We start from the raw sequence: 127408 nt of genomic DNA on the forward strand, positions 1-127408 counted from the left end.
CTTGGAAGACCTATTTGCAACCAAGCTTTAACTTCCTGACTGATGTCTTGAGATGTTGCGTCAAGATATCCACATAATTTTCCCTCCTCATGATGCCATCTATTTTGTGAATTGCACCAATCCCTCTTGCAGCAAAGCACCCCACAACATGATGCTGCCACCCCCGTGCTTCACGGTTGGGATGGGTGTTCTTCGGCTTGCAAGCCTCCCCCTTTTTCCTTCATACCTTTTTCCTCCAGATGGTGATTATGGCCAAACAGTTTTATTTTTGTTTATTCAGACCAGAGGATATTTCTCCAAAAAGTATGATCTTTGTCCTTATGTGTAGTTGCAAACTGTAGTCTGGCTTTTTTATGGCGTTTTGTTATGGTAGCTTCTTTCTTGCTGAGTGGCCTATCAGGTTATGTCGATATAGGACTCGTTTTACTGTGGATATAGATACTTTGCACCTGTTTCCTCCAGCATCTTCACAAGGTCCTTTGCTGCTGTTCTGGGATTGATTTGCACTTTTCGCATCAAAGTACGTTCATCTCTAGGAGACAGAACGCGTTTCCTTCCTGAGCATTAGGACGGCTGCGTGGTACCATGGTGTTTATACTTGCGTACTATTGTTTGTACAGATGAACGTGGTACCTTCAGGCATTTGGAAATTGCTCCCAAGGATGAACCAGACTTGTGGAGGTCTACAATTACTTTTCTGAGGTCTTGGCTGATTTCTTTTGATTTTCCCATGATGTCAAGCAAAGAGGCACTGAGTTTGAAGGTAGGCCTTGAAATACATCCACAGGTACACCTCCAATTGACTCAAATTATGTAAATTAGCCTATCAGAAGCTTCTAAAGCCATGACATAATTTTCTGGAATTTCCAAGCTGGCACAGTAAACTTAGTGTATGTAAACTTCTGACCCACTGGAATTGTGATACAGTGAATTATAAGTGAAATAATCTGTCTGTAAACAATTGTTGGAAAAATTACTTGTCATGCACAAAGTAGATGTCCTATCCGACTTGTCAAAACTATAGTTTGTTAACAAGAAATTTGTGGAGTGGTTGAAAAACGAGTTTTAATGACTCCAACCTAAGTGTATGTAAACTTCCGACTTCAACTGTACCCTTACCACCTCGGGGCGGCCCGTCAGGAAGTTCAGGATCCAGTTGCAGAGGGAGGCGTTTAGTCCCAGGGTCCTTAGCTTATTGATGAGCTTTGAGGGCACTATGGTGATGAACGCTGAGTTGTAGTCAATGAACAGCATTCTCACATAGGTGTTAATTTTGTCCAGGTGGGAAAGGGCAGTGTGGAGTGCAATAGAGATTGCATCATCTGTGGATCTGTTGGGGCGGTATGGAAATTGAAGTGGGTCTGCCTCTGCAGCAATGATGTTCTGCTCGCCCAACGTCACACTTGTAAGCTCTCAAGTTTGGCCTGTCTGCTCGTGGGACCCATCCTATGCGCTCTCAACTCAGTGTTTGCTTACTCAATTATGTTTCATCTTGCTGACCAGACCGCTCGCGAGCATTCGTCCGCGTGCCCCGCCTGTTGATTTTTGTCCCCCCAGACCAGACATGATCAGGACATCCAATTTGAAGTATCAAAACAAACTCTGAACCAACTATATTAATTTGGGGACAGGTCAAAAAGCAATAAACATTTATGGAAATTTAGCTAGCTAGCTTGCTGTTGCTAGCTAATTTGTCCTATTTAACTAGCTATCTAGCTAATTTGTCCTGGGATATAAACATTGTGTTATTTTACCAGAAAGGCAAAAGGTCCTCTACTCCGACAATTCATCCACAGAAAAAAGTGTAAATGTAGTTCATTTTTAGTAATCTCTCCTCCTTCAGGCTTCTTCTTCTTCTTTGGACTTTATATGGCGGTTGGCAACCAACTTTAAGGCGCATTATTACCACCAACTGGACTGGAGTACGGACCTCAGTTCATCTGTCACCCACGTGGGTAAATTCTCCTAAAAACCAATGAGGAGATGGGAAAGGCGGGACTTGCAGCGCATTAAGCGTCACAAATAGAACACGAGTGGTGTGGTTACCCTTCCCTCTCTGTTGAGGGATGACAGTGTAGTAAAACAGGACATTTCATTCCTATTGATGCATTCCAAACCATGACACATTAAAAAACATTTCCATTTTATTTTTTGGGGACAAAAATTGCCTATGAAGTCCTACATGCAGAAGATCAACGACATGTCAAACACATTCTAGTCACATTTATAGTCACGGCTGAGATGGTAAAGAACAAGTAGAAACACTTCGCTCAAAGACCTACGACCAGATGTAGGCAGACTAAAGACATTTACATAAAGGCCCCAGTGATGAAATAAATAACTACTTAAACTGGCGGTTAAGCATTACACTTTGGACCTCGGAAGTGTTCTTTTTCATCCTATTCATTCGTCCATTCAACATTTTCTCTGTATTTGGAATGTCTTGCTGAGGAGCAAATGTAAGTAACGTTTTGTGGAGAAACAACAACAGCATTACATCCTCACATTCAAAGAAAACCCTTGATTACATCCATTTCGGCAACCAATAAGTTTTTAATTACATGAAAGTATCCTAAAGGGATGATAGTAGTATCTCAATGTGTAGTCCTTCATTTTGTATCATGAAATAAAATACCACTGCTCCCCAAAGTCAACAGCTCTTTCATTACAATCCTGTGATTGTAAGACAGTTAAAAGACCCCCCCCAACGCATTACAATCCACTTTCATGTCTCCACCATCAAAGTCAAACTCCAGTCATAGATACATTGATGTAACCCAGTATGACAGGAGACTTATTTTAAAAATGACACATTCCTTTCCCCCCCCCACTGACAAATCAATCAATCTACCGTCCGAATTCTATTTTACATGGAGGCCTATAATGTGCTGGCATAATCGGACTGGTAGAGCTGCTGAGATGAAAGCTTTGAGGACTTGTCATCTTTTCTTTAAGTTAAAACTACACCACAGAACACAGTTTCACAAGTCATGCAATATACCGTACAGTAACTAGAATTAGAAAAAGAATCCTCGTAATAATAATGTAAACGTTTAAAAAATGTCACCATGAATAAAATGACAAAATAAATGATTAGCTAGTTAAACACAGTGTATTCTTTAAAATTGTAATTACATATCAAAGAATAAGTGTAAACATATTATCCACCTTGCTGGCTGACCCCTCACCCAATAAATAAAAACGTCATTTTGGTGATCAGCTGCACATCATTTGTAAAAAGACATAGAAAGAGAGAGAGAAAGAGTCTTGGAGTAAATTGTTTCCAATACGTTCCAGCACATTCCATATAGGCAGACGCTGTGTATGTTTCCTTGGGATTCATTTTCCAGTTCGCCGAAGGTACCGTATTTTCGAGAAAGAAAAAGCTAAAAGTAAACAAACAGGAATAAAAAAACAACTAAACAAAAATGCCGATATAAGGGTAAGCGACGAGCGGCATGGTCGACGGTTCCTCATACCAGTACGTGGCTGGAAAATGTAAAAAATAGCGCTGCAATATACGCTACATATCCACTAGAGAAACAGAAAAGTAAGGTCCCTGAAATAAATATCCTCATTCTTCTATATTTTTGGAAGAATAAAATAATAAAATGACAAATCTTTACATAAAAAAAATTGTGTTCCACGTTGTAAGAAAAAAATATTTAAAAACACGAGCTATACCATCCTGGAGTTAGTGTCTGATGAAAAGTGTCCAAGGTTTTGCTTTTGTCGACGGCCCCTGTTGTTTTTGGGGCATTTCCTGTAAGTACAAAAAAGGAAATTAGTTTTGAGACTCAGATTTTAAGTCGGTGCTTAAAACTAAGCTATGAGAGATTCATGTGGTTTTGTTAAATGATGGATGGTTTGTTTAACTGTCGGCTAGGGAAGATGAACTTTCCCCACACACATTAATATTGTATTCTCTTCTAAGCACTGAATAACTTAATAAAACTCCACAGAAAGTTAATTGATTGCCTTTGATCCAGATGTTATTTCTTAGCATCCATACACCTACTCCACGGAATTACTATCATGCGATGAGTAACCTTGCCTAAGATTTGAACAGCTAGGCTTTAGCTCAGCGGACTAACGGTCCTGTGCCACCCCGGAGACCTAGGTTTAAACCCTCGTCAGTCACACATACGGTTGGCTTCCTTGGCTGTAAGCCGTACACACCTCACGCCTAGGGTTATTTTCAATCCTCTCAGTCGCTGAACTTGACGACAATGTGGAAGACCGAAACGTCACACCCTCCGTGAGAGTTGTGACACCTAGCCGCTTACCTCATGATGCACATCACCACGGCAACGATGACGGCGATCTGTACAGCGCCAATGATGGCGGCGATGAGGACGTAGTGGAGCTTCTGGCCGCTGGGCACCACATACAGGACGTTGAAGTCCTGGGGCTCCTCGCACTGTGCCCCCTTGTAGCCCGAGTCACACCTGTTGGCGCCATCGCAAGGAGACAGAGCCACAATGAAAAAAAAAATGACATTAAGATCAGCTGTACAATGTCACAATGCTCCATTTCTATTATGAACAAAACGTTCCGACCCTTCCATTTATGACAGACACATGACATACAGATTATCAGACCGCTTCATGCTCCATCCAAACAGTGGGGTGTCTCGCCTGTCAGCGATCTGCCTGCAGCACGTGATCGGGAAAGAAGAAAGGAAAGGAGGAGCCACGACAGATGTGAGACAGACCTGCAGGTGGCCATGTTGTACTTGATCTCGCATTTCCCGTGTACACAGAAGCCAGCGTAGCTCTCCGCACAGGGGATGTGCATCCCGGCGTAGAAGCCATCCCCGGCGTCTGCGGTGTCTGAGAAATGGAATTTTAGAAGAAAAGACATAACCCAAGCAACTTTGCAAACTATTCCTAGCAATCGCCAGATCCCGAATTATTTGCAAGACTTCTTTTGAGCACAACTGTTTATTTATTTCGGCCTAGGACATGTGAACTACTGTGTCTACAGCAATATAGCTGTCAGCTGCGAATGTGTACATCAAAATCAAATAAACTGCTAAATCTTCAAATGAAAACAAACATTCCCAACAAATAAGGAGAGAATGGCATTTGCGGTAATGATATGTGACGACATCACATGTCCGTTTTGATTTGATTCCCTCTCTCGTTAGGAACAGTTGTATGTCATGTGTATGTTAGGCATTGTTATGGTAACCGTTTGTCAGTAACATTTGATTGCACAGTATTATGAATTGTATCGGCACTGAAGCCATCGATTCAAAATGCTCAGAGGTGTGGGAATGACGAGAGATTGAGTTGATTATAATAGCAATGCACAAAATGAAAAGATGGAAAATACAGTCCTGGGTGCTTTTGTATCTGTTCTTCTTTTGATCTGCTTCTATGCTGCAGTAAGTAGGTGAAGTGGTGTTATTGGTACACTATTACATTATGTTTGCCGAGCGTTTAAAAATAAAACAAATCTACTGTGGCTTTATGGTGGGATTATGACTTCAATGCCACTACATAAATCAACAACTGCAACACAATGACAGGTAGATTGAATAGAGTCAATTGAAAAAATGCTTGCCTAAAAGATTGTAGGAACTGCCGTCATCTTTCTTCCCCATTTTCTCTTTATCTGCTGGTAGAAATAAGAGAAGATAAGTTGAAGCTCTCACACACACACATTCATATATGCATATAATACACATGTGTATATAGTATGTGTGTGAAATAGGACAGACATAAGCACCCACCAAATGATAATGAATACTATGATTGCACACACACACACACACACACACACACACACACACACACACACACACACTCATTCACTTATGTTGTTCATCATGAATACAGTCATCAGAATACGACCAAGGTTTTAGATACACATTCCTCCTGAGGTCTTTTTAAGAGTTGGTAAATGTAGCCTATGCTACTGTTCGGTCTGTGCTGGTGCCTACCTCCTGATCTTATCAGGATTGGATATATAGCCATCACCCATCTGGTATGCTGGATGGCCTCTGTCTGTTTAGTCCTCTCAGATCCACGAGGGGGGACTAATGGGTTTGGGATTGGGCCCTATGTCTGCCTGTGAGGACTTGGAGTTCTGTCTGTCTTTTCTGTGTCTGCCCGTCAGTCAGCCTGCCTGTGTCTGCCTGTCAGTCAGCCTGTCTGTGTCTGCCCGTCAGTCAGTCTGCGTGTGTCTGCCCGTCAGTCAGCCTGCCTGTGTCTGCCCGTCAGTCAGTCTGTCTGTGTCTGCCCGTCAGTCAGCCTGCCTGTGTCTGCCCGTCAGTCAGCCTGCCTGTGTCTGCCCGTCAGTCAGTCTGTCTGTGTCTGCCCGTCAGTCAGCCTGCCTGTGTCTGCCCATCAGTCAGCCTGCCTGTGTCTGCCCGTCAGTCAGCCTGTCTGTGTCTGCCCGTCAGTCAGCCTGCCTGTGTCTGCCTGCCTGTATCTTGTCTGCATGTCTGTCAGTCTGTCTACACGAGAGACCGCTGGACACAGGTCCTGTCCATCTGTCTGGCTACAGATCGGGCTCAAACAAACAAACTGGCTGAGAATGTTTCTCTTCATGGATGTTTGGAGGATAATTATTTCCCAGGGTTTCCAAGGAAGTGGGGGATGTTTGGAGGATAATTATTTCCCAGGGTTTCCAAGGAAGTGGGGGATGTTTGGAGGATAATTATTTCCCAGGGTTTCCAAGGAAGTGGGGGATGTTTGGAGGATAATTATTTCCCAGGGTTTCCAAGGAAGTGGGGGATGTTTGGAGGATAATTATTTCCCAGGGTTTCCAAGGAAGTGGGGGATGTTTGGAGGATAATTATTTCCCAGGGTTTCCAAGGAAGTGGGGGATGTTTGGAGGATAATTGTTTCCAAGGAAGTGGGGGATGTTTGCTCTCTGTCTGAAGGGGGATATCTATCTGTCAGAACAGAGGCGTAAAGAGGTCTATCTATGTGTTTACGGGCCTTTCGATGTGAGGAGAGTCCGGTATGTAACAACAAGTGCAGGGAGTTGTGCCAGTGCCTGTTGCTGTGACAATGTGCGTGATTGTGGTGTGTCTGTGTGTCAATCTGTGTTTGTAGTCTTCCTATCATACAAAACAGTCGACAGCTAACGCTGGCTTGACACAACGCCGCTCTCGTCTTGTTGCTCGCGGACGAGAGCGGTTGGTGGGGTGCATGTTAAACAGGAAGATGAGAGGAATAGAGTGAGGCTGTGAATAAGTAAACACAGCAGCACATACTCATCCATTTTTTAGATTGTATCCTTCCTCTAGAAATATTGACAGTGCTTCTTTCTTTTGTGTTTGTTTTTGATGTTGCACTGTGTAGTTGCTCACAATGCAGCCACAGTAGGAAGTCAGTGATTGTAGAAAATTCTAGAGGGATAATCCTGGTTGTTTTAACCTAAAAAAGTGTGCCTGATTATGAGAGAATTGCTGAGAGATATAGCATTACTGAGATAGCTACAGATTTACCTTGCTGTTGCTTTGATGTACAAACATCTAACATGCAACAGTGGTTAAATATGTAGTGCCACCTGCAAACAAATGCTTGGGCTTTATTTTGAAGTTGTCGAGTTTACTAACCCTTAAATTAGTGCACAACCTAAAGGAATTTAAATATGATCAAATATGAATAGACTCTAGTCAATGACACTGTGGTTGAACGAATGAATCTGCTAAAATAAAATCATGGGGAAAGTATTCATTGAAACTGCGATAACATTTGGCATATGGGCTTTCGAGCGTCACAAAATATCTTAATCCCGGTTTGTGTCAAGGAAACCGGTGCGATCCTGGCAAGTTGGTCTGCTGCTCTACATACTGAGGCAGGTGCTCCTCCTCCCAGATCCGGCAAGGCACACTGCCGCTCCTGACATCTGCAAACCAGGTTCCAAATAATATTATGCTTTCATTCAAATAATTGACCTGGGATTGATTGAGCATATCTGGCACGAAAGAACCAATGGAATGCAAACCCCAAATCCAAACCCCTCCCACCTGGCAATACAGACAGGCTCAATCAGATGCTTGAAAGAAAACAAATACTACTTGATCCCAAGTCTGGACATTTGACTACCTTAAACAACCAACAAGAAATCCATAAAAGGTCCTGCATTTTTTCTATTAGGACCTGTGGGAACACTCGTTTTAGGCTATCGGCCAAGTTTTGTGTAAAAAAGTAGGGGGGGGGGGGTTATTGAGTAAATCAAGTCTAAGAAGATATACTCTGAGGGTGGTTTTATGAAATAGCTTGGGGTGTTGGCACTGTCAACCCCAGAGTCTGGAAACATCAGACAACAACACAGGACTACAAATGAGCCCCCCTCCACTACACCCCCCAAAAAAAGTCATCCAGCATTGGCTAGATCAAAACTTCTCATACTGTGACCTGGGATAACAGAACTAATTTGAGCTTTTTCCCTCAAAAGATGCCTCTGAAACACACAAGGCGTAGCGAGCTTCAATCACGGCTGAGTAAATTGAATTCTGGGAAGGTTTCGACGTGACAGGGGTTTGGAATGGCGGCGGGGGAGTATAAATAAATGTTATTCCTTTTGAGGCGCTGGTCAGGGCTTGTTGTTTACAGACTTCTGAGGCTTTGATACGCTTGCCTGGTGCTCATTGATTTTAGTGACTGATCGATCGGCTCAGTGCTGACGACAGGTGTCTGCTTGGTGAGGCTTATCTGGCTGCGAGCAGCTTCAGTCAGGCGAGCATGAAGGACTCTACGAGTGGAAACGGGGCCTAGCATTACCACAGCTTTGTGTCAAGTGTGACTTTGTATAACTTGTGCGATGAGGCTACAATGGGACGACAGATTTTGGGGAAAGATAGCATATGGTTAGCTAGCATTTGTAGTAGCATAGGGTTAGCGTAAGAAAGTCTCCAGGTGAGATGAGTGAAGCTAACAGTATTGTTCCTGGAACTAGTGTAATTACACTTCCCCGAGAGACTCAAAACGGTTGATTAAAATGTGAACATTCTGCTTAAAGTGAGGCATTGGCCTAGCCCTAATATGGCTAGCTTCCTATGGCATCTACCATAATTATGGAGGCTAGCTTGTATACTGTAGGTTTGGCCCAAATAGACTGGGGCCAGTTCCCAGTTTGTTTCCAGTGTAAGTAAGAGACTGACACTAGAATAATGCTAACATAAACACCCCCCTCCAATCCAATTAGTGACAACAATTAAAAACAATTAAAAACAAGTTCAAAAGGGACACATTTTGGAATTTCAGTAGATGACTACGTCAAAATGCGAAAATCCCCAAATCTGGTCTTGCTGGGCTTTGAAAAGCTGCGCCCTAACCTTTGCAAATTACAAAAGTACACCAATTCAACCCAGTTGTGTACAGTAGGTTGTGAGTTTGTGTGCCCAAATGAAGAAAAAAAATGCAAAAAATATATATATTTTTTTTACAAGCAGTAAACCAGTTTTACTAGTTGTTCAGTCTCACCTGGGCATCTCCCAAGATGCTTGACGTCGATCTGCTCCTGCTTCATGCACGAGGCCTCTCGGACCAAACAGGGGTTGTTGTAGGAGTTTCCGTCCGTGGCGCACACAGGGTTCTCATTGTGTCCACTGCAGTCAATGTTACATATGCACCTGACAGAAAAAGAGGAACATGTTTAACCCTTATTGTGTCACTCCAAACTCCTGGTCTACTTCCATCAGCGTCGACTACAGTATATGAGGAAGATCTCTTGGACGTGAACGTTCAGAGGGTGATTATGTAGGATTATACTCCATGATACTAATACTGTATATTGATGCAGTATGATATAGTATTGAAATGTAAAATGTATTTTAGATTCTAATGACAATGTGTTTAATATTGTTGGTCCTACAATGAGGCCAGAGACAACTCATCAACGCTTAAGTTCAATATTCTATGACCTATTGTATGATATGAAAAAAGATAGTTACTATTTTACAGACACTCACCAGACGTCCTCAGAGTCCTCGTCGCATTCCGCTCCATACTTGCACGTGCCGCACTTAGTGAACTTCTTCCCCGCGTCTGTGCCTGAGCCTTCGTATTCTGGGAGAGCAGGGTGGACAACATCCAAAACACTGTTACCAGCTATTTGGGGTTTCTCTTGCTCAGACAATGGCTCAGTATAGGAGAAACCCCTAGCCCCTTGTCACTTTATGTAGAACCAAGATAACTAGGCGCGGTAGTAGCTTCACCTTGCCTTCTGATAGGCAAGTAGGATGTTTTGCAATATTCCTAATCAAATCTTTTCAGCGCCTAAGGGTTAAGGCCTAAGGCCTAAGGGTTAAGGCCTAGGGGTTTTTCATGACTATCATTCACTAGGTTTCAAATCAATTGGCGACACACACCATATCATTATGTGACTCCAGGTTTACTTCCATATGATGGTGAATATATCATATATTTGCGCATAAAGGCGTTTCCACTGCCATCTCTCGCATAATACATTTTACCGACACAAAAAGATCCCCCCCCACGAACAAATGATCTGCCGTCAATTATACAATTGTACCGAAACGTCCTGTTTCCATCACTCTCATTTACAGGAGGCGGATAAGGAAGGGAAAAGACACTAGTGACTCACACATTCTATTACGCCAGGTTGAATGAGTAAAGGGATTTATATAATGACAGTGAAAAGAAAGCATGGTATTTTGGAATTATAGCGATGCATTACTATTATCTGGCAGTGGAGTGGTGATTTTTCAGTGGAGCAGAGCATTCACTACGGACAAGGCAATAACACCCAAACAACACCCAAATGCAGATATCAATGAGGTGAGGTATCATTATCATCTGTGTGCAGATGATTGGGGCTGTATTCATCGAGGGCCGTTTAGGGATTCATCCGGTGTAATTTCCTCATGTAAAACACGCCCACCACTGTCAAAGCGGATTACAATTAACCCATATTTGATCAAACGCAATAAACCAGGGCGGCCGTCGTGGGGGGAATATGGGTTATCGCCGCTGTACTGACAGATTGGCCCGCTGCTTATGCTTGTATTGCCCGTGGTGCTCAGTTGTGTTTAGTCGGGACGACACAGGATCAATAGATAAAGATCTGCTAAGGCTTTGTTGTCGCTGCTAGGCTGACCTGTGTCACCAGATGTTGTCAGCATTACCCAAGAAACTATATGTACCACATTAAAAGCTCATGAGGCATTTATACGTTATATTCTCCAAGAATAAATGACTTTAGATACAGTCACATCCCAGATTAGTTCCCCTTAAATTGTAGCACGTTATTACAGATTCGATTGATATACATTACTTGTGTGATAAAACAGAGAGGTGAATATTATTTGTATCTGTAAGGGTTTTCCTCCTCCTCTTCGTCTGAGGAGGAGAAGCGAGAAGGATCGGAGGACCAATGCGCAGCGTGGTAAGTGTCCATGGTTCTTTAATAACAGAAACTCAACATGAACACACTACAAAACAATAAACATGGCAAAACCCGAAAACAGTCCTATCTGGTGCAGAGAACACAGAGACAGGAAACAAATACCCACAAACCCCCTACACAAAACAAGCTACCTAAATATGGTTCCCAATCAGAGACAATGACCAACACATGCCTCTGAGAACCATATCAGGCCAAACAAAGAAATAGACAAACTAGACACACAACATAGAATGTCCATCCAGCTCATGTCCTGACCAACACTAAATCAAGGAAAACACACAAGAACTATGGTCAGAACGTGACAGCATCCTTTTATCAAATGGGTTTAACGGATGTAAGCCCACATCCAGCAGTCCGCCCAAACTAACAGCAATTCTCCATTCTCTAGATAGAATGTATTAGCTTTACGACACTCAGTCAGCCAGTCCTTGTTTTAATTACATTTGCTTTGCTTTGCCAAAGCAGGATATTATACACCTGAAGAGAACACAACCCTACCACCCCACAACAACCCTTTCACATTGCTAGCAACCTACCACTCCATGGAAACGGCTATACAGTACCTCACTGTGCATCCCCACTCAATCAATGCCGGTGTACGTGTTACCTTCTATCCATCTTTTTACATTATTACAACACGCCGACGCCTGGGCGCAAACACACAACAGCCATGAGCCATCCACAGAGGCACACACAAAGGCTGAGTGTACCAAACAAACATTCTGTTCTCACTTCTCCCTCGCTCTCTCCAACTCGCTCAGACACACACACACACACCACAGGAATGCTGGTCTGGGAAGGATGGCTCACAACAATGGCTGGAATGGAGTAAATGGAATGGTATCGAACACAAAGTTCCATTCCATAATTCCGTTCCAGCCATTACCATGAGCCTGTCCTCCCATCCAACCACCTCTGATACACAACATATTAGGTACACACACCAGACAATCCTCAAACACACCAGACAATCCTCAAAACACACCAGACACAGCAATCACACACACACACACAATCCCTACAGAGAACCACCCAATAGTGTTCAAAGGGGACAGCAAAACACATCCAAAGCACAGAGACAGATACACAAGCATCAGAGCTCAATTGCACTTTAATCATTTATGTCATAAACAGCTCAGCCAATCGCCTGTAGGGGATTATGCACGTCTATCCAGTCCTGTGCAGATGGTAGAGATATTGGGTCCCCAGTCACTGCTTTCCAATTAAAACCACATTAAACAACAAACGCTGCGGTCGCCACATGCAGATGGTCACAAAATGTCTCGGTGGGCTTGGCATTTGTGCGAGTGAGAGAATACACTGTTCAAATATTACTGACAGGCTACAGATATGCTGTTGAAAATGGTGCTAATAGTCTACAGATGGTTTGTTGAGCATCTATAGCTTGTTGAAAATGACGATATAGACTGTTGAGATGCTAAAGACATGCAATTGAAATGTTACCGATAGTCTGTAGATGGACTATCCAAATAGTGTTACTGAAATATCAATGCCTCCATCAGGAGAAGTTACTGGGACGAACGAACGGCCATTTTCTCTTGGACCATTATCAGGGACTTAATATTCCAGCTTGCTTACAGACTGTGTACAAAGCCAGGCGGTTCACTGGCGTGTGTAACCCCCATTCACAAATCATCCAAAAAGCCAGCTTGAGTATTCATTAAAGGAATTTGTTGTGTATTGTCTGAAATGTATTCCGAGACCAACTCAAGAGTTGGAAGCTTTCAGAAGTAGTGAATAAGCAGGGGGATGTAAAGTTAAACTGCAATCTAAATAGGCATTTCCAGAAATGTCCGACACACCAATTGTCACAGTCAAGGGACTGCATTGGCATTCAGCATGAACAGAATAGGAAATAAGTGCTTGGTGTATCAAGTACTTCCTAGGAGTTAAGTTAAGAGGCAGTACGGAGGTTTATTTGCTAATAATGTTTACCTCACATTTTACCTAAATGGTTCACATATACACATACGACCGCCATTCTTAACTTGTGAAACCGCACAATCCGTGGTTTCAGGTGTGCCCCTTTCTTGTCCAATGTAGTCATTTTGGGGCCTTTGAGGTATGTAAGTATGTTTCACTGATATATTTGCCTAAGTCACATCATCTAGTACATGTGTAGTTCGAAAACCATATCGGATGTATATGCTTAACACAGGATTAACCATAGAGTATACCACGTACCTCCGTCTCCAGAGCCGGAGCCAGTATCTGTGAAGACAGGAAAGACGTTGTCACAATTCTAATCCACATATGGTGTATGCCCTTCAAAAACACTGCTTCCCTATATTTCTTGGCATAGTGTTGTTGCATTAAGAAATGGACCCTGGCAACACAAATCTTGGCACAGTGTGCTTGAATTAAGAAATGGACACATGCTTCCAAGATTTTGGCATGGTATTGTTGCATTAGGAGATGAATATTGGCTGCATCGTTTAATTAAAGTTCCCCACAGCTTTCTTTTACAGCACCTCTATCCAAATTCATAGTTCACGAAAACTTTTAACAGTGGGACCAGACGTAAATTCTCTAGAAACTACGAAAGATCAGCTTCAAGGTTTACTCAACCCAAAACCACAGCCCAGTCTTGACTGCAAAAACATTGACTGTGGTTCAATCTAGCTCAATTGGGCCGACCAACCAGTGCTCCCGCACATTGACTAAGCGGGCCGACCAACCTGTGCTCCCGCACATTGGCTAAGCGGGCCGACCAACCAGTGCTCCCGCACATTGGCTAAGCGGGCTATCTGCATTGTGTCCCGCCACCCCTCTTTTACGCTACTGCTACACTCTGTTCATCATATATGCATAGTCACTTGAACCATATCTACATGTATATACTACCTCAATCAGCCTGACTACCCGGTGTCTGTATGTAGCCTCGCTACTGTTACTTTTCACTGTTGTCTTATTTCTTTACTTACTTATTGTTCATCTAATACCTTTTTTCACTATTGGATGGAGCCTGTTGTATTCGGCGCACGTGACAAATAAACTTTGATTTGATCAAATCCATACTGCAGAAAAATGACTGTTCCGCTTTAGGTAGCTAACATTTACCGAGTGAAAAACTTGATCGCACTTCTCGGTGTGGGTTTGATAAAAATGTTTAAACAACTCTTATACCGAATGCTAATTCTATTATGTAACCCAAACAATACGTTTTTCCTATCCGAATTCTGACACACCCTTGACTCTGACCAATTTTGTTACCAATTTTGACCCCCTGATCCCAGCAAATGCTGAATGCTTATCATAAACGATGTATGATGTCTCCTCTCTCCATGCCCCTTTTAATGTGTTCTTGGACAGTGGAGGGCATCCACCTACACGGACACTCCTGCAACTACTCCTACTCACTACTGCAACAAATGCTTAGCCCTATTGCTGCATCCTAAAGGGCAACCTTTTCCCTTTATAGAGCACTACTTCTGACCAGGGCCCATAGGGCTCTGGTCAAAAGTAGTGCACTAAACAGTGAATAGGGTGCCCTTATCAGGGTCCTTAGTATTCATGGTGTTGCCTCGGCAGTCGACTCATAGCCGCCAAACGCTTCAATGAAAGAAAGCCTAAATATAGGCAAGAGGAAATGGGACTAGGCAAGGAGAGAGGGGAATGAAGCAGAGGGCATTTTGCGGCGCAAAAGAGTGCACTGCTGTGATGCGTCACCAGGGAAGTCAGGCCACCGCCCGAGAGATTGGTTTCACGACACGAGCTGGAAACTGTTGCTCAACGTTTCTCACACGTTTTGCTATGTGTTATGACAATGTGACCCCTGGGATGTCTGTGATACTCGAAGAGAAAACCTGTCTGTCTTAGTGTAGGCACAGGTGAAAAAGTGGTGTGAGTGTGTGTCTGTGGGCAATCTGTGCAGGGCTTTTGTTTCTGCCTCAGAATTGGCTTCTGGGTTAGACCTGGTGAACCAGTCAGATATTTCCTATTCAAAGCAGTACACTGATGAATGACAAGCAAATAACTAACACTTCCAAATACACCTATTCTGAAATTGTGATTTCGACAACAGGTATCCCCAACAGAGCCATCTGCTTTCCATCTATTTTCTTTAATTGCTAATTGATGTAGACCTAAGAAACGAGGTGAGCGGAATCTCAAACCAATCAGTGTAATCAATAAAGTATTGAGGAGAGTAGAAACCCTGTAGACACGCCAGCCCTTGAGGACTGGGATTGAGAGAACCTGGGGCTGCGTTCTAATTCCCACACTTCTCCCTGAAGTATGGACTTGCTCACTCCCCCCACATGGACGTCAAAGCTCATTGGATTGGCATCAGCTAGAACTAGAGCTGAAAGAGTTTCTACAATATTTCTTCCACCACTCTGTTCCTTTTAAATCCACCAGGGGAGTGAAGGAGCGCACACACAGGGGCGAAAGGTAGACAAACAGACTGCAGCCCTGAACAAGTCTACATCCATTGAACGTTATTGTAATAATATAAATACAATTATTTGAACAGACATTTCCATTCAAGTGAATGTTCTGTTCTGGGCTGTGATGGGTTGTGGACATATGAGTCAAATTGCTGTGGTCTGAGGGAATTTAGATTTTTTTTCCTTTAAGAAATGATATTTCTCTGATTGTAACGTAGAAGTGGAAACACTCACCTGCAGAGCATGGCCCATCAGATGAGCGTGATATGAGCCTCTGCTGTTTGCAGGAGGCCTGTCTTCGGTAGCATTCATTCTGGTAGGTGTCGCCATTGGAGCCACACACAGGGATGTAGTTTTTGTGGCACTGAAATTAAAAGCAGAAAACAAAAAACAAAATAGTGACATAGACGTCTACATAATGCAAAGAGGCAATATACAACCTCAGAAGGTTGAAGAAATTCGGCTTGTCACCAAAAGCACTCAAACTTTTGCAGATGCACAATCACCGCCTGGTACGGCAACTGCTCCGCCCACAACCATAAGGCTCTCCAAAGGCTAGTGAGGTCTGCACAACGCATCACCGGGGGCAAACTACCTGCCCTCCAGGACACCTGGGAGACACACCAAACATGTGGAAGAAGGTGCTCTGGTCAGATGAAACCAAAATTGAACTTTTTGGCAACAATGCAAAACGTTATGTTTGGCGTAAAAGCAACACAGCTCATCACCCTGAACACACCATCCCCACTATCAAACATGGTGGTGGCAGCATCATGGTTTGGGCCTGCTTTTCTTCAGCAGGGACAGGGAAGATGGTTAAAATTGATGGGAAGATGGATGGAGCCAAATACAGGACCATTCTGGAAGAAAACCTGATGGAGTCTGCAAAAGACCTGAGACTGGGACGGAGATTTGTCTTCCAACAAGACAATGATCCAAAACATAAAGCAAAATCTACAATGGAATGGTTCAAAAATAAACATATCCAGGTGTTAGAATGGCCAAGTCAAAGTCCAGACCTGAATCCAATTGAGAATCTGTGGAAAGAACTGAAAACTGCTGTTCACAAATGCTCTCCATCCAACCTCACTGAGCTCGAGCTGTTTTGCAAGGAGGAATGGGAAAATATTTCAGTCTCTCGATGTGCAAAACTGATAGAGACATACCCCAAGCGACTTACAGCTGTAATCGCAGCAAAAGCTGGCGCTACAAAGTATTAACTTAAGGGGGCTGAATAATTGTGCACGCCCAATTTCAGTTTTTGATTTGTTAAAAAAGTTTGAAATATCCAATAAATGTCGTTCCACTTCATGATTGTGTCCCACTTGTTGTTGATTCTTCAGAAAAAAATACAGTTTTATATCTTTATGTTTGAAGCCTGAAATGTGGCAAAAGGTCGCAAAGTTCAAGGGGGCCGAATACTTTCGCAAGGCACTGTATATACTGTCCTCGATACCATCTACTTCATCTTGCCTATGCCTTTCTGTACCATCACTCATCTATATATTTTTATGTACATATTATTATTCATTCCTTTACACTGTGTATACAAGGTAGTTGTGGAATTGTTAGGTTAGATTACTTGTTGGTCATTACTGCAGTGTCGGAACTAGAAGCACAAGCATTTCGCTACACTCGCATTAACATCCGCTAACCATGTGCATGTGACAAGTAAAATTTGATTTGATTTTGATTTGAGAGTGCAGATACTTTCACAACAAGAAAATGCGAAATAGGTAGTTGCGAAATAGTAGTAAGCTAGCTAATGCACAAGCTGTCATTGAGTAGCCAAAGCCATAATATAAATATAAATATACAGTGCCTTCGGAAAGTATTCAGACCCCTTCCCCTTTCCATATTTTGTTACGTTAGCGCCTTATAAAATAAAAAACAGAAATACCTTATTTACATAAGTATTCAGACCATTTGCTATGAGACTTGAAATTGAGCTCAGGTGCATCCTGTTTCCATTGATCATTCTTGAGATGTTTCACCTGTGGTAAATTCAATTGATTGGACATGATTTGGAAAAGCAAACACCTGTCTAGATAATGTCCCACAGGTGATAGTCAGTGCAAAACACCCATCTCTGCAGCTGTCACGGCTCTCGTGGGTTGAAGGAGACCAAGGTGCAGCGTGGTAGGCGTTCATGATATTTATTAAATAACAAAGTAGAAAAACGCACAGTTCTGTCAGGTAACTAAACAGCCAAACAGAAAATAACTACCCACAAAACGCAGGTGGGGAAAAGGCTGCCTAAGTATGGTTCCCAATCAGAGACAACGATAGTCAGCTATCCCTGATTGAGAACCATACCCGGCCAAAACATAGAAATGAAGAAACTAGAATGCCCTCCCTAGTCACACCCTGGCCTAACCAAAATAGAGAATAAAAGCCTCTCTATGGCCCGGGTGTGACAGTACCCCCCCCCCCCCACCAAAGGTGCGGACTCCGGCCGCAAAACCTGACTCGCTGGAGGCTCCGGACCGGGGACCCTCGCTGGAGGCTCCGGAGCGCAGTTCAATGCTGGAGGCTTCGTGCTTTGGATCATCACTGGAGGCTTCGTGCTTTGGATCATCACTGGAGGCTTCGTGCCATGGATCATCACTGGAGGCTTCGTGCCATGGATCATCGCTGGAGGCTTCGTGCCATGGATCATCACGCACTGGAGGCCAGGCGCGCTGAGCCGGCACCATCCGTCCTGGCTGGATGCTCACTCTAGCCCGTCCAATGCGGGGAGCTGGAATGTAGCGCACCGGGATGTGAACGCGCACTGGAGACACCATGCGCTCCGCCGCATAACACGGTGCCTGACCAGTACCACGCTCCCTACGGTAAGCACGAGGAGTTGGCTCAGGTCTGAACCCTGACTCTACCACACTCCCCGTGTGCGCCCCCCAAATATTTTTGGGGAGTGGCCTCCCGGTCTTTCGTGCCAGCCGTGACCCTGTGTAAACCTGGGCCCTTTACCTCGCTGCTTCCACCTGCTCCCATGGCAGGCAATCCTTTCCCGCCAGGATCTCCTCCCACGTCCAGGATCCTTTCCCATTCAGGCTGTCCTCCCATGTCCAGTTCTCCTTACCACGCTGCTTGGTCCGTTTGTGGTGGGTAGTTCAGTCACGAACGTCATCAGGGAAATGACCGGACCAAGGTGCAGCGTGGTGAGCGTACATTTCTTTTTTATTTTGAATGTCGCCAACAAGAAAACACCAAAAACTAACGTGAAGCTGACTAGGGCTATACAGGTAGACCGCTGTCCCTGATTGAGAACCATACCCGGCCAAAACATAGAAACAGTAAACATAGAAATAAAGAAACTAGAATGCCCACCCTAGTCACACCGCAGCACTCCACCAATCAGGCCTTTATGGTAGAGTGGCCAGACGGAAGCAACTCCTCAGCAAAAGGCACATGACAGCCTGCTTGGAGTTTGCCAAAAGGCACATAAAGGATGATGAGAAACAAGATTCTTTGGTCTGATGAAACCAAGATTGAACTCTTTCACGTCTGGAGGACTCCTGGCCCCATCCCTACGGCAAAGCATAGTGGTGGCAGGGACTGGGAGACTAGTCATGATCGAGGGAAGCCCGGACTTGAACCCGATCGAACATCTCTGGAGAGACCTGAACATTTCTGTGCAGCAACGCTCCCCATCCAACCTGACAGAGCTTGAGAGGATCTGCAGAGAAGAAATTGGAGAAACTCCACAAATACAGGTGTGCCAAGCTTGTAGCGTCATATACTAGACTCGAGGCAGTAATCGTTGCCAAAGGTGCTTAAACAAAGTACTGAGTAAAGGGTCTGAAAACTTATGTAAATGTGATATCAGTTTTGTTACACATTTCTAAAAAACTGTTTTTACTTTGTCATTATGGGGTATTGTGTCAAGATTGATGAGGGGAATAAACAATTTAATCCATTTTAGAATAAGGCTGTAATGTAACAAAATGTGGAAAAAGTCAAGGGGTCTGAATACTTCCCCTAATGCACTGTACATTCTAGTCTATCGTTCATTATGAGGGAATGTCATGAATGGTTATAACCTATGTAATGTCGCATCTAGGAAGCTTCATAAAGGCTTTGCAGGCAAGGACTGATTAAAGACATACTGTAGGCTATTGCTCAGTCTCCCCATTAAACTATGTCTCTAAGGTATTCTGGTTTCTTCACACACACACCTGTCCTCCTTCTGTTGCAATTACAGTCACATTAGAGAGAAATATGGTGGCCTTCTCATTCAGCACCTCGGACTACAGAAAGCAACCTAGACTAGAGGGCGAAAACAACAGCACTCCTCTCCGAAGCTATACCAAGCACCGGGGGTGGGTAGTAACACACAACAAGTAACGCTTTACATGTACTTAAGTCTGTTTGTGGAAGAACTAGTACTTTCTAGTTACTCTCTGTGGGCTGTACTTGTACTCTTACTCAAGTATTTTCTGAAGAAAGTAACTTACCTTTTACTCTGTTACATTTTACCAAATCACTTCAGTTACATAGATTTATTTTACTCTATTGTCGCTGTCAGATGAAAACCTAGTGACTGTTGTGATTATACATTTATTTTACTCTGTGATTATACATTTATTGTCTCTCAGTTGTCCATCAAACCCTGTATCTCCACCACAGCTCTTGAAGTGAAGCACGTCTTCACTCCTAAGGAGATTTTTTTGACGTTGAAGTTGAGACTAGTGTTTTGCGGGTACTATTTATTGAAGCTGCCAGTTGAGGACTTGTGAGGTGTCTGTTTCTCAAAGTAGACACTAATGTACTTCTCCTCTTGCTCAGTTGTGCACCGGGGCCTCCCACTCCTCTTTCTATTCTGCTTAGAGCCAGTTTGCGCTGTTCTGTGAAGGGAGTAACTATGCTGAAGGACATCTGCAAGATGGTGCTAGCAGGCTTAAATAACGCATTTCAAATCAATTGCACTAAGTTGTTGTTATCTTTGTTTACCATAAGGTGTAAAAAATTAACAAACTAAATGTGTAACTAGTATTTAAGTAGTTTTCTGACCGGATCCTTTTTACTCTTACTTGAGTAGTTTCTTAAGAGGGCTACTTTTACATTTACTTGAGTAAATTACAATCTAAGTAACAATACCTTCACTTAAATCCAGATTTTCAGCACTCTACCCACCTCTGCCAAGCATATCATTCATAATTTTTTCAACATAAAAATACACACACTGCAGGCTCGTGTTTTCCTACCTTGTCAGGACATTCTGAACCTGATAACGTAGGTAAACATGTACACACACAAAATCTGGTAGAAACTACACCACATACCTGAAACTGGCACACACACTTCAGCGTGGCTCCGTCATCCCTGCAGACACCTCCAAAACGGCAACTGGAGTCGTCACACACTCGTAGGTCGCTCTTCTTCTCCGACAGATCTAGTAAGACAAAGAAAAAAAGAGGTCATTAATTAATTTTGAATGTAGGCTACACATCTTCTGCGTTCCAAATGGCACCCTATTCCCTATTTAGTGCACTACTTTGACCAAGTCCCATCCATTCAAAAAAATGCTGCATTAAAAACAACCCAATTTGGGTTATTTGGTAACCCAGCCCTGGGTAAATACTGGACAGAACACATGTTGGGTTATTTGGTAACCCGGCCCTGGGTAAATACTGGACAGAACACATGTTGGGTTATTTGGTAACCCGGCCCTGGGTAAATACTGGACAGAACACATGTTGGGTTATTTGGTAACCCGGCCCTGGGTAAATACTGGACAGAACACATGTTGGGTTATTTGGTAACCCGGCCCTGGGTAAATATTGGACAGAACACCTGTTAGGTTATTTGGTAACCCAGCCCTGGGTAAATACTGGACAGAACACATGTTGGGTTATTTGGTAACCCAGCCCTGGGTAAATACTGGACAGAACACATGTTGGGTTATTTGGTAACCCAGCCCTGGATAAATACTGGACAGAACACATGTTGGGTTATTTGGTAACCCAGCCCTGGGTAAATACTGGACATGTTGGGCTGCATAAATAACCCAACATGTGTTCACTACTACCCAACATGTGTTCACTACTACCCAACATGTGTTCACTACTACCCAACATGTGTTCACTACTACCCAACATGTGTTCACTACTACCCAACATGTGTTCACTACTACCCACCATGTGTTCACTACTACCCAACATGTGTTCACTACTACCCACCATGTGTTCACTACTACCCACCATGTGTTCACTACTACCCACCATGTGTTCACTACTACCCAACATGTGTTCACTACTACCCAACATGTGTTCACTACTACCCAACATGTGTTCACTACTACCCAACATGTGTTCACTACTACCCAACATGTGTTCACTACTACCCAACATGTGTTCTCTACACCCAACCACCCATCCATGATGTTCTAGACTTTGCTTAACATTGATGTTGAAAACAACTACCCAACATGTGTTCACTACTACCCAACATGTGTTCACTACTACCCAACATGTGTTCACTACTACCCAACATGTGTTCACTACTACCCAACATGAATCTTTGTTTTCATTTCAACAATTTACTATCTGTGATGTTCTAGATGCTTTGCTTAAGATTGATGTGAAAAGAAATACACTGGGGCGGAGGAGTTATCATTTGTCCCTTGGACTCCCTTCCCAGGTCTATACTTTGTTTTGTATTTATTTAGTATGGTCAGGCATGAGTTGGGTGGGTTGTCCACGTTTATTTTTCTAGGGGGCATTATGTTTACTCATGGTTCTTAATCCCCAGGATGTGTAGCAAATTAGTGGAAGTATACGCCGTTTCAATGAATAAGGCTGATTGAACAGATCAGTATGTTTAGCTTAAAATGTTGATAAACTATTATTTCTTCACATTTTAGCACAGCAATGTGGTAGGCCTAGAATGCTGCGAATGTTAAACATTTTGTGGGAAAACACTGTTCTAAAATTCACCCCGCACCTGTAAGGGGTTTCATTGACAGAGATGGAAGTATTTATTTGAAATTTAGAGAGGGAAGGGAGATCTAAAATATGCAACAATTACCATTGCTAATATGACTGGGATAATGACTTTGGCTGCTAGACAATGAAAGAAAGCTGAAAGAATACCAATAGAACAGGAGAACACATACGAAGTCTTTATACAATAATTGCCTCCATGTTTCTATGGTGGGAATTTGGCTCTAGGCTACTTTGAAACATGTTATGAAATGATTCATAATATCAAGTAAATGTCCAGGTTCCAAACAATTAAGGAACAGGGAAAATATAGTGAGGCTAATTATGGCGATGCTAATGATAACTGTCTTCTGGTAGATGGAAAGGCTTTCCCAGAAACCTTCTCAATTAAATGTTAACTAGTTACAAAGTAGCATTTGCCTACCTAGCAGAATGGTATCATGATTATTTGCATCTATCCAGTGGCCATTTGTTTTGCAAACTCCATCTCATGTGTTACAGAAACACCACTAACCAAACAACCGTGCTAGGTGCATGGGGACCTCATTTATAAACCGTATGTACGTATAAAATATACCCCAAAATGTGCGTGCACCAGTTCATGCAAAAGTTGGTATTTAAAACAATTTTACTTGACGTGAGAATGGACTAACCTCCCCGCAAACTTCATACCATGCGGACACATCTGCTAGTGGTTGAAATATTCTATTGCAAGCTGGCAAGTATTTATACCATGCGGACACATCTGCTAGTGGTTGAAATATTCTATTGCAAGCTGGCAAGTATTTATACCATGAGGACGCACATCTGCTAGTGGTTGAAATATTCTATTGCAAGCTGGCAAGTATTTATACCATGAGGACGCACATCTGCTAGTGGTTGAAATATTCTATTGCAAGCTGGCAAGTATTTTGTACAAATCGGGGATATGATGAAAATCTTATTCATAAAAAATAAAAATAAACATACTAACAATAACGTAGCCATTTGCCATTACTGGGAAGAGTGAAAATATGTTTATTAGAATAGTATTTTCCTTGAAATAGGCATAGGACATAGGAATTTGTTTTCTATTTATTTTATTTTCATAACCATTGCAGAATATATTCCTCACTTTTTCTGGCTGTGATGGGTTCATTTTCCCGAAGGAGCCATACAACAAATGACCATGTGCATCTCTCAGCCTAGTGGCCTAGCAAATAGGCCATATGCATCTCTGGTTTTGCAAGATCATTAGCAGCATGGTTTATAATACCGGCATACAGTCAAATTTAACAGCTTATCTTTGACATTGATGTCGGCCTATGCAGCAAGTTTGAAGTATTTATTGTCACGTGCACAAGTACAGTGAAATGCCTTTCTTGCTTGCTCTTTCCCAACATTGCAGTAATGAACATCAGTAGAAAAGTAGAAAAAATCCTCTTAGTAGGACAAAAAACACACGTACTGTAATTGGATTTTATTTAGTAGCCTGCTCTACAATGTTACAGAATTCACGGGCAGTCCATCATATTTTGGTTGGTGGAAAAGTCGATATAAAAAGGTTCTGCTGACAGGTCCACAACAATTTGACATTGTTTTCTCGTTCAGTAACGGACAGTCCTTTTCCAGATACAGCATAAATTACTGCTAAAGATTTAAACATTCTGCCAACAGTATGGGTAGGTTAAAGTATTGCTGTGCGATAGGAGTGCGACATCATTGCCCATTTAATCTCAGAACCTATCGCAAGGGACGACATACACTACATTACCAAAAGAATGTGGACACCTCGTCGAACACCTCATTCCAAAAGCATGGGCATTAATATGGAGTTTGTCCCCCTTTTTGCGAATATAACAGCCTCCACTCTTCTGGGAAGGCTTTCCACTAGATGTTGGAACATTGCTGCTATAACAGCCTCCACTTTTCTGGGAAGGCTTTCCACTAGATGTTGGAACATTGCTGCTATAACAGCCTCCACTCTTCTGGGAAGACTTTCCAGTAGATGTTGGAACATTGCTGTGGGCACTTGCTTCCATTCAGCCACAAGAGCATTAGTGAGGTCGAGCACTGACGTTGGGTGATTAGGCCTGGCTCACAGTCGGCATTTCAATTCATCCCAAAGATGTTCGATTGGGGTTGAGGTCAAGGCTGTGTGGAGGCAGATCAAGTTCTTCCACACCGATCTCAACAAACCATTTCTGTATGGACCTCACTTTGTGCACGTGGGCATTGTCAAGGTGAAACAGGAAAGGGCCATCCGCCAATCTTTTGCCACAATGTTGGAAGCACAGAATTGTCTAGAATGTCGCTGTATGCTGTAGCATTAAGATTTCCCTTCACTGGAACTAAGGGGCCTAACCTGAACCATGAAAAACAGCTCCAACCATTATTCCTCCACCACCACACATTACAGTTGGCACTATGCATTGGGGCAGGTACCGTTTTCCTGGCATCTGCCAAACCTGGATTCATCTGTCGGACTGCCAGATGGCGAAGCATGATTCATCACTTCAGAGAAAGCGTTTCCACTGCTCCAGAGTCCAATGGCGGCTAGTTTTACACCACTGCAGCCGACGCCTGGCATTGCGTATGGTGATCTTAGGCTTGTGTGCAGCAGCTCGGCCATGGAAACCCATTCCATGAAGTTCCCGACGAACAGTTATTGTGCTGACGTTGCTTCCAGAGGCTGTTTGGAACTTGGTAGTGAGTGTTGCCATCGAGGACAGACGAGTTTTACTCGTTATGCACTTCAGCACTTGGTGGTCCCTTTCTGTAAGCTTGTGTGGCCTACCACTTTTGGCCGTTGTCACTCCTAGATGTTTCCACTTCACAATAACAGCACTTACAGTTGACCAGGGCAGCTAGAGCAGGGAAAATTTTGACGAATTGACTTGTTGGAAAGGTGGCATCCTATGACGGTGTTTGTCTATGGCTAATGTGCTCGATTTTATACACCTGTCAGCAACGGGTGTGCCTGAAATAGCTGAATCCACTAATTCAAAGAGGTGTCCACATACTTTTGTATATATAGTGTATAAACCCAATTATCTATTAATAAACTAAATATTGAACAACATTCGTCTAGACCTCAAAAGTCTCCCAATGTGGTTTAAGCATTGTTGTTGACTTAGAAAAACAATAGAATTGGATGTTCTATTTCAAAGTGTGACTTAAAAAGGGAAACATCTGAAACCTGTGAATTTCTGACTCAGTTTGACAGCCTAATTTATCTGTTTAAATAGTAGGCATACTATTATCCTACTTGCACAGTACAGCTTGGGTTAGCTTGACTGTGAAAGACCCAAAATGGGATTCATCATTTTAGGTCATTCAAGAGTGTGTCACAAGCTAGGTGTAGCTTTCCCATGTAGCTGATGACCCTCCGAACTCCGCCCACCGGCATCCTAATAAGGAAACAAGAACAAAGAGAATACGGCAGACAGAGTGGGAGGGTCGTCACACAATGTGTTTGCGTCGCATTTTCAACTCTACCGATAGTTTTGTCTCTGTTGCATTAAATAGCAAATGTGCTGACTCTAGTCTTGGCACTTGCGCTCTAGGCAACAGCTCGCAGATACAGTGCAGGCAGGCTGTGCTGGTAAACTAGTCTACATAGTGAGAATATTATGGATAAGTCTGAATATTTGTATTTGTCAAACAGCAGTTAATTATCAATCATCATGTCACCAGAATAAGACCCTCAATATTTTTTGGGAAAGGAGCATCAATCGCCATGCACTTTCACCACCCTGTGAAGTTCATCATCATTTATTTCATCTGTAGCCTAATAAACTGCATGGTTTCCAGAGTCATAATGAGAGGCCCACACACCTTATCATCCCGTGACTCCAAGTTTACTTGGACATGATGGTTATTGTATCAATATTTGTGCATAAAGATATTTCCACCACCATTTCTCACTGAATTCATTTTACAGACACCAAAAGACCCCACCATGTCGAACGAACAAATATCTGTCTGCATTTATAAAATTGTACCGAAACGACCGGTTTCCATCATAGCTTTCGTGCTTAAAAAAAAAATGGTATGACCTTACACGCATAAAAACTGTGGATGTAAAAGTGGTTCGTGTTTCTCATAGAATTTCCTTTAGAAGGCGGGGCGTTTGGGAAATGTTTGTCAAAAGGAGAGGATACCCACTTCTCCAGGCACCACTACTTCTATAGTAATGATAGGGCTGCTGACTACCAAAATGTGCAGAGTACCTAAATTAGCGACGTTTAGCAACAGACTCAGCAGAGATCAAAGGGAGGAAATCTGCACAAAATGATGTAGCGGTAGCAGCGTATTACTCAGTCATGCCTCTGTATGTGTCACACACCATGCCTGAGTGGGCTTTGAAGAGCCGTGTTATGGTCTGTAATTACCACTTTTGGACCAGCCTAGACTAGCTAACGACTATCTGCGCTAACCAGACCAGGCTTTCAATGTTGCTCCCAGAACGAGACACAAAAACACAGTGCTACTGTGTTAGTGAGTAAGACTACACCATTTCTACATTGATTCGACCCAAAGGCCTAGACCCTATGCCATGCCTAGCATACACCATTTCTACATTGATTCGACCCAAAGGCCTAGACCCTATGCCATGCCTAGCCACTCGTGTAGATCTAAAATGATTTGATACGTTTATTAAGCGATATTTGCATCACCTTGCCCATAATCTCTGGGACAGACGCACGTAATATAAATGGTATCGTAGCATCTGTCAACAGACTGTGGGATGCGGCGGCTAACAATGAACTTTGTTCCTGTGCCCTGATTTCTTGTCAATGATAATTTGGAGAGAAAAACAATTGCGATTTCACATGTGCTTGCATCTTTCAAATGTAGCCAAAAGACTTTCCCGAAACCTGGAAAGAGAAGGGAGTGGAGCTACCACCCAGCGTCTTTTCTAACACATCTCCCACAGAACTTAATTGAGCATCTGACACAATTACACAAGATTTTACTTATGGGTTTCCAAGATTATCTTGCCCTAGACTGGGTGGAATGTTTTCCCTTATTGCTTATACCTATCCAATTGTTTGAAATCTACAGGAGGGCCTAGGTACACTCTTAGAAGAAAAGGTTCTATCTAGAACCTAAAAGGGTTATTCTGCTGTGCACATAAGGGAACCCTTTGAATAACCGTTTTTGGAACTAGGTAGAACCCTTTTGGATCTAGGTAGAACCTTTTTGGGTTCCATGTAGAACCCTTTCCACATAGGTTTTCTACCTGGAACCAAAAAGGGTTCTCCTATGGGTACAGCCAAATAATTATTTTGGAACCCTTTTTATAAGAGTGTAGTAGGGGCTTGGGGTTGATTTAGAAATCAGAATGACCACAGCCTTAGATGTGCAAAGTAAACTCCGCTTTCCAGGAACTACAAGCTGGTGTGTAAGTAAACTGGTGTATATGTAAACTGGTGTAAATGTAAACTGGTGTATATGTAAACTGGTGTATATGTATTGCACACGTAATGTAAAACCTGTCCCCATTTGATTTGTTAATCTCGCAGAGTCTAACGCTTCATCTCAAATAGCAAACTTTTTCCCAACATATTGCAGTACTTTTGACCAGAAACGTATTTGCCCTGGTCAAACGTATTGCACTTTATAGGGAATAGGGTACCATTTGGGATGAGTCCTAAGTTGGAGAAGCTGCTCTCTGGGCTTACCGACCACTTGGACAGAGAACCATGTAAGCGATTTCAATGTTAAACCCATTGGAATGGATAACGCCTTGCATATATTGTACAAATGTCTTGTTCCAGAACTTTCTAGATGTTTGCATATCTAAATTGTTTATCTTTGTCTCAGCGTTGCAGTTCCTGAACAAACCGTTGCACCTTCGACCTACTACTTAAATATTTTATCTTTCCCATTCACCCTCTGAAAGGCACATATACAATCCATGTCTCCAGGCTTAAAAATCCTTACTTAACCTGTCTCCTCCCCTTTGTCTACACTGATTGAAGTGAATTTAACAAGTGACATCAACAAGAGATCATAACTTTCACCTGGATTCACCGGGTCAGTCTATGTCAATGTTTTGAACACTCAGTGTATAGGCCTTGTCTCCTGTACTATAAATATTGTTACTTAGCCACACTTATCTTTACAGAATGAGCCATATTAGACAATTTCATAGAGCATCAAAGAGATACAATGTTGCTTAAGCGAATCTCTCCCGACCAGCACAAAATTGGCTGATTTGTATCTTTTCTCATTTGACTAGGCGATGTTCCTTCTGACTGGCTGTCGACATCATAGCAGAGCAGAGGAGCAGAGAGAGGAGTGTGTTGAGGTGGCCAGAACCCTGAACCGTCTGTGTAGTTTAATGTGTTCCGGGGAGGGGCTGTCATCAACAGCTGTTTACGGCAGCTGTCCACTGCTGGCTGGCTTCAATCTCTCATTGTTTCCTTCCTTCCGCTGGCTAGTGTGCCTTTCATGGCTAATTAAGCCAAGCCATTGCCCCATCCATCAGGGTAGATTGTGCCTGGTGCGGTTGAGGATGAAGCATGTGTGTCTGAGTTTGAGTGTATTTGGGAGTAAACATTTCAGTTGCAGGCATTTCTGTGCTTAACTTAATATACATAGACGCCAAATGTATCTATTAACAGAGATTTCTGTGAATATCTGTGTGGGTGCTTGTTTACAACAGAGCACTGTCTATCTATTTTATATGTTCCCTGGAATATAGGCTATATATTCCAACAAACTCACCAGCAATTTGTGATTTTTAAATATTTTTTATATAGTTATCTATCACAATATTATTTTTGGACGATATTATATCTATATTTGACTCCAAGTATCGATTTGTACCAGCGCCAAACTTCTGTATTTTTCATCCTATAGCTTGTCCTCCATCTTTTAAAAAATATTTTTAAAATAGTGTTTTACAGCACTTTTATTTCTCTGACTGATCAAAACTCGTTCTCACGTTCTATTGTATTTCTGCAGAAGAAATATAGTGATCAATATGTTTGGAGTATCAAATCGCAATACAATTGCAGAATCTAATCATAATACATATAGAATTGTTCAATTTTTTTAAATTGTGAGAATCGCAATGCATATCGTATTGGCACCTAAGTATAATGATAATATCGTACAGTGAGGTCCCTGGCAATTCCCAGCCAGACTAGAAATGCAACATAATTCCTTATTCAGCCAGAACTGGAGAGAACTCAGTGGTCCGTGGCTGTCTGGGCCGAGCGCAGATCAACCTCTGTCTCAAATCCCCCCCGCTTGCCTGAGTCGTCATGCCCACCTAGCGGTCTGTCTCCTGGGTCGTTATCTATGCCGGGCCCCCCTGACTCCAGGCTAGTAGACGTCAATACTTCAACTCCTGTCTGGTAGACTGGGGTCTACACTTCACTGGTTTTCCTCGGCTCAGACAGAAAGGGTCTTTTAGCTTTTAACCCTTTCAGCTTGAAACTGTTTTTCGGCTTGATACAGGATTAAAAGGTTCGATTCCAGCTGTGGCCACCCATATGAAAATGTATGCACAGATTACTAAATTGCTTAGGATAAAAGCGTCTTCTTAATGGCACATATTGGTATTGAATTGAGAACATTCTTATTCATCGCCATTCATAGTTGGACATAAATATGTTTTGAATGTATATTTAGACTTTGCTCAAGGATGGCTCAAAGTGTCTATGGATTCCTCCCTGTTGTGTTGAACATTGTCAGATTAAACTGTAATCATGGACAAACCTCCATTCCCCTTCACTCCTTGCAAGCCAACACATTTCAAAGGAGAACCTTGGATGTTTGACATTGTACACAACTTGACAGTTGAGTAGCATTCGTACTTGTGAAAAAGAGATATGTGCTGCCCTCAACTACAAACAATCACGTGAGCATGTACACATAGAAACACACACAACACACAACTCATGGCAGAAGTCAAACGTTTTCATTTCATAGCAAAACAACCTTTTCAAGGACGATTGTATCATATTGATATTGTCTAAACGCAACGAGAGACTGTAGGGAGCGTCTGCGATGCCATTCTCAGAAAAGAAACATGAGAGGGGGGCGCTGAGCAATTCATGTAAAATGTCACCATCAGAAATACATTATAGGGACTTAATACCCAAACAGCTATTGATTTCATAAATAATAAATATACACTACAGGTCAAGTTATAGAACACCTCCTCATTCAAGGGTTTTTGCTTTATTTTTATCATTTATGCATTAATAGTGAAGACATCAAAACTATGAAATCACCCACATTGAATCATGTATTAACCCAAAAAATGATCTAAATATATTTTATATATGGGATTCTTCAAATAGCCACCCTTTGCCGTGATGACAGGACCGCAACAGGAAAGGAAGACTCCGAGTTACCTCTGCTGCAGAGGATAAGTTCATTAGAGTTACCAGCCTCAGAAATTAAAGCCCAAATAAATGCTTCACAGAGTTCAAGTAACAGACACATCTCACGATCAACTGTTCAGAGGAGACTGTGTGAATCAGGCCTTCATGGTCGAATTCCTGCAGAGAAACCACTACCAAAGGACAAGCAATGGACAATAGACTGGTAGATATTTGTCCTTTGACCTAGAGTCCAAATTGGAGATGTTTGGTTCTGACCACAGTGTCTTTGTGAGACGCGGTGTGGGTGAACAGATGACCTCCGCATGTGTATTTCCCACTGTGAAGCATGGAGGAGGAGGTGTGATGGTGTAGGGGTGCTTTGCTGGTGACACTGTCTGTGATTTATTTAGACTTCAAGGCACACAGCATTCTGCAGCGATACACCATCCCATCTGGTTTGGGCTTAGTGGGATTAACATTTGTTTTTCAACAGGACAATGACCCAACACACCTCCAGGCTGTGTAAGGGCTATTTGACCAAGGAGAGTGATGGAGTGCTGCATCAGATCTGGCTTTCACAATCCCCCGACCTCAACCAAATTGAGATGGTTTGGGATGAGTCGGAGCGCAGAGTGAAGGAAAAGCAGCCAGCAAGTGCTCAGCATATGTGAGAACTCCTTCAAGACGGTTGGAAAAGCATTCCAGGTGAAGCTGGTTGAGAGAATGCCAAGAGTGTGCAAAGCTGTCATCAAGGCCAAGGGTGGCTATTTGAAGAATCTGAAATATAAAATATATTTAGATAATTGTTTTGGTTAATACATGATTCCATGTGTTAGTTCATCATGTTGACATCTTCAATATTATTATACAATATAGAAAATAGTAAAGATAAAGGTGTTCTAAAAGTTTTGACCAGTAGTGTGTGTATGTATATATATATATATATATGTGTGTATGTGTATATATATATATATATATATATATATATATATATATATATATATATATATATATATATATATATATTTAATGCTTTTGTTATATTAGTTTTTTGTGAAACACGGCAAAAAGAGGCTTTCCCAATCACATAATCAGTAGAATCACTTTAAACTGCTATCCTACTATGGTCTTTCACTATTTAAATATCAGTGCAGCAGGACGACTGATGGGTTTGTCTAATTACTTCATTTGAATAACAGGCTCTGGCTCGGAAGCACATCCTCCACCTGCCACCCGGGTGGCTGAGTGATCGCCGGTCTCTTTTCAGACCCTTAACCCGAGATTTATAGAGGGACACATCTCATCTCCCATCCCCCACTAACACACACGAACATGTAAAACAGACACGCACACGCTCACATGCAGTGTGTAGATGCACACACAAAGCACACCCACCATGCAGAGTGCAGACAGACACCCACACAATCTTTCATTGCTATTCACTGCTGGGTTGATTAGTTGACTTCCTGGATGACTTCTTTGAGGGCTTAAACCCACTTCATCTCCTCCACGCACGCACGCCCTTTGCAAATGCTTTGGTCTGCTTAGGTCTTGAGCAAGGAAGTCCACATAGAGTAGTTGTTTTAAGGTGTAAACACTAGTGTAGAACACAGGTATGTTGTAATTAAGCCTCAATAACTAAGATTTTTATACTGGAAGTGTATACTCACAAAACCTTTATTTCTACCTCCATTGTCAACGACAGACATTGACTCACTTTCAGGGGTGTGAATATTTACAAGGACTTTAGATCTTCCTCTGCAAAACATGCCCCCCTCCTCAAAAAAAATGTTGATATGAGGAAACCGTTGTCTTTAACCAAATCAAGACAATGCCACCTTAGAGAAGCTGCTTTGCAAATTGATGAACAATGAGGAGTGAAATGTGATTGTCCATTGTTGTTTTTTGAGACCAAGAAAAGCTTGACCTCAAAAGAAAGATTAGTTAGCCCTTTTTTTTTCTTTACAATTCTCTAAAAAGCCTTTCAATGTTCTCTTCACACCACGAGCAAAAGTGCCTGCTTTTGGTTTTTGAATAAAACATGATATTTTCCATTTTTCACAGTCTTTTTTTGTGCCCATTTGCTACAGGCAACACAGAAAAATGCACCAACCATGAACATTTTTTAAATCGATTTGGGCAATTTTTATATGGTAAAATTAGACTCGTATTGTCTGTAGCCTTTTTTTCTCTAGTCTCTGTGTGACAAATCATAATCTTGGAGACTTAAATAGGTACTACAATAGGTACTACAAATATTGTGTTATAATGCTTCCAAGAGCTTTACATGGTACTTTGGCTTGATAAGAACATTCAGTGTATTACAATGTGCTGTAGTAATGCACTCTGAAATGTCTACAATCACCCTCGGACAATTAGTGTAATATGAATTTACCTATTCATAAATGTTTAATATCATACAGTGTTGGCATATGGTAATTCAACATTTTATGCCATGTAATTTCAATGAATAGGAATAGATCAACGCAATAGATTCATCCACCTTGGAATTCATTAGGCTAGATGAATAAATATTGAACAAATCCAAGATGGCTCCCTCAGGAAGAACCCCCTCTCCTGCAGACAGAAGGCTTTGCTTATTACAGTGCGGGCCTGTTTGCCAAGTCATCCCAGTGATCCGCGACTCCTGCGGAGGTGTCTAAATGAGTGTGTCTCTTTCTATACTAAGTGTGCAAACAGCACAGGTGTAGGAGAACGTGTCTGGCTTTCTATGAGGTGAGCACAAATGTGGGATGCTAAAAGATTGGCTTGTGTGGCACAGACCTCTCGTACTGTGTTTGACCTCGGTCGAATCAACGTCAAATACCAAGAAAACAATACTCTTTCAGTCAAAACAGCTTTGAAATGTCAAATGCCCAATTTAAAGCAACACACTGTAAGATGTAGCCTACATGCCATCAAAGTGTGGACCACCAATACATGGAACCATGCAAATCCATTCCAAAAAGTGTTCACATTCAAATAGCACTTGATTTCTAAGATATATCTGGAGTGCTCAAGGAATGACGTTCCATGAGCAATATTACTTGATTTGAAGCAATACATACTTTGTTTACAGTCTCATAACATGACAGTTGCCTAAATAACACAACATGAAACCACAGGCATCAGAAACCTAAGCTTTAATCAAAGACAATGCAATGGGACTTTAGTTTGGGCACAGTCAAATAAATTCAGCTTCAAACACCAAAACCAGGGTGGTGCCTCTGTCAAAACAAATCCAAATTCCTATCCCACCGCCTGGTTTACAACTAAAAAGCCCAACCAAATGACTTTTGCTATGTCAACTGAAGGCTTATGCAACCTGAGAGGATACAGTGCAGATATGTTACAATTTCCTGCTTACCAAAGGTGGATCTATTTTCTATTTTGAAACAAATATAATTTAAATATAATGCCAGCGAGTAACAAGAGGACACAAAAGGTAAGAGAAACTGTATATGCTTGCAATATAAATTGGCACCTGTAAACTTTTGTAATGACTAAGAAGTCATTATTAATTTGAAAAGTGCACGTTCATAGTTTGGGTCAAAATAGCAGAGCCTTTTTAACCTTCCAACCTTAACCTACTGTACCTAACTTAACCCTCATCCAAAGTTGACATTTCTAAACTTTAAAGGAGAACTCACCAGGCCGATTGTCGTTCTGTACACTAGGGGACTGTTCGTCCGCTTGCTGTCGGCGCAGTGTGTTATAGGGACCACTGGGCGACTGACGGATGTCATTGTCGCCCGTTTCTACATGTAGAATCGGTTTGCACTCAGTTTAGAGGTCCTAAGTACTCTCAACCTGCAATCCTACTGGTCTGTCCGTGCCGTAAATAAACGTATTGCACTCCAGCCGTAAGAATTCAACATTCAGAAAACATTCCAAATAGAAAACTGACATTGCAATCTGTGTTTCACACTAAACTACTTTCTTCCTTTGGTGGACAGCAAACTCCACACTCCTGAAGGGAAAAACTATATTGTGGTTGTGTCCTCTTGCTTCAAAGAGGTATGAATATCTATCCCAGCACATGGTTACAAAGGAGGAGGGGACAGAAATCTTACAAGAAGAGGGATGAAATAACTCACTAAAACCACAGAGAAAGAGCAGGAGCTTCTCAGCAGGCGGCGAAGGAACAGGGGGATGAAGAGCCTGACGCGATGAAAGATTTAAGTGCTGGGGGAATTCAAAGGCTCAGTGACCCCAGGCCTTTCAGCCTGTAAGCTGCACGCAGGCGCTTTTGGTGTGAGTGTGAGAGAGAAGAGAAGAGAGGGAGAAAGAGGGAGGGGTGAGACAGGGGGGCAGAGGGAGAGCAAGAGAGATGGAAAGAGACGTAGATGTAGAGAGTCAGAGTGAAACACGACTTTTGACGCCAATTGACTCAACAAAAAAAATCTAATCACTTCAGGACTAAAATGTTTTATTTTCCAGTCCTCAAATAGACAAACATTTGAAACAGCCACCATCCCCCACAAACCCTTAGAGGAGAAGAAGACAGAGCGAAAGAGAGCGATGCATGCAGTGCCCTCAATGGGTCTTCTTTCCAGAGGTTTCCATCTGTCTGTGTAAACAAGACAAAAGACCCAGTGGCCTTTTCAGAAGCACAACAAGACCTCTAGAGGAGGACCATCTGCCACCTCAGGGTTTGGGAGAGCCTGGATGGACGAGGCCCTCAACCAGTGAGAGCCAACCAAAGATTCACTCCATACCGCGATTCCCCTCCATTCAGCCAATGTTTGTCTCCTCACACAATCAACACAAGTAATACACTGTGTTCAGTCTTTGCTTCACTTTACAGTCCACCGACCCCCTGCCATGTTCCGGGTTAAGGCAAACCTCTGACCCCAGCTAGTGCAGATAACCTTAGTGGTGATGGTAGAATAGGTCTACATTGAAAACGAAATGGTGTGTCCCCCAGGGTCGGTCCTAGGCCCCCTAGTTTTCCTGGGTGACTACCGGCTAATGTACTGTATACGTCCGATCCTAAAAGGCAACACAAGTATTGATGAGACCATTTGTATCTTCAAATGGTCCAGTTCCCTGACATTGTTCAGACTGTCCAAGTTTTGTCCATTGTTCAGGTATTTGAGATGCTTTCAGATCTTTGAGGCGTTCATATATGCAGTTTAGATTGAATTTCTTCCCACAGTCCAAAACTGGTTGAATCAACATTGTTTCAACATAATTTGTCAACACATTGTCATCAGTCATCAATGTAAACTGTCTTTTTGAGTGGATGTATTGGTTGTAATCTTATTGATCAACATCTCAAACAAATATTACCCAATTGTCCATGCCGAAATGGCATGGTGTGTCCAGTGGGTTGAAATCACACTGAAATTGCTCCATACAATCATAGCTATTTTTTGTTTTCTAGATTCAGTGACGTTTGCTGCCTCGTGTTAGATTCTCCATTTCAGTTGCAACACATCGAACAAGAGAGTTAATTGAATGATTACTGAAACTACCTAGTATTCACACCCTCTCAGCCTATCCCTGGATCCATCTGCCAGAAACGGCAGACCTAAATGTAGGGAAAAGCCAAGCAAAACCACTCTGATATCTCATGTCCTTATTTATCCATTAATCTGATGGATTTCACCTCCTCCCTACCTGGATGTGTCTGCTGGTTCCGCTCCTGATGAAATGAGACCTACTGGCAGAGACTCCCAAACCTCTCCCTATGGACCGGCCAACATGGCCAACATCCTCTAATGCAGCCTGCCCTGCCTCCCTCTCTCCGCCTCCTCTGTCTCCCTGCCAGACATGCAAACACTCAAACGTCGATTTTGACAGTTATACATGGGCAAACATAGAGATGGACAAACATATGACAAACACATTTGTTCTTGCTCTCTCTCTCTCACAGACACACACCCTTGCTCTCTCGCCCCCTCTCTCTCTCACACACGCACACCCTAAAGACAGGGTAAGAAAGCCTCCGCCTCCAGAGGCATCAGCCTTGGCAGTGTAGCCTTTGGTGCAGCTGGGAGGCCAATAAAACTGGCAAATGGCGTGGCCACAGATTGGACACCAACCAGCCTACTATCAATCTCCGGCCCCATGTCAACAACCCCATGTCAACATCCATAATCCCTTCCCCCTGCCATTGGTGTAACTATATGCATTATTACTGTACTACAATTCAATACAGTTTGTTTGGTCTCCCAATGATATCTGCCATTCAGCCACTGAGTGAACACTGCAATCTATATGTTGCACTGCCTTCCTAGTTGCCATTGGACATGACAGATCTCCACAAAACTGTCCTTCCTTATAGTGGTTCGTTCTGGAAGTGGCTTTTGTCTTAAAAGTGGGGCATGGAGCTCAAAGAGGCTTCATAAATGTCTGTTTTGAAAGTCAATGGAAAGGGCTTTTGTCTTCTCTCAGGCAGTTCTCACAGTCCCTCATGAAGAGTGTTAATATCCTCTCCGCATGTTCTTATTGTTTATGGGAGCCTTACGGGAGAGACTGGAAGGGAGCACAGCAATCACCACTAACACGCAGAATGCCGGAGATGAAATGACAAGCAATGCAGATTTTGCCACACATCCTCTAACCCTAGTGAATAGTCTCTAACTCTAGTAGATTGTCTTCGTACTCATTTCATTTCATTTGCCTGTGTCTGTCCTCAAATGTAACTAGTTATCACAGTCTGTACATCCCTCCACCTTCATCTTACTGCAGTCTTGAGCGCGCCTTCTCCCGATCCATGCAATCGCATCAATCTCAAAGTGAGCGTGTTACGGAGGAGGGAAATTCTCGCCCAGTATTGATTTAAAAGCAGAGACCCAACCGATTCAAGTGCTGTTCGATTTGATTTTACTACTTCTCGTGACAAGCGACATCACTCTCTTCTGTAACACTAAACAGATTTAGCGGTGAGTATCGCCCCTCCACAGATCCACAAGACTGCACAATTTGCTGCTGCAGTGGGGGCCGGAAAAGCAGAACAAGAAAGGCAGCATCTGCGAGTGAGTTACAGTGATAAACAACAATGAAGTAGGTGATGTAAAACTCAATTCTAAAAGGTACATCAATTTCTGCGATGCAGTGATGTAGGCCTACCACTGAATCACAAATACAATAAATCCTGACTTGTTTTATGGATGTAAGGCCTGTACGACCAACGTTCCCATTTAGCAGATTCTCTTATTCAGAGCAACTTACAGGGGTAATTAGGGTTAGGTGCCTTGCTCAAGAGCAAATCAACAGATTTTTCAACAAGTCGGTTCAGGGATTCAAACCAGCAACCTTTCGGTTACTGGACTAATGCTCTTAACCGCTAGGCTACACCACACGATTATCACAATCAGAAAAAAATACAATAATATATAATGATAATATGGCCAGAATGTTTGCGCAATATGTGATATTTTCTACCTGTCTCTAGCATGAGACACTTTTTGAGGCAAAACCCTTTCTGCTCTGCTGGTGCATGGAATGCTGTTGAATGAATTTGGCCCTCATTACAATTCTGGGCACACACACAAGAGGATGCCCAACTTGATGCATTCTACTTAACATAGGCCCATTCTATCTAGCATATTCTAAATTCTGCTTCCTTTATCTGTGTAAGAGGAGATGGCAGATCCTACTGCTGCTGTTCAGGGCATCCTTCTTGTGCTTCTTTTGTCTATCCACAATCAATGGGAAAGCTAACCCCAACCCAATGCCTCAAATGACTGCATAACAGACCCTACAGCCAATATGAGCTGCTTTGGACAGTTGAATATTAGAGAGGAAAGAAACAAAAGCCTGCCCTAGATCAGGGGTTACAAAACCTTTTGGGTACGGGGACCCCTTTTGTGATAGCAAATTCATCAGGGGCCCTTCAAAATCAACTCGACTTTAGAACGCGCTAAAAATAGCTGCAGCACCTGGCTGGACTAACCAGGGGCTCTATGCAATCTATCGCTGAATCATTACATACTAAAAATAGCTGCAGCACCTGGCTGGACTAACCAGGGGCTCTATTCAATCTATCGCTGAAGCATTACATACTAAAAATAGCTGCAGCACCTGGCTGGACTAACCAGGGGCTCTATTCAATCTATCGCTGAAGCATTACATATTGCGCGACAGAAATGTAAAGGTAATTTCCGATTGAGCCGACATGTGCAGCGTTCAACGGTGAAGGAGGTGTCCATTCCCTTTAAATGTCAGTAGCGCTGGACTTCCGCAATACGGACTGAATAGAGCCCCAAGTCCCTGGGAAACAACATCTTAAAGGCCCCCCCATCTTCAAATTGGAGAGACTATTTTGCAGTTTTAAAGTCATCCCCTGTAATGCAACACATTTTCCCTTGTGGCAGGGAATCAATTCACTTTTTTAAAGCTTACAATTACAGTGCCGTGATGTAAACATTTGAAGGTATACTAGAAGTAATGAGTTGAAAACTGTATCATTGATTGAGTACTGTGGATCCCTGTGAGCCTCCCAGGCCCTGTGTGCACATAAGAGTAGCCTATATTGTAGATTAATGTTACATTGTATTGTATAGCAACGTCTAAACTTATTCTACAGACCCCTTGGTCAAACCAAGCATATAAATGCATACCAATAAGGTTTGCTATCAATAAGAAATATGTGAATATATGGAATCAAAATACGAAACACGTCGAATTGAAAATATCACCTTGTCAGGTATAAATGAATGTATAATAGTTATTTTGCTATCAAAAAGCACATCAATATATGCAGTAGCTAGAGATAGACCGTACCCTCGGTTTAACAAACCGGCTGCATAGACAAAAAGACAGGATGCCATCTTCCACAAATTGACCCATTCTTTTTACATATGTACATTTTGTGCACTGGCCTCAATGCAGCCTTGTGGTCTTGTCGACACTGGTAGTGCTCTCGTCACGAAACATGGTTTTGGGAAAGCCTCCACGAAAACGGAATGGCTCAATTGCAGGCGAACTAACATGCATGCTTAAAATCTAAATTAGCATAGCTAAACAAGCGTTCACCATTTTTGTGTCTACAAGAGAAGAAAAACAAAGGAGAGGAGAGCGCTTCAAATACAATGCAGACACAACAGTCGGCAAACGGGGGCCGGCCCTGGCACGGAAAGTATTTTCGCATGAAGAATGTGTACATGAAAGTAATGGACTGGGTTATGAAAAGCCAAACTGACATTTAGTCCTGAGGTGCTGACATATTGAACCCTCCATAACCACTGTGATTTATGAACATTTGAACATCTTGAAGAACGATCGGGCCTTAATGGCCATGTACTCTTATAATCTCCACTCTAGGTTTCTTCCTAGGTTCCTGCCTTTCTAGGGAGTTTTTCCTAGCCACTGTACTTCTACATCATCTTTGCTCTTTGGGGTTTTAGGCTGGGCTTCTGTATAAGCACTTTGTGACAACTGCTGATGTCAAACGGGCTTCATAAAATAAATGTCATTGAATTTGATTGACTTGGTCTTACTAAATAAATCCTGATTAGACCATAACTTCCTTGTTATGCATCTGTATCTTGAAGCCGAGGAACAAAGACAAGATGCAGTGTGAACAAATTAGAAGGGATACCCCAGTCAGTTGCACAACTGAACGCATTCAACCGAAATGTGTCTTCTGCATTTAACCCAACCCGACTTGTTGACAGTCTTTCTACAATTAAGGAAAAGTAGTTAAAACAAGGCAGCAAGGTGTCATGCACCCACTCACACTAGCCTCTTAGATGTAAACAATTCCCTGTTTAAGGAACCTGCGTGGTTCTGGTACAGGTTCGAACCAACATTGTCGCTTATAAAGCGATCTGTGGACACTGTAGATCGAAATGGCTTGCATTGAGCGATAGCCCTGGTTCCCACAGACACATTCAACGCCAGTTGACGTAGAATGTGAAACCTGAAACCACTTGAAGCTGGAATGTTCCTCCTACCATTTAATTTGCTCTTCTGACTGTCCATCTCCTGGCTGAACCATACATCACAGCCACTGACAAAGCATATGCCTGCAATCCTTACGGAAATGTATTCAGTCAATAACGAGTCAATCACTTTGTTATTGTAAGCCTAAATATCTTCCGGAGTAAAAATGTGCTTAACAAATCAGAGATTGAGTTGCATACAATAAGTAACTCTGTGTGCAATAATGGTCTTGAATGACTACCCCATCTCTTTACCCCACACATACAGTCGAGAAGTGAATTTCGAGCACAGATTCAACAGCAAAGCCCAGGGAGGTTTTCCAATAGCTCGCAAAGAAGGGCACCTACTGTATTGGTAGAGTTCAAATAAAATGATGAATTATACTTTGGATGGTGTATCAATACCAAAATTATTTTCCAATCGTTTCATTGAGAACAGAACCACAATTTTTGTTTCGTTCCACTGTTCCGATCAGCAAGTAACAGTGTATATAGTTCCTTATTGTTATTTTTTAACCTGTGAAAGCAACAACTTTTTTTTTTTACATTTAGCTCATTAAATACTTCTACTAATCAGTGTGGAGCAATCAAGCTAGTTGTTTACATGTTTGATGGACAGACAGGTGTTGGGGAGGCAGGTTAAGAGCATTGGGCCAGATACCGAAAAGTCGGTGAAAATGTGCCCTTAAGCAAGGCACTTATCCACAGCGACATACAGGCGCAATTATGGTTAAGAGTGTCTACTAAAATGAAAATGTAGCCTACGGCGCAAGATACGACTGAAATTTTGCGGGTGGGGAGAGAGGGTTGAAAAAGCTTGAAGAGCTAGGCATCTTTTGACATGCATTATCTGAATTAGATCCACAGAATTAAACCTAAGAGGAGCGGTTTCTATGGAGGAACTTTGAAAGTCCTTTGAGCTAAACTCCCCTTTTTCAGGACCCTGTCTTTCAAATACAATTGGTAAAAATCCAAATAACTTCACAGATCTTCATTGTAAAGGCTATAGACAGTGTTTTCCATGGATGTGCAATGAACCATAAACAACGGAACGGTCGTTGAGACACTAACAGCTTACAGACGGTAGACAATTAAAGACACATTTATAAAAACTTAGGACACTAAAGAGGCCTTTCTACTGACTCTGAAAAACACCAAAAGAAAGATGTCCGGGGTCCCTGCTCATCTGCGTGAACGTGCCTTAGGCATGCTGCAAGGAGGCATGAGGACTGCAGATGTGGACAGGGCAAAAAAATGCCAATGTCAATACTGTGAGACGCCTAAGGCAGCGCTACAGGGAGACAGGACGGACAGCTGATCGTCCTCGCAGTGGCAGACCAAGAGTAACAACACCTGCACAGAATCGGTACATCCGAACACCATACCTGCGGGACAGGTACAGGATGGCAACAAGAACTGCCCGAGTTACACCAGGAACGCACAATCCCTCCATCAGTGCTCAGACTGTCCGCAATAGGCTGAGAGAGGCTGGACTGAGGGCTTGTAGGCCTGTTGTAAGGCAGGTCCTCACCAAACATCACCAGCAACAACGTCGCCTACCCCCATCGTCGCTGGACCAGACAGGACTGGCAAAAAGTGCTCTTCACTGACGAGTCGCGGTTTTGTCTCACCAGGGGTGATGGTCGGATTCGCGTTTATCATCGAAGGAATGAGCCTGTACTCTGGAGCGAGATCGATTTGGAGGTGGAAGGGTCCGTCAGTGGTCTGGGGCGGTGTGTCACAGCATCATCGGACTGAACTTGTTGTCATTACAGGCAATCTCAACGCAGTGCATTACAGGGAAGACATACTCCTCCATCATGTGGTACCCTTCCTGCAGGCTCATCCTGACATGACCCCCCGGCATGACAATGCCACCAGCCATACTGCTCATTCTGTGTATGATTTCCTGCAAGACAGGAATGTCAGTGTCCTGCCATGGCCAGCGAAGAGCCCGGATCGCAATCCCATTGAGTACGTCTGGGACCTGTTGGATCGGAGGTTGAGGGCTAGGGCCATTCCTCCCAGAAATGTCAGGGAAATTGCAGGTGCCTTGGTGGAAGCGTGGGGTAACATCTCACAGCAAGAACTGGCAAATCTGGTGCAGTTCATGGTGGCCACACCAGATACTGACTTACATTTGATTTTGATGCCTCCCCTTTTTGTTCAGGGACACATCATTCCATTTCTGTTAGTCACATGTCTGTGGAACTATTTCAGTTTATGTCTCAGTTGTTGAATCTTGTTATGTTCATACAAATATTTACACGTTAAGTTTGCTGGGGCAAAAATACAGTTGAAATTGAGAGGACGTTTAGCTAGCTAGCAAGCTTGGCTGTGCAGAATTGAACCAGAATTAAAAACCCATCTTACCTTTTTGTAGCTAATAAATCCAACGTGAAACCTAGACCTATAGTATCCTTAAATAGCATTGAAAAAGTTTATCCAATATTCTCTTGCTAATAAAGAAATCCCTTTCCCCATCTTCTGAATCAAGCTTGCAATGCACAGTAGCCTATGCTTCAAATCAAATCAAATTTATTTGTCACATACACATGGTTAGAAGATGTTAATGGGAGTGTAGCGAAATGCTTTTGTGCTTCTAGTTCCGACAATGCAGTAATAACCAACGAGTAATCTAACCTAACAATTCCAAAACTACTACCTTATACACACAGTGTAAAGGCATAAAGAATATGTACATAAAGATATATGAATGAGTGATGGTACAGAGCGGCATAGGCAAGATACAGTAGATGGTATTGAGTACAGTATATACATATGAGATGAGTATGTAAACAAAGTGGCATAGTTAGTGGCTAGTGATACATGTATTACATAAAGATGCAGTAGATGATATAGAGTACAGTATATACACATACATATGAGATGAGTAATGTAGGGTATGTAAACATTATATTAAGTAGCATTGTTTAAAGTGGCTAGTGATGTATTTTACATCAATTTCCATCAATTCCGATTATTAAAGTGACTGGAGTTGAGTCAGTTTTAGTGGAGGCTGTTTAACAGTCTGATGGCCTTGAGATGGAAGCTGTTTTTCAGTCTCTCGGTCCCAGCTTTGATGCACCTGTACTGACCTCGCCTTCTGGATGATAGTGGGGTGAGCAGGCAGTGGCTCGGGTGGTTGTTGTCCTTGATGATCTTTATGGCCTTCCTGTGACATCGGGTGGTGTAGGTGTCCTGGAGGGCAGGTAGTTTGCCCCCGGTGATGCGTTGTGCAGACTTCACCACCCTCTGGAGAGCCTTACGGTTGTGGGCGGAGCAGTTGCCGTACCAGGCGGTGATACAGCCCAACAGGATGCTCTCGATTGTGCATCTGTAGAAGTTTGTGCTTTTGGTGACAAGCTTAATTTCTTCAGCCTCCTGAGGTTGAAGAAGCGCTGCTGCGCCTTCTTCACGAAGCTGTCTGTGTGGGTGGACCAATTCAGTTTGTCCGTGATGTGTACGCCGAGGAACTTAACTTACTACCCTCTCCACTACTGTCCCATTGATGTGGATAGGGGGGTGCTATCTCTGCTGTTTTCTGAAGTCCACAATCATCTGCTTTGTTTTGTTGACGTTGAGTGTGAGGTTATTTTCCTGACACCACACTCCGAGGGCCCTCACCTCCTCCCTGTAGGCCGTCTCGTCGTTGTTGGTAATCAAGCCTACCACTGTAGTGTCGTCTGCAAACTTGATGATTGAGTTGGAGGCGTGCATGGCCACGCAGTCGTGGGTGAACAGGGAGTACAGGAGAGGGCTCAGAACGCACCCTTGTGGGGCCCCAGTGTTGAGGATCAGCGGGGTGGAGATGTTGTTACCTACCCTCACCACCTGGGGGCGGCCCGTCAGGAAGTCCAGTACCCAGTTGCACAGGGTGGGGCCCAGACCCAGGGTATTGAGCTTGATGACGAGTTTAGAGGGTACTATGGTGTTAAATGCTGATGAACAGCATTCTCACATAGGTATTCCTCTTGTCCAGATGGGACAGGGCAGTGTGCAGTGTGGTTGAGTTTGCATTGTCTGTGTACCTATTTGGGCGGTAAGCAAATTGGAGTGGGTCTAGGGTGTCAGGTAGGGTGGAGGTGATATGGTCCTTGACTAGTCTCTCAAAGCACTTCATGATGACGGAAGTGAGTGCTATGGGGCGGTAGTCGTTTAGCTCAGTTACCTTAGCTTTCTTGGGAACAGGGACAATGGTGGCCCTCTTGAAGCATGTGGGAACAGCAGACTGGGATAAGGATTGATTGAATATGTCCGTAAACACACCAGCCAGCTGGTCTGCGCATGCTCTGAGGACGCGGCAGGGGATGCCGCCTGGGCCTGCAGCCTTGCGAGAGTTAACACTTGTTTTAACACAATGTTTTACTCACGTCGGCTGCAGTGAAGGTGAGTCCGCAGGTTTTGGTTGCGGGCCGTGTCAGTGGCACTGTATTGTCCTCAAAGCGGGCAAATTGAGCCATTGAATTGTGACTCTACTTTGTCTCTATACTGACACTTAGCTTGTTTGATTGCCTTGCGGAGGGAATAGCTACACTGTTTGTATTCGGTCATGTTTCTGGTCACCTTTTCCTGGTTAAAAGCAGTGGTTCGCGCTTTCAGTTCCACGCAAATGCTGCCATCAATCCACGGTTTCTGGTTTGGGAATGTTTTATTCGTTGCTATGGGAACGACATCGTCAATGCAGTTTCTAATGAACTCACTCACCGAATCAGCGTATTCGTAAATGTTGTTGTTGGAAGCAATGCGGAACATATCCCAGTCCACGTGACCGAAGCAGTCTTGAAGCGTGGAATCAGATAGGTCGGACCAGCGTTGAAAAGACCTGAGTGCGGGAGCTTCTTGTTTTAGTTTCTGTCTGTAGGCAGGGAGCAACAAAATGGAGTCGTGGTCAGCTTTTCCGAAAGGAGGGTCCCTATATGAGGGCCTTATATGCGTCGCGGAAGTTAGAATAGCAATGATCCAAGGTTTTACCAGCCCTGGTTGCGCAATCGATATGCTGATACAATTTATTGGGTCTTGTTTTCAGATTAGCCTTGTTAAAATCCCCAGCTACAATGAATGCAGCCTCAGGATATGTGGTTTCCAGTTTGCAAAGAGTCAAATAAAGTTCGTTCAGGGCCATCGATGTGTCTACTTGGGGGGGAATATGATGTGATTATAATCGAAAAGAAATCCCTTGGTAGATAATGCGGTCGACATTTGATTGTGAGGAATTCTAAGTCAGGTGAACAGAAGGATATACGCCCCCGCCCCTCTTCTTACCAGAAAGATGTTTGTTTCTGTCGGGCACGATGCGTGAAGAAACCAGCTGGCTGCACCGATTCCGTTAGAGTCTCTCGAGTGAGCCATGTTTCCGTGAAGCAAAGAACGTTACAGTCTCTGATGTCTCCCTGGAATGCTACCCTTGTTGTGCGCGGTGTGCCCGTCTCCAGAGCCTGACCAGAAGACCGCTTCGTTTGCCTCTTTTACGACGTTGTTGTTTTGGGTCGCAGGCTGGGATCCATTCCGTTGTCCTGGGTGGAAGGCAGAACACAGGATCCGCTTCGGGAAAGTCATATTCCTGGTCGTGCTGATGGTGAGTTGACGTTGCTCTTATGGTTCAGTAGTTCTTCCCAACTGTATGTAATGAAACCCAAGATTACTTGGGGTACCAATGTAAGAAATAACACGTAAAAAAAAAAACACTGCATAGTTTCCTAGGAACGCGAAGCGAGGCGGCCATCTCTGATGGCGCCGAAAGTAGGGGGGAGGGGCAGTAGCCTAAACATGCACAAGCATAGGCAAAGATTTACAGCTTGCACGCTGACAAAGTGAGGGTTTTGGATAAGCGCTTTGTTGTTTTTCGATGTGGGACTAGAAGAAAAAATGCCTGGAACGTAAAATAAGGTATTAACCGGTTGGTTCCCATGCTTTTAAAATAACGGTTCTGTTCCGGAACAGAATGGATCAATTTCGTTCCAGGTTCTGTTTCTGTTCCTTGAAAATGTTTGTTATTTTCCTGTTTTCTGTTCCCTGAACCGGTTCCAACCCCTCATCAATACACCAAGTCACTACAAAGATACAGGCCTCCTTCCCAACTCAATTGACAGAGAGGAAGGAAACCTCTCAGGGATTTCACCATGAGGCCAATGGTGATTTTATACCAGTTACAGAGTTAAATGGGTGTGACAGGACAAAAATGAGGATGGATCAACAACATTGTAGTTGCTCCACAATACTAACCTAAATGACAGAGTGAAAAGAAGGAAGCCTGTACAGAATACAAATATTACAAAACATGCAATACGGCAAACAACTGCAAGGAATGTGGCAAATAGATTAACTTTTTGTCCTGAATACAAAAAGGAATATGTTTGGGGCAAATCCACACATCACTGAGTACCACACTTCATAATTCCAAACATGTTATGGGTATGTTTGACATTGGAAAGGATAAAAAAAAGGAATAGATCTAAGCATAGGCAAATTCCTATAGGAAAATATGGTTCAGTCTGCTTTCCAATAGACACTGGGAGTCAAATCCACCTTTCAGCAGGACAATCACATAAAATGCAAGGCCAAATATATACTGGAGGTACTTACCAAGACGACATTGAATGTTCACTAGTGGCCTAGTTAAAGTTTTGATATAAATCGTCTCGAAAAACTGCGGAAATACTTTAAAGAATGGGCAAATACTGTACAATCCAGGTTTGCAAAGCTCTTAGAGACTTATCCAGAAAGACACACAGCTGTAATCACTGCCAAAGGTGATTCTACAAAGTATTGACTCAGTGGGTTGAATACTTATCTAATCAAAATATATCTGTTTTATTTTCCATTAATATATATATTTTTAAACACTATACAACAATGCATGAACTCTAATGCCTCAAACAGATTTGAGCTTGTCTAGTTCATATTTGAATGTACATTTTCTTAGTGCTGGAGCAATGGCCCTCTTTAAAAGCAGCTGTTTCATTTCTTATTCAGAATCTCAGTGCAAGGCATTTTTCACAAACGGCATTCATTGCATTCCCTAAAGGGAGACCCTGTATTGGTTGAAACCCTTTACTCTCAGTGTGGGCATTGGACCAAAGTTTATAGTGTGTATCCTTTGGCTGTTATGAGAAAATATCAACACTGTGTTCTGTTGGGCTTCATCTCCATTTCCTCCAGCTGTTATTGTCCAAACGCACCCTCTTGCTACAGGGCTCCTTCATAGACACCAGCACAACACACACTACTATTGCACAACCGACCAGAAGAAAGTACAGAATATCCACAACCATATGCCAAGTCAAAGGAAAAGCAATAATGATCCCTAATAAAAGTCTGCATTGTTGGAGGCTAAAGGGGAGGAAACAGAATGTATATTTGTATTTATTAAGGATCCCCATTAGCTGCTGCCAAGGCTATATCTTGTGGAAGGATGAAATAGTATTTAAAAAATGGTCAAATAATGTTAATGAAAAAAGGTAAATCATTATTAAAATGTATTGCTAACATATAAAAGTGGTTGCATCAACCTGCCTAATGTTAACTAGCTACACTAGATATATAACTAGCTAGGCTACTATAGATAACGTGGATCATTCTAGATTTGTTTAAGAGGTAGTTAAACTGCTTTTATAACCTGCTGTTATTAACACGTACCTTGTTTTCCATGAAAATGTGTGTTTGCTCTCTCGTGAGGCAACCAGGCAGGCAGTTACCACAGCCACAAAGTCAAAACGGGCTATATTGTAAAATGTAGGTTCTGTAGGCTGTAGCTAGAATCCACCTGTCACAGCGAGTGTGGAGTTTACCAGGGTTGAATTCACTAGACAAAACAGAGGCAAACGGGCTGCAATTGGGGGAGGTAATATGTCGACTTGTGAAACGTTTTTCTACAACGTGAACAATTGAATATATCTGGTAAACAAGATCACTGTTGCTGCTTTGAAAAGTACTGGGGAAAAGCTGTCTCGCTATTCCTTTTCTGGCGGCTCTGGAATGGTATAAAGGGTTAGTTAGCATGCTTTCTTATGCTGATAAATGATGACATTGCAATTTCACTAGCCATGTTGTTTTCATAAACTTGTCGTTTGTGCATAATCTAAAAAGCCATCGACACATACCGTATCACAACGCGTAGTAACAGACCACACAGTAAGCTGATGTTATAATGTAATGTCATTTTCTCAGAGTGTGGGGGTTCGCCGCCACATCTTCATTTGCTTCTGTTTTTAGCAAGCTTCCAGAAAATTGGAAAGGAAATGGCGCCACACCAAACTGGAAGTCTTCCGACTAGCTTGGAAAGACAGTACCATGCAGTATCGAAGAGCCCTTACTGCTGCTCGATCATCCTATTTTTCCAACTTAATTGAGGAAAATAAGAACAATCCGAAATTCCTTTTTGATACTGTCGCAAAGCTAACTAAAAAGCAGCATTCCCCAAGAGAGGATGGCTTTATTATTAGCATAATTATTTATTATTAGAAAGCAAATTACGGACTCCTCTTTAAATCTGCGTATTCCTTCAAAGCTCAGTTGTCGTGTGTCTGCACAACTCTGCCAGGACCTAGGATCAAGAGAGACACTCAAGTGTTTTAGTACTATATCGCTTGACACAATTATGAAAATAATCATGGCCTCTAAACCTTCAAGCTGCATACTGAACCCTATTCCAACTAAACTACTGAAAGAGCTGCTTCCTGTGCTTGGCCCTCCTATGTTGAACATAATAAATGGCTCTCTATCCACTGGATGTGTACCAAACTCACTAAGAGTGGCAGTAATAAAGCCTCCCTTGAAAAAGCCAAACCTTGACCCAGAAAATATAAAAACTAATCGGCCTATATCGAATCTTCCATTCCTCTCAAAATGTTTAGAAAAGGCTGTTGCGCAGCAACTCACTGCCTTCCTGAAGACAAACAATGTATACGAAATGCTTCAGTCTGGTTTTAGACCCCATCATAGCACTGAGACTGCACTTGTGAAGGTGGTAAATGACATTTTAATGGCATCAGACCGAGGCTCTGCATCTGTCCTCTCCTAGACCTTAGTGCTGCTTTTGATAACATCGATCACCACATTCTGGAAACCCAAATTGGTCTACACGGACAAGTTCTGGCCTGGTTTAGATCTTATCTGTCGGAAAGATATCAGTTTGTCTCTGTGAATGGTTTGTCCTCTGACAAATCAACTGTAAATGTCAGTGTTCCATTTTAGGACCACTATTGTTTTCACTATATATTTTACCTCTTGGGGATGTTATTCGAAAACATAATGTTAACTTTCACTGCTATGCGGATGACACACAGCTGTACATTTAAATGAAACATGGTGAAGCCCCAAAATTGCCCTCGCTAGAAGCATGTGTTTCAGACATAAGGAAGTGGATGGCTGCAAACTTTCTACTTTTAAACTCGGACAAAACAGAGATGCTTGTTCTAGGTCCCAAGAAACAAAGAGATCTTCTGTTGAATCTGACAATTAATCTTAATGGTTGTACAGTCGTCTCAAATAAAACTGTGAAGGACCTCAGCGTTACTCTGGACCCTGATCTCTCTTTTGAAGAACATATCAAGACCATTTCAAGGACAGCTTTTTTCCATCTACGTAACATTGCAAAAATCTGAAATTTTATGTCCAAAAATGATGCAGAAAAATTAATCCGTGCTTTTGTCACTTCTAGGTTAGACTACTGCAATGCTCTACTTTCCGGCTACCTGGATAAAGCACTAAATAAACTTCAGTTAGTGCTAAATACTGCTGCTAGAATCCTGACTAGAACCAAAACATTTGATCATATTACTCCAGTGCTAGCCTCCCAACACTGGCTTCCTGTCAAGGAAAGGGCAGATTTCAAGGTTTTACTGCTAACCTACAAAGGATTACATGGGCTTGCTCCTACCGATCTCTCTGATTTGGTCCTGCCGTACATACCTACACGTACGCTACGGTCACAAGACGCAGGCCTCCTAATTGTCCCTAGAATTTCTAAGCAAACAGCTGGAGGCAGGGCTTTCTCCTATAGAGCTCCATTTTTATGGAATGTTCTGCCTACCCATGTGAGAGACGCAAACTCGGTCTCAACTTTTAAGTCTTTACTGAAGACTCATCTCTTCAGTGGGTCATATGATTGAGTGCAGTCTGGCCCAGGAGTGTGAAGGTGAACGGAAAGGCTCTGGAGCAACGAACCACCCTTGATGTCTCTGCCTGGCCGGTTCCCCTCTTTCCACTGGGATTCTCTGCCTCTAACCCTATTACAGGGGCTGAGTCACTGGCTTACTAGGGCTCTTTCATACCGTCCCTGGGAAGGGTGCGTCACTTGAGTGGGTTGAGTGACTGATTTGATCTTCCTGTCTGGGTTGGCGCCCCCCCTTGGGTTGTGCCGTGGCGGAGATCTTTGTGGGCTATACTCGGCCTTGTCTCAGGATGGTAGGTTGGTGGTTGAGGATATCCCTCTAGTGGTGTGGGGGCTGTGCTTTGGCAAAGTGGGTGGGGTTATATCCTTCCTGTTTGGCCCTGTCCGGGGGTGTCATCGGATGGGGCCACAGTGTCTCCTGACCCCTCCTGTCTCAGCCTCCAGTATTTATGCTGGTGTAGTTCATGTGTCGGGGGGCTAGGGTCAGTTTGTTATATCTGGAGTACTTCTCCTGTCCTATCCGGTGTCCTGTGTGAATTTAAGTATGCTCTCTCTAATTTTCTCTTTCTTTCTCTCCTTCTTTCTCTCTCTCGGAGGACCTGAGCCCTCGGACCATGCCTCAGGACTACCTGACATGATGACTCCTTGCTGTCCCCAGTCCACCTGGCCGTGCTGCTGCTCCAGTTTCAACTGTTCTGCCTGTGATTATTATTATTTGACCATGCTGGTCATTTATGAACATTTGAACATCTTGGCCATGTTCTGTTATAATCTCCACCCGGCACAGCCAGAAGAGGACTGGCCACCCCTCATAGCCTGGTTCCTCTCTAGGTTTCTTCCTAGGTTTTGGCCTTTCTAGGGAGTTTTTCCTAGCCACCGTGCTTCTACACCTGCATTGCTTGCTGTTTGGGGTTTTAGGCTGGGTTTCTGTACAGCACTTTGAGATATCAGCTGATGTACGAAGGGCTATATAAATACATTTGATTTGATGAGGTGAGGGGTGAGTAAGGCTCCCATAGGAAGTGCTGGTGGGTGGGAAAGTCTTGGAGATTAAGGGACACCATTAGAGTGATACGATAACAGACCTTGTGTATATACAGGACAGAACAGCCAATGTGATATATCATGGACAGTATTAGTATGCTGTATCCATGTCTTATCAATGCACTACTGGTTTCTCATTGACTTTGTTGCAGTTATTTCAGCACCACGGCAGTGGTGTGTGCCGTGGTAGACAGGCCCCGTCCCGCACACTTGTTGTTTAGCTTTTTTAATTGAACCTTTATTTAACTTGGCACGTCAGTTGAGAACAAATTCTTATTTACAATGACGGCTACCAAAAGGCAAAAGGCCTCCTGCAGGGGTGAGGGGCTGGGATTAAAAAATAAAATAAATAAATATAGGACAAAACACACATCACGACAAGAGAGACAACACTACACTACATAGAGAGAGACCTAGACAACAACATAGCATGGCAGATGCACATGACAACACAGCATGGTAGCAACACAACATGACAACATGGTAGTAGCACAAAACATAGTACAAACATTATTGGGCACAGTCAACAACACAAAGGGCTAGAAGGTAGAGACAATAATACATCACACGAAGCAGCCACAACTGTAAGAGCGTCCATGATTGAGTCTTTGAATGAAGAGATAGAGATAAAACTTTCCAGTTTGAGTTTTTGTTGCAGCTCGTTCCAGTCGCTAGCTGCAGCGAACTGAAAAGACGAGCGACCCAGGGATGTGTGTGCTTTGGGAACCTTTAATAGAATGTGACTTGCAGAACAGGTGTTGTATGTGGAGGATGAGGGCTGCAGTAGATATCTCAGATAGGGTGGAGTGAGGCCTAAGGGAGTTTTATAAATAATCATCAACCAGTGGGCCTTAACCTCAACCACCCTGCTAACCTTATACCTAACCCTAAATTAAGACCAAAAAGCTCATTTTTGTTTTCATGAATTTTTACGATATAGCTGATTTTGTGGCTGTGGTAAATAGTGGAAACCCTATATATTTTGACATTCAAAATCTGCATCTCGCAATGGAATGCTTCAAGACGGGTCACTCAGTTAGGTCACTCCACCGAGACTGCTCTTCTCTGTGTCATGGAGGCTCTCCGCACTGCCAAAGCTGACTCTCTCTCCTCATCCTCCTAGATCTATCCGCTGCCTTTGACACTGTGAACCATCAGATCCTCCTCTCCACCCTCTCAGGGCTGGGTGTCTCAGGCTCTGAAGGCTGAGCAGGCTGCTCCTACCAGGTAACGTGGAAAGGATCTATGTCTACACCATGTACTCTTACTATTGGTGTCTCCCAGGGCTCAATTCTAGACTCTCTATACATCAAACCGCTCGGCTTTGTCATATCCTCACATGGTCATATCCTCTGCTACTTATCCACTGCAATTTATCCAGAATGCTGCAGCCCACCTGGTTTTCAAACTTCCCAAGTTCTGCCATGTCACCCTGCGCCTCTGCACACGCCAATGGCTTCCAGTCGAATCTCGAATCCGCTACAAGACCATGGTGCTTGCCTATGGAGCAGCAAGAGGAACTGCCAGTCCCTACCTTCAGGCTAAACCCTACACAACAACCCAAGCATTCCGTTCTTCCAACTCTGGTCTCTTGACCTCCCCACCCCAATGGGAGGGCAGCTCCCGCTCAACCCAGTCCAAGCTCTTCTCTGTCCTGGCACCCCAATGGTGGAACCAGCTTCCCCCTGAAGCTAGGACAGCAAAGTGAATGCCCATCTTCCGAAAGCACCTGAAACCCTACCTCTTCAAAGAGTATCTTAAATAATCCCCCTCCTCATCTCAATTTACCTGAACCAACACTTGCAATTGAGCACCCCCCCCCTTTCCAGCTCTGACTTCTCTGATAACTACTTTGAGGAAAAGTGTACTTACTAAGCCTGTGATGTGGTTGTTCCACCCGGCTATCTTATGATGAATGCACTAACTGTGATATGTGGTTGTTCCACCTAGCTATCTTACGATGAATGCCCTAACTGTGACATGTGGTTGTTCCACCTAGCTATCTTACGATGAATGCCCTAACTGTGATATGTGGTTGTTCCCCCTAGCTATCTGGAGATGAATGCACTAACTGTGATATGTGGTTGTTCCCCCTAGCTATCTGGAGATGAATGCACTAACTGTGATATGTGGTTGTTCCCCCTAGCTATCTGGAGATGAATGCACTAACTGTGATATGTGGTTGTTCCACCTAGTTATCTGGAGATGAATGCACTAACTGTGATATGTGGTTGTTCCACCTAGCTATCTTACGATGAATGCACTAACTGTGATATGTGGTTGTTCCACCTAGCTATCTTACGATGAATGCCCTAACTGTGATATGTGGTTGTTCCACCTAGCTATCTGGAGATGAATGCACTAACTGTGATATGTGGTTGTTCCACCTAGCTATCTGGAGATGAATGCACTAACTGTGATATGTGGTTGTTCCACCTAGCTATCTTACGATGAATGCCCTAACTGTGATATGTGGTTGTTCCACCTAGCTATCTGGAGATGAATGCACTAACTGTGATATGTGGTTGTTCCACCTAGTTATCTGGAGACTGGAGATGAATGCACTAACTGTGATATGTGGTTGTTCCACCTAGCTATCTGTGATATGTGGTTGTTCCACTAACTGTGATATGTGGTTGTTCCACCTAGCTATCTGGAGATATCTAACTGTGATATGTGGTTGTTCCACCTAGCTATCTGGAGATGAATGCACTAACTGTGATATGTGGTTGTTCCATGATGCCCTAACTGTGACATGTGGTTGTTCCACCTAGTTATCTGGAGATGAATGCACGAACTGTGATATGTGGTTGTTCCACCTAGTTATCTGGAGATGAATGCACTAACTGTGATATGTGGTTGTTCCACCTAGCTATCTTACGATGAATGCCCTAACTGTGATATGTGGTTGTTCCACCTAGCTATCTGGAGATGAATGCACTAACTGTGATATGTGGTTGTTCCACCTAGCTATCTTACGATGAATGCCCTAACTGTGATATGTGGTTGTTCCACCTAGCTATCTTACGATGAATGCCCTAACTGTGATATGTGGTTGTTCCACCTAGCTATCTTACGATGAATGCCCTAACTGTGATATGTGGTTGTTCCACCTAGCTATCTTACGATGAATGCCCTAACTGTGATATGTGGTTGTTCCACCTAGCTATCTGGAGATGAATGCACTAACTGTGATATGTGGTTGTTCCACCTAGCTATCTTACGATGAATGCCCTAACTGTGATATGTGGTTGTTCCACCTAGCTATCTTACGATGAATGCCCTAACTGTGATATGTGGTTGTTCCACCTAGCTATCTGGAGATGAATGCACTAACTGTGATATGTGGTTGTTCCACCTAGCTATCTGGAGATGAATGCACTAACTGTGATATGTGGTTGTTCCCCCTGAAGCTATCTGTTATCTGGAGATGAATGCACTAACTGTGATATGTGGTTGTTCCCCCTAGCTATCTGGAGATGAATGCACTAACTGTGATATGTGGTTGTTCCACCTAGTTATCTGGAGATGAATGCACTAACTGTGATATGTGGTTGTTCCACCTAGCTATCTGGAGATGAATGCACTAACTGTGATATGTGGTTGTTCCACCTAGTTATCTGAAGATGAATGCACTAACTGTGATATGTGGTTGTTCCACCTAGCTATCTTACGATGAATGCCCTAACTGTGACATGTGGTTGTTCCACCTAGCTATCTGGAGATGAATGCACTAACTGTGATATGTGGTTGTTACACCTAGTTATCTGGAGATGAATGCACCAACTGTGATATGTGGTTGTTCCACCTAGCTATCTGGAGATGAATGCACTAACTGTGATATGTGGTTGTTCCACCTAGTTATCTGGAGATGAATGCACTAACTGTGATATGTGGTTGTTCCACCTAGCTATCTTGAATGCCCTAATGTGATATGTGGTTGAATGCACTAACTGTGTTATGTGGTTGTTCCACCTAGTTATCTGGAGATGAATGCACTAACTGTGATATGTGGTTGTTCCACCTAGCTATCTGGAGATGAATGCACTAACTGTGATATGTGGTTGTTCCACCTAGCTATCTTACGATGAATGCCCTAACTGTGACATGTGGTTGTTCCACCTAGCTATCTTGAATGCCCTAACTGTGATGAATGCCCTAACTGTGACTAATGTGGTTGTTCCACCTAGTTATCTGGAGATGAATGCCCTAACTGTGATATGTGGTTGTTCCCCCTAGCTATCTGGAGATGAATGCACTAACTGTGATATGTGGTTGTTCCCCCTAGCTATCTGCAGATGAATGCCCTAACTGTGATATGTGGTTGTTCCACCTAGTTATCTGGAGATGAATGCCCTAACTGTGACATGTGGTTGTTCCACCTAGCTATCTGGAGATGAATGCACTAACTGTGATATGTGGTTGTTCCACCTAGCTATCTTACGATGAATGCCCTAACTGTGATGAATGCACCTAACTGATGATATAACTGTGATATGTGGTTGTTCCACCTAGCTATCTTACGATGAATGCCCTAACTGTGATATGTGGTTGTTCCACCTAGCTATCTTACGATGAATGCCCTAACTGTGTTATGTGGTTGTTCCACCTAGTTATCTGGAGATGAATGCACTAACTGTGATATGTGGTTGTTCCACCTAGCTATCTGGAGATGAATGCACTAACTGTGATATGTGGTTGTTCCACCTAGCTATCTGAAGATGAATGCACTAATGATGTGGTTGTTCCATGCATAACTGTGATATGTGGTTGTTCCACCTAGCTATCTGCAGATGAATGCACTAACTGTGATATGTGGTTGTTCCTAGTTATCTAGATATCTGTGAGATGAATGCACTAACTGTGATATGTGGTTGTTCCACCTAGTTATCTGGAGATGAATGCACTAACTGTGATATGTGGTTGTTCCACCTAGCTATCTGGAGATGAATGCACTAACTGTGATATGTGGTTGTTCCACCTAGTTATCTGAAGATGAATGCACTAACTGTGATATGTGGTTGTTCCACCTAGCTATCTTACGATGAATGCCCTAACTGTGTTATGTGGTTGTTCCACCTAGTTATCTGGAGATGAATGCACTAACTGTGATATGTGGTTGTTCCACCTAGTTATCTGGAGATGAATGCACCAACTGTGATATGTGGTTGTTCCACCTAGCTATCTGGAGATGAATGCACCAACTGTGATATGTGGTTGTTCCACCTAGCTATCTGGAGATGAATGCACTAACTGTTAGTCGCTCTGAATAAGAGCGTCTGCTAAATTACTGAAATGTAAATGTAAAATGTAATGCTGTGTCTTGCAATTTCTTGGCATGCAATGTCTCATTGGGCCTATCATCAATAGGTTAGGAAATTCTACACTCAACAGACCGAAGACTGAGCACACACTTGAATCCTTAACGAAGACAGAGGAAGAGGTGAAGCGAGAGATTTCACTCTCACCAAAATCTCTCCATAAGCCCAATGCGTTGTTATGGGCTTAATTTGGACCTAAGCTTGTAGCTTGCCTTCCCGCCTTTGGGACGAGGACTCGCATTATTAAGGCGGAGACATGAGGGTCTCATATCTCTAAGGAAGAGCAAGAGCAGGCGAGCCAGCACGAGGGAGAGAGAGAGGGGGCAGGCAGATATAATGTCTTGGTAATAAGTGGGTCTTGCATGTCACACAAATTCACCAGAGTAACCTAAAGTTCACCTCCTTCTCTCTATTTCTATTTAAAATTACACAGCTCCCCCCAGGCATTTATAGCCTACTGTCTAGCTAGGTTATAACAAGCAAAATAATATGTTTTGTGCTAACTGCACATTGCTTTTCTGTTAGGGAATGGTTTTTTAATTTTTTTATTTCACCTTTATTTAACCAGGTAGGCCAGTTGAGAACAAGTTCTCATTTACAACTGTGACCTGGCCAAGATAAAACAAAGCAGTGCGACAAAAACAACACAGAGTTACACATAAACAAACGTACAGTCAAATAACACAATAGAAAAATCTATGTACAGTATGTGCAAATGTAGAAGAGTAGGAAGGAAAGACAAAAAAATAGGCCATAGAGGTGAAATAATTACAACTTAGCATTAACACTGGAGTGATAGATGTGCAGATGATGATGTGCAAGTAGAGATACTGGGGTGCAAAAGAGCAAGAGGATAAATAACAATATGGCGATGAGGTAGTTGGGTGTGCTATTTACAGATTGGCTGTGTACAGGTGCAGCTGCTCAGACCGCTGATGCTTAAAGTTAGAGATATAAGACTCCAGCTTCAGTCATTTTGCAATTTGTTCCAGTCATTGGGAGCAGAGAACTGGAAGGAAAGGCAGGCCAAAGGAAGTGTTGGCTTTGGGGTTGATCAGTGAAATATACCTGTTGGAGCGTGTGCTACAGGTGGGTGTTGCTATGGTGACCAGTGAGCTGAGATAAGGCAGGGCTTTACCTAACAAAGACTTATAGATGACCTGGAGCTAGTGGGTTTGGCGACGAATATGTAGTGAGGGCCCGTCAACGAGAGCATACAGGTCGCAGTGGTGGGTAGTATATGGGGCTTTGGTGACAAAATGGATGGCACTGTGATAGAGTAGAGTGTTGGAGGCTATTTTGTAAATTTCATCGCCAAAGTCAAGGATCAGTAGGATAGTATGTTTGGCAGCATGAGTGAAGGATGCTTTGTTAGCGAAATAGGAAGCCAAATATTCTTAATGTGAAGGATCCCAACTACGTTTAAACGCTTTAACATTTAAATGTTCACACCCCTAGGGTAGAGATAGAGCTATTGGAGACTCCCCAAGTGTGCAGGTCAAATATGAAAGTGCCAAGTGATCAGACGAGAACCTTGAGGATAGAAGACTGCAAGTGGCAGACATTCCAAACAGAGGTATGGCCACAGAAGAGTTGTCTACTCTTAAAGGTGATCATTACTGAAAAGCTGAACGAAGGCCTAGTGAATCTGGAGAGCACATTCAGATAGCTGGAGCGCACACAGAAAGTTCAATGTTATCAGTCACAACTGAACCTCAAGACGTCGAAGTAATGCACGAGTGGTGGAGAAGAGCGAGCTCTTTCTGAGTAATTAGGCATGTTTTGGGAAACTGAATCTATCGGTTATTCACATGGAAGAAGGAAGAAGAGCAAAGCACAAGACAGTTGAATCAAGACACACTGCAGAGAATGTGAAGTACATTGACGGGATATATGAAGTAAGGCTTCAATGGAGAAAAGAGCAGGTGAATCTATCATCCAGTTATGTAAATGGTAGAAAATGGATTTCACAGTCTGATAAGAAAGTTCAGTAACAGCCTCCCGAGCGGCGCAGCGGTCTAAGGCACTGAATCACAGTGCTATAGGCGTCACTACAGACCCGGGTTTGATCCCGGGCTGTGTCGCAGTCGGCCACGACCGGGAGACGCATGAGGCGGCGCACAATTGGCCCAGTGTCATCCGGGTTAGGGGAGGGTTTGGCTGTACGGGATGTCCTTGTCCCATCGCGCTCTAGCGACTTCAGTGGTGGGCCGGGTGCATGTACGCTGACACGGCCGCCAGTTGTACGGTGTTTCCGCCGACACATTAGTGTAGCTGGCTACCGGGTGAAGCGTGTGTCAAGAAGCTGTGCACCTTGGCAGGGTCGTGTTTCGGAGGACACATGGCTCTCGACCTTCACCTACCCCGAGTCCATACGGGAGTCGCAGCGATGGGAGAAGACCAACTAACAATTGGATATCACCAAATTGGGGAGAAAAAAGGGCTAAAAAGTACAAAAGAATATGATAATAATAATAATAAGTTCAGAAACAATGTTTCTCTGTATGACAAATACAACGACGTCATTCAAGATTATCTAAGCTAAGGTATGGTAGAGCAGCTGCTTGGTGAGCATTCTGTATACTACTTACCGGATCACACAGAGATCAAGGAGGAGAGGACAACTATCAAGCTCAGAGTAGTGTTTGATGAATCCTTTCTTGAGAGAGATAGTTGTTCATTAACCTGTTGCTTCTACTCGGGACGCTTGCGTCCCAACTAGAGCTCTGGAAATGCAAATGCGCTACGCTAAATGCTAATAGTATTAGTTAAAACTCAAAAGTTCATTAAAATACACATGCAGGGTATCGAATTAAAGCTACACTCGTTGTGAATCCAGGCAACAAGTCAGATTTTTAAAATGCTTTTCGGCGAAAGCATGAGAAGCTATTATCTGATAGCATGCAACACCCCAAAAGACCCACAGGGGACGTAAACAAAATAATTAGCATTTCGGCGTTACACAAACCGCACAATAAAATAGAAAACATTCATTACCTTTCACCATCTTCTTTGTTGGCACTCCTAGATGTCCCATAAACACTATTTGGGTCTTTATTTCGATTAAATCGGTCCATATAAAGCCTAGATATCGTTATATGTAGACTGTGTGATAAACGAAAAAACATAGTTTCAAAACGTAACGTCATTTTTTAAAATTCAAAAAGTCGACGATAAACTTTCACAAAACACTTGAAATACGTTTGTAATGCAACTTTAGGTATTAGTAAACGTTAATAAGCGATAAAATTCATCAGGAGGCGATGTAAAGATCATTAGCTGTCCGTCTGGAAAAATGTCCGGCTAGAAACTCAACGAAAATATCCGGTCCTAGACCGGAGGAGATACGGTGTCCTGTATGTGTTTGACCAAGAAAAAACTCGAAGGGAAATGACAAGACTCTAGACACCATGTGGAAGCTGTAGGTACTGCAACCTCAGTCAATTAATTGTGGTTCACGTTTATCAATGGGTTCAAGTAGCGCATGGATATATTTTCCCATTTTCAGTGATCAGTTTTTCCTGTGCTTTTCGATGTAAATGCCGTTCTGGTAAAGCCACAGCAGTGATTTAACCAGTTTTTTAAACGTCTGAGTGTTTTCTATCCACACAGACTAAGCAAATGCATATACTATATTCCTGGCATGAGTAGCAGGGCGCTGAAATGTTGCGCGATTTTTAACAGAATGTTCAAAAAAGTAGAGGGTCGACTTAAGAGGTTAAATGACTGCTTTACTAACAGGACCGAATCTAAACCCGGACCTGTTGAGTATTCTGATTAAGTGCAGGCAGCACAGAGTAGCGTTAAAGGCAGACATCACAAAAGCATTTCCGCAAACCTCACTAAACGAAATGGACAGAGATGTATTGAGATTCTTATGAACAAGTGACATCCCTATGCAAAATGAAGATATCAAGATGTTCCTTTGGAAAGTATTCAGATCCCATGACTTTTTAAATTTTTTATGTTACAGCCGTATTCTAAAATGGATTAAATAAATAAAAATCCTCAGCAATCTACAAACAATACCCATAATGACTAAGTGAAAACAGGTTATACATTTTAGCAAATGTATTAAATGTAAAAAACTAAAATACCTTATTTACATAAGTATTCAGACCCTTTGCTATGGGACTTGAAATTGAGCTCAGGTGCATCCTGTTTCCACTGATCATCCTTGAGATATGTCTACAACTTGATAGGAGTCCACCTGTGGTAAATTTAATTGATTGGCCATGATTTGGAAAGGCACACACCTGTCTATATAAAGGTCCCACAGTTGAAAGTGCATGTCAGAGCAAAAACCAAGCCATGAGGTTGAAGGAATTATCTGTAGAGCTCTGAGACAGGATTGTGTCGAGGCACATATCTTGGGAAGGGTGCCAAAACATTTCTGCAGCACTGACCAATCGGAATCCACGCTTCAAGATTGTTTTGATCACGCGGACTGGGATATGTTCAGAGTAGCTTCAGAAAATAATATTGACACATATACTGATATGGTGAATGAGTTTATCAGGAAGTGCATAGGAGATGTTGTATCCACTGTGACAATTCAAATCTACCCCAACCAGAAACAGTGGATAGATGGGAGAATTTGAGGAAAACAGAAAGTGCGAACCTGTCACACCTGCTCCAGCTCTTCCCCCCTGGCGTTGAGGGCACCAGGCTCCTCAGCAATGCGCACTCCTGCCACCATCATTACGCAGACCTGCCTTCCCCTTGTCACATGCGTCAGTGATTATTGGACTCACCTGCACTCAATCACCTCTGTCATTACCTTCCCTATATAGGTCTGGTTACCGGCTCTGTTCCCTGCTTCAGCATTAATTGTCGTTTGTCTTTGTTTACCCGTGTGCTGATGCTGTTCCTGTTCTGTTACCTGTCTGTTCCTGATTAAATGTTGACCCTGTACCTGCTCCTCATCTCCGGCGTCGGTCCTCACAGAACCACCGCATTTAACCAGGGAAAGAAGACTGGGAATATGGAAGAGTACAAAGAGTGTAGTTATTCCCTCCACAAAGCAGCCAAACAGGCTAAACGTCAGTATAGGGACAAAGCTGAGTCCCAGTTCAACGGCTCAGACACCAGACGTATGTGGTAGGGTCTACAGACAATCACGGATTATAAAAGGAAAACCGGCCACGCCAAAGACACCGACATCTTGCTTCCAGACAGGCTGAACACCTTCTTCGCTCGCTTTGAGGATAATACAGTGCCACTAACGCAGCCCGCTATCATGGACTGTGGGCTCTCCTTCTCCGTGACCAACGTGAGCAAGACATATAAGCATGTTAACCCTCGCAAGACTGCCGGGCCCAGATGGTATCCCTAGCCACATACTCAAAGCATGCGCAGACCAGCTGGCTGGTGTGTTCAGATATATTAAATCACTCTCTATCCCAGTCTGTTGTCCCCACATGCTTCAAGATGGCCCCCATTGTCCCTGTACCTGAGAAAGCAAAGGTAATTGAACTAAATGACTATAACCACATAGCACTGACCTCTGCCATCATGAAGTGCTTTAAGAGACTAGTCAAGGATCATATCACCTCCACCTTACCTGCCACCCTAGACCCACGTAAATTTGCTTATTGCTCCAATAGATCCACAGACGATGCAATCGCCACCACACTGCACACTGCCCTGTCCCATCTGGACAAGAGGAATACCTATATAACAATGCTGATTTTTTTATTTATTCCCTGATCCACCTCTACGCAGACGACACCATTCTATATACTTTCGGCCCGTCATTGGACACTGTGCTATCTAACCTCCAAACGAGCTTCAATGCCATACAGCACTCCTTCCGTGGCCTCCAACTGCTCTTAAACGCGAGTAAAACCAAATGCATGCTTTTCAACCGATCGCTGCCTGCACCCGCATGCCCGACTAGCATCACCACCCTGGATGGTTCCGACCTTGAATATGTGGACATCTATAAGTACCTAGGTGTCTGGCTAGACTGCAAACTCTCCTTCCAGACTCACATCAAACATCTCCAATCGAAAATCAAATCAAGAGTCGGCTTTCTATTCCGCAACAAAGCCTCCTTCACTCACGCCGCCAAGCTTACCCTAGTAAAACTGACTATCCTACCGATCCTCGATTTCGGCGATGTCATCTACAAAATGGCTTCCAACACTCTACTCAGCAAACTGGATGCAGTCTATCACAGTGCCATCCGTTTTGTCACCAAAGCACCTTATACCACCCACCACTGCGACTTGTATGCTCTAGTCGGCTGGCCCTCGCTACATATTCGTCGCCAGACCCACTGGCTCCAGGTCATCTACAAGTCCATGCTAGGTAAAGCTCCGCCTTATCTCAGTTCACTGGTCACGATGGCAACACCCATCCGTAGCACACGCTCCAGCAGGTGTATCTCACTGATCATCCCTAAAGCCAACACCTCATTTGGCCGCCTTTCGTTCCAGTACTCTGCTGCCTGTGACTGGAACGAACTGCAAAAATCGCTGAAGTTGGAGACTTTTATCTCCCTCACCAACTTCAAACATCAGCTATCCGAGCAGCTAACCGATCGCTGCAGCTGTACATAGTCTATTGGTAAATAGCCCACCCATTTTCACCTACCTCATTCCCATACTGTTTTTATACTGTTTTTTTTTATTTATTTATTTACTTTTCTGCTCTTTTGCACACCAATATCTCTACCTGTACATGACCATCTGATCATTTATCACCCCAGTGTTAATCTGCAAAATTGTATTATTCGCCTACCTCCTCATGCCTTTTGCACACATTGTATATAGACTGCCCATTTTTTTTCTACTGTGTTATTGACTTGTTAATTGTTTACTCCATGTGTAACTCTGTGTTGTCTGTTCACACTGCTATGCTTTATCTTGGCCAGGTCGCAGTTGCAAATGAGAACTTGTTCTCAACTAGCCTACCTGGTTAAATAAAGGTGAAATAAAAAAATAAAAAATATATAGCAGGGAGTATAAAGCCATAACAGATATGTTTTTCCAGCAGCAGACTATGAGCGATAATGTCAAAAGCCGCACTGAAGTCTAACAAAACAGCCCCCAAAATCTTTTTATCATAATTTTCTCTCAGCCAATCATCAGTCATTTGTGTAAGTACTGTGCTTGTTGAATGTCCTTCCCTATAAGCATGTTGAAAGTCTGTTGTCAATTTGTTTACTGTAAAATTGCATTGTATCTGGTCCAACAATTTTTTTTTCAAAAGTTTAGTAAAGGTTGGTAACAGGCTGATTGGTCGGCTATTTGAGCCAGTAAAGGGGGCTTTACGATTCTTGGGTAGCGGAATGACTTTTGCTTCCCTCCAGGCCTTAGGGCACACACTCTCTATTAGGCTTAGATTGAAGATATTGCAAATAGGTGTGGCTATATCATCCGCTATTATTTTCAGTAATTTTCCATCGAGGTTGTCAGACCCCGGTGGCTTGTCCTTGATGATAGACAACAATAATGTTGTCATCTCTTCCACACTGACTTTACGGAATTCAAAATGTTTCATAATTTGGTCAGTTATACTTGGATGTGTAGTGTTGGCATTTGTTGCTGGCATGTCATGCCTAAATTTGCTAATCTTGTCAATTCAAAAATCTTTAAAGTAGTTATAGTGCAGAAGGGAGAATGGCTCATGATAATGGCCGGAACGGCGCTAATGGAATGGCATCAGACACCTGGAAACCATGTGTTTGATGTATTTGATAGCATTATCTCCGTTCCGGAAGCATTTGTTAATGTCCACGGAGGCCAATCGGGCCTCCGAGTCTCTCCTCTTGACATGGAACTCACAGCTTGTCCTAGAGAGAACCACACGGCTATTAAAAACGCGAGGCCAAGGTCAGCCTACACCAAAAACACACAATTCATTTGAATTTTTGTTAAATTCACAATGTGAAAAATGAATGGAGGTGTAGAGTATTATAACTCAGGCAAGTAAAACACGCTTTACACACACCTGGGAAGTAAGACTACAGAAATGCTTGATGACCGACAAGGCGAGTGAATACCATTATGATTTTGTTCCCATTTCCATTTCAAAGTTTTAGAATAAAAAAAATGTATAAAAAAAATTGAAATAAAACCTGGATTTAATTTAAAATCCCCAAAATAAAATGTGCTTAATAAGTCACATAATAAATTGCATAGACTACCTTGTATGTGTGGGGTACAGATACAATTATCTGTATGGTCCCTCAGTTGAGCAGTGAATGTCAAACACAGATTCAACCACAAAGACCAGGCCTCGCAAAGAAGGGCACCTGTGGGTTGATGGGTAAAAACAACAAGCTGACATTGAATATCCATTTGAGTGAAGCTATTAATTACACTCTGGATGGTGTATCAATACACCCTGTCACTACAAAGATACAGGTGTCCTTCCTAACTCAGTTGCCGGAGAGGAAGGAAAATGCTCAGGGATTTCAACATGAGGCCAATGGTGACTTTAAAACAGTTACTGAGTTTAATGGCTGCGATAGGAGAAAACTGAGGATGAATCAATAACACTGTAGGTACCCAGCAATACTAACCTAATTGACAGAGTGAAAATAAAGCCTGTGCAGAATAAAAAATAATATTCCAAAACATGCACCCGGTTTGCACACTAAAGTAGTACTGCAAAAAAATGTGTCAAAGCAATTCACTTTCTTGGTCCTGAATACAAAGTGTTATGTTTGGGGCAAATCCTATACAAAACGTTACTGAGTACCACTCTCCATATTTCAAGAATGGCTTCATGTTATGGGTATGCTTTTAATCATTAAGGACTGGGGAGTTTTTCAGGATAAAAAAAACAGGATGGAGCTAAGCACCGGCAAAATCCTAGAGGAAACCCTGGTTCAGTATGCTTTCCAACAGACACTGGGAGATGAATTCACATGTCAGCAGGACAATAACCTAAAAGAAAGGCCAAATCTGTACTGGAGTTGTTTACCAAGAAGACAGTGAAAGTCCCTGAGTGGCCGAGTTACACTTTTACCAGCATTTTTACCAGCATGTCACCTGCGCAACTAGAGGCAACAAAATTCTATATCATCTTTACTCCATAGACAAAAATGCAGCTTAGGCTCTCCCTCCCTCCTTCTGACAAATGTGACCATAACTCTATCCTCCTGATTCCTGCTTACAATCAAAAATTCAAACATGAAGTATCAGTAACGCTCAATGACAGAAGTGGTCCGATTAAGCAGATGCTAAGCTACAGGACTGTTTCACTAGCACAGACTGGAATATGTTTCAGAATTCATCCGAGTTTACCACATCAGTCACCAACTTCATTAATAAGTTCATTGACGACATCATCCCCAGTGACCTTATGTACATATCTAAACCAAAAGCTATGGATTACAGGCAACATCCGCACTGAGCTAAAGGCTAAAGCTGCTGCTTTCAAGAAGCGGGACACTAATCCGGAAGCTTATAAGAAATCCCACTATGACCTCAGACAAGGCATCAAACAGGCAAAGCTTCAATAAAGGACCAAGATCTAATCCTACTATGCCGGCTCTGATGCTCATCAGATGTGATAGGGGTTGCAAACTATCACAGATTACAAAGGGAAACCCAGCCACGAACTGCCCAGTGAGGGGAGCCTACCAGACGAGCTAAATGCCATCTATGCTCGCTTTGAGGCAAGCAACACTGAACCATGCATGAGAGCACCAGCTGTTCCGGACGACTGTGTGATCTCCCTCTCCGAAGCCGATGCGAGTTAGACCTTTAATTAAACAGGTTAACATTTACAAGGCCACAGGGCCAGACGGATTACCAGGACGCGTACTCAGAGCATGCGCTGACCAGCCGGCAAGTGTCTTCCCTGACATTTTCAACCTCTCTGCGACCCAGTCTGTAATACCTACATGTTTCAAGCAGACCAACATAATCCCTGTGCCTAAGAACGCCAAGGTAACCTGTCTAAATGACTATCTTAGCCATGAAATGCTTTGAAAGACAGGTCATGAATCACATCAACACCATCATGCCAGACACCCTGGACCAATTCCATTTCGCATTCTGCCCCAACAGATCCACAGATGATGCAATCTCTATTGCACTCCACACTGCCCTCTCCCACCTGGACAGGAGGAACATCTATGTGAGAATGCTGTTCATCGACTACAGCTCAGCGTTCAATACCATAGTGCCCTCCAAGCTCATCCTTAAACTCAGGATCCTGGGACTAAACCTCTCTCTGCAACTGGATCCTGGACCTCCCGATGGCCCCTCTCAGGTGAGTTTCAAGTTCCTTGGTCCACATCACTGAAGAATTCATATGGTCCACAAACCACACACACCAACACAATCGTAAAGGCACGACAACGCCTCTTCCCCCTCAGGACGCTGAAAAGATTTGGCATGGGCCCTCAGATCCTCAAACAGTTCTACAACTGCACCATTGAGAGCATCTTGACTGGCTGCATCACCGCTTGATATGCCAACAACTTGGCATCCGACTGCAAGGCACTACATAGAGTAGTGTGTACGGCCCTGTACATCACTGGGGCCGAGCTCCCTACCATCTAGGACCTCTATACCAGGCGGTGTCAGAGGAAGGCCTGAAGGATTGTCAAAGACACTAGCCACCCAAGTCATGGACTTGGATGTTTTCTCTGCTACCGCAAAGCAAGCAGCACTGATGCACCAAGTCTGGAACCAACAGGACCCTGAACAGCTTCTACCCCAAAGCCATAAGACTCCATAATAGTTCAACAAATAGCTATCTGCATTCACCCTTTTTGCATGAACTCTTTTGACTCATTACATACACTGCTGCTACAGTTTATTAACTATCCTGTTGCCTAGTCACTTTACCCCTACCTATATGTACATACAGTATGTTTAGCCTTACTTGAAAAAGAAAGATAAAGCGTTAAGTAAATGTTAAGGTTTCCCTTTACTGGGAGTAAAGGGCCTAACCCGAACCATGAAAAACATCCACAGACCATTATTCCTACTCCACCAAACTTTACAGTTGGTACTATGCATTTGGGCAGATAGCGTTCTCCTGGCATCCGCCAACCCAGACTTGTCCGTCGGACTACCAGATGGAGAAGCATAATTCATCACTGCAGAAGACGCATTTCCTCTGCTCCAGAGTCCAATGGGGGTACACCACTCCAGCCAACGCTTGGCATTACACATGGCAATCTTAGCTTTGTGTGCGGCTGCATGGCCATGGAAACCCATTTCATGAAGTGCCCAATGAACAGTTACTTCCAGAGGCAGTTTGGAACTCGGTAACGAGTGTTGCAATTGAGGACAGACGATTTTTACGTGCTATGTACTTCAGCACTTGGCGGTCCGGGTCTGAGAGCTTGTGTGGCCTACCATTTTGCGGCTGAGAGGTTGTTGCTCATAGACGTTTCCACTTCACAATAACAGCACTTGCAGTTGATGGGGGCAGCTCTAGCAGGGAAGAAATTTGACGAACTGGCTTTTTGGAAAGGTGCCATCCTATGACGGTGCCATGTTGAAAGTCACTGAGCTCTTCAGTAAGGCCATTCTACTGCCAATGTTTGACGGTTTCATTCACCGGTCAGCAATGGGTGTGGCTGAAATAGCCAAATCTGATCATTTGAAGGGGTATCCACATACTTTTGTATATATAGTGTATCAATGCGGGCTCAGCTTTGCTTTTCCCTTTAACTGTGACAATAAATGCAATAACACAAGTTCTCGAGTCTTCCTTCTTCATTAAAGAGTGAAATGTGATCACTCTGTAAAAAGCCTTTCCACAAAAACTTTCAATTGTCTGATATAAAAATATAAAAATTCCACTGTTTATGCTCGATTACCAAGAATACCATTCTTGTTAAAAGGTCCAATTAAGTACTGTGATTTCTTTTTGACAATTTGTATTGAAAACAGAAGAAAACCAAAGCTTCTTAGCAATTTCTCAAGCAATAATTTTGCTAGGACTGTCTGGGAGTGGTCTATGTGGAGAAGGGAAAACTGAAAACGAGTTGTTATTGGCAGAGAGGTTTGGAACTCTTTGTTATTGGTCTATTAACTCATTTATCGCCTGTGACCAGGGTGGAAATGCAAATAAATGCTAAATGATTGAGCAGTTGTTGACTGCACTGGGCCTTTAACCATATAAACCAGACAGTGTTTTAAAATTCTAATCTCCTTCACTTTGTATTGTGGAGATGTTTGTGTTCATCCAAACATTGAATATGTGACTTCTCCATTAGAATTGTGTATGTGTCTGGGGGTTTTAGAATTGTCATTCATGTCGTAGCTGAATTTCACACTGAGGCAATTCAAGCTAAGTGTGCTGTTGCCCAAGGGCACAACAAGAGCATGCCCCATTTAAGATTAGGACCTGCTATGCATACTAGCCTATTTTGTGAAATACTGCCATTACAGGATTTGACACTGATTCTAGATCAGCCTGGAAGGCAAGCTTGAACCCACATGGAATTAGAACTTGTAAACTATACAAGTATAAGCTATCAGTGGATTCCAAGCAAGTCTAATAACGATTTCAGCAAAAACAATTGTAAATGTAACAAGACACAAATGACAATAAATATTCATATTCATCCATCAAAGCTAATGTTGGAGCTCCTGTTCAAATCGATCAGATTCACCAGTGTGATTGACCACTTCTACGAATATCATAAAGGCATGTGAAAATCGCTCAATCAGGTAGCACGTTGGGAGGTGATGAAGCAGTGATGCTCCAATGACAGTCGAATTAAGATTCAAACAACTCCCAATTTATGTTCTCAGTCGGTGTGTACCACAGTGCATGTGTTCCGCATGTGTGATCTAAGATATATATATATACACACACACACACACAAAAGGTATGTGGACCCCCCTTTCAAAATAGTGGATTTGGCTATTTCAGCCACACCCGCTGCTGACAGGTGTATTTAAATAAAATAAAAAATTTAAATAAATTAGCACACAGCCATGCAATCTCCATAGTCAAACATTGGCCATAGAATGGCCTTACTGGTGTATAGCTCGCCGCCATAGGACTCTGGAGCATTGGAAATGCGCTTTCAGGAGTGATGAATCACGCTTCACCATCTGGCAGTCCGACAGACTGGGTTTGGAGGATGACTGGAAAACGCTACCTGCCCCAATGCATTGTGCCAACTGTAAAGTTTGGGGAGGAGGAATAATGGTCTGGGGCTATTTTTCATGGTTCGGGCTACAGCATACAATGACATTCTAGACGATTATGTGCTTCCAACTTTGTGGCAACCGTTTGGGAATGGCCCTTTTCTGCTTCAGTATGACAATGCCCTGGTGCTTAAGGCGAGGTCCAGACAGAAATGGTTTGTTGAGAGCGGTGTGGGAGAACTTGACTGGCCTGCACATCGGTATGGATGTCCCTCCAGCCACCTCTCCCTGTCCAGGTCAATCAATTGCCTGGTCACAGCCGGACCACCACGGCCCCCCTGCCGCTGGGCCGTGCTCTCTGGATCAGAGTACTGTCCCTTTGGTTGTTGTGGCCCGCACACAGTCAGCGTTTAAGCAGCTGTCTTCTCAGGTGAGATCTGTGGCTCTGGCCTCAAATTCAGCTTCGAGACACGACAGAGACCTGATAATTCCAGCCATTGTGATAGGGAGTTCGATGGTGAGGCATATATCTGGGGCAAAGACTTTGTGTTTTCCTGAGGCAAAAGTTTAGGGTATCACCAGGTTGCTTCCCGAGGTAACCTAATTAATGTCCCTTACTGCCCTGAATGCCTCTGCTGATCCTACAGCTATCATATGCAGTAATCATATGCCTATGAACCAGAGTTATACTGTTAGCACTGAGCAGGTGTGCCCTAGAAGGATGTCCACTGTGTGCAGTTCACCCTGCACTAACATAAAAAACCTGAGCATGTCTACCTTTGCTAAGCTTCCCAGTAAAGCAAGAAAAACAATCAAGCATCCCACATATGAAGCTTAAGAAACAAGGTTAATGAAATCAATAATTTGCTAGTAACAGATGACATTCATATACTGACAATCTCTGAAACTAATTTAGATAATACATTTAATATAACAGTGGTAGCAATACATGGTTATAAGATTTATAGAAACTACAGAAATGCCAATGGGGTGGTGTGGCTGTTTATATTCATAACCACATTCCTGTAAAGCTTAAAAAGGATATAATTTTAAATACTGTTGAAGTAATGTGGCTACAGGTTCACCTGCCTCACCTAAAGCCCATTCTGGTGGGAAGCTGCTATAGACCACCAAGTGCTAACAGTCAGCATCTGGATAATATGTGTGAAATGCTTGATAATGTATGTGATATCAACAGAGATGTATATTTTCTGGGTGATTTAAATATTGACTGGCTTTCATCAGGCTGCCCACTCAAGAGAAAGGTTCAAACTGTGTACCTGCGACCTGGTTCAGGTTATCAGTCAACCTACCCGGGTAGTTACAAACAGTACAGGAATGAAACCATCAACATGTATTGATCACATCTTTACTAATGATGCATACATTTGTTTGAAAGCAGTATCCAAGTCCATCGGATGTAGTGATCACAACATAGTAGCCATATCTAGGAAAACAAAAGTTCCAAAATCTGGGCCTAATCTAGTGTATAAGAGGTAATTTTGTAGTGAATCCTATGTTGTTGATGTAAAGAATATTTGTTGGTCCGTGGTGTGTAATGAGGAGCAACCAGACACTGCACTTGACACATTTACGAAATTGCTTATCCCAGTTGCTAATAAGAATGCACCCATTGAGAAAATGACTGTAAAAACTGGAATAAAAAAATTGTATGGTTGAGAGGGATGAGACAAAATAAATGGCAAATACGTTTGGCTGTACAACGGTTTGACAAACGCACTGCAAATTGAGACATCATGTGACTAAACTGAATAAAAAGAAGATGAAACTACACTATGAAACAAAGACAAATGACAGAAAAAAGCTTTGGAGCACCTTAAATTCAAAAAGGCAAACTCTGCTCCATCATTCATAGAATCAGATGTCTCATTCATCACAAAACCCACTGATATTGCCAAATACTTCATTGATTTTTTTAAATGGCAAGATTAGCAAATTTAGGCATGACATGCCAGCAACAAATGCTGACACTACACATCCAAGTATATCTGACCAAATAATGAAAAGACAAGCATTGTCATTTTTTATTCTGTAAAGTGAGTGTGGAAGAGGTGAAAAAGTTAATGTTGTCTATCAACAATGACAATTCACCATGGTCTGATAACTTGGATGGAAAATTACTGAGGATGATAGTGGACAATATTGCCACTCTTACTTGCCATATCTTCAAGAAAGTGTGTGCCCTCAGGCCTGGTGCAATAGATGGTATAAAATACAGTATATACATGTGATATGAGTAAAGTAAGATATGTAAACATTATTAAAGTGGCATTGTATAAAGTGACTAGTGATCCATTTATTAAAGTGGCCAGTGATTGGGTCTCAATGTAGGCAGCAGCCTCTCTGAGTTAGTGATTGCTATTTAGCAGTCTGATGGCTTTGAGATAGAAGCTTTTTCTCGGTCACAGCTTTGACGCACCTGTACTGACCTCGCCTTCTGGATGGTAGCAGTGTGAACAGGCAATGGCTCGGGTGGTTGTCATCCTTGATGATCCTTTTGGTCTTCCTGTTACATCGGGTGCTGTAGGTGTCATGGAGGGCAGGTAGTTTGCCTCCGGGGATGCGTTGTGCAGACCACACCACCCTCTGGAGAGCATTGCCGTTGTGGGCAGAGCAGTTGCCGTACCAGGCTGTGAAACAGCCAGACAGGATGCTCTCGATTGTGCATCTCTAAATGTTTGTCAGGGTTTTGACAAGCCACATTTCTTCAGCCTCCTGAGTTTGAAGAGGCGCTGTTGCGCCTTCTTCACCACACTGTCTGTGTGGGTGGACCATTTCCATTTGTCTGTGATGTGTACGCCTAGGAACTTCAAACTTTCCACCTTCTCCACTGCTGTCCCTTCGATGTGGATAGGGGGTGCTCCCTCTGCTGTTTCCTGAAGACTACAATCATATCCTTAGTTTTGTTGATGTTGAGTGAGAGGTTGTTTTCCTGACACCACACTCCGACTGCCCTCATCTCCTCCCTGTTGGCTCTCATCATTGTTGGTAATCAAGCCCACTACTGTTGTGTCGTCTGCAAACTTGATGATTGAGTTGGATGCGTACATGGCCACGCAGTCGTGGGTGAACAGGGAGTACAGGAGTGGGCTTAGCACTCACCCTTGTGGGGCCCCAGTGTTGAGGGTCAGCGAAGTGGAGATGTTGTTTCCTACCTTCACCACCTGGGGGCGCACCGTCAGAAAGTCCAGGAACCAATTGCACAGGGTGGGGTTGAGACCCAGGGACTGTCGTTTCAGCAGCCAACAAGTGCTCAGCATATGTAGGAACTACTTCAAGACTGTTGGAAAAGCATTCCGGGTGAAGCTGTCATCAAGGCAAAGGGTGGCTATATAAAATATATTTTTATAGGTTTAATACTTTTTTGGGTTACCTCTGACTCGATGCAATACAGCCACCATCCGCTAGGATTCTGTGCTGTGTCACCACATCTCTCTACAACACACACACTCATACTCTCTAGCCATTATGTGGCAGCATCCGCACTCGTAGCAGTTTTTGTCACCACTACGCCAACCCTCTAGCTGATGCGTTTCAGGCGGCATATCTGTGTTGTTACTGCAACGAGAACAAACTCTTTGATCTGGGGCAATGATCGGCTCCAACAGGAACGGCTTCAGTAAGTTTATTGGCTCCCTATCTAATGTTATTTCATTCGCTGTTCTAAACTCATCTTCAGACTCGGAGCGACTCAGTAAATTCAGCCATTTTTGGGAGTTCCAAACTTTTCCCTCCTGCCAGTGACGTAACAACACCAATATGGTGATTCACATTAGCTGGAGTCCTAAATCCTAGTGATTCCATTCCTCTTTAACAGCATTCTCAACAAGGCAGGTCCTACAGGCCCTAATTTTGTCACACCTGGAGTACTGTTCAGTCATGGTGTCAGGTGCCACAAAGAGGGGCTTAGCAAAATTATAATCATTGCTCCCATTCCAACTTACGTCCATTGGCGTGGCTTAGCGGGTTGATGGAGCAAGGAGTCTGGATAGCCAGGCAACTGATTCCATCCACCACAACCTCAAACTGTTAGTGGTGGAGACTTGGGCTACGTCCCAACTGACACCCTATTCCCGATGTAGTGCACTACTTTTGCCTAACCCTATGGACCCTGTTCAAAAGAAGTGCACTACATAGGGAATAAAGTGCCATTTTAGATGCAGCCTCTGAGAGGCAAGGGTTTCATTATGGAGGGAATGAAGTGGACACTCCCACTGCAAAATCTTCTTTTGTTTCAGTGAACATATGTCACTAATAAGAAGCCCTGTAAACCCTACAATTACACAATCCTGCTCTGAACTGGTTTACAAGATCAGCACCCTTAAAAAACTGAGCTGGGCAGAAGGACTTGAACACACACACAACTACACAGATGCTCGCATATACAGTGCCTTCAGAAAGAATTCACACCCCGTGACTTTTTTAAAATGTTGTTGTGTTACAGCCTACATTTTTTTATTAATTAAAAAGAGGTTTCGTGTCAAGGATTCAAACCCTTTCTTATGTCAGGCCTAAATAAATTCAGGAGTAAATATTTGCTTAAAAAGGCAAATAATAAGTTGCATGGACTCACTCTGTGTGCAATAATTGTCTTTAACATGATTTTTGAACAAATAACTCGTCCCTGTACCCCACACATACACTGTATTCAGACCCCTCATCAATCTACACACAATAACCCGTAATGATCATGTGAAAACAGGTTGAGAAATGTTTGCAAATGTATAAAAAAAACACAGAAATACCTTATTTACATAAGTATTCAGACCCTTTGCTGCGAGACTCGAAATTGAGCTCAGGTGCATCCTGTTTCCATTGATCATCCTTGAGATGTTTCTACATTTTGATTGGAGTCCACCTGTGGTCAATTCAATTGATTGGACATGATTTAGAAAGGCACACACCTGTCTATATAAGGTCCCACAGTTGATAGTGCATGTAAGAGCAAAAACCAAGCCATGAGGTCAAAGGAATTGTCCGTAGAGCTCCAACACAGGATTATGTCGGGGCACAGATCTGGGGAAGGGTACAAAAAAAACACCAAACTCAGGGAGGTGAGCAAGAAGCCAATGGTCACTCTGACAGAGCTCCAGCGTTCCTCTGTGGAGATGGAAGAACCTTCATGAAAGGACAACCATCTGTGCAGCACTCCACCAATCAGGCCTTTATGGTAGAGTGGCCAGACGGAAGCCACTCCTTAGTAAAAGACAACACGACAACACGCTTGGAGTTTGCCAAAAGGCAAATAATCAAGATTCTCTGGTCTGAAGAAAACAAGATTGAACTCTGAAACATGACCCGCCTAACCGCGCTCCTTAACACCCGCCACCTAAACACGTAAGCCAGCCGCACGAATATGTCAGAGGAAACACCATTCAACTGGCGACCAGATTCAGCCTGCAGGCACCCAGCCTGCCACAAGATGTCCCTAGAGTGCAGTGAGCCAAGTAAAGCCCCACCGGCCAAACCCTGCACTAACCCAGATGATGCTGGGCCAATTGTGCGCCGTCCTATGGGACTCCCGGCCACGGGCGGTTGTGGCACAGCCCAGGAATGAACGTGCCTTAAACCGCTGCGCCACTCGATAGGCCCATGGATTCATTGTTTCATTGTGTGAATTGTTTGCCCTTAGATTTTTTATTATGGTCAATCCCCCATTAGATATGTCACCAGAAGTAAATGTACCGTTAATCCCCGTCATTTGGTTACATATATTTCTGTTAATGCATGTATTAATTAGTAATTTACCATTCTCAGGGAAACGTTGTTTGCAGAGTTCAGTACCTGCTACACTTGTGAGAAACAAGTTTGCCTAAGCAGAGAAATAGATGCACTTCCTCAATCAAGAAAGCAAAATCTAGCTACTTTATATCTTAGACTCTGCTGGAGATCCTTCAATTTTGGTAAATAGTTAATGCACTGAAGTGTGAAAATTCCTCTCCTTCCCTGCGTAAGCAAGTTGTCAACATCTGGTATCATTCATGAGAAGAAAATATATATATTTGAAAGAAATGGTGGTTGAACTGACCCTGGTCAGCTAATCGACTGCCTGTGTATATCGACTGCCTGTGTATCTGCCTGTGTATTTGCCTGTGTATATTTTTAAAACAAACATATACTTTCCAATTGTATTTCCAAATGTATTAAAATATTCAACAACTTGTCTTTTCAAATCAAATATAATCGGAATACTTAGTTTGAATATATGTGATAACAATTGAGATATTTGAAATACTATTTGAACCCAGGTCTGTTATACATACGTACATTGGATGGTGCCCTTAGTGATCGTGTCCTTGCTGGATTGACAAACAACTATTTCAAAAAGCATTTTGATGAGTTAATAAATAATTCAATTGGCTTCTTCTGTAGGAACAGGTCTGTATCGATCCCTGTGGGACACCCTTTGTTATGTCCAGAAATCCTGATTTAACACCAGCAGTAAACAACACTTGTAACACTGGGTTCCGTCCTTTAAATCATTTTGAAACTGGCTACACTCAGCCTGGTCCAGGACAATTGATGAAAGCCTCTGAATAAGTAATGAGTGATCCACAGTGTCAATAAAAAGGACCGGACAGTGTTTCTTCTTATCCAAACAATTAAGAACATAATTTAAAACCAAAGAAGTAGCAGAGATGGTGTTATGACCTGGTCTGAAACCTGACTGGTGTACATTTAGAATACAATTCGTAGTTAAAAGGGATCTAAGTTGAGTATTTAACAATGATTCTAGAATATTTGCTCGGTAAGAGAGCTTGGGAATGAGGCAGTCATTATTTAGGTAACATGGGTCACAAATATTCACTAGAAGTTTACTGAATTTCCATTGAGCCAAATGGAGGCTGGGAGAGGAAAGAACAGTCAACTCAATGACTAGGGTCAATTAAACCACCATTTCTTTCAAATAAAAAGCCTACAGAGCTAAATGCTAATTAAAAGCATCACTTATCAATTTTTTTCTCAGTAATGATGCCAGAGACTGAGACAACGTGCTTAGGCAGGGAAGTATAGGAATTTCCACACTTCAGTGCATTAACATTCCAAAATGTTGACGGATCACCAGCAGAGTCTGAGATAGAACTAGAAAGTAGCTTGATTTAGCTTTCTTAATTGAGGAAGTTCATCTATTTCTCAATTGCCTGAAATGCTGCCACTCAGCAATCAGCACCAGCAGTCCATTTTCCTCATAATTCCCTTTACTTGTGTACTTACTGACAACAATAAACATCCTGATATACATTCTGTGGCACAAACTACAAAATATTAAACTCTTCCATTAATAGCACTAGTTCCCCCAGAGCTTTCTTCCTACTTTTTCTGGCCAATTCCCATTATAATGTTGGTCTATAAGCCACTGCTTTGCTCTCAGAAGATTGCTTGGGCTAAAACCTGTGTTAATACTCTGTTGTAATGAAATTCTACGATTAATACAAATATAGTTTTGAAACAAATGTAATTGATTTGGACACGAGGCCTAGGGTGTTAGCTGGGGGTGTATTACTATGCATAGGCTAGCTGCAACTGCATTATGTGCAGCAATGAATAAGTTGTTTAGTTTGGGTAGTGAAATAGAACATCTCATTTGCCTTTACTGATATGGCATTTTGTTCCATTTATGTGTGGTCGCTTGGAAAGAGTGAAGAATTAGGTTCACAGTGCATCGGTCTATGATGAAAATACTTAATGTTTAATGTGATGGGAAAAGGCAATTCTGAGGTTCATGAATAAAACATGTATACCAGGTTATTCCAACACTCTCCAGTGAGTTAGCTACAGTAGAGTCCTCTTTAAATCTCCATGCACGAGAAGAAAAAGACAATCGTCCTCTTAAATTGTTAATATATAACAGAACGGATGTTCCAGCATAGGCTAACGGCAAGAGCTGCTGTGCATTTTTTTTCTACATGAAAAGGTTGATGACAGAATTGAGATAGAGAGACACAAACTGGCCAGGGCGGTGTTCCATTCTTCGATTATTTCCAATATGCTACACCTGAGTGACAGGCATTAGGCTACATATCTGACAGTTGAAATAGGACATAATCTCCGCGTTTTTAGATGAGCTATTCAATGGCCCATTCCTAGGTATACAGAGAGCAACATTTACTAGCCTACTAGGGGAGCGCATTGAAACTCAAGGTATTTCTTATCCGAGACATGTTTGAATAGGATATTTAAACATTGTGACACCATTCACAACCCGTGCGTAAACATAAGCAAAATATACGGCAGCATCATATTTTGAACACCCTTACCTGTGCAGTCTTTTCCTTTCCCTTTGCATTCTCCACTTTGTAGGTAGGATGCCAATGATCCAGGCAATGAAGCGATAGCCACGAAGCAGAGGAACGCCAAGGAATAACCAGCCAAAGGTCCGGGCAACCTACCAAGTCGCAAGCTTCCAACCATGATGAAAAGGATGGAGACGATAACCAAACAAGGCTACTGTCACAGAATGTATCCAAAATTAAGTCAGTTCGACAACTTGGCGAATATATTGATGGGTAAATTGTGTTGAATGAAAGAACACAGCATAGAAGCAAGGATGCATGCACGAAGGAACACGCACTATGACAACGGGACGCGATGCAAAAATAATATAGCGGTATTCTTAGATGCAGAGCACACAATTCTGAAGGCTCTTTACTCCAAATAAACGAGGTGGTCATCTATGAAACCTCGGTGGCTGACGAAATTCCCCAAGACGACAACAGAAGCAGCAACAGCATCCTCGTAGTCCGTCCTTCCAACACGCTCTGGGTCGTTTTATGATTTATCTGACGCCCCGGATTTAACACCGAGGCAAATCCCTCCTTTCAAAACAACACCTCGCTTGAATCTTCCTTTGAATCCACACATAAAGTAGCCCTACACTCCCGGTACGTTTCCGTTCATAAAACCAAATCTGGTTTCAATAACCGGGAATTAAAGAGAAAAGGCGCCGGATGCGAAACAGCCACAGCAGCTACAACAAAGAGATTTTGAGAGAATAGTCACGTGAGAGGATGCCCCCCTTCCTAGCCCTTTTGGGTGAACTATCCCTTTAATAGCTCTCCTGGAGTGACTGTCCCTACTCATTGGCAGTGAACAGCTAAAACAGATGTGAAATCTCTACTCTGGGAAGGGATTTTTCACTGTTTCGTATTGGTTGCCTGCAGTGAACAACTTGAAGAAAATGATGGGCTGCAAGTCTTATTTTCTTCTGTTTGTTCATGTTGTTCCCACACCACATTTGCAGTGAAGGGTGATTTTCACAGTGTGTTGAAGACAGTATTGGGTAAGAGTACACTCTTACAGGCTGACTACAAGGTTCACGCCGCGTGCGCGAGCATTGCAATATAAATTAAGAAATCTATGTTAAACAATTATTGCACCCACACAGCTCGCGCGCGCCAACGAATGTCTGCGTTGCCAAGGGCTAAAATAGAAGTCAGTTCTATTTCTGACGCAGATCGCACTGCAAGTCCTGCCTCTCCCATCTCCTCATTGGTTTATAGAAGCAGGTACCCACGTGCCATCTCCTCATTGGTTATACCCACGTGGGTGACCTTAAGACGAACAAGGTCAGTGGCGGTAATGCACCTAATTTATGAAAGTTGCCAATCGCAATATAAAGTCAAGAGAAGATAAAGCATGGAAGGAAGAGAGATGACTAGAAACGATTTGGTTGACTGTTTTATGTGTGGATTAATTGGAGGAGTAGAGGACCTTGTGCATTTCAGGTAAAATAACACCTCAATGTTTATATCCCAGGACAAATTAGCTAGCAACAGCAAGGTAGCTAAATAGGACAAATTAGCTAGCAAGTGCAAGCTAACTAGCTAAATTGCCATACATTTTTTATGCTTTTCGGCCTGTCCCCAAAATAATACAATTGGTTCAGAGTTTTCCACGGTACTTCACTGTTTTCCCCAATTCCTCTCTCCAAATTCAAAAGTGAACACCAATTTATACTATTTTCACATTTCCTTGTCTATTTTCCAGTGTAGTAGCTTTAAAGTAATGCTTTTCTCTATATGTCACCATCCCACAACAGTGAGTGGCATTGCCTGCAATCCTTGGGTAGCATTTTACATTTTCAAAGCCTACAGTACAACCCAGTAATAAGCTCCTCGGTACTGCTGCCGTTTTCCCCCATCGATTCTCTCTGCCTCAATCCAACCATGCTGAACAGCAGAATCATTTATTAGGCTATGCGAACCTCTCAAAGGTATACAGTGTATCCTTGGCGACGGGCATTTATTGTGCTGAGTGTAAAAGGCCATGAATGAAGCGTGGAATCCGCTGATTCTCTGGGTCCCTCTCTGCCCAGGATAACGGTTTTAATGTAGCGTAAGGGGATACTGTGTGGATTGCAGGGGCTAAATGGATAAAGCCATCAGCAAATCAGCAATGCTAATTCCATTAACATCCAACTAATTGGCTTACTAAATTTATGCAGGATTGGCAGGGATGTTGTCTGTCCACAATGTTATTCAGAAGTTTTAGGGAAAATCCTATTGAGGTGAGGTTTGTTGGGCTATACAACATGAATGATAACATGAATGACATGACAAACACCCAACACAATTACTGACGACTCCTAATTATCATATCACAATTCTCAAGCAACATAATTGGTAAATCCCAGCATCAGTGAAATCTCCCCCATTAAAGTACAAGTGCCAGCAACATTAAGTGCTAAAAGACCTATGACAGAGGATACCAGACTCCAGTACACAATGCAGGAATTTTGCTAGGATTCTAGCGACAATGCATTATGGCAGCATACTGTGTAAGACTAGAGGCCCTACTACCGGGCATAGGGAATCTGAAGTGGGCAGTGGGCCTTATCCATCCTAGCGTGCAAGGTCTAATTCACTCCCACCATCTGCACCACCAGGCCTTCCTCTTCCAATCCCAGCAGACCACCAGTGAGCTGGGATAATCCCGAGCCATCATGGAGTACCGATGGTAGGAGTTTTAACCCTCAAGTTAATCAGCCCAAGCCCTTGAAAGGTGTCCCGCTGGTGGACCCCCTAATGCTTACAGTACTGTAACATAGGAATCACCCCATTCAGGCTTCAACTTGAACCATTATGTTAAGACTACTTCAGCTATGCTTATACAGATAACAATGGGAAGATAGCACTAATGCAGTAATTCTGGGGCTATAGTTTGCAGTAGAGGAGTTAACCCTAAATCCTTTGGACTATTTTAGAGATGCTAAATCTTAGGTATATTGGTATTTGGTATTTTCTCCCCAGATGAAGTTTCAAGTTTTATTAGTCGTATGTATGGGATACGCAACATCGTCCAACGAAATGCTTACTAACAGGTTCCTTCGACAATGCAACAATAATAAATAATATAAGATAGGAATATGAACATAAAGTAAATAAACATTTTAGCACAAGGATAATACAGGAAGACACAATTTATAGTCCAATATTTACATGTGTATTGGGGAATGGGGGGGTAAGTGTATAAATTGAGCAGTATAATAAAGCAAATCAAATCAAATCACATTTTCTTTGTCACATACACATGGTTAGCAGATGTTAATGCGAGTGTAGCGAAATGCTTGTGCTTCTAGTTCCGACAATGCAGTAATAACCAACAAGTAATCTAACTAACAATTCCAAAACTACTGTCTTATACACAGTGTAAGGGGATAAAGAATATGTACATAAAGATATATGAATGAGTGATGGTACAAAGCAGCATAGGCAAGATACAGTAGATGGTATCGAGTACAGTATATACATATGAGATGAGTATGTAAACAAAGTGGCATAGTTAAAGTGGCTAGTGATACATGTATTACATAGGATGCAGTAGATGATATAGAGTACAGTATATACGTATGCATATGAGATGAATAATGTAGGGTATGTAACATTATATTAGGTAGCATTGTTTAAAGTGGCTAGTGATATATTTTACATCATTTCCCATCAATTCCCATTATTAAAGTGGCTGGAGTTGAGTCAGTGTCAGTGTGTTGGCAGCAGCCACTCAATGTTAGTGGTGGCTGTTTAACAGTCTGATGGCCTTGAGATAGAAGCTGTTTTTCAGTCTCTCGGTCCCAGCTTTGATGCACCTGTACTGACCTCGCCTTCTGGATGATAGCGGGGTGAACAGACAGTGGCTCGGGTGGTTGTTGTCCTTGATGATCTTTATGGCCTTCCTGTAACATCGGGTGGTGTAGGTGTCCTGGAGGGCAGGTAGTTTGCCCCCGGTGATGCGTTGTGCAGACCTCACTACCCTCTGGAGAGCCTTACGGTTGTGGGCGGAGCAGTTGCCGTACCAGGCGGTGATACAGCCCGCCAGGATGCTCTCGATTGTGCATCTGTGAGTGCTTTTGGTGACAAGCCGAATTTCTTCAGCCTCCTGAGGTTGAAGAGGCGCTGCTGCGCCTTCTTCACGATGCTGTCTGTGTGAGTGGACCAATTCAGTTTGTCTGTGATGTGTATGCCGAGGAACTTAAAACTTACTATCCTCTCCACTACTGTTCCATCGATGTGGATAGGGGGGTGTTCCCTCTGCTGTTTCCTGAAGTCCACAATCATCTCTTTAGTTTTGTTGACGTTGAGTGTGAGGTTATTTTCCTGACACCACACTCCGAGGGCCCTCACCTCCTCCCTGTAGGCTGTCTCGTCGTTGTTGGTAATCAAGCCTACCACTGTTGTGTCGTCCGCAAACTTGATGATTGAGTTGGAGGCGTGCGTGGCCACGCAGTCGTGGGTGAACAGGGAGTACAGGAGAGGGCTCAGAAGGCACCCTTGTGGGGCCCCAGTGTTGAGGATCAGCGGGGTGGAGATGTTGTTGTCTACCCTCACCACCTGGGGGCGGCCCGTCAGGAAGTCCAGTACCCAGTTGCACAGGGCGGGGTCGAGACCCAGGGACTCGAGCTTGATGACGAGCTTGGGGGGTACTATGGTGTTGAATGCTGAGCTGTAGTCGATGAACAGCATTCTCACATAGGTATTCCTCTTGTCCAGATGGGTTAGGGCAGTGTGCAGTGTGGTTGAGATTGCATCGTCTGTGGACCTATTTGGGCGGTAAGCAAATTGGAGTGGGTCTAGGGTGTCAGGTAGGGTGGAGGTGATATGGTCCTTTGACTAGTCTCTCAAAGCACTTCATGATGACGGAAGTGAGTGCTACGGGGCGGTAGTCGTTTAGCTCAGTTACCTTAGCTTTCTTGGGAACAGGAACAATGGTGGCCCTCTTGAAGCATGTGGGAACAGCAGACTGGTATAGGGATTGATTGAATATGTCTGTAAACACACCGGCCAGCTGGTCTGCGCATGCTCTGAGGGCGCGGCTGGGGATGCCGTCTGGGCCTGCAGCCTTGCGAGGGTTAACACGTTAAATGTTTTACTCACCTCGGCTGCAGTGAAGGAGAGTCCACATTTTTCGTTGCAGGCCGTGTCAGTGGCACTGTATTGTCATCAAAGCGGGCAAAAAAGTTATTTAGTCTCTGCCTGGGAGCAAGACATCCTGGTCCGTGACTGGGCTGGTTTTCTTCTTGTAGTCCGTGATTGACTGTAGACCCTGCCACATACCTCTTGTGTCTGAGCCGTTGAATTGAGATTCTACTTTGTCTCTATACTGACGCTTAGCTTGTTTGATAGCCTTGCGGAGGGAATAGCTGCACTGTTTGTATTCGGTCATGTTACCAGTCACCTTGCCCTGATTAAAAGCAGTGGTTCGCGCTTTCAGTTTCACGCGAATGCTGCCATCAATCCACGGTTTCTGGTTAGGGAATGTTTTAATCGTTGCTATGGGAACGACATCTTCAACGCACGTTCTAATGAACTCGCACACCGAATCAGCGTATTCGTCAATGTTGTTATCTGACGCAATACGAAACATATCCCAGTCCACGTGATGGAAGCAGTCTTGGAGTGTGGAATCAGCTTGGTCGGACCAGCGTTGGACAGACCTCAGCGTGGGAGCTTCTTGTTTTAGTTTCTGTCTGTAGGCAGGGATCAACAAAATGGAGTCGTGGTCAGCTTTTCCGAAAGGAGGGCGGGGCAGGGCCTTATATGCGTCGCGGAAGTTAGAGTAACAATGATCTAAGGTTTTTCCAGCCCTGGTTGCGCAATCGATATGCTGATACAATTTAGGGAGTCTTGTTTTCAGATTAGCCTTGTTAAAATCCCCAGCTACAATGAATGCAGCCTCAGGATGTATGGATTCCAGTTTGCAAAGAGTCAAATAAAGTTCGTTCAGAGCCAGTATACGGCTGTGATTATAATCGAAGAGAATTCTCTTGGTAGATAATGCGGTCGACATTTGATTGTGAGGAATTCTAAATCAGGTGAACAGAAAGATTTGAGTTCCTGTATGTTTCTTTGATCACACCACGTCTCGTTAGCCATAAGGCATACGCCCCCGCCCCTCTTCTTACAGAAAGATGTTTGTTTCTGTCGGCGCGATGCGTGGAGAAACCCGCTGACTGCACCGCCTCCGATAGCGTCTCTCCAGTGAGCCATGTTTCCGAAAGAACGTTACAGTCTCTGATGTCCCTTTGGAATGCTACCCTTGCTCGGATTTCATCAACCTTGTTGTCAAGAGACTGGACATTGGCGAGAAGAATGCTAGGGAGTGGTGCACGATGTGCCCGTCTCCAGAGTCTGACCAGAAGACCGCCTCGTTTCCCACTTTTACGGAGTCGTTTTTTTTTGGGTCGCCGGCTGGGATCCATTCCGTTGTCCTGGTTGAAAGGCAGAACACAGGATCCGCATCGCAAAAATCATATTCTTGGTCGTACTGATGGTGAGTTGACGCTGATCTTATATTCAGTAGTTCTTCTCGACTGTATGTAATGAAACCTAAGATGACCTGGGGTACTAATGTAAGAAATAACACGTAAAAAAACAAAAAACTGCATAGTTTCCTAGGAACGCGAAGCGAGGCGGCCATCTCTGTCGGCGCCGGAAGTAAGAGTCTGGTAGCAGCAGTTGTGATGTGTGTGTGTGTCTGTGTCTGTGTGGGTGTGTGCATGAGTGAGGTGCAAACAATCAGAGCACGTGGTCAGGCCAGTTCCAGTGTTCAGCAGTCTGATGGCTTGTAGATAGAAACTGTATCTGAGCCTGTTGGAATCAGATCTCATGCTTCGATACCGTCTGCACAAGGATAGGTCGTTGATGCTGCTGCGTGCCTTCCTCAGGCACCGTTTTGAGTAGATGTCCTGGATGGGTGGTAGCACGGTCCTAGTGATGTACTGGGCTGTCTTCACCACCCACTGAAGGGCCTTGCGGCCGGAGCAATTCCCGACCGGGCAGTGATGGTCAGGATGCTCTCGATGGTGCTGTTACATCTGCGCCTGCCAAGCCCTCTACTGTTCATTCTGTTTCCCTAACCTGCTGCCACTCCCCTGGTGCTCATTCCCTGTGTGTGTGTGTGTGTGTGTGTGTGTGTGTGTGTGTGTGTGTGTGTGTGTGTGTGTGTGTGTGTGTGGAGACAGGTGTGCTGGAGGCAGAGCAGATCCCCATCAGCTGCAACCTGTTCCATAATCAAGAACTCTACAAATTGTTAGCCCAGCTACTTCCACACTGCCATATCGTAACCCCCCCACTCTACTGCTTCCTTGGATTCCTCTCCAGACCTGCTTACCCAGCCCCAACTCCCCTCGCTCCAGCCTCAGCATCTGGCTCCCTGCAATCCGCCCGAGCTTTGCCAGCACCCCATTTTCCCCATTTTTAAATAAATACCTTGCTTACCTTATCCCAGTCTCCTCGTATGAGTCTGCTCTTGGGTTAACCTGCTCCGCGTAAAAGTACGATCTGGCCAAAGATATGAACCCAGCAGACTCAAATCCTCTCCACCAAACCCTCGCCGGCCGAGGCGGCTAGCTCGGGGAACATGACCAAGCCCTGAAAACCCTTCTGGCGCACTTCAAGGACATTTCATGGAGCCTTTCAGACCTGCAGGGTCGAACCTTTTCACAGAGCTCTCAACCAACCCAGAGTCCCTCTCCTCTGCACTGTGAGTCGTTTGTTCTGGCCCCCGAGCATTACAATGGCCACCTCGGAGCTTGCAAAGCCTTTTTGGTACAATGCTCACTAGTATACGAGCAACAGCCCTACGCTTATGCTAGAGAATGGGTCAAGATTTCCTTCCTTATCGGCAGCCTCCATGGAGCAGCACTTTTCTGGGCCATGGTGGTGTGGGAGAGACAGTACCCCATCTGCTCCTCCTACTCCAGCTTCACAGACGAGATGAGGAGAGTCTTCGACCACCCTGTCTGCGGTAAGGATGCTGCTAAGCGACTCCTGTTCCTCCGTCAAGGCTCCCATAGTGTCGCTGAGATGGCGATCGAGTTTCGCACCCTTGCCACTGAGAGGCTGGAGTGAGGAGGCCCTTCAGGGAGCATTCCAGCAAGCTCTCACTGTGTCCAGGGATGAGCCTGATGGACTAGAGGAGCTCATCTCTCTTGCCATCCGCATCGACAACCATCTCCGTGAGCGTCGGAGGGAGAGGGCAGGTGGGGTTGCATGCCCCATCACTACATCTGCTTCTTTGCTTGGTTCTCCTCCTCCGACTGCCTCCCTTCCCAAGTCTCTTGCAGAACCTGAACCCATGCAGCTCGGACGGGCCCATCTCTCACCTGAGGAGAGGCAGCGGCGAATCAGCACTAGGAGCAGTTGTGGCTGATATACTGTTGTGCCAAATCGCCGGCCCATCTCCCCCAGACCCTTGCTAGACGGCACCCTTGTGCTTTTCCTCTGCTTTCCCTCATCGACTCGGGCGACGAGAGTTTCCTGGACCGAGGTGTCGTTATCTAGTTGGGCCTGGATACTGTTCCACTCGATTCACCCCTCGATGCCAATGCTCTCAACGGACAGCTCCTCGCCCATGTCTGTAAGAGAACTGACCCTGTCATCCTGCATCTTTCTGGCAATCAGCCGGAAAGGATCAGTCACCATTTAAATTGACTGCCCTCACTCTCCTCTGGTTCACGGCCAACCTTGGTTAAAGCTGCACAATCCACAGATCAACTGGACCACCGGAAAGGTGGATTCCCTGGCTGCAGTACATATCAGGCCTTCTTCCTCTCCGGTAGGTACTGGATTTTTTTTGTAAAGAAAAAGGATGGGTTGATGAGGCCGTGCATAGATATAGGTAGGCTGAATAACATCACTGTGAAGAACAAGTATACCTTGCCACTCATCATTTCTGCTTTTTCCCACCTCCATGGTGTCAGTGTTCACCAAACTTGACCTCCGGAATACCTACCACCTTGTCCGAATCAGAGAGGGGGACGAGTGGAAGACAGAGTTCAACACACCACCTTGAGTATTTGGTCATGCCTTTTGGTCTCACTAACACCCCTGCTGTTTTCCAGAGCCTAGTCAATGATGTACTGAGGGATGTGATTGGACGCTTCATTGTCTATGTGGATGACATTCAGACTTTTTTCTGAGGCTTATCAGCAACACGTTCGCCAAGTTCTCCAACGGTAGTTGGAGAATAAGCTTTTTGTTAAAGCTGAAAAATGTGAGTTCCATGCTTACTCTGTGTCTTTCCTGGGTTATATTATTGCACAGGGACGGTTACTTATGGATCCCACCAAAGTCAGAGCAATCACAGAGTGGCCTGCGCCCTCAAACCTGAAGCAGCTCCAGCGTTTCCTGGGGTTTGCACATTTTTACAGACGTTTCATCCGCAACTACAGCTGTCTGGCAGCACCTCTCACCACTCTCACCTCCACCTCCACTCCGTTCCACTGGACCCCTGAGGCAGAGGCAGCTTTCCTGTGACTCAAGCGCCGCTTCACTTCCACTCCGATCCTTAGCCAGCTAGACCCAGAACTCCATTTCATCGTGGAGGTGGATGCCTCCGACACCGGGGTAGGTGCTGTTCTGTCTCAACGTTCCCCCTCTGATCAGAAGCTCCACCCATGTGCATTCTTTTCCCGTAAGCGCTCACCTGCAGAGAGAAATTTTGACATCGGTAACCGGGAACTCCTGGCAGTGAAGCTAGCTCTTAAGGAATTGTGTCACTGGCTGGAGGGTTCTATTTTCCCCTTCATCGTGTGGAGGGACCACAAAAACCTGTGCTACATCCAGACCGCCAAGCGTCTGAATTCCCGGCAAGCCAGGTGGACATTGTTCTTCGGCAGATTCAACTTCACACTCACTTATCGTCCCGGTTCTAGGAATACCAAGCCTGACGCCCTCTCCCGCCAGTTCACCGCCAACAACCATTGTGCCATCCAGCTGCATCATTGCCACCGTCTCCTGGGAGATCGAGTCCTGTATTCGCCAGGCTCAGCAGAACCAGCCTGACCCAGGTAACGGTCCTAGAAATGCTCTGTTTTTCCAGATTCAGTTCGCTCTGATGTTATTCAGTGGGCCCATTCTACTCGCCTCACCTGTCACCCGGGTATGAACCGGACCCTCGCCTTCCTGCGTCAGCGCTTTAGGGGGTCCACCATGGAGAGAGATGTCTGGGAGTTTGTCTCAGCCTTCCAGGTCTGTGCCTGGAATAAGATCTCCACTAAACTCACTTCCGGCCTGCTTCGCCCTCTTCCCATACCCAGTCGCCCCTGGTCACACATACAGTGCCTTGCGAAAGTATTCGGCCCCCTCGACCTTTTGCCACATTTCAGGCTTCAAACATAAAGATATAAAACTGTATTTTTTTGTGAAGAATCAACAACAAGTGGGACACAATCATGAAGTGGAACAACATTTATTGGATATTTCAAACTTTTTTAACATCTCAAAAACTGAAAAATTAGGCATGCAAAATTATTCCGCCCCTTTACTTTCAGTGCAGCAAACTCTCTCCAGAAGTTCAGTGAGGATCTCTGAATGATCCAATATTGACCTAAATGACTAATGATGATAAATACAATCCACCTGTGTGTAATCAAGTCTCCGTATAAATGCACCTGCACTGTGATAGTCTCAGAGGTCCGTTAAAAGCGCAGAGAGCATCATGAAGAACAAGGAACACACCAGGCAGGTCCGCGATACTGTTGTGAAGAAGTTTAAAGCCGGATTTGGATACAAAAAGATTTCCCAAGCTTTAAACATCCCAAGGAGCACTGTGCAAGCGATAATATTGAAATGGAAGGAGTATCAGACCACTGCAAATCTACCAAGACCTGGCCGTCCCTCTAAACTTTCAGCTCATACAAGGAGAAGACTGATCAGAGATGCAGCCAAGAGGCCCATGATCACTCTGGATGAACTGCAGAGATCTACAGCTGAGGTGGGACACTCTGTCCATAGGACAACAATCAGTCGTATATTGCACAAATCTGGCCTTTATGGAAGAGTGGCAAGAAGAAAGCCATTTCTTAAAGATATCCATAAAAAGTGTTGTTTAAAGTTTGCCACAAGCCACCTGGGAGACACACCAAACATGTGGAAGAAGGTGCTCTGGTCAGATGAAACCAAAATTGAACTTTTTGGCAACAATGCAAAACGTTATGTTTGGCGTAAAAGCATCACCCTGAACACACCATCCCCACTGTCAAACATGGTGGTGGCAGCATCATGGTTTGGGCCTGCTTTTCTTCAGCAGGGACAGGGAAGATGGTTAAAATTGATGGGAAGATGGATGGAGCCAAATACAGGACCATTCTGGAAGAAAACCTGATGGAGTCTGCAAAAGACCTGAGACTGGGACGGAGATTTGTCTTCCAACAAGACAATGATCCAAAACATATAAAGCAAAATCTACAATGGAATGGTTCAAAAATAAACATATCCAGGTGTTAGAATGGCCAAGTCAAAGTCCAGACCTGAATCCAATTGAGAATCTGTGGAAAGAACTGAAAACTGCTGTTCACAAATGCTCTCCATCCAACCTCACTGAGCTCGAGCTGTTTTGCAAGGAGGAATGGGAAAAAATGTCAGTCTCTCGATGTGCAAAACTGATAGAGACATACCCCAAGCGACTTACAGCTGTAATCGCAGCAAAAGGTGGCGCTACAAAGTATTAACTTAAGGGGGCTGAATAATTTTGCACGCCCAATTTTTCAGTTTTTGATTTGTTAAAAAAGTTTGAAATATCCAATAAATGTCGTTCCACTTCATGATTGTGTCCCACTTGTTGTTGATTCTTCACAAAAAAATACAGTTTTATATCTTTATGTTTGAAGCCTGAAATGTGGCAAAAGGTCGCAAAGTTCAAGGGGGCCGAATACTTTCGCAAGGCACTGTAGCTCTGGACTTCGTCACTAGCCTTCCCCCATCTAACAGTATCCTCACCATAATTAACAGATTTTCCAAAGCGGCTCACTTCATTCCCCTCTCCAAGCTTCCGTCCTCCAGTGAGACTGTGACCCTGCTGGTGTCCCATGTGTCTCGTCTGCATGGCATTCCTACTGACATCCCAGGTATGGAGATCCTTCTGTTCAGCACTAGGAATCAATGTCATTCTTTCATCTGGATAGCACCCCAGACCAACGGCCAGACAGTACGGGCCAACCAAGAGATGGAGACTGCCCTATGCTGTGTGACTTCGCCTAACCCTTCCTCCTGGAGTACTCAGCTACCCTGGGTGGAATATGCCCACAACACCCTCACCAATGCCTCGTTAGGTATGTTACCCCCTCGAGTTTGCTCTGGGTTATCAACCCCCCTTGTTCCCCGCCCAAGAGGTCGAGGTGGTGGTTCCCTCAGTCCATGACCATCTGCGCCATTGTCATCGCACCTGCCTCCATCAGGACCCAGTCCCAATCCAACCGTCCCCGTGCCTCAGCTCCAGTCTACACTCTAGGCTAAAAGTTATGGCTCTCATCGAAGGACCTGTCATTGAAGGTGGCTTCTAAGAAACTTTCTCCCCGATTCATTAGTCCCTTTGAAATTGATCGTGTCATTAACCCCTCTGCTGTGCACCTGAAATTTCCAGCCACTCTCAAGATTCACCCTACCTTCCATGTATCCCTGATCAAAGCTGTCAGTTCCAGTCCCCTGTCTCCTCCTGCAGCAGCTCCTCCACCCCCTCAGCCCATCCTGCCTATATTGTCCGGCCGCTTCTGGACATGTGCCGTTGGGGTCACGGCTGGCAGTACTTGGTGGACTGGGAGGGATACGAGCCTGAGGAGCACTGCTGGTTTCCCGCCGTCATATTCTGGACTCCTCACACCCAGATAAGCCTGGTCAGGGGGGTACTGTTACATCTGCTCCTGCCACGCTCTCTACTGCTCATCCTGTGTTTCCCTAACCTGCCGCCACTCCCACAGTGCTGTCTCCCTTTTTCTCTGTGTGTGATTGTGTGGGTGGAGACAAGGTGTGCTGGAGGCAGAGCAGATCCCCATCGGCTGCAACCTGTTCCATAACCAAGGCCTCTACAAATACTCAGCCCTGCCACTTCCACGCTGCCAGATCGTAACCTCTGGTCAGTCAGTCTGCGTTTTTAGCCATTTGTTCCTGCATAGATCCTGTTTTCGTGTTGTGCCTGTTTTCCATTCCCTGACGCTGTTTTCCTCTCCGCTACAGTTCTGTCCGCTCTGACTCTGGTCCCTGTCTCCAGTCCCATGTCTCGTCAGTCCTGCTACCCTGTCCTGGACCTCCCACTCTACTGCTTCCTTGGATTCCTCTCCAGACCTGCTTACCCAGTCTAACTCCCCTCGCTCCAGCCTCAGCCTCAATACCTGGCTCCCTGCAACCCGCCCAAACTTTCTCTGGCCTGCATTCTTCCCCCTGGTGTTCAATAAATACCTTGGTTACCTTATCCCAGTCTCCTCATCTGAGTCTGCTCTTGGGTTCACCTGCTCCGCTCTGCATAACTGGTGCAGGGTTAGTATTTAGAGAGGACCCTGGGCAGTATGCCAAATTTCTTCAGCCACCTTAGGAAGTAGAGACGCTGTTGCACACTCTTGACAAGAGTGGTGGTGTTGTTGGTCCATGACCAATGTGGACACAGAGGAATTTAAAACTTGTGACTTTCTACTGCAGTCCCATTGATGCGGATCGGAGAATGTTCCCTCCTCGGCTTCCTGAAGTCAACAATCAACACATTTGTTCTGCTGATGTTGAGGGAGAGGTTGTTGTCATGACTCCCAATGCTAGTTCACTTGCCTCCTCCCTATAGACTAACGCATTGTTGTTGGTTATCAGGCCTACAATCATGGTGTGGTCAGCAAACTTGATGGAGTTGGAGTCGTGCAAAGCCACACAGTCGTGGGTGAACAGGGAGTACAGCAGAGGACTGAGGACACAACCCTGGGGGCCCCTGTGTTAAGAGTCAGGTGTTGTTGCCGATCACAGCCTGTGGTCTGCCCGTCAGGAAGTCCAAGATCCAGTTGCAGAGGGTGGTATCCAGACCCAGGGCTCTGAGCTTGGAGTCGAGCTTGGAGAGTACAATAGTGTTGAATGCTGAACTTTAGTCAATAACCAGCATTCTCACATAGAAGTTCCTCTTGTTCAGATGTGTTACGGCCGTGTGAATAGCGATGGAAATGGCATCTTCCATGGATCTGTTGGAGCGAAAGGCATGGGAATAGAGAACTAATGTGTAAATCCACAGGTCTGCAACCTTTTTCATGTGGAGTGCCAATTTACAATTTATTCTACCATTTCTACCAGTCCACGTGCCAGTTATGATTTATTGCAGTAATGCTAGGACTACACTTTGCAGTCGAGGAGTTAACCCTTAGTGCTTGGGAGTTGTAGAGATTGTGGTTATTTGGTAGTTGGACCCTTCATTTTATTACTTTTGAAATTATATGGTTGTATAGTAATGTTTATACAATAAAGTTAACTTGCTTAATTTGCCTTCTTTCAACATCCTAGTGCTCTTCTTAGCTAACTGATATTGTGAGATTTGTTTAGGGGCGTTTCTAGGATTTGAAGACATTGGGGGCTTAACCCAAATCCAGTAGAGGGGTCCGAGTGCATTCTCCCCCAGCCAAAAAAAAGGAATTTCAACAGCTAAATGAATTTGGTGCACTTTGAGATGAACATTGAAAGATTATAACATTAAAAGATTCGATCTTTTTCAGGTAACTTGCACCTTCCCACCTGCCACAGCAGACACTGCTGACACTGCCTTCCCATCTGCCACAGCAGACACAGTACTCAATTACAGTTGCTACTTTGAGTCTCTCTACTCTGGAACACATCTATTGTGTATTGTCAAAAAGCACTCAATAACTTCAAACAGACTCTGACCTATCCAGTGAGCCAAACTGTCCAATAAGCCTCCTCTGCCTCTCTCCATAGCTTTATCTGTGTTGTCTGTTGTTGTCTCGCTTGTCTGCCCTCTTCTGTTGCTGTCTTTGTGTGCCTTCCTCTCTCGTCCTGTCCTGGTTGTAAAAAGTGTAAAAGTAAACAATTGTTTTAATAGTAATTTCACAGGCTTTTTCACCTCACATGCAAATTCTTTGTAAACCATGTTTTACTATTTCACTATCGGTATTTTACCTCTTATAATTTGTGCAAATAAATAAAACGAATTAGAATCTATAGAGCAGCTTGGAAATCCACCTCTGTTCTCTCTCCATCTGCCCTCTTCTGTCACTTTTTCTGTATCTTGTCTGTTGCTGTCTCAGGTTCTTGTTTGTTACTGTCTCCTTTGTCTATCCTCTTCTGTTATGGCCTGTTCTGTTCTTCTGGTCTCTCTCCATCATATCCTATTCTTCTGTTGCTGTCTATGTGTCTTGTCTGTTGCTGTCTCAGGTTCTTGTTTGTTACTGTCTCCTTTGTCTATCCTCTTCTGTTATGGCCTGTTCTGTTCTTCTGGTCTCTCTCCATCATATCCTATTCTTCTGTTGCTGTCTCTGTGTCTTGTCTGTTGCTGTCTCAGGTTCTTGTTTGTTACTGTCTCCTTTGTCTATCCTCTTCTGTTATGGCCTGTTCTGTTCTTCTGGTCTCTCTCCATCATATCCTATTCTTCTGTTGCTGTCTCTGTGTCTTGTCTGTTGCTGTCTCAGGTTCTTGTTTGTTACTGTCTCCTTTGTCTATCCTCTTCTGTTATGGCCTGTTCTGTTCTTCTGGTCTCTCTCCATCATATCCTATTCTTCTGTTGCTGTCTCTGTGTCTTGTCTGTTGCTGTCTCAGGTTCTTGTTTGTTACTGTCTCCTTTGTCTATCCTCTTCTGTTATGGCCTGTTCTGTTCTTCTGGTCTCTCTCCATCATATCCTATTCTTCTGTTGCTGTCTCTGTGTCTTGTCTGTTGCTGTCTCAGGTTCTTGTTTGTTACTGTCTCCTTTGTCTATCCTCTTCTGTTATGGCCTGTTCTGTTCTTCTGGTCTCTCTCCATCATATCCTATTCTTCTTTTGCGGTCTATGTGTCTTGTCTGGTGACTCTCCATCACCTATTCTTCTGTTGCTGTCTCTTTTTCTTGTCTGGTGTCTCTCTCCATCATATCCTTCTCTTCTGTTGCTTCTGTTGCTGGCTCTGTGTCGTGTCTGGTGTCTCTCTCCATCATCTAGTCTTCTGTTGCTTTCTGTGTCTTTTCTCGTGTGTGTCTTTAGTTTTACAATCCAAAATGGTCAAGGGGATACTGGGGTAGCTAAACTTGTTTTGGGCCTGTGTCTGGGAAACTTAAATCATCTTCTTCCCTACCATTTGCACTAGCTGCTGCTGTTCTAAGTGCTCCACTGGCCTGCTGTTCTCATCGGTCCTCCTCCTTGGCTAATCTGAAAGGTAGCAAGGTAGAGGTGCAACATGTCATTAGTTTGTTTTAAAGGGTGACTGTACTTCCTGCTTTGGCCTCATTTTAGATCTGGTTAATTAAGAAATGTGTCACACCCTGATCGGTTTCACCTGTCTTTGCGATTGTTTCCACCCCCCTCCAGGTGTCACCTATCTTCCCCATTATCCCCTGTGTATTTATACCTTTGTTCTCGGTTTGTCTGTTGCCAGTTCGTCTTGTCAGGTCTTACCAGCGTGCTTTCCCGTCTTCCTGCTTTCTCAAGTTTCTGTTTCCTAGTTTCCCCGGTTCTGATGATTCTGCCTGCCCTGACCCTGAGCCTGCCTGCCATTCTGTACTTGCCTGACTATGACACGATGACGAACCTCTGCCTGCCCTGACCCCGAGCCTGCCTGCTGTTCTATACCTTATTGACTCTGCCCTGGATTACCTACCTCTGCCTGCCCTTGACCTGTCTTTAGTTTGAAGTTAAGTCAGTGAAATTTGGAGCTATTGGGATGTTAACATATTGTCCCATGTACATTGTGTAGTTTACTGATGGTCCCTAACTAACCCCATTGGGAAATCCAAAGTCAATCCAAATTCAAATCTGGTCGCTTGCAGCTGAACCCCAAATTTATGATTACTTGTGTGCTGCCAGCTGTGGGCATAATTTAAACAAACCCAAACTTAATTTAGGTTGTGATGCAGTCACAACCACAAAACGAAAAAAAAAATGTAAACTGTTTGGACAAGACTGACTTTATGATCAAAATTATCCTATTAATATTTATTTATTTATTTTCTCTCTCCACTGGCTTCCAGTTGAAGCTCGCATCCGCTACAAGACCATGGTGCTTGCCTACGGAGCTGTGAGGGGAACGGCACCTCAGTACCTCCAGGCTCTGATCAGGCCCTACACCCAAACAAGGGCACTGCGTTCATCCACCTCTGGCCTGCTCGCCTCCCTACCACTGAGGAAGTACAGTTCCTGCGCAGCCCAGTCAAAACTGTTCGCTGCTCTGGCCCCCCAATGGTGGAACAAACTCCCTCACGACGCCAGGACAGCGGAGTCAATCACCACCTTCCGGAGACACCTGAAACCCCACCTCTTTCAGGAATACCTAGGATAGGATAAAGTAATCCTTCTCACCCCCCCCTTAAAATATTTAGATGCACTATTGTAAAGTGGCTGTTCCACTGGATGTCTTAAGGTGAACGCACCAATTTGTAAGTCGCTCTGGATAAGAGCGTCTGCTAAATGACTTAAATGTAATGTAAATGTATTTACACTTTGTAGTCAATTTTGACACAAGAATAAATGTTTGACTCAGGTCAATGCCACATAGCCTGTTTTCTAAATGAGAAGTTTTTTTAAAGGGGCAGTTGCTTTTTAAAGTTACTGTATAGACTCGACCAGGGCAACTCAACTGTAAAGAAAAATTCAAGTGCCTGCATAACAGCGCAACACAACTCCAAACATGAAAATAAGAAACTACATGGCCCCTAGGCTATGTGAATATAAAGATGTTATGATATATGATGTCACGGCCGTCATAAGGAGGAGACCAAGGCGCAGTGTGGTATGAGTAGATTCTCTTTTATTAGACAATTGAACACTGAACAAACAAAAACAACAAAACGAACCGTGAAGCTATATAAACGAGTGCTGACAGGCAACTGCACATAGACAAGAACCCACAAAACCAAAAGGGAAAATGGCAACCTAAATAGGATCCCCAATCAGAGACAACGATAAACAGCTGCCTCTGATTGGGAACCATATCAGGCCACCATAGACATACAATTACCTAGACTTACAAAAAACTAGACATACAAAAACGCTAGACAAGACAAAACAAGCATACCCACCCTCGTCACACCCTGACCTAACCAAAATAATAACGAAAACAGAGATAACTAAGGTCAGGCCGTGACAATACCCCGTCCCCAAGGTGCGGACTCCCGACCGCAAACCTGAACTTATAAGGGAGGGTCCGTGTGGGCATCTACCCTCGGTGGCGGCTCTGGATCTGGACGCCGCCCCCCTTCTTTACACTGGTCCCTCAGCCTTTGTAGAGCTGAACCATGGCTAATCGCCGGAGGCTCATCGCCATCGCCGGAGACCTTGGGCTGGGGGACCGTCGCAGGAAGCTCCGGACTGTGGCCCATCGCCGGAAGCTCCGGACTGTGGCCCGTCGCCGGAAGCTCCGGACTGTGGCCCGTCGCCGGAAGCTCTGGACTGCCGAGTCGCACTGGATATCTGATGCATGGTGCCGGTACTGGTGGTACCGGGCTGGAGACACGCACCTAATGGCGAGGGGCAGGCACAGGACGTACTGGGCCGTGGAGAGTCATTGGAGATCTGGCTCAATGCGTCCTGGCTGGATGCCCATTCTAGCCCGGCAAATGCGAGGAGCTGGAATAGAGCGCACCAGGTTATGAATGAGAACTGGAGACACCGTGCGCCTCTCTGCATAACACGGTGCCTGACCAGTCACACGCTCCTCACAGTAAGCACGAGGAGTTGGCTCAGTTCTCCAACCTGACTCAGCCAATCTCCTCGTGTGCCACCCCCAATTTTTTTTATTGGGGCTGCCTCTCGTGCTTCCGTGCTAGCCATATCCCCTCATATCGTCGCCGTTCCTACTGCGCTGTTTCCACCTGCTTCCATGGCAGTCTCGTCCCCTCGGTACTCCTCGTGGTATCGCTGTTCCGCTTTCGCTGCCTCTATCTCCTCCTTAGGACAGCGATACTCCCCAGGCTGCGTCCAGGGTCCTGCTCCATCCAGTATTTCTCCCATGTCCATACTGTCTGCTCCTCCTGAACACGCTGCTTGGTCTTTTTATGGTGGGTTCTTCTGTCACGGCCGTCGTAAGGAGACAAAGGCGCAGCGTGGTATGCGTACATTCTCTTTAATTAGACGAATGACCACTGAACAAACTAACCAAAACACACCACGAAGCTATATAAACGAGTGCTAACAGGCAACTACACATAGACAAGAACCCACGAAACCAAAAGGGAAAATGGCAACCTAAATAGGATCCCCAATCAGAGACAACGATAAACAGATGCCTCTGATTGGGAACGAATTCAGGCCACCATAGACATACAATTACCTAGACTTACAAAAAACCCTAGATATACAAAAACCTAACCAAAATTATGTGAAAATATTGATATAATAACCATCATATTGAAGTAAACCTGGAGTCACACAATATGTTGTGTGGCCATCCCAGTAGGACTCGGGAAAGCATGCAGTTTATTAGGCTACAGATTAAATAGATGATGAACTTCACAGGGTGGTGAAAGTGCAAGGTGATGAGCTTGATGCTCCTTTCTAATAAATATTGAGGGTCTTATTCTGGTGACATGATGATCCATGCTTGGCTGCTGTTTGACAAATACAAATAATATTTGTAATAATCTCAATGTAGACTGCCTACCCCCAATGTATCTGCCAGCTGTTAGCTAGAGCGCATGTGTCAAAACCAGAGTGGGAACATTTGCTATATGACGCAACAGTTTTTGTGACAAAACCCATCAGTAGAGTTGGAAATGCGATGGAAAGCCATTTAACTTGTATTTTTCATTCGGCACATAGGAATTTAACGGCAAAAGTCATTTCTATGGGCATTATTTCACCACGCACAGCCTTTTTTCTCAACAAAAGGTTAGTTTGATGGAAACACATCTCTGGTGGGAAAATACGCATGTTGTTTTATGCAGATTTTAGAATATTCACATGAAAATCTGAAGTAAATTGGATGGAAACCTAGTTATTGATCAAAATCAAATCCAATTCTATTGGTCACATACACATATTTAGCAGATGTTATTGGGGGCGTAGCTAAATGCTTGTGTTCCTAGCTCCAACAGTGCAGTAGTATCTAACAATTCACAACAATACACACAAATCTAAAAGTAAAGAAAGGAATTAAGAAATATCAATATTAGGATGAGCAATGTCAGAGTGGCATTGACTAAAATACAGTAGAATAGAATACAGTGAACATTAGTTGGAAGAACTGACTAAATGAAATAATGTGAGATTTTTAGATGACATAACATTTGAGGACACAACTTAAGGGCCAATGTATTTTCAATGTTTTGTTCACCTACACAAAGCTGGCCAACTTTTTCCCTGTCTTCCTGGCTGCCCTCCCACTTCCCTTCTAAGTTCAAGTTTGTTTATTTGTCATATACACATAATTTACATGGAGGACGCAGTGCAATTAAATGCTTACTTGAAGGTTAACCTCTCGACAATGCAACAGAAATAGAAAAAGTAAGTAGCCAAGTGAATAAAAACAAAAGCTCAATGGGTCGTTTCGTTATTATTTTTATTTTTTTACAAATAGTTACATAGCCTATATGGAAATAACATACAGGTGTCAAACATATTTACCTGCAGAATGGAATAGGCTATAAGAACTTAAAGCAGCAATCAGCAGTAGAAACAATAACAAAGCAGGCACCCCACCCCTGGTTCTGTAAAAAGTTGAGGGGTGGCGTTGGAGAAATGTATTCACTCTCAAATTCATAGACTGGGCTATGGATACAAGGATTGACCATCCATGATATCAACACTATAGTTTAACCATGTTTTGAGGCTATAGTGTTTGTTTACATTTTCTTTGTTACAAACATTGGAGGAACACATGCTTATATTTTGGGTTCTGATGGGGTACGACTGTTGAAATAACTTCATGAGGCATTTATAAGTAATATTCTATAAGAATCAATGGTTACATATCATTACTTTATACTTACTGTATGTCTAAAAATGGATGTAGCAACTGCTGATAGTCCCTTTAATTTTAAACAGGGTTCAATATAATATTGGAGTAAAATTCAGCTTCAGTCCACTGGGTGTCACTGGGTTACTGTCAGAAGATAATGCTTCAGTCAGAATAACGTTCTCTCCTTTCTTTGGTCTCAGCTAGCTAGCCAGACAGTAGCTACCGGAGAGGCTAGCCAGCCAAGCTAGCTACAGAAATGAAACCCATCAAATACACTCGCTGGAAATAAACACTTCCTAATATCATGGCTTAAATTAACATCCTTAGCTTGCCCATTCCCTAAATATACTGTTAAATTACTCTGACTGACACCCAATAGTTTAAGGACGCTGAACACTAACGCTAGCTTATTAATATTAGCCAACCCTTATGCTGATGGGACCTTATGCTGATGGGAAACTAGCTTGTTTGCCAACACCAACCCTGCACAAACCTGTGGCTAACTCTGCTGCACTTTGACTTTCTGGCTGTTCTGTCCTCTCCACCTCATTCACTGCTTCCTCAACCTGGTCACTTTTCTGTGCCACTCTTTTGGAAGAAGTTCCCAATATCCAGACAATGACTGTGTGACAGGCGTTTTGCTGAGTGATGACATTGTAGGGGTGGGAGAGGGGTTAAGAGACGTGCATTGTGAAATCTAGACCAATCACAGCAGGCACTCTGTCGCTCCAGGGGCTTCTTGCAGTGCCTGCTAGTGCCTAGCACAGTATAAAGTATTGTTTATTTTTGTCATAACAAAATGTCAGTAAAAAAATACATAAATATTGCATAGTGCAAATGATGGGCGTTTATGGAAACTCTTATCAGACTGAAATGTAAAAAAAAAAAAAAAAAAATTAAAGTTCGGAGCTGGATAAAAAACGTGGCCTAACGATGCCACTGGTAGATATGATTTCCTATAATTTCAAGATTCAAGGCAGTTTTGCTAGATTCATAACAGTTTTATGAGTCATTATGTGTTGGCCATGAGAGAAAAAGGAAGAGCAATATTTACAAACCCTCAAGTTCTGATTACATGCATGTTTGATTACTGAAATTAATTCAAATTGAGACTAAGCGTTAATGATGTTTAGCCTCACACTCTTAGTAGTTGTGGAAGTTGGCCCGATACTGCTGTTAAGTTTTTGCATCTCTGACTAACTGTAATGACCCAACCATGTTTTAACAAGTCAATAACAGCCCCAAACATAAAATGAAAATTAACTATAAAATGATGTGCAAGTTCATAAACTTTAACAAAACATAAAATAATGAAGACCTACATAAATTATTAATGAATCCATTTAATCTGCCCATCAAAATCTTTGGCACATAAATGTGTCATAGGCTAAATTACCTAGATACGACATTGGCACTGAAATATATTGTACAAGGTAAGAAAATTATGACATTATGGCTACTAGGGTAAAAGTAGGACAAGTTACCAATGTCTGTACAAAGTGTTAATTTTGTTACATTAAATATTTCACATTCTAAAATATGCAGAGTGGTCACTAGCTTGCACAGCCACAAAGTCATGAATCTGATTTTAAACCTAACTCTAACCTTCACCCTAACCTTAACCACACTGCTAACCCTAACCTTAAATTAACATCAAAAAGCTCATTTTAGATTTCATGAATTTTTACAAGACAGACAATTTTGACTTTGCAACTGCCCATCTAGCGGATATCACTCAGTTCTGCCTTCAGGGAATGATTTACGACAATAAACGTCAACTTGCCTCCCATCACCCCGACAAAGAAAATAACTTAGGTAATTGAACGCAAGAAAATTAAAAAAAACGCATTTTAATGTAACCCCAGACAGCTGGTTGCCAGTTTTGATTGAACATATCCCCTGTCTCTCTATTGTGACTGGCAAAGGTGACCGTTGCTCATCGTAACAGACTTTAGGTAAAACCCAGTGTGGCTAAGCCCCTGTCTGCATGTTTGCCTTGTATTACCCACAGATGGATTCATCCAGCATGACCAGTCATTCAATATCTCATCGCAAAAAAAGATCAAATCAATGACCCGCTTTGGGGTATCAGGTAAACAAGAAGGAAATTGAAAGTGTACGAGACACACTAGTGGAGATAACAGGTATTTGGCATGGGATGTCATATTGATGTCATTTCTGGTTGAAATCTGAGAAATATTTTATATAATGTTATCAGTGAGGGATGTTAATTAATTGATGTAGCACTTGTCTACCAACTCAAAGCACTTAGTAAGGGGGAAACTCACCTCATTTACCAATGTGTGGCACCTGGGTAATGCACGGCAACCATCTTTGTGCCAGAACACTCACCACACATAAACTATCAAGTGGAATATGCCAATTAGGAATGAGGGGGATGATTAGGTGGCCATGATGGAATGGGGCCAGGGTGGGAATTTAACACCCCTACTCTTTGTGTGTGTGTGGGGGGGGGGGGGATATATTAGTTTTAATATTGCAGATAGATCAATGTAATTGATGTAATTGTCTGCATCATTTCCAATCCCACAAATATAAGCACTAGTCAAAAGTTTGGACACACCTTCTCATTCAAGGGTTTTTCTTTGTTTGTATTATTTTCTACATTGTGGAAACTATGAAATAACACATATGGAATCATGTAGTAACCAAAAAAGTGTTAAACATATAAATATATAAATATATTTTAGATTCTTCAAAGTAACCACCCTTTGCCTTGATGACAGTTTTGCACACCCTTGGCATTCTCTCAACCAGCTTCACCTGGAATGCCTTTCTTGAAGAAGTTTCCACATATGCTGAGCACTTGGCTGCTTTTTCTTCACTCTGCTATCCAACTCATCCCAAACCATCTCAATTGGGTTGAGGTCAGGTGATTGTGGAGGCCAGGTCATCTGAATGCAGCAGTCATCTGAATGCAGCACCCCCACACCATCACACCTCCTCCTCCATCCCTCATGTGGGAACCAAACATGCGGAGATCATCCGTTCACCTACTCTGCAGTCCCACAAATCTCACATTTGGACTCATCAGACCAAAGGACAAATTTCCACCAGTCTAATGTCCATTGCTCTTGCTTCTTGGCCCAAACAAGTCTCTTCATATTATTGGTGTCCTTTAGTAGGGGTTTCTTTGCCTGATTCACAGTCTCCTCTGAACAGTTGATGTTGAGCTTACTACAGTACATGATTCCATATGTATTATGTCATAGTTTTGATGTCCTCACTATTATTTTACAATGTATTTGTTATAACTCTCCTGTGAAGATCTTAAGGATCAGGTTACAATGGATCCGCACTACAGCTCCCTCTCTCTCAAGCAGAGGTGGAGGGCTGCTTTATGGTGGTCATAAAATACTCTGCTTCTGGGCTCTGTACTATTTGAGATTGGAATGTGACTGTGGAACACAGAGAGACATTTGGACATCAAAGGTTGAATAATTGAACAGCATTTCTGTATTCCAAGCAGTTGGAGTGGTCTGTGGACACATAAGGAACAATCATGTCGAGTTTGGTAACCTCATGAACGACAGGAGACACACATTACTGTTTCTTTGTTTGTATACACTTCTCAATTATGGAGTTTGCATCTGAATGTTGTATAAAATAAATGATTAAGTATAAGAATACTTTTGGAAAGATAACAATGTGATCTTAGTCTTCTAAATGAGAATTGTTTTTCATAGTAACTTAAGATAAGTCAGTGGCCACGTCTCCGTGATAGATTATAACAAGATACAACTACGAAAGACTTTAATCTCTGGTGGACAACCAAAGACTTTCTGTCGGCAATCTATCTAGCAGACGGACCGGCGATTGTAGAGAGGGACAACAAAGGCATTAACTCGTAAATATGTAAATTGCAATTCCATTTTGAATGAGCGGTTGTTGATGTTCAAAGTATTAGCATTCCCATGAGTGTAGCATTTGACTGTATGTACGGAGGTTCACTGAGTTTCCAGCTCTTGAGCTGGCCCCACCCCTTTCCTTTGTCTACCAAGTTATTCATATCGGCTTAGGCCACTAGGGACTTTCAGTGTATCATGTCAGTAACCAATGTATAACTATTGTGTGTGTGTTTATGCAATTCTGTGATTGATTAGTTAGTTAGAAAATAAATAATGAAGCCAATTTGTATATTGCTGATTCATGATTTATGATGCTAGGGTTCGTGCAGATATCCAAGGGTTTGCAACGTTCAGGAACGAGACTGATGAGGTAATAATACATTAATATAAGACTGTAATCGATAAGATAATAAAATATCTGAAGAGTTATATTAGGGAAATTGCAACTCTATAAACAGAATTTTCCCGTGGTGCCTCGACTTCCTATTAATTACTCTTCCGTGATTCATTTAATCCCAGAATAATTACACATAGGGAATTGATTTGATAATATAACAGTCTTCACATTTAATGACAGCATACGCTATGACAAATTAAATAGTAAAACTAAAGAAAAACCCTTGAATGAGTAGTTGTGTCCAAACTTTTGACTGGTACTGTGTATAAAATATATAGATTTTTAAATATATTTTCCTTTATTATTTTCCCCCAACCCCACCACCCCTGGCAATTTTAGCATGTAAATCTTGGTGGGGGGAAAAATCAGGTGGGATGCATGCCAGAAAAGCCACTACACAACACATTAATTGCACTATAACGGTGACAAACGGTGCCCACAAATGGCCTACCTAAAGCTGTCCCAACAGCAGTCCGAACACCTTACCACTGCTACACCTGGCTATCAGAGGAGCCTTGTCTGGCAGCGAAACAGTTCATTCAGCCTCATTTACTGCCTGTAAAAAAAACATAGCTGATATGTTAACTAGCTTAAACAAATGTGGTTTCTAATGACAATTGAGATGTACAAACTATGGCATAAGGGCACGACAAGCAGATAAGAGGCAATGAGCGAGCTAGGATGGGCGTAGTCAATATAACTATTTGTTTAGCACTTTTGAAATGTACAACGACAGAATTCAGAACATGGGCCGTTCTTACAGTGTTGTCCCTGTACACCAAGTCAGAACCATAGGATAAATAAAGGGGATATATAAGCAGACAATGAAAGCTCTTACGTTCAATGATCACATTTCCCCTAAAACAGGTTCTAGGCTACATGTGCACCACCAAGTCAGAACGGTAGGCAAAATTAAGAGGGGTAAATAGACCAAATTATTGGGGTGAGACACATGGGCTACTAACATCTTACTACACAACATACACTTAGTATTACTTTCTTAGCTACATTATACATATCTCCCTGTTATATTACATCATTTATGCAGCAGCATACAATACATTTTTGGACTCACCTTGTTGTGCTGTGCTCACTTGAACAGGAAGGTGGCACAGCGGTCCTTCGGGGGCAAATTTTATCATCAAAGTCAAGCATTCTCTGGATTTATGGTGCCTTCCCCAGGTCTGTGCCTCGACACAATCCTGTCTATGAGCTCTACAGACAATTCCTTCGACCTCGTGGCTTGGCTTTTGCTCTGACATGCACTGTCAACTGTGGGATCTTATATAGACAGGTGTATGCTTTTCCAAATCATGTCCAATCAATAGAATTTACCACAGGTGAACTCCAATCAAGTTGTAGAAACATCTCAAGGATGATCAATGGAAACAGGATGCACCTGAGCTCAATTTTGAGTCTCATAGCAAAGGGTCTGAATACTTAGGTAAATACGTTTTTTTAATATATATTTTTTTATAAATTTGCTATAATATCTAAAAACCTGTTTTCACTTTGTCATTATGGGATATTGTGTGTAGACTGATGCTGATATTTTTATTTATTTAATCAATTTTAGAATAAGACTGTAACGTAACAAATGTTGGAATAAGGGAAGGGGTCTGAATACTTTCCAAATGGACTGCATTCTGTCCCCTATCAACACTTTTTAAACCTTTGGTGCCAGCGAAATGACATGAGAAAGTTAAGTCTATAAGGGTGATAGTTTGTTGTGTGATTTTCTTTACGGTCTATTGAAGTATTTAAAACAGTATTATAATCTCCCACCAGAAATAAGAGAGCCTTGAATAGCTTGTAAACCTGATAGATTGGGTATTTAATAACCACAAAGAGTCAAGACACACATTTAACATCCTAGCACCCTGCAATGTCCTCTTCCCTATCCTGGGGTATTGGGCCTTCCTTAGACCAGAGGGAAGAGTGCATTCTACTGGTGATACAACACCACTTCTAGAATTATCTGGCTTCCCATCCAGGACCAACTCTGCTTAGCTTCAGAAACAAGCCAGTGGAGGTATGCAGGGTGGTATGCTGCTGGTAAGAGGTTACTAGGGTAGCATCCATTCTGATCATATTACAGAGAGAGGTAGACCTCTGCCCAGAACAATTGTTTTATATCTTTTAATCACATTCTTCAAACAGACTATTCTACTTCCACCTCAAGGCAATGCAATGAGTTCATTTCAAGTTCATCAATTCTGAACGCAACAAAGGGTGGCATCCATTCTGATCAAATTACAGAAAGAGGTAGACCTCTGCCCCCCAAAATTGTTTTATATCTTTTTATCAAATATTTCAAACGGATTATTATAGAGATCTGCATCTGCGCCCAGGTGGTTAGGAGACTGTAGTGCTCAAGAAATTTGTGAGTAAATCATCCCCCACTTCAAACACTGAATAAATGTTTGGATTTTGACATTCCCTCAATCAAGCAGTCAATCAATCAATGAAGTAGACCCGCCAAAGGCCGATGGACTACACCTCTCCATACAGAGTGACAATATCTACATGATCTACTACCACAGCCTGGTTTTGTTCACCGGATCCCCATCCCCACTAAATCCCCTCTCACAATGACAATTTAAGTCAACAAGAAACAAGTAGTGCAAAATAGTAATCGTGGATCAAGGCAAAATACTAGTCTCGTAAAATGGGTGGATGCCAGTATCATATAACATCAGAGCCCAACCTGTATTGGTGAGAATTGTATACCAATCCATTCCCGGTGCAAATAACAATGCACTTGACTGCTAGTGATAGAGCCATGGTCGTTGCATTCATACATTTTCAGTCATGTGGCCCTCACCAAGTGAGATGGTAGATACCAGGAGACAGGCCAGTACATCAGGAGACGTGGAGGAGGCCGTAGGAGGGCAACAAAGGCTACCTCCGCCTTTGTGCAAGGAGGAGCAGGAGGAGCACTGCCAGAGCCCTGCAAAATGACCTCCAGCAGTCCACAAATGTGCATGTGTCTGCTCAAACGGTCAGAAACCGACTCCATGAGGGTGGTATGAGGGCCCGACATCCACAGGTGGGGGTTGGGCTTACACCGGCATTTGCCAGAGAACACCAAGATTGGCAAATTCTGGCGTCCTGTGCTCTTCACAGATGAAAGCAGGTTCACACTGAACACATGTGACAGACGTGGCAGAGTCTGGAGACGCCATGGAGAATGTTCTGCTGCCTGCAACATCCTCCAGCATGACCGGTTTGGCGGTGGGTCAGTCATGGTGTGGGGTGGCATTTCTTTGGGGGGCCGCACAGCCCTCCATGTGCTCGCCAGAGGTAGTCTGACTACCATTAGGTACCAAGATGAGATCCTCAGACCCCTTGTGAGACCATATGCTGGTGCGGTTGGCCCTGGCTTCCTCCTAATGCAAGACAATGCTAGACCTCATGTGGCTGGAGTGTGTCAGCAGTTCCTGCAAGAGGAACGCTTTGATGCTATGGACTGGCCCGCCCGTTCCCCAGACCTGAATCCAATTGAGCACATCTGGGACATCATGTCTCGCTCCATCCACCAACGCCACGTTGCACCACAGACTGTCCAGGAGTTGGCGGATGCTTTAGTCCTGGTCTGGGAGGAGATCCCTCAGGATCCACACTTTGCCCATGCACTGACACCACATCAAATGATTGGTCAGATGATCATAGCTAGCCCAGCACTGACCAATTGGGCCGTTTGCATGCTCTTTCAAGTGTATAAATATACTCTTGAACTTGACGTGTTATTGTGGGTGGAGTTATGTGCGTGGGATACGTGAACACAAAGTAAGTTGTTGCTGTTCAAAGCCTATTTGTCACATGCGCCGAGTACAACAGAGGTGTAGACCTTTCCGTGAAATGCTTACTTAGAAGCCCTTAACCAACAAGCAGTTCAATAAATAGAGTCATGACAATATTTACTAAATAAACCAAAGTAAATAATGTAATAAAAAGTAACACAATAAAAAAACAATACTGAGGCTATATACAGGGGGTACCGGTATTGAGTCAATGTGCAAGGGTTAGTTGAGGTAATTTGTACATGTAGGTAGGGGTGAATTTACTATGCGGACAAGGTATAAAAGATCGATGAAGAATCCAGCTACGAACTGGTCCGTTTGTCACATTTTGGGGAAGCTCATGGGAGATGGTGTGGCCACATTGCCATAACGCTGTTTATATAATAGCCACAGATATGAGGTTTACATCTAATAGTTGTATAAGATGAATGAGTGAGTATGATACTGTTTGTAAAATTGTGTGATGTGATTTTGGACTGTTTAATGAAGGAAACTCCAATTCCCTTTTGAGTTGAACTAAATCAGCAGTTAGGGTCAGGCATCCTGGGACAGCCCTTTTCTGCAATTTCAAATAAAACCCAACTTTGAGATATTATCACCAGACCATGTTTTCCTCCATTACGAGGGTACAAAGGTTGTAGACCATTGCTGAATCTTTTAACCATACCACGTGTTTAAACTCTTAGACTATCGATACCGACAGAATAAGAACAAGTCTTTGATATTAATTACTAGTCTGCAGCTAGGAATTCGGTATCATTGAACGTGAAGAACAACAACCGCCGAAACATCCATGGTATAACAAATGAATGAATGTCACTCTGAACAATCCACTCCAACCACAACAGTGAGAGAGAGGGAGAGAGACGGACAATTCTACAAAAGAAACATTTACATTTAAGTCATTTAGCAGACGCTCTTATCCAGAGCGACTTACAAATTGGTGCATTCACCTTATGACATCCAGTGGAACAGTAGTGCATCTAAATCTTTTAAGGGGGGGGGGGGGTGAGAGGGATTACTTTATCCTATCCTACTTTACACCAGCGATCAAGACGACACACTGAGCGTAAATATATATATTGATTGCAATTGTTCCGGAATGAGTGAGCGTTCATGTGCAAAGGATTAGCATTTCATTTGTTTTAATTATCAACTCTGTAGTGACTTCTCAGCTGACCCCCACTCCCCATTTTGTCCACCAAGCTGTGATGCCGGTTTAGCCCACTAGGGCACATTCCCTTATCATTTCTTGTAACCATATTTACTTTGTTTGTTTATGCATTTCTGTGAATTACTTAGTTAGTAATAAATAAATTATTTAAGACAATTGATGTATGGATGACTCATAGTGAAGACTGGGTTCGTGCAGATAACCAACAATTTACAACGTTTGGAATGAGACTAACGTGAGGTAAAATAAATAATTCATTAATTCGAAGACGAATTGATCAGATATAAAATATCTGAAAAGTTATTTTAGGAAATGATCACTTTTTAATCTGAATATTTTGCTTGGTGCCCCGACTTCCTAGTTAATTACAGTTACATGATTAATCAGTTTGATCGCGTAATACAAATTACAGAGAATATTTGATAAAAACTAAGTCTTCAATTTAATGATAGTAAAGACACGACACTGGTAATAAGTCAGTCTAAGTCGGTCTCGTCCAAAACAGAGATTTGTAAAGATAGGAAAAAATAGCATGTCACGGAATGAAGGGTACCGTAACAGCATTCCTTGGGTTGGGTTAATTTTAGTCCTTCCCACATGCCCACAGCCGGCAGCACCCAAGTAATCATCAATTCGGAGCGCAGATGCAAGCGACTCAATCGTATTGCCCATTGTCAATACGGTTTGACATTCTACATCCCTGTGAAGCTAGTTAGGAACCATCAGTAGTAAATTACACAATGTACATGGGACAATGTTTTAAAGGTTAATAGCTCCAAATTTCAATTACTTAAAAACCTCAAACCAACTACAAATTGTTGAAATTCCCATACAAATATTGAAATTTATTGACGGCACCTACTATCCCCAGAGATAGGCTATCCGAAGTCAAACCAAATTTAGCAGTCAACCTTTAAATCAAATCAAGTGCACACACAGAAAACATTTGAAAGTGAAAAATCTAACAGCTTTGTAGTTCTTGACACAATCAAACCAGTGCGTCTGGCACCTCCTACCAAACCCCATTCAAAGGCACTTAAATCTTTTGCCTTGCCCTCTGAACTTCACACGTACACAAAACATGTCTCAACTGTCTCAAGGCTTAAAAATCCTTTTTTAATCTGTATCCTCCCCTTCATCTACACTGAATGAAGTGGATTTAACAGGTGACATCAATAAGGGATCAAAGCTTTCACCTCGATTCACCTGGTCAGTCTATGTCATGGAAAGAGCACGTGTTCCTAGTGTTTTGTACACTCAGCGTATATAAAAGGAGTACCGGTGCCAAGTCAACGTGCATGGGTACGAGGAGGTTGAGGTAATTGCGGTGATATGTACACTACCGTTCAAAGGTTTGGGGTCACATAGAAAGGTCCTTGTTTTTGAAAGAAAAGCCATTAAAATAACATCAAATTGATCAGAAATACAGTGTAGACATTTATGTTGTAAATTAATATCGTAGCAGGAAACAGATTTTTTTTATGGAATATCTATATTAGCGTACAGGGGCCCATTGTCAGCAACCATCACTCCTGTGTTCAAATGGCACGTTGTGTTAGCTAATCCAAGTTGATCTTTTTAAAAAGGCTAATTGATCATTAGAAACCCTTTTGCAATTATGTTAGCATAGCTGAAAACTGTTGTTCTGATTAAAGAAGCAATAAAACTGGCCTTCTTTTGACTAGTTTGATATCTGTGTCAGGACCCGGTTACGAACCCGGGTCTCCGGAGTGAGAAACAGTCACTTAACCAACTGAGCCACGAATAGTCGGCAGAACCCAGAAGATGAGGCAGACACAGCAGTACTTGAGACGGTGTATTTAATGAAGTAAAAAGTGAAGTCCTTCAGGAAAACATGTAACTCCACAACCTCAAAAGGAATTCCACAAGAACAAAGGTAATCCTCCAAGACAAAAAGGTAATCCACAAGGTTGTAGTATGGTAGGTATAGCACAAAAAGCCTCAAAAGATACTCAAAAATAAATAAACAAGAACAAAAAACAGAATTCCACAAGAGAGTCCACCGGGATCAACAAGAGTTCACAGAATACTAGGGCTGGGTGCTAACATACAAACACAGAGCAAAGAACTGAGGAAAACTAAGGGTTTAAATACAATCAGGGGAAACGAGGCACAGGTGCAAATAATAATGGGGATCAAGGGAAAACAAAAGGTCAAAAAGCACAATGGGGGCATCTAGTGACCAAAAACCGGAACAACCCTGGCCAAATCCTGACAATCTGGAGCATCAGCGGGTTTGATTACAGACTCAAAATGGCCAGAAACAAAGACTTTTCTTCTGAAACCCATCAGTCTATTCTTGTCTGTGAAATGAAGGCTGTTCCATGCGAGAAATTTTCAAGAAACTGAAGATCTCGTACAACGCTGTGTACTACTCCCTTCACAGAACAGTGCAAACTGTCTCTAAACAGAATGGACAGAGGAGTAGGAGGCCCCAGGGCACAAATGAGCAAGAGGACAAGTACATTAGACTATTTTAGTCTATTAGTCTATTTTAGTCGATTAGTCTATTAGTCTATTTTGAGAAACAGACACCTCACAAGTCCTCAAATGGCAGCTTCATTAAATAGTACCCACAAAACACCAGTCTCAAAGTCAACAGTGAAAAGGCAACTCCAGCATGCTGTCCTAGGCAGAGTTGCAAAGAAAAGCCATATCTCAGACTGGCCAATAAAAATAAAAGATTAAAATGGGCGAAAGAACAGACACTGGACAGAGGAACTCTGCCTAGAAGGCCAGCATCCTGGAGTCGTCTCTTCACTGTTGACGTTGAGACTGGACAGAGAAACTCTGCCTAGAAGGTCAGCATCCCGGAGTCGCCTCTTCACTGTTGACATTGAGACTGGACAGAGAAACTCTGCCTAGAAGGCCAGCATCCTGGAGTCGCCTCTTCACTGTTGACATTGAGACTGGACAGAGAAACTCTGCCTAGAAGGCCAGCATCCTGGAGTAATCCTGTTGACATTGAGACTGGACAGAGAAACTCTGCCTAGAAGGTCAGCATCCCGGAGTCGCCTCTTCACTGTTGACATTGAGACTGGACAGAGAAACTCTGCCTAGAAGGTCGGCATCCCGGAGTCGCCTCTTCACTGTTGACATTGAGACTGGACAGAGAAACTCTGCCTAGAAGACCAGCATCCCGGAGTCCCCTCTTCACTTTTGATGTTGAGACTGGTGTTTTGCGGATACTATTTCAAGAAGTTGGTACTATTTAATGAAGCTTCCAGTTGAGGACTTGTGATGCGTCTGTTTCTCAAACTAGACACGCTAATTTACTTGTCCTCTTGCTCAGTTGTGCCCTGGGGCCTCCGACTCCTCTTTCTATTCTGGTTAGAGCCTGTTTGCGCTTTTCTGTGAAGGGAGTAGTACACAGCGTTGTACGAGATCTTCAGTTTCTTGGCAATTTCTTGCATTTTCTCGTCTTCATTTCTCAGAACAAGAATAGACTGACGAGTTTCAGAAGAAAGATCTTTATTTCTGGCCATTTTGAGCCTGTAATCGAACCCACAAATGCTGATGTTCCAGATACTCAACTAGTCTAAAGAAGGCCAGTATTATTGCTTCTTTAATCAGAACAACAGTTTTCAGCTGTACTAACATAATTGCAAAAGGGTGTTCTAATGATCAATTAGCCTTTTAAAACGATACACTTGGATTAGCTAACACAACATGCCATTGGAACACAGGAGTGATGGTTGCTGATAACGGGCCTCTGTACGCCTATTGTAAGGGATTTCCTCCTATTCGTCTGAGGAGGAGTAAGGATCGGACCATAACGCAGCGTGGTAAGTGTCCATATTGATTTATTCAAAACCACAACTGAACACTGAAATACAAAACAATAAACGATGTGAACAAAACGAAAACCGAAACAGTACCGTGTGGCCAAAACACTCACACGGAAACAAACACCCACAGACCAAAAGTGAAACCCAGGCTACCTAAGTATGATTCTCAATCAGAGACAACTAACGACACCTGCCTCTGATTGAAAACCATACTAGGCCGAACACAAAAACCAACATAGAAAAACAAACAGACTGCCCACCCCAACTCACCCCGACCATACTAAAACAAAGAATAAAATAACAGAACTATGGTCAGAACGTGACACCTATGTAGATATTCCAGTAACAAAATCAGCTGTTTCCAGCTACAATAGTCATTTACAACATTAACAATGTCTACACTGTATTTCTGATGAATTTGATGTTATTTTAATGAACAAAAAAAGTGATTTTCTTTCAAAAACAAAAAGGAAAAAAACATTTCTAAGTGACAAACTTTTTAACGGTCGTGTACATGTAGGTAGGGGTAAAAGTGACTAGTCAACCAGGATAGATAACAAACAGAATAGCAGCAGCGTATTTGAAGAGTGTGTCTGTGTGTTTTGCCTGTGTGAGCGTATGTAGTCTATGTGTGTTGGAGTGTCAGTGTAGTATGTGTGAGTGTATGGGTAGACTCCAGTGACTATGCATTGAGTCGGTGCAAGAGAGAGTGCAAATAAAAAGGGGTTCAATGCAAATAGTCAGGGTAGCCATTTCATTACTTTTTTCAGCAGCCTTATGCCTTGGAGGTAGAAGCTGTTCAAGAGCCTTTTGGTCCCAGACTTGGACCTCCGGTACCGCTTGTCGTGCAGTAGGATAGAGAAGAGTCTATGATTGGATGGCGGATGTCTTTGACAGTTCTTAGGGCCTTCCTCTGACATATTTGTATTTGTATTTATTATGGATCCCATTAGCTGCTGCCAAGACAGCAGGTACTCTTCCTGCCCAGTAAAGTCCAGTAAAATTAAGGCAGTTATACAATTTTACATTCAATACATTCACAACACATTTCACAACACACTAAGTGTGTACCATCAGGCCCCTACTCCACTACCACATATCTACAACACAAAATCTGTGTGTACGTGTGTATAGTGCATATTTTATCATGTGTTTCTATGCATGTGTATGTGCCTATGTTTGTGTTACTTCACAGTCCCCGCTGTTCCATAAACTGTATTTTTATCTTTTTTTTTAAATGAAATTGTACTGCTTGCATGAGTTACCTGATGTGGATTAGAGTACCAGATATTCATGCCTCTATGTAGTACTGTGCAAAAAAAAGCATGCTCAAGCGGCAGAGTCGATATCCGCGCTTATAAAACCAGGATCGTTACACTGCTCCCTCCTTTCAAAGATCACTTCCTCGCGCTAGCTTGCGACTCAACGTCTTATAGGAACGCGCTCTCCGGCCAAGCACACGCACAGTCGTGGATGCAAGGTCCGATCACTTCTGACACCAGTGTAATGAAACAGCAGGGAGCAGGTCTCAAACCCTAGACCTTCTAGCCCAAAGTCCAGCGCGCTATCGACTGTGCCGCAAAAGCATGCTCAAGCGGCAAAGTTGATATCCACGCTTATAAACCCAGGGTTGTTACAGTATTTTCCAATCGCTTCTTTCTGAACAGAACCATAATTTTTTTCATTCTGTTACAAAGTTCTGAACTGGTACGAAGCCCAAAAGAGTAACGGTTTATATCGTTATATTGTTCCTTTATGTTTCTTTTTAAACTTCGGAAATCAACTTTTTTTTTTCAATTACTTCACCAATCAGTGCTGATAGAGGAGCTTGCTATGGAGTGGGCAAGCTAGTTGTTTACATGCGTGATGGACAGACAAGTGTAGGATGCGAGATGCGACTGAAATTGTGCGGGTGGTGAGAGAGGGAGAGAAGGCGGAGGAGGAGGCTTGGCTTAAAGCGCTGGGCATCTTGTTATGACATGCATTATCTGAATTAGGCCCGCAGAATGGACAAGTGGGTTTTATGTAGGTTTTTCTATAAACTACGGTACCAGTGAGGATTTCCTACACTGGACAACTTGTTGCAGCTCTTGATAAGTCATTGATATTAATCTGTAAAAAATAAATTAAAAAAACATTACATTAAGATATAAGGGGATCATAGCTATAATTCAATCAAATTCACGAGTTGATTTAAAACCTGCTTAACCCTTTATGGTTGGTGTCCTGACGGATTTGTTCAAAATCGTGTGATATAAAATATAACTTTTCTGTCCTTGCATTTATGGCAGTGTAATTTGTCTTTATATCATACAGGTTTAAGTTCAATGTCTAATTTAACTGACTAATGCTATAAGAATCCTGGATCTAGCTATCGGACAGTTCTTTGAATATTGATCTCAGAAATGTAGTGTGAGTATGTAACATTTCGTGTCTCGTTATGTTATGTGGTTGAAACAGTTTTCATTAGCACACAAATCCATACTTGAACTTGAATTTGGAGCTTATAGAATTCAAGTACAGGAATAGGCAGGCCTACCTTGAAAATCGGTAATTTCCTCAATTTGGTGCTTGAAAAGTTCTTGTAATTATTGCTGCCAATTTATAAGTTCTCCTGCTCCCTTATAATTATCCGTGATTTCATTTGTATCCGTTTTTCTGAGAGATGTGGCCACTTTCGTTTGTTTCCCGCTGTCACGCCCTGACCTTAGAGAGCCTTTTTATGTCTCTATTTGGTTTGGTCAGGGTGTGATTTGGGTGGGCATTCTATGTTCTGTTTTCTGTGTCTTTGTATTTCTATGTTTTGGCCGGGTATGGTTCTCAATCAGGGACAGCTGTCTATCGTTGTCTCTGATTGGGTATCATACTTAGGCAGCCTTTTCCCCTTTTGGTAGCCGTTTCCCCCTTTTCCCCTTTGTTATGGGTACTATAGCCCTTGTAAGTTTCACGGTCGTTTTTGTTATTTCTTGTTTTGTTGGCGACATTTTAACAAATAAAAGAAAATGTACGTTCACCACGCTGCACCTTGGTCTCATTCCGACGACGGCCGTGACACCCGCCACTTCAATTGAAGTTGCGCTACTCTTTGTGATTAAACCATGTGGGGTTGTTATGAGGACGACAACATGAAGTTGGCTTCAACTAGAAAGAGAATCTTGTTTAATTTGCATATATTCATTTTTATTCCTTTAAGTAAACATGTGGAACTGCATGAAAATCCTTTCAAACCATTTTAAATGTTTATCCCAATGTCACATATTAGCCCCATTATTTATAGAAGTGCACAATAACAACATGTAACTGGTGCTAATTGCTGTCTGTAGTTACACAGGTGTAACAACAAATGCTTGTTACCATGCTTGTTACAAATGGGTAACAGAGTAATTACAAAAGAGCATTGTAATTACTGACCGTGTAACAGAGTTGAAACTGCCTCTTTTGTGTGTCTTCCACTTAGATAGCAGTTGCATTTACATGGTGATGTAGGTTCTGCATTAGTTACATTACATACTGTGTTTTACAAGTAGCCCATGTCTTGTCATAAAAAAGAACAAGTGTGAAATGCAGCACTACAATTGTTTGAATTACATTAAAAGATGACCTATCTCTTAATATATAATGATGTATTGGAACATGATAGAAGTATGATGTAGGGTAATAGTAATTATATAAAATGACCAATGAGTTTGCAAATTAAATTATTTGTATATATTTTATTTTATTTTATTACACTTTCATAGACAATTTTCATAAATAACAGCTTTAATAATGAATTTTTAACCTATTTACATTTTCATATTCATAAGAGGACACAAATGACATTTAGCTACAATTGATCAAATGCTGAATAGTTATATTTCATTTTTAATTATAATTTTCATTTAATTTTTAAGTAAAACTTCTTCAGTGCTCTTCCATATCACGCCTCATCCTCAGCAATGCTGTTCACAGCCAAGTCCTTCCAGGCATCGGAGGACACAGCTTGGTGATGATGTCCATCTTCATGGACTCTAATAGCCCTATTGCTTATTTAGATTGCATGGACAGACATTGACAGGAATGAAACCTAGTATTGACGTGGTTGTACAGTCCTAATGCACCCTCACATGGCAACTTTGATCCCCATAGATACTTTAATAATCTAGGCCGCAGGGATTGATGGAATTTATTTTGGCAAAACAGTTTTTTCCCCACATTCATGTAATGATGGCACTGAAGCAGACACATTGAGCACACATTTGGCATGCCAAAGGTTGTTGTGCTAATAACATATGCCACTAACAAAGGATACAATTTTGGATTTGAACTTTCCTGACTGGAGACAGTCACTCAATACTGGAATATAAAAGAAAACCAGAAACCCTGGACATGTGAGTAGATATATTATTATTGAGGCATTAATTCTGTGTGTGTCCTCAACTGGAAAACGAGGGTGACAATTTAGTATGGGGTGCACGCCTAACTGACTGCCAGCTGGCTAGAGATCGTGTGTGTGTGTAATGTTACTGATTCAAATAACCCATGGAATGTCAGAATAAAATTATAGGGATTATATTAATTATACGGACAATAGATTTAAGCTAGTATAAATTGCTGCCTCTTATGGGAGCAGGTAGCACAAATCTATTGCTTCATGCTAATGCTAGCTATGTAGGTTTTAACATTTTGGTAGGGGTGCATTAGTTCTAGCTGGGTGGCTGTCACTGGCTAGAAATTGTGTGTGTGTGGTGTACTGATTCAAAGAAACCATCAGATGAAATTTCAGAATATAATTAATTATAGGCCTAATAGATTGAAGTTAGTATCAATTGTTAGTATCAATCTCCTCTTATGGGAGCCGGTAGCATTGCTTTTTAGCTAGCTAGCTAGTTAATTAAGTATGTTTTCAGATCTACTTAGCTAGCTAGTTCTTACCAGTGTCTGGGTGTCGGCGTTTCAGAGCAAGTTCAACAATAATTTCCACCCGGGAATGCTGTGGCATGATGTTGTGTCCCTACATAAGACATTTATGTGTATGTAATTGTCAGTCAGTGTCATACAGGTTCGATTGTATCACTATCAGAAAAACATTATATGATTCCAAGGCAGTAACTGCAGCCAAGGGCAGGTTAAAACCAAGCTAAAAGGCAATAAGTTCAGCTACTGCCATTTACCTTGGTTTCACAGTAACTTTTTGTTGCGTTACAAGCTTATTATAAAATGGATTAAATAAAACTTTCCTCATCAACCTACATACAATATCCCATAATGACAAAGCAAAAACAGGTTTTTAGAAATTTGAGCAAATGTGGCCTCCGTGATTCTATGGAAGAAGTTTGGGACCACCAAGACTCTGTCTGCCACGCCAAACTGAGCAATTGGGGGAGAAGGGCCTTGGTCATGGAGGTGACCAAGAACCCAATGGTCACTCTGACAGAGCTCCAGTGTTCCTCTGTGGAGATGGGAGAACCTTCCAGAAGGACAACCATCTCTGCAGCACTTTACCAATCAGGCCTTTATGCTAGAGTGGCCAGGCGGAAGCCACTCCTCAGTAAATGGCACATGACAGCGCACTTGGAGTTTTCCAAAAGGCACCTAATGGACTCTCAGACCATGAGAAACAAGATTCTCTGGTCTGACGAAACCAAGATTGAACTCTTTTGCCTGAATGCCAAGCGTCACATCTGGAGGAAACCCGGCATCATCCCTAATGTGAAGCATGGTGGTGACAACATCATTCTTTGGGGATGTTTTTCAGTGGCAAGGACTGGGAGACTAGTCAGGATTGAGGGAAAGATGAATGGAGCAAAGTACAAAGAGATCCTTGATGAAAACCTGCTCCAGAGCGCTCAGGACCTCAGACTGGGGCGAAGGTTCACCTTCCAACAGAACAACAACGCTAAGTACACAGCCAAGACAACATAGAAGTGGCTTCGGGACATGTCTCTGAATCTCCTTGAGTGGCCCAGCCAGAGCCCGGACTTGAATCCGATCAAACATCTCTGGAGAGACCTGAAAATAGCTTTGCAGCAACGCTCCCATCCAGCCTGACAGAGCTTGAGAGGATCTGCAGAGAAGAATGGGAGAACCTCCCCAAATACAGGTGTGCCAAGCTTGTAGCGTCATACCCAAGAAGATTCAAGGCTGTAATTGGTGTTAAAGGTGCTTCAACAAAGTACTGAGAAAAAGGTCTGAATACTTAATTAAATCTGATAAATTTGTTACAATTTCTAAACCTTTTTTTGCTGTGTCATTATGGGGTATTGTGTGTATATTGACGAGGTGGAAAATAATTGAATCCATTTTAGAATAAGGATTTAACGTAACAAAATGTGGAGAAAGTCAAGGGGTCTGAAAACTTTCCAAATGCAATGTATATAAGCTGTACTGGGTTCTGTAGCATCAAACAGATACTAGACATTCAGATATCCAAAGAATGTTAGTTTATTTGTCAAAATCTAAAATACATGGGAGTGTACACTATTTAATGCTAACTCAAGATAACTGAGTATTCAATAAGAATGTTATATGGTAGAAGTAACATAGTACAGTTCAGTGTGTCCGAGTGTGTCTCGGGTGTAGAGAGAACAGCAGCTACAGATTGTTACACCAGATAATGTTATTTAACCAAGGTTTTTGCAGACATCTTGTCTATTTCAAGTCTTCTCTCATTGATCAAGACAGAGGGGTGTCCACCACAAAGTGCTACATGCCGTGATGGCGCAGCGGTCTAAGGCACTGCATCTCAGTGCATGAGGCGTCACTATAGACACCCTGGTTCGAGTTCAGGCTGTATCACAATCTGCTGTGATTAGGAGTCCCATAGGGCGGCGCGCAATTGGCCCAGCGTCGTCCGGGTTTGGCCAGTGTATGCCGTCATTATAAATAAGAATTTGTTCTGACTTGCCTAGTTAAAAAAATAATCATAAAAAATGATGACAGAGACCTCGATCAATGACTGGGAAGACTTGAAATAGATACATATTGTTGGAGTACTATGGAGCATTTTCTCAATTTAAACTGACCCCCTGCAACTGGACACTGATCTTATAGGAGACTCCTGTTTCCCCTGAATCGATGACAAAGACGTCATCACTAAGGTTGGTCATGGATTCTCTGTGCTACACCAAACAGTACCTCTCCTGTACCTCCCAGTAATGTATACCAAAAATCTTTGGTTAAATCACATTACCTGGTGTAACAATCGGTAGCTAAAATAACTGGTGATCAGAAGATGATGGGAGAGGTGGCCATGATGAAATTGCCATTCCAAAGAAACATACAGTAAGTTCAGGGAATACTTGTAAAGCTGTGGAAGGAGTATTGTCATGATGACTCCTCATGAGTCATCTGCTTGAAATTCAGCATAATGTCTAATCCCGAGAGAGAGAGAGAGAGAGAGAGACAGAGAGACAGAGAGACAGAGAGAGAGAGAGAGAGAGAGATACAGAGAGAGAGAGAGAGAGAGAGAGAGAGAGAGAGAGAGAGAGAGAGAGAGAGAGAGAGAGAGAGAGAGAGAGAGAGAGATACAGTTCACAGGATACAGTTCTGCAACATGCACCACACGGTACAGTCTATAAGACGGGAAACAAAAATAAATGATCTCTATTATACAGTTTGAACTTTTAGTTGAACTGTGCCAACATAACAACAACATTAGGGTAGACTAGTTGAACATGCATATGTGTGCAGGCACAGAGATTACATTTACAACAATATCTAGCCTAATAGAAAGATATATGGCATAACCCTCAACCGTTGCATAGTGACCACATACAAATTAACCTCGGTAGGTAGGCAGACAGTATCTGCTTGAAATTCAGCATAATGTCTAATCCCGAGAGAGAGAGAGAGAGATACAGAGAGAGAGATACAGAGAGAGAGATACAGAGAGAGATACAGATCACGGCTCTAGAGGAGATCTGCATGGAGGAATGGGCCAAAATACCAGCAACAGTGTGTGAAAACCTTGTGAAGACGTACAGAAAACATTTGACCTCTGTCATTGCCAACAAAGGGTATATAACAAAGTATTGAGATAAACTTTTGTTATTGACCAAATACTTATTTTCCACCATAATTTGCAAATAAAATCATTTAAAAATCCTACAATGTGATTTTCTGGAATTTTTTCCCTCATTTTGTCTGTCATAGTTGAAGTGTACCTATGATGAAAATTACAGGCCTCTCTCATCTTTTTAAGTGGGAGAACATGCACAATTGGTGGCTGACTAAATACTTTTTTGCCCCACTGTATCTAGCTTGCTGGATATACAATACTTGTTATTTACATCTGTTTGGGATCCTATCTTGCATCATGCCTATGATTTTGTGAGATTGAAAGCCATAACCATAACCAACGTCAACCCTCGTCAAGTATGTTCCATAGCTAGCAAGTAAAATGATTTACAGTTGCTGATGTTACACACGTTTGCTAACAAGTAACAAAAAAAAGTATGCAAACCCTTTGGAAATACCTGGATTTCTGCATAAATTGGTCATAAAATTTAATCTGATCTTCATCTAGGTCACAACAATAGACAAACACAGTCTGCTTAAACTAATAACACAAACAATTATACATTTTCATGTCTTTATTGAACACACCGTGTAAACATTCACAGTACAGGGTGGGAAAAGTATGTTAACCCTTGGATTTAATAAATGGTTGACCCTACTTTGGCAGCAAAAACCTCAACCAAACGTTTTATGTAGTTGCAGATCAGACCTGCACAACGGTCAGGAGGAATTTTGGACCATTCCTCTTTACAAAACTGTTTCAGTTCAGCAATATTCTTGGGATGTCTGGTGTGAACTGCTCTCAAGGTCATGCCACAGCATCTCAATCGGGCTGAGGTCAGGACTCTGACTGTGCCACTCCAGAAGGCGTATTTTCTTCTGTTGAAGCCATTCTGTTGTTGATTTAATTCTGTGTTTGGGTCGTTGTCCTGTTGCATCACCCAACTTCTTTTGAACTTCAATTGGAGGACTGTACTCTCTGTTCACTCATGACTACACGACCAGGCATGACTCCAACACCATCATTACGTTTGCTGATGATACAACAGTGGTAGGCCTGATCACCGACAACGATGAGACAGCCTATAGGGAGGAGGTCAGAGACCTGACCATGTGGTGCAAGGACAACAGCCTCTCCCTCAACATGATCAAGACAAAGGAGATGATTGTGGTCTACAGGAAAAGGAGGACCAAGCATGCCCCCATTCTCATTGACGGGCTGTAGTGGAGCAGGTTGAGAGATTCAAGTTCCTTGGTGTCCACATCACCAACAAACTACCATGGTCCAAGCACACCGAGACAGTCGTGAAGAGGGCACGACAAAACCTATTCCACCTCAGGACTGAAAAGATTTGGCATAGGTCCTCAGATCCTCAAAAGGTTATACAGCTGTACCATCGAGAGCAGCCCTGACTGGTTGAATCACTGCCTGGTATGCCAACTGCTCGGCCTCCGACCGCAAGGCACTACAGAGGGTAGGGCGTACGGCCCAGTACATTACCGGGGCCAAGCATCCTGCCATCCAGGACCTTTATACCAGGCTGTGTCATAGGAAGGCCCTAAAAATGGTGTATCATTCAGCGAGCCTGCCTTCCTCCTGTGCAATTATGTGTGAAACACATCTCATTCTCCTAGAAATGTCTCAGACATTATGAAAACAAGCCCATATTCCCCCAGGGTGAAATTCCCCTTTAACAACTCGGGGGAGATTTATGATGTCCTGTTGTCCCTTTCTACTGACACCAAGCTCACAGGCAACTGTGGTGCTAAAACAAAGTTGCAGATTAATAACTTTGGCTTCATGTGTGCAGTGGTCGTTTGGTATGGCATCTTGTTCGAAAGTTAACATAGCCAGTAAGAGTTCTTCCAAGACTATCGCTCAGATGCAGCTTTCGCAGGCACATTAGCAAGCGTAAAAGAGTTGTCAGAGGAGATGTGGATTGAACCCTGTTTCCCAGCGTAGCTCACGGTTCATCCCAGGAAGAAGAGAAGTCTGTTTGGCTGCGAGGGAGAGGATGAGCCTCTGACTGACACTCTACCCAATCCACCAATGAACGCTTTACACAGGTTGAGGAGCAGAGCAGTGGTTTCAGTATCCTGTACAACATCCCCACTATCAAGGACATGGACACTGCAGCGCTTACCAGGGACTGTGCAACACTGGAGAGGGCCCTTAAGCACAGGGATTCCCGGGACATCGATGCAAAAGAGCTGTGTGATGAGCTCAAAGCCTTGAGCAGGAGACTGGAGAGTGAGGCAAAACCACTCGATGCACTGGAGTACAATACCAAGACACCAAATGACCTCCTTGTACCCCAATGCCTTTGTTGCCCTGAGAGTTCTTCTCACACTCCCTGTGACAGTGGCAAGTGGAGAGTGCACCTTCTCCAAGCTCAAACTCATCAAAAACTACCTGTGCTGTACTATGAGTCAAGAGAGAGTCAAAGGACTCGCCACCATATCAATTAAGTATGAAATTGACTTACAAAATCAACCTCCGAGACGCAGTGCATGCTTTTCATGCTTTTTCTGCGAGGAAGGCCAGGCGAGTAAACTTTGAATAAAAGGCAAGCATTGATCATACCCTTGCATGAATTCTATCGCCGAGTAATTTGTAAGATGAATCAATTATCATCTTTTACTATGAGTTTACTTAGTTATTTTTAGACTTAAATAGACTACATCCTAATCTCTGTCTCACTCTCTCACTCTCTCTCTCTCTTTCTCTGGACAGCTACTGAGAGAAAGCATCACTGACTGCTATTCAATCAATCAACAAGTGCTCTTTCTCTTTCACTGAGACACAGACACACTCGTCACTTCATGTTGTACGCGGAATGAGGAAGAGCTCGGGTATGTTTGCTTGGAAAGTTTGTTGTTTAAAAGTATGTTGGAAAGTTCTTGGTAGCTACCTAGCTTCTTATGTTGGATCATGCAATGCAGTTGGCATCAGTTGCTGGGACTGCTTGTATCTTTCCAGTGATCCTGCCGACCAAGGACAGGTCTGAGTAGCTATTTGGCGTCGCAGCTAGCCTAGCTGCTAGCTAGCTGGACATCAAGCTAGCAAGGTGTTCTTGAACATAGCCCGCGACGAGGTTAGCCATTGTGGCTGGGACCGCAGATTGTCCAGGGTTTGTGGCTGTCTAGATCCCTGCTGTTTGCTGTTTTCAATCTTCCCTGTGACCTGCCCTGTCTGGAACTGTGAGGAGTAACAGCCTAACATACGTTGCTAGCTACCATGACAAAGACCAAAACTGGCGGGAGTACTGTTGGGGACAGTGCCAGTGGTGTCTCTATCACATGTGAAGGATCTTTTAAACAAACAAAAAGAGACCTATAAACAGTTGATACAACAACAAGGAAAATAGTTTCAATTGTTTTGACCAAATACTCAGGGATTATTAAGAATGGATGACCTGACCAGAGAGGTCCAGGACCTGAAGAACAGTTTGCAGATCTCCCAGGGTCAGCTCGACGACTTGAAACAGGAGAACGGCAAGATGACAGCAATCTGTAAATCATTGAGAGAGGACATCAGTTCTGTGTGTGAATCCATGATAACAATGACAGATAAATCAGATTATCTCGAGGGACAATTGATGCTAAACAACATGGTTGTGGACGGAATTGCAGAATCTCCACATGAGACCTGAATGGAGTCTGAGGACAAAGTGAGGGAAATGATCTCTGAGAAATTGAAGATGGACCACAGGAAGATTGAGGTGGAGCGAGCCCACAGGACTGGAAAATCCACCACCGGCCCAGGTGATAGGCCCAGGCCGATAGTGGTCAAGTTCCTGAGGTTCAAGGACAAGGTAGCTGTTCTGGAAAGAGCTAAGAACTTGAGAGGAACGTATATCTTCCTCAACGAGGACTATCCTGAAGCTGTGCGCCAGAAGAGGAAAGAACGGATCCCAGCCATGAAAGCTGCCAGAGTGCCTACATCCGCTACGACAGGCTCATTGTCCACCCTCACTCCCAGAAGCCTGGAAGGGATGAGAGAGCCAAGCCTATGGGTTCGTAGCCTCAACCCCGCAGTACACACACACCAATTGATGAAATAACGAAAAGTTATGGCTGTACATCTGACTGGCTTACTTACTGCAAATTGAGAAATTATGTGACTAAACTCGACAAAAAGAAGAAGAAGAATGATGGAAAAAAAACTTACTTTAAATGAAATTATGGGCAGAAAGACAAATTCGACTCCATCTTTCATCGAATCAGATGGCTTATTCATCACAAAACCAGTTGATGCTGCCAATTATTTTAATGATTATTTAATTGGCAAAGAGGGAAAACTTAGGCAGGAAATGCCCACGACAAACAGTGAGCAATTATACTCATGTATAAAAATAAAAAAATAATGAAAGAAAAGCAGTGCAAGTTTGAATTTTGTCAAGTTAGTGTGGGAGAAGTGGAACAATTATTGTTAACGATCAATAATGACAAACCTCCTGGTATTGATCATTTAGGTGGAAAGCTACTGAGGATGGTAACTGACTCTATAGCCACTCCTATCTGTCATATTTTTAATCTGAGCCTAAAGGAAGGTTTTTGTCCTCAGGCCTGGAGTGAAGCCAAAGTAATTCCGCTACCCAAGAGTGGTACTGGTTATAACCTCAGACCTATAAACTTGCTGCCAGCTCTTAGCAAACCGTTGGAAAAAATGGTGTTTGTCTAAATACAATGCTATTTCTCTGTTTACAAATTAACAACAGAATTCCAGCTTGCTTATAGAGAAGGGCACTCAACACATACTGCACTGACACAAATGACTGATGAGTGGTTGAAAGAAATTTATAATAAGAAGAATGTGAGAGCTGTACTGTTGTATTTCAGTACAGGCTTTGGAGAGGTCTAGCGTGACACTCCAAAAAGCATGTTCTGCAGGCTCTAGTTTAGTCTCATCTTGATTATTGTCCAGTCGTGTGGTCCAGTGGGGCAAGGAAAGACCTAGTTAAACTGCAGCTGGCCCAGAACATAGCGGCACGTTTTGCTCTTAATTGTAATCAGAGGGCTACTATTAATACTATACATGCCAATCTCTTGGCTAAGAGTTGAGGAGAGACTGACTGCATCACACCTTTTTATAAGAAACGTTAATGTGTTAAAAATCCCAAATTGTTTTCATAGTCAACTTACACAGAGCTCTGACATACACACTTATCCCAACAGACATGCCACCAGGGGTATTTTCATAGTCCCCAAATCCAGAACAAATTCAAGAAAACTTACAGTATTATATAGAGCTTTTTGCATGGAACTTCCTTCCATCTTTGATTCTAAAATGGCTTGCAGTCGGACATTTGTTTTGTCTTAGTATATATTTTTTCTATTTTTTAATCTCAATTTCCATCTACGGTCTGAACATACTCTCCTGCAACCCGCCTCACCCAATGTGGTATGGATCTGCTATTTTTTTATACTTTAGAACCGGAACCGCCATCAGCAGCTACCCAGCTAACTAGCTCCTAGCTAGTAGTCAGTTAGCCCCTGCTAGCAGTCATCACCATCAACTCGGATATCAGCCAGCCTCAACCCGGTCAATTCCTGCCAGTCTGCACAGCTCGATATAAACCCAGAGCATATCGGACTGCTCTTTCTCTACCACATCTCCGGATTCCTACCACAAGCTCTGAACCTTTACACCGGATCATCGCAGCTAGCTCGCTGCTATCCGAGTTGTTACTCCTGGCTAATATCTCTGTCCCGAAGCAAGCACTAGTTAGCCTGAAGCTGGCCTCAAGCTAGGCCCATCTCCTGGCTAGCCGAAGAGATCCATCAGACAATTCCTGGGCTTCAATACCTCTTTTGCCATTTGGCCTAGACCCTTTGCTGCCGACACGGAACCCCAATGATCCATCGTGACTGGTCTGCCGACGTAATCGTCCGAGGGGGTTTCAACAGACTCTTCCGTTGTGACGTCCCCCTGAGGCCCATCTGCTAGCCTGCTAGCCCCGGCCTGCTAGCTGTATGAATTGCCATGTCTCCAGCTCGCCTAGATACTCACTGGACCCTATGATCACTCGGCTACACATGCCTCTCCCTAACGTCAATATGCCTTGTCTATTGCTGGTTTGGTCAGTGATTATTGTCTTATTTCACTGTAGAGCCTCCAGACCTGCTCAATATGCCCTTTTGTTCCACCCCCACATATGCGGTGACCTCACCTGGCTTAAATGGTCCCTCTAGAGACAAAACCTCTCTCGTCACTCAATGCCTAAGTTTATCTCCACTGTACTCACATCCTACATCCCTTGTCTGTACATTATGCCTTGAATCTATTCTTCCGTGCCCAGAAATCTGCTCCTTTTATTCTTCATTCCGAACTCACTAGAAAACCAGTTCTTATAGCCTTTAGCCATACCCTTATCCTACTCCTCCTCTGTTCCTCTGGTGATGTAGAGGTTAACCCAGGCCCTGCAGCCCCCAGAATCCCTCCCATTCCCCAGGCGCTCTCATTTGTTGACTTCAGTAACCATAA

At 43.2% G+C, this 127408-nt stretch overlaps 1 protein-coding gene across 2 annotated transcripts; it reads right to left on the minus strand.

The window, feature by feature from the left end:
• Nucleotides 1-2122: 2122 nt before the first annotated feature.
• tmeff1a (transmembrane protein with EGF-like and two follistatin-like domains 1a) lies at nt 2123-79536 on the minus strand. 2 transcript variants are annotated; one of them, XM_029642018.2, is made up of 10 exons: nt 78796-79536; nt 21086-21195; nt 16035-16164; nt 13597-13623; nt 9935-10031; nt 9447-9595; nt 5569-5619; nt 4715-4832; nt 4287-4448; nt 2123-3763 (listed from the first exon to the last, which is right to left on the minus strand). In XM_029642018.2, the coding sequence occupies exons 1-10, from the start codon at nt 78947-78949 to the stop codon at nt 3679-3681; spliced, it is 1083 nt and encodes a 360-aa protein (XP_029497878.1). In that variant the 5' UTR covers nt 78950-79536; the 3' UTR covers nt 2123-3678. The 2 variants fall into 2 exon arrangements, with proteins under 2 accessions (XP_029497878.1, XP_029497876.1); XM_029642016.2 differs by having other exon boundaries at nt 5569-5622; nt 78796-79535.
• Between the last annotated feature and the right edge of the window lie 47872 nt (nt 79537-127408).

The sequence above is a fragment of the Oncorhynchus nerka genome, linkage group LG9b, assembly GCF_034236695.1.
Source record: "Oncorhynchus nerka isolate Pitt River linkage group LG9b, Oner_Uvic_2.0, whole genome shotgun sequence".
Classification (NCBI taxonomy): Eukaryota; Metazoa; Chordata; class Actinopteri; order Salmoniformes; family Salmonidae; genus Oncorhynchus; species Oncorhynchus nerka.

Excerpts from the sequence above, each read along its gene's own strand:
- tmeff1a (XM_029642016.2), bottom strand. The coding sequence starts at position 78,949 with ATGGTTGGAAGCTTGCGACTTGGTAGGTTGCCCGGACCTTTGGCTGGT. Across the intron at positions 21,196-78,795 it reads GAAAGGAAAAGACTGCACAG|ATCTGTCGGAGAAGAAGAGC; the intron begins GTAAGGGTGTTC and ends TTGTCTTACTAG. Across the intron at positions 4,449-4,714 it reads TACAACATGGCCACCTGCAG|GTGTGACTCGGGCTACAAGG; the intron begins GTCTGTCTCACA and ends TGGCGCCAACAG.